This window comes from Gymnogyps californianus, chromosome 11 (genome assembly GCF_018139145.2).
Source record: "Gymnogyps californianus isolate 813 chromosome 11, ASM1813914v2, whole genome shotgun sequence".
Lineage (NCBI taxonomy): Eukaryota > Metazoa > Chordata > Aves > Accipitriformes > Cathartidae > Gymnogyps > Gymnogyps californianus.
In genome coordinates, this window is record NC_059481.1 from 2,531,022 (window position 1) to 2,667,855 (window position 136,834).

Genomic DNA, 136,834 nt, shown 5'->3' on the forward strand with positions numbered 1-136,834 from the left:
CAGTGCTTTCCCCTCTGCCGCTGAGGAAACCCCTGGGGTTCACCCCAGGCAGGACCTCCCAGACCAGAGCTTCGCAACGCTATTCCCTGATGGCAGTAGCTTGCAGAGGTCCTGCCTGAGGACTAGCCACAAATTCAGCTCATCTAGATGACCCCGGCCCACACCTCATTCCTTTTCGTTACAAACACCCATTTGGTTGGCAAACGCATTTCACCCGAATGCTTGTCACATTAATAAGCAGCACCGTCAATAGTGATTCAGTGAGAACTCACCGACAGAGCAGAAAAGGAGATAATGCAGACACACGTCGGTGACACAGACTGCCAAGTGTGTGCGCAACCCTCAGACAGGGGTGCCAAAGGCTTTAGGCAGAGTAAATAAAATCCAATGCAGAGTCCTACCCAATTAAAAGAAAGTTAAAACAAAAAAGAACAGAAATAAGTTGCTTTGTTGAGATTCATCTGCCGCATTCCCACCATGAGAGCTGCATATTGATATATTAACGCTGCACAGCGTGTCAGCTCTGCCTTCCTACGAGGGCCCAGCAGGCCAGACTGTGTTTTGCTTACCTGAAACTCTTGGTGTTTCTTTTCCTGACCGCTGTGCTCGTCTGCTTCCTGGCAGGGCCTGGATTTCAGGGCAGCACTGCCACGTGCTGCAGAGCAGGTACCACGCTCTCCTGCAGGAACGGCTATGTTTCAGCAGTGGGCAAAGCAGCCTCCTCAGCAATATCGATTCCCACATCTGCCAGCTGCTCTGAAGGGCCCTAAGAAGGGTCCAGCACCCACCATCCCATGAACAACCTTACAAGCCCCCTTTATCAGCTCCATTAAACCCACAAAGTCCTCCTGGTAACATACAAGTTCAGGTTCACTCTCTGCAATCTGCTCTCCTATCCCCTGCCATAATATGGATTGGAATTTAAGTCCACATTTTTCTCTGGGGAATCAAAGCAAGTGACCTGGTCCCCAGGAAGCCACTTCAAACTGCTGCTGGGAAAAATGCCAACAGAGTCTCTTACCAGCTGGCCAGGCACATAAAATTAAGTAGAGGCTGCTCAGGAAAGCAAACTATTTTAAAGATACTAAGTTGGCCTTGTAATGTTCAAGTACTTCCAGCAGTGCTATCTGTCTCGCCAGGAAGGGAGAGACATCTAAGAAGCGGTCTATCTCCTGCTCCTCCTTCCTATTTTGGCCCCCGCTAGCCAACCCGCGGCCAAATGACGCAGAAGGTAAGTGTCTGCAGTTCAGCACCATCCTTGGGTCTAAATTCAGAGCCTGCCTGGCGACATGAAACCACAAATGCATTGGTTTCTCTTTCCATCAGACATGGGAAGCCCTCCATCTCTTCCAACAGGAGAGTGGGAACAGCTCAGGATCGCACCACGTGCTGGACCCGTTCGACTTGTTTTTCCCTGTGACCTTTCAAAACTCTTGAAAGGGACACTGGCCTGGGCAGGGAGGAGCTCCTCTTTCTTCCTGCCTCCGATCTGCCCTTCCTTGTGTAGGCTTCATGCCTGTCACCTGCTTCCTGGTTATTATGTGTCCAGATCACTCCCACAGGGCTCATTCGGGAAAACGATTGCAGGAAGCCATACGAAACCAGGTCACAGACTTTTGGGAGGGGAGGAAAAGAAGAATAAAAAATGAGGTGGAGGAAGAATAAATGGACATGAACTCGCATGACCAGACACCAGCTGGCAGGATCCATGGGATGATTAAATCATGCGCAACCGAGGATCCTTTGGAATCAAAGCATTTAAAGCCAGGGCGCTACATCTCGGAAAGGAATCCTGCAGAGATAGGACAGTCGGCACTCCTTCCCTTCCCTGGAACAGGGCCATTACGCAAACAAGCCAATTAACAAAAGGTAAACATTTTGGAGTCTGCTCTGCAGGCTGTCAGGGCAGCACGCTGAGCATTGCTGGGGGATTACAGAGCTCTGCCGTCATTAACAACCCTTTCTGCTCTAGCGAGATTAAGTGACAATTTTCTTCCTGACTGCCCGAATCCCCTAGCTATCCTTGTCACCTGTTGCTGCTTCAGTGGCCACAGCAGTCCCAGGCACCCAAAAATTAAACCTCAGAGCTTTACCGAGACCACCGCCACCCCTTTAGAGTGTGACATCCCAGAAGTTACCTGTGCCACAGTCCCACGGCTGCACATCATCTCCTCCTTCCAGCTGCTGAACACTCTTGGGGGTCACGGACTTTGAACCTGTGGCTAAACCACAGGACTCCTTGCTGCGGGGTGGCACGGAGGCTACAAGTGCATCTGTGTTTAAAGAAAAAAGTTGTGTGGGGTCTGTTAACTATTAACATCCCATATCTAGCTCTAAAAGTCCCTAAACCTCAGACAACTGGATGCTGGAAAATCTATTAGAGACGGATCTTTCTCTACTCACCCTGTTCTTTTCTGCAGCATCTGTTATGGGCCATTGCAGGAAGACAGGGGACTCTGGCTCTGATCCTACATAACTCATTTGATGCTTTTATCACCCCTGGAGTGGAACTCCACAGCTCTCCAGCTTCTCCCTCAAACTCAACACCTAAACTAATGCACCCTGCTGAACAAGCTGACTGTGCTCTTAAATCAGCAAGGTATTTATTTCTGTGGTAGGGGGAAAAAAAAAGTCTCAAAGGGATTTTGGGACAACCATTCTGCGTGCTGGCAGCCTGCAACACCTCAAGTCAGCTAGAGAGATTGCGTGGTCAGAAACGCTTCCCAAAATCCCTGGTCTCACCTTAAGAGCGTTGGGGGTTTTTTTTGTTTTAAGTTTCCAGGCTCAGTTCAAGAGGACTAGAGTCAGGAAGCTTCATGTTCAAAGCCAGTGGCTCAGCCATTGTCTTCATTTCAAAGGATATATCAGGGGATGTTTATCTTCTTCCCTCTGAACTTTCCTTTTGCTTACCGTACTCTTAAACTCAAGCATCTTTGTAAGGCAGAACCAGAACTACACGCACTACTATAAATTTATAAATATTAGAATACTATAAATATAGAATAAAATATTAGGAAATAAAATATTAGGAAATAGAAATATTTTCATGGTGTGACATTTTCAGTACATTTCTGCTTTCACCAAGTTGAAATAGAGTCAGCTGCCTTAAAACCACACTGTTTTATTTTGCTGTTCTCCAGTTAGCATCACATGGACTCTTAGCTGTGCAAAGCACAGTTCATTAAAAGGATGTTTTGATGAATAAAGTCACAGAGTTCCCCTTTTGTAACTGCTAAAAAAAAAAATGTTGATTCATGCTAGGAAAGGGACTGAGTCCCACAGGACACAGGCTGCTGGGAAGCTGCACTGTATCACCTGCCCTGATCTTCGGGCTCTCACCTTATTCCTGATCAGTTGTCCCAGCATCAGTAAAACTCCTTCCTCCTTCCTCCAAAGTTTGCCTGAGAAAGAGTAAGACCAAGATTGCCAAGGAAATCCCACCAGGTCCTGCTGCCCCCTCTTCCCTTTGCCCTGGCACTAGCCTGGCCCCCTCAGTGAGACCGTTCAGCTCACTGAACCAGCACAAAGCTAACTTAAGAAGAGAAACTAAAAATGATTATATGTTTCGTGACACTTTGGCATTCCCCACAAGGACAAAGCTGAAAGCAGCCAGGAAACCACCGGGCTCTTTGCAAAGAAAGCAAGCCGATGGGCAAGGGCTCTGCCAGACAAGTTCCCTGCTGCTGTTCCCAACATGGATGTATCCTGCCAGGCTGCCCAAGCTTACTCCTGCCCTAGCAAATCCCGAGGGAGACACTGAGCCACGGCATCCTGGAGCACTGAAGAAAGTCACCTTCACCAATCTTCTGAATTAATGTGTCAGAGAGGAGCTGGGGGGCCAAGGTGTGTAGCCCCACACTGTGCTGGGGAGAAGAGAACGATGCTCCCCCAGCTCAGTACGGAGATCAGTGATGACCAGGGGCTTGGCGATGGTTAGTCCTCGGGCTCCTGCACATTCGTTTGTGGATGGAGCTGGGCAAAACAGCAACACTGGTTTAAGGTGCTCTGCTGCCTTGCCCAGACAGGGAATTGGTTGCTGTGCCAGGGCCCTGCAAGCAGGGGACACTCAGAGCCTCTGTTTGGCTGGGGGAGCAGGGAAGAAAGATTTATTCTGAAATACTGGGGACACACGGGAGGATGAGGGGAAATCTCTCCAACACTAATCATTTGAAGTCAGAAATCAAGGCTGAAGAGCTTGAAACTTTGGCAGTTTACGATCTGATCCAACAAGCCACCCAAGCACACCCACACCGCAGACACTGCATCTGCACATAAACAATTAATACCTCAAACATCAAAGTCTGCTCCTGGGATAGATCTTGCCGGTTGTGTTCACTTCACACATGGGAAGGCTCCAGCATCATTGTGAAAGCAGAGGAAGATGGAGGTGGGCAGTCACACAGGCTGAGGTACTGCAAAAGCCACCAGGGACGTGAAGCCTGGGAGATTCTGCTCTGTCTCCATTTCACCCTTTTGCTGGAAAATTACCCCCCAACAACACCGTTTTTGCTCCTCATGGAGATAGTCAGCTCAGGACTGTCTTAGGCAGAAAGAGACAAGGCAGAAACGGTGAAAAAAGCCATCAAGGTGGCCAAAGTAGAAAAGCAGAGCACATAGGGTGAAGAGCCTAGATCGCAGCCAAACTGGCAACCCCTGCAGGTGTCCACAATGTGCCAGCATTGACGGTCAAGCACTAGAACAAATATCAAGCTTACCAAAAACACACGAGTACAAACAGCTGCTACCATTACTACTGAAAACACCCGCTGTTACCGCTTCCCTTATCAGCTCCACTACAGGCTGGAAAGAAGGAACGGAACCAAAAATTTCTCTTTGATGTCAGAACCAGAAAGTCCCTACTGAAAGCGCTTACGTTGGGGAACCATGGTCTGACCTCCACCTCTTCCCAAAGGGTCAGCCAAGCACCTCCCAGTCTGCTCCCGCAGCAGCGCCAGTAAGGCGGTCAGGCCACAGATGCTTGGCTGGCGAACAGAGCGTGGTGGAGGTTGGGCAGGCATGGAGGATGCGGGTAAGGCGAGACCCAACAAGAACGGATGCACCTCTAACCCAAACATGGAAGGAGCAACCAAAGCTGGTGCAGGAGGAGGGGAAGGTGTCAGGGCAGTGGCACCAAGAATGGACCACAAGGAACAGGCAGGCGGGAGACAGCACATCGCAATTTGCTCCCAAAGAGCAGAATCTGTTATGTTCAGCCACTGACAAGTTAGTGCCTGGGCTTAGCTGCTTCTCAGCAAGCAACGGATACCAGCATCTCCCAGAGTCATTCCAGTTTTGCTCAATACCTCTCTTGGGATATAGGCTCCTCCAATGACTGCAGAAGTCAGGACAACTGGCTCAGACAAGAGACCTCACGCTACATCCCCATAAGCCACATTTAGGCTGCTAACCCCAAGCAAAGGGCCTCTCCAAACGAGCGTGTGCCTCCTGCAGCCTCCCCCGGCCGGTTTCTCCCCCTCGGAAGAGGCCACGCTGGCTGAGCTTTCTCTGCACACAGAGGTGGCTGCCAGCATCGCTTTCATCTCAGAGCTGGGGGGCAGGAGGCACTCGGCCATTACAGCAGGTGGGAAGGCAGTGTTCACCCGGCTGCTGCAGAGCCTGTTCTGAGGATCTCTGAGCTTCCATTCTCCCACAAGAGCTCCTGCATCAAAGCTTCCCTTCCTCCTCCTCCTCCTCCCCCCCCATCACCAGCCCTGCAGGTGCCAGGCAGAGCCTCTCTTCCCATCCCTGCATCTCTAAATGTGCCTGGTTGCTGAGCACGTCTATTCTAGGCAGCCAAAGGCAGGCGAGACGAGGGAAGCGAAGCGCACGCATCAGTCGCGTCGTGAACAACACCAGTGTCAAGTTCTTCTCTGCTATGTTCAGACAGAGAATGTGTCTGATGTGGTACTCCAAGCCAAGTAACACAATTTGTGAAAGAAATTGGAAAAAAGTTCTTTCCATACAAAACATTCCAGGCAATTCTCAATTATCTGGGGACACAGGGAGAAGCAGAAATAGCCATTATAACAGAAGAAACTATTTAATATAAAACGTGGATCAACAAAGTGATCAAATCATAAGAGCAAGGTCAGGACAGAAAAGAAATACCATTTTGGGACACCAATAACCCCAAGCTGGCCTAAGCTGGGAACTGACATGGTACAGCAAAGCAAACTAGTCACCCTGGTCCCAAAGCAAGTCCTGCTAGCCCTGAGCAGGTCTGGGAGAGCCTGCAAACGCTTTCCAGCTCTGGGCAGCAGCATCTGCGATACAGCTAATCCTCGGTTAGCCCCGGAGGATTGAGGGCTGACAGCAGGGCTTGTCTCCACAGCGGGGAAGGGAGGGAGGATGTTGTGCATATGCTATCCACTCCTCCAGCAAAGCAAGGAGTGAAGGCACCAGGGATGGGAACAAATTAATCAGTTTTCATACACATAAAATCATAGCCATCATCTGGACTCAGTTTCCAAATCAGGTAATGAGGGCAGTAACCTGGAAGGGTGTATCAAGTCAGGAAAGCCAGTTACATCCATCACATCTTATCTCCTACATATTGAAAAATAAAAACAGTCCTTCCCTCCTGAGAAACTTAATCCTCTAGACAGGATTAAAGTCTATCAGTCAACGGGCTACCCTGGAGAGAACAATCCAGCATTTGCTGGGTGATAGCTGAGATCATATCAGCAAGCAGTCATAGCGCTTGGAGAGGAATTAGAGGGGAGCACAGGCAGCCTGAAGGTAGGAAAGCATTTTCTGCTTTTAGCTTCCCTAGTAACGCACGGTGGCATTTCAGGCAAAGCAGCTCCCGTTTTCATGCCTTGTTAATCTCAATGGTACAATCGAAGTGAAGCCGAGGCCAGCTCTGGTTCTGGCTTCTCTCAGCTCCCATTGACTGTAATTACAGGCAAATGCCTTCGATTGTCTTTGCAGCTCAGGTCTCAGGCACCGCGAACGTGGCATCCAGGATCAGAAGCCACTTTGGAAAACACTGACCAACAGACTAATCTGTGTCAAAGGCAAGGCATTTCTCCTACCAAGTCATGTGGCAGCACCTCACACTCTTCGGCAATCGCCTCAAGCCTTGCGCTTGTCATTTTTTTTTTACTGTCACCCTGTGGTGGCCGTGAACTCCTGCACCTGTACCCTTGTTCTTGTCAGCTTGCAGGACTCTACCAGTCTCACCCAACACAATTGAGAACAAATAGGTTTCTGCTAAGGAGGAGACATGATGCTTCTCTGCAGCACCTTCTCGGGGAATACCCGTAGCACAAATAGTTCTTTTGTATCGGCCTAACTCATGGCAGGATGGCTATGCAGGTCAGCTACACCCCGAACACTGCTCTCGTAACAGATACAGCTTTGCTCTGTAAGAGGAGTGCCCTCTGCTGAAGTAACAACAGTCCTACAACAGGCAAAGCATTTTCTCCAGGTCCCTTCACGCAATGAGCACATTGCCTCGCAGATCTGAAACATAATCCAAGACAGATCACAACCCAAACAACAGGCAAGTGAATACAGTCCATTTAATACAGCTAAGCACAGAGGGACCACAACAGCAAAACAAGATAGACTGAGGCATGTCAGGTGGGCAGGAATGAAACAACAGGCAGGAAAATATGTTAACAGATCTAAAACTGCGGAACCGTAGGTGCCACATCTCTCCAACACACAGAGTCACCTCTTTCTCCGTGCCGGACAAAGTTTGAGGTCTCGTCTCTGGTGGCCAGGAGGAGGAGGCTGGAGAGCGGGAACTGGATCTGGAGGAGCTGCCCTCAGCGTGGTCAGTGCTCTCAAGCAGGAGCACACTGCCCACCTGCAAGGAAAGGAGCAGCCACCCCAACTGCTCCATGCTGGAGAGAGGAACCCCAGTCCAGAGAAGAGTTTCAGGGCCAAGTCCCAGACCAAGGAATGTCACAGCTGCTTCAGTGCAACTCACCAGTCCAGCCTCTCCTGCCCAAAAAGCTAGGGAGCCCCACCAGCAAAGATGAGCTCCAGGGCAGCCTGAATGTCCCCTCCAGTGGCCTGCAGGGCTCGGAGACTTAGCTCATCATCATGTATGCCCATGTCTCGCAGTTGCTGAAGCTGTGGTTGCCACTGGCTCTACAGACAGGAAAAAAAAAAAAGCAGCAGCTAAGGGTAGGTGCAAGAGCCCAAGCAGAAACAAAACAGCCTTTTCCACAGCCCACTCTTCCACACTGCATTCTCCCACCTCTCTCTAGCTCACAAGTGCAATGCTAAGTGTGCAAACAGATCTTGATAGCTCAAAGTCTTGCTGCAAACTCCCCAAATCCACCAGCCCACCGTCCCACTTCCACCCAGTACATTTGCATCCGTTTATCGTGCCTCCTGCAAGAAGCACTTCTCCGGTGATGCCCCTTTCAGCTTAATGTCCTGCCACAGGAGGCAGCTGGAAGAACCACCTCTACCCTGCAACACCCAATGCGATATGGGGCTTTCATGGGCTCCTGAAGGAAGAGGCTGTGACACTGACCTGCAGGCTGGGCTGCCCTGAGGCCTGCAGGGCATGCTGTAAGGCCTGGCTGAAGAGGTCATTGGTGATGGGTGTTCCTGACTGGACACTGGATGACATCGGGGAGGTCCCAGAGGAGTGACCCTAGGAGGAAACAAGTTGTACATGGATCAGGAGAACACTTGTCACGGGAACCAGAGCCGGCACAGAGCAACGCCTGCTGCACCCCACCATCATGCCTCCTCAAGCCCGTAGGGAAGAGAACTTAGCCATAAGAAAATAAAGCAGCGAGGGCTCCCAGACCTGAGCAGGGCTTGTGCTCGGTCAAGCGCTGGTTTTATGGCCCAGGAGGATCTCCCTAGCTGCTTCGCTGCCATTGTACCTGGGTGCCGGGGGTAGGCGTGTGGGAGCTGCTCTCTGGGGTGCTCGCCAGCGCCAGCGCGGTCGCCAGCTCGCTCTGGGTGATCGGCCGGGGTCCAGCAGCCCCGGCGTAGCCAAGGGAAGCTGGGCGGGAACCAGAAGTGCTGCTGGATGGTGTAGATCTTGTGCTCTGCATGGAGAAAAAAAAAAAAAACCACAAAACCCAGACACCTGTGATGTTGGTGTCCGTGTCCCAGTAAAATCTGGCTCACGTGCTTATTCCCAGGGATCCCTTTCCTACAATACCTGAAACTCACAAGTGCGGAACTTTTAAAAACCAAACATGACAGAATGGGATGTGCTTTTTTCCACAAACTCAGCTATTACAAAGCTGCAGCAACTGGCAGTAAACCTTCTAATATATCATTCATCAGCTTAAAGACAAAGTGTTATTAGCCTGTAACAAAACAATTAGCTGTTGACAGGCACTTTTTTGGCCTGAATATGCAATTTCTCTTATAAAATACTTCGCCCTTTGGAGAGAAAAACCTCCCTACATTGCAGAAGAAGGGCTGAGACCAACACTCCCATGCTTCTCAGCCGTGCTCATCTGTGCACAACTATCTCCGCATCAATTTGGCTACGAGGGTGTTTACTCTGAGGACAAGTGCTGTTCCAAGTTGTGCTTCTGCATTCTTCTGTTGTGACCCTACCACAGCACTCAAGAAAATCCTAACATGAACAGCATCCAAGCACACCACAATCAATATGTTTGTCTCCACAAAACCCCTAGGAACCACAGCAGCTCGTGCCGTTCATGAGACAGGAAGAGAGAAAACTTAAACCCATACTGCAAGTCCCAAACAGCCGTTCCACCTGACCTGGCCGCTTACCTGGTGGAAATCATCTTCATCATCAGAGAGACCTTCAAACAGAAAGCCACCTGCAACAGAAAGGAGAATCCACAGATGCAGAAAACTGGGTGCTGGCAGGAATTAGGCACCAGATGAGAATCCCGTGGAGCCCTTGGCCATGCAGCCAGGCTCAGCCCCAGCTGTCGCAACACACTGGTTAGGACAGAGGCCTCAGCACCAACAAGTTCACGTGCAGCAGGTCAGGGAAAGACAGGTCAGGCCCATCATTTGCACAAAACAGAGGCCACGGCACTCTGCTACCAACCAGTCATTATACACGCTTGGTTAGTAGAGGCCCTGAGGCCAAAGTGCCCCAGATGAGTCTCTCAGTGCAAAATCTATCAAGCCACAGTGCATGTTTCTAGCTCAGGAACCCAAACCTCTTTTCCTTCCAGCGTGGGGATGACTGTGTCAGTACAGCACAAATTTGTCTGCAAATCCTGCAGCACATCATTTCTGCAGGTTCCCCACTCATCTGTGTGGCCAGACGTACCTGGCATGTCCCGGTAGGAGCCAGAGGACATGCCTCGGGACGACGTCTCGGGGGCTGGGAGAGGGGTGCTGCCGGCCACTGAGTGCAGAACAAGGACAATGGCATTCACAAGTGCAGGGTGAGCTGGGATTAGGCTGGAGAGAAAGAGTGGAAGGATGAATCATGTACACAGGGAAACTAAGGAAATCAGCAGCTCAATACTGACAAAGAACTTACGGCATAGCCATCCCCACTGGCTGCACCAACACCACTGCCTTTGGCTGTCCAGCAACAAACGCTTCCCCACATTGTTCCAGGCAGCTGAAGAAGCTGGGGCTCCTTCTTGATCCCATGTTGACCCTCCCATGGTACACATCTCCCACATGCTCTCACAGGAGCAACTTCTCTGCTGTGAGCAACCAGATCCAGATTTGAACCCATGATCTGGAGGCGATGATGGCCCTGTCTCCCACTAAATATCCTTTGGTTTAATCCAACAGTGGAGATAGATGTGTATCAAAGTATCAGCTCCCTTCTTCCTGCTGCTGAGGAAGAAGTGTCCTATCCTGAATCTCTGGCCTGGTGTATCTGTACGGGCAGTCAAGAGCAGAACTCTCTCTCCCACCCAAAGAGAAGCAGTCTATACAACAGTGCAACAAAGGCATCGCTTAGTCACTGCACCAGCTTACGTGAACTTACGTGTCCAGCATGTTGGGGTCTGCAAACACTGAAAAGAGATCCTTGTCCTGTAGGACTCCTGGGAGGGACCAGGAAACATGACGAGTAAGAGACAGGATACAAGAAACAGGAGCCAGTCAAACAAAAGCCATGGGAAAACCCAAAACAATTAATTGTTTTTCAGGAACTGAGTCACTAGCAGACACCATAAATATTCTATTATTGTTCTCTCTGAAGCCTTTTACATCTTCCTGGAGAGACTCTTGATCACAGCCACACACGCAAGGGATGGGGCTTTCCCAGCAGATCCCACAGGCTGTGCTCCAGCACAGACAGCTCCACCTTAAGGGCAGGATCAAATCTGGCACCCAGCTCACTCCAGCCAGGTTGTGACTGCATCCCATATTCCAGCTGTCTCATAGTAACGTGCCAAAAAGGCTAGTAACATCCTGGGCCAGAACAAGCAAGCTAGATTTAATGAACATTTTTGTAACGCTTTGCAGCAGGGAGAAAGCATCCATCCCCACTGCTCTCCTCTGGGCTCCACGTTCCCTAATCCTTTTGAAGCCAGTGTCCATCCCCAAACATTACCAACGGAGCACAACTGACACCTGAGCAGGCACTGACTCTTGCGCTCCACAAAGGGACCGAAAAAAGCACTTTCTCCAGAGAAGGGGAACTCTCCTTTCCCCGTGTCAGGAATTAAACACAGACTATCTTTATTCGGCTTTCCTCAGATCCTCTGGATCACATCTGGACTCACCCAAAGCAACAGGGTCGCTGCTGAGGCCGGGAGTAGCTACAATGATCTGATCCAGCGACTCCTTGTTCCCCAGCATTTTGAAGACCTGCCAGAGAAATCAGAGCAGACCAGCGGCGTCACACAACGAGGCTCCACTGTGGGACTCTCTTCACAGGGAGGGGACAGACAAAAGACACCCAGACAGCACAGTACGAAGCCCCACTCACTGCATCTCTGTAGGCAGGACTGCTGTGCAGGGCAGTGTGAAGGACCCGGAACTCCCGTACCGCTGCCACCTTATCCACAGGCTCTGAGGGAGGAAAACCGACAGAACAAAACACAGTTCTCCCTCCGCCAGCTTTACTAGCCATTTTACATGCCATTGGGACTTCCACGCTGCAATTGCGCTGGTCATTCTTTAATGCCCCCGGATTCAGCTAACCCAGAGAGGAAGGGCACAGACTAACGATTGTGAATGTCTCAGTACAAGTTACCACAGCGTAACAAGTAACTGCACTCTGAGCTTCCAGACATACAAAAATATATAGATATATCCTCCTACACGTACAAAAGGAGCTGTATTAAAGTAACAACTCTAAACTAACCCATCTTATTCTACAGTCAGGCAGACTAGGAACACACACAAGCCTGCTCATCGCTTGAGCTGAGCAACCAGTCGCTTCGTTCCAGATTCTCTGGCAACACCCTAAAATTGGTCACAGCCAATTAAGGAAAGGATATTCGCCCTCCACATTACGTGGCTCATTCCTTAACTCTTCCGTCAGCAAGAAAACATAACACTCGTTTGCTGCTGTTAGAGGTGGAGAGTTCCCACACAAACATATCGATCGCTCCTCCTGCAAACCCCACATCAGCCTCCCAGAAACAGATCACAGGAGAAGCTGTTCCTCAGTCACAAGAGACCCACACCAAACACATCCCGAGGAGATCTAAGCGGTAACACACACTGTCTCCTTCTCACCTGGTTTCTGATCAGGCTCAGGCCAGGACTTGCGCAGGACATGAACAGTGGAGCCAGACTGGATGCCATAAAAATCAAGCGTCTGGTCATCCCTCAGCTTACGGCCACAGTAGATCAGATCTAGGAGAGAGAAACATCTAAAGAGAAACATCTATGGCACACTCAGAAAGGGCCTGGGGTCTTTAAGTGAGGACTGCCTGGGGGTTATTGCTCCAGATGTGTAGCTGCTTCGTTTGGTCAGCAGCACAGGGACTCCGTAACACAGGGAAGTTATGGAGCTGAGATTCAGGGAGGAAATCACGGAGCCAAGATTCACAGAACAAGACTTTGCCACCCCCTTTAGAAGAGCCGACCTCTCTCTCAGTTATCATAAGAGATCTCACAAAGACACATTGGTGTTAGCAAGTCAAAAGATTTCTTAACAATGGCATCGACACTGCAGGAGCACTGCGATCCCAAGAAAACGCGAAACAAACTATTCAAATCACAAGGTACTAAGACCACTGCAGTGCAGCAGAGTCTCCGGAGCACGCTTTGAGCCCCCACGCCATGCTATCCGGTTGTGCCAAGTCTTCCCACCAGCCCCACACCACTAACAGAAGGAGGAAGAGGGTGGCCCCAAGTGGTAGCACTTTGACACGACCCACGCAGGCACCCACCGATGAGCTCAGGGTCTGGGACGGACTCCTGCAGTTTGCCGGTGATGAGCTGCTTGAGGTAGGAGATGCTGCACCCACCGAGCGGGCATTCTCCCAGCTCTGTCTCTGGCAAACGTAAGATGGATTTGGGAGCCAGAGGCTGATCTGCCAGCTTCACCGCGATGTGCCACTCCGGCAGGGACATTTCAGCCTTCTCACTGTACAGAGCCAAGCCAACCTAAGACCCGCAAAGCTCTGGAAAGGCAGGAAAACAAACCAAAGTGAGACTCTCCGTTAACCAGACAAACACCTCATAAATTCACAGGCCTCACCCTTGCTGGGAAGCGCACAGGAAACTAACAGGAGGCCTGACCAACACACAGCCATGCTTTTTGGGTTCCTACCTCAGTCTTAAGCCATATCTGAAGCTACAGGGAAAGCAGAAACACCCCTGCCACTCAGTCGAGGAAGAAGAGAAGCCAAGAGCAAGGCCCGGCCCGGTTCTCCTGGCAGGCACACCCCCCAGGCCACTCTCCAGCCCCCGAAAGCCCGGCTTCCCGGCACAGACACGGTGGAGCAGAGGGGGGATGCGAGGCAAGGCGCCCGCGGCCGCTCAGCGAGGGGTGTCAGCAGTGCCAGCGCCCCTCCCGCCGCGCCAGCCCCCGGCCCGGTGACCCCCAGACGAGGCCCCGGCCCGGCGCCCCCCGCAAAGCCGCAACCGCCCCTCAGCTCCGCTCTACCCGCATCCCCCGGGCGCACCGGAAACGGAAGTGCTGCCCGGCTGCGCGGTGCACCCTGGGAAACGGAGTCCGCCGGAGAAGGCGGTGTGTAACGCCAGTCGGCTCCGAGGTGGGGAAGCTGCCGATTGGCTGGCCCTACCATGACGAGCCGGAAGGAGCCAATAGGCAGCCGGCTGAGGGTTTAAAAGCGGGAGCGCGGCGGTAGGCGAGGGACGGCACGGCCGGGGCTGGCGGCGGCTCTCCGGTACCGGCGGCTCCTCCGCCGGACCCCCACCCCGGCACAGGCCGGGCTCCCAACCCGCCGGGAGACCACTCCTGCGGGCTCAGCAGGAAGGAAGGGCTCCAGCCGTAAGGAAGCTACCTGGCAGGCAGCAAGGCACAGGGAGGGAGACCACCGCTGCCGGCCCTTCAGGCCTGGAAGCGACCGGTGACACAACCGACTCAGAAGCTGGAAAGATGAAGGAGGGAAGAATGAGGTTTGGTAGGAGGGCAGATGCGTGGGGACACAAACACACCCCTGCGCTTCTCACATCAAGAGCTGCCAGTGCCTCAGCTGCCTTTCAACTAATGATACTTAATTAAGTGGTTGCCAGCCTTCCCCAGGGAAGAGGAGCTCCTGGGGACAGCCCCCTGGAGCAGCAGGGACCAGCTGTCCCCAGCCAAGCAGGCTTCAGCGCTATCTGCTGCTTCATCTTGTCACCCTCTCCCAAAAAAGGAGAGGCCGCTGCTCCTCCGGTCACCAAAACTTGTGCCAAGGCACCAACTTTTTCTGACAAGAAGAGCTGTTTGTGTTCTAAAAAAAGCCAAGTTACCATGAAAGTACAGCAAGGCTGCAAGAGCCACATACCAGTCAAGCTTTCCTCCCTAACAGTTCTTAAAATGGTCTGCGCAGCACAAGGCAGCTTTAAAAGGTGCCATTACATGGCTTGTATAGCATTTACCCCAAATTTTGTTTCCTAAGTTTTAAGCAGGCAGCTACAGGGCAGGTTTGAGTCCAAAACCACGTATTACACAATTATTCTTTGAAGCAAGGAGATCGAGATCCCACCCTGAAAGAAAGCAAAATAACCTCTTCTAGTTTTTGAGCCTAAGAAGTTTATTTGTTTACCTACAAAGGAGTCAGTTGTGACAAACCTAAAGGTGACAAGTCTAACTTCAGTGCCATCCTATCCGTGTTACATAGTAAAAGTGAACAACCCTCCATCTGCTGCCAAGCCCCGGAGAGCCACGAGGAAGAGGAGCAGCTAGCCAGCCACAAGAGAACTACAGCCTAACGGGCCATTAAAATGCACATGTCACTACTCGGTACCTCAACAAATTAGTTAAAACATAAAATAAGTAACAGTCGAACGATTCCGGTCCAACGTGGAAGGAGGAGGTTGCCCCAGCACGCGTCCTGGCGAGGACAGCCCTGGGGTGACTGCCAGCAGTCCCTCTAGAAGCACTTGCGATGGACGATGGAGGGGCCGGACTCATCGTACTCCTGCTTGCTGATCCACATCTGCTGGAAGGTGGAGAGAGACGCCAGGATGGAGCCGCCGATCCAGACGGAGTATTTACGCTCCGGCGGGGCGATAATCTTGATCTTCATGGTGCTGGGTGCCAGGGCCGTGATTTCCTTCTGCATCCTGTCAGCGATGCCGGGGTACATGGTGGTACCCCCGGACAGCACGGTGTTGGCGTACAGGTCCTTCCGGATGTCCACGTCACACTTCATGATGGAGTTGAAGGTGGTCTCGTGGATGCCGCAGGACTCCATGCCCAGGAAGGAGGGCTGGAATATGGCCTCAGGGCATCGGAAACGCTCGTTCCCAATGGTGATCACCTGCCCGTCGGGCAGCTCATAGCTCTTCTCCAGGGAGGAGGACGAGGCAGCTGTGGCCATCTCCTGCTCAAAGTCCAGAGCGACATAACAGAGCTTCTCCTTGATGTCCCGCACAATCTCTCTCTCAGCCGTGGTGGTGAAGCTGTAGCCCCGCTCCGTGAGGATCTTCATGAGGTAGTCGGTCAGGTCTCGGCCAGCCAAGTCTAGACGCAGGATAGCGTGGGGCAGCGCATAGCCTTCATAGATGGGCACAGTGTGGGTGACACCATCCCCAGAGTCCATGACGATGCCGGTGGTGCGGCCAGAGGCGTAGAGGGACAGCACAGCCTGGATGGCTACATACATAGCTGGGGTGTTGAAGGTCTCAAACATGATCTGGGTCATCTTCTCCCGGTTGGCCTTGGGGTTCAGGGGGGCCTCAGTGAGCAGGACAGGGTGCTCCTCTGGGGCAACACGCAGCTCATTGTAGAAGGTGTGGTGCCAGATCTTCTCCATGTCATCCCAGTTGGTGACGATGCCATGCTCAATGGGGTACTTCAGGGTGAGGATGCCCCTCTTGCTCTGGGCCTCATCCCCCACATAGCTGTCCTTCTGCCCCATGCCCACCATGACACCCTGATGACGGGGACGCCCCACAATGGAGGGAAACACAGCACGAGGGGCATCATCCCCTGCAAAGCCTGCCTTGCACATGCCAGAGCCATTGTCCACCACAAGGGCAGCAATCTCCTCATCCGCCATGCTGACCGGGCCTGAGGTGAACAGGGACATGGAGATGTCACAGAGTCCCTCCTCAGAGGGAACAGAGCAGGAACATCAAGGAGCCCTGACACTTGCCCCCATGCACTATATGTCTGAATGGATTTAATACACTAGGGAGCCCCAACAACAGTACTGAGGGATCTAAGATGAGACAGGCTATTGAGGAGTCTTGAAAGTTTGCCCCACAGAGCTCTCAGGGCCTGAGTAGAGAGAAGACACCAGGGAGGCATAATATCTATTTACTCCCCCAAAACACACAAATGCAACCCCTGAGAAGACAAGGGGAAGACAAGCACAGACCCTTCCCGCTCCCTCCCCAGGGACCTGAGGAGACCAGCAGGTATGTGACCAGCAGGGACCCCCAACACAGACCCGAGGAAACAAAGAAGAGCCCCGACGTTAAGCACTTTCCCCCCATCCCCTCCTGGGGCCTTAACAGACAGCGGGGACCCCGACCCCACCCTGAGGACCCGGGGGGGATGAAGGAAACCCGCCGCCGCCTCAGCCCTCACCTGCGCGCGCTGCCTCAGCCCCGCGCCGGCGCCGCCTCAGTAACTGCCCGGCCCAGCCCCGCACGCGCCCTTTTATCCCCCTCGGAACCGGAAGCCGCCTCTCGCTTCGCTATTTAATTGGCTCCCGGCCCATTCGCAGCCCCGCCCCTTTTTCCCTCTCCTGTAGCCGTTTCCGGGTGCGGGGCGGTCGCGCTTCGCCTTCCGTTGCCGGGGCCGTACCCGGAAGTAGGGTGGGCCCTTCCGTTACTGGGCACCGCCTCTGCCGCCCCGTTTCCGGCCGGGCTGAGGAGGGGCGGCGCGGGGGTGGGGGGGGGGTGGGGGGGGAAAGGGAAGAGGTTGTGCTGCGGGCGGAGCTGAGGCGGCCGCGCACGGGCCGGCAGCGACCCGCTCCCGGGGCCCGCGGGAGGTAACGGCCCCGTTTGCCCCGGTGGGGAGGAGGGGATGGGGAGTTTGGGGTGGCTGTGGGGGGGGGGGGGGTGGGGGTGGTGCTGGGGGAACTGAGGAGGGAGGGGGCGCTACTGGGGGAATGGGGGGGTGGTACCGGTCCTGGGGCCAGGCCTGCACCGGGGGCCGGTACCGAAGCGGGAGGGGGGGGTGGGCTGGAGCTCACCGGCTGCTTGGGCGGGTGGGGCTGGTTTGGGGAGCGGGGCTGGCCGCCGGGTACAGCCGCCCTTCCCGGGGTAGGTCCCCTTGGGGCGGGGGGGGGGAGTGGGTGTCGGTGGTTTAGTGGTGGTTATGGGGCGTGGGAGGTCTCCGGTAGAACCGTGCGGGGGGGGGGGGCGTTGATGGAGTTGTTTACCGCCCTGGGAGACCTCTCCCCTCCTCGGGGCTGGGAGGCAGGCTGGCCTCGGCTGCTCATCTCACGCTTTAACTCTTTCAGGTGGTTTCCACTTGGAAAACCTCTTTCCAAGGGCTGTTGGTGCGGAGGCAGGCGTTTTCCCAATTACGCTGCAAATAGAGCTAGTTAAAAATGCAAATCGAGGGGCTTTTTAATTAAAGTGCTCTCCCAGGGGTTAAAAGCCGCACAAAGGCTGGTGCGTGAGGACCTGAAGGTTAAACTGAATCCTTTCACTGCCTTGGTTGGGAGAAACACAAAAAGTAAGCGAATATCCATGCTGAGGGGTAAAATGGATGTTAAAACCTGGAACGGTTTAATGTTATGAGTCTAGCTGCAGTTGTTATCTTAAACTCTGTCCTGATATTGTGACTTAATTATTTACTGTGAGCAATGCGTCTCCTCCTTGACTTAAAACTCGCTGTAAAGTTGGCTGCCTCTCCACAATAACATCGATACTTGCCGAGGGCGTGTTTGCCGTATCCAAAATTCATCTTTTCGGAGGCTCGCGAGGTTTGTGCTGGGCTCTGATGAAAACCCTCGGCGGCCGCGCATAAATCCTGCCGTAACCTGTCACGCGCTATTGTACCTGAACTCCGGGAGATACGCGGGCGCCGCATACCAGGGTGTTGCTGCACCTGAGGTGTGTTTGCGCGGCATGTTAACCGAGTATCGGGTCATTTATTATCATTAATGTACCCGAGGCGTGTATTAACTGCGTGCCCTGCTCAATATCCCCCGGGCAGGAGAGGTAACACCTCACCGTGCCTCAGGTGCAACAATATACAGCAAGGTGTGGGCTGCAGGTTCTCTAGCCTGGTTTATGGTTGCTCTTGCGACACCCGCACCAGTCCATTGTTGCTTTACTGGAGGAGTGTGTGTGTGTGGAGCTAGGCCAGATGGTGTATTGTGCCTTCCGAACGAGTCTAAGACTCTTTTCAGCTGCCAGGTAATGCATTATTGCTCCTGACATTCAAACCACTAATCCACTTTATATTGTTTCATTTGCAAGCTAAAGCTATGCGGCTTCCTCCTAGATAAAAATGCAAATGCACCGGCCAGGCTTTTCATTTTGGTGATGGGCTGTTATTTAGCACAGAGAAGAGTTTGCAGAGGAAAAATGAGTTGGGCATCGTAGCTAGCGGGCACTTTGTATGGGAGATGCAGTCTGACCACCTTAGAGGAAGACTTGGAGTTGCGCTAAGGATGCTGGAAGTTGTCTTTCACTTTTAAAACTGGTATCTGGTAGGTTATTTGTTTTAGAACAGAACTGTGTCTGTTTTGAAAATGCGTGTTAGCAAAATAGTCTCTTTTTTTTCAAGTGTGTGGCTTGAATAGCACAGTGCTGGTTGTAAACAGGGTGGTGGGAGGTGGCCAGGAGACTCTGTAGCTTGTTTGTAGTTGGCCTTTCCTTTGTTTCTTCAAGCTGACTGTATTTTGATATCAATGAACCTTGAAGGGCAGCGAGTGAGATCCGATTAAGCGTCTTTTTACATAAAAAAAAGCTGAGCAGGACCATCTTTGTCAGCAGGTCCAGTTTGTGACACAAAGTCCAAAATACACATGCTGATTTTAATGGTTGGGGATTAAAGGTGTAGTCGTCTTTCTAGGATTTGCTGTAGATCAGAGCTGTGTTTCCAACTGCGGTCTGTTCTCTTGGTCTTTGCTCAAGAGGAGGCTAGCGCTGGCTCAGCATGGGCTTGCTGCAGGTCAAAATGGAGAGCTAGGAAAGCTCTCGGGTCCTTCGGCTGGGAAGATCGGAGGGAGGCCACGGCTGGGGCTTGAGATGCGCTGGCAACTCTGGGAACCAGAGGCGGGAGTTGCTCGGTGCTCAGCAGTCTGTTTCAGGCTACAGTGGTCTTTGCTTTGCTCTCATCTCGCTCTCCTGGAGGCAAATAATGGCTAAATATAGGGTTTTTTTAAGAAAGACATATAGAGTGAAAAGAATTTAGTAATGTAATGAAAGCATAAAAGAATTTAGAGATAACTGGTGGGCAATAAATTCCTGCCCATTTTTTAATAGAAATATGGTCAAGCTTATCCCGGCTATCTCCTTTTAAGGTAGTATTTTCAGAAGCACCAAACCCTAGATGTTAAACCTAACATTTCAAAAGTAATTATTTAGGAAGCGTGGAAGGGTTCTGACAAAAAAAATGAACTGCTGGGACTGTGGACAAAGGCATTTCAGATGCTGTCTTTGGGGTATATGAAACTGAGGTTATAGCGAATGTGTTCAGCTTGAAAATACAATTAAACAGTCTGAAAATTGAATGCAAGTTTGAGCCTGAGGCTGTTAAACATGAAGCTGATTGTTTCACGGTCTCCTGCACAGGAAAGAGTATTGGCTTTGCACTCTATTTATCCTCTTCCTGGGGAAAAGATGAAAGCATTTTATATTCATACAGACAAATATTTGTCTATCTTTCAGATTCTGCCAATCTCCCAAGGTCGAGGCTTGAACCCTGCCAGATAAAGTCAAAAACGCCCCCCTCTTTTCCCAGCCATGCAAACTGCGGGATGAAGCTGGAAGCTGTGGTCGAGCAGCTGCAGAAGCAGCAGCAGAAGCAGCAAACGCCTCTGCAGATGGATTCCAGGGAGAGACAGCAGAGGCAGATGAGAGAAGCCCAGCTGCTCTACACTCAGCAGCTGGCTGTGCAGCAGGCCGTCCTAGCAGCCACATCTGGCAGGGCTTCGGGCAGCTCCGCTGTTGGTCCCTTGGCCAGAGGCCCACCTGCAGCCGGAGCTACGCGGGCTTTTGATCAGAGCAGCATGAATTCAGAGCCAGAAGAGGAGGAGGAAGAGGAGGAGGAAGAGGAGGAGGAGGAGGAAGAAGGGGGTTTGGAAGGTGGCGATCTTGAGGATGGCGCTGATGTGACTGGAAAAGAAACCTGCTCTGGTCTGAAATATTTTCATGCTCCCAAAGTTGCCCATCACAACCAAAGAGTGGCCGCTACCTCTAATCCTCTTCCAGCTTCGGGACACCAGCGGGGACAACAGGGCAAAGAAGAACAGGGTAAAGACACTACTAAGAAACCGTATTCTGGTTCCCCGTCTGGACGCCAGAACTGGCAGTTGGACGAGCAGCTCAAACAGGTCAGTGTTACCATTTCTTCCTTCTGAAAAAGAATGACCATATTCAGTCAGACCGAGGATTTCTTCAGTCCAGTGTCCTGTTACAAGCACTGGCTGTTTGCAAGTGCTTTAGAAAGAGTGCAAGAACCGGGCATGTACAGAGCGATGCTTCCCTGGTGCACTCTTGAAGGTTTATTCTTTTTATAAAGAGATTTCACAAGAGCTTGATGTGCTTTACAGATACAGATTTCCAGCTAATGATATAGAAACCCCAATCTGTCAGAATCTTTGTGGGGAGGTAGAGGTTTGATCTTTGGCTCGTTTATCTTCTGTCTCACTGCTGCTGTGCCATTCAGAATGGAACAAGCTGGTGTTATATTTATTTTTGGTGCAGACGCTTGCCTGCTAATGTCTCGCTGAAGTTATTTCACGTATGACATCTATAACCCCTTTGTGCAAGACCTCCAGGATGCAGTGACTTTGGCTGGATTTCTGGTTGGTGATGTGGGCAGGCAGGGCAGAGTGCTTGTCCTGCCACTGATCCTGTGAGTAAGCAGAACCACTTTATATTTCGTGTGTGGGAAGGAAGGAGCTAACTTGCTACTGCTTGGTTTTGGTAGGCGGTTAATTCTATGTTTGAATGAAGAATTACTACTCCTTGTAGATAAACGCCAGAGCATCAAGAATTCTTTTCTTTGTTGTAAGTGGGTATTTCAGTTAATGTAGCACTTGTGTGCTGTTTTGTTACAGAGCTAAGTTGAGCAGACTTTCAGAGACTTTTACAGCATATATGTGTGTTGAAATTGAGCCAAAGGACTGCACGGTTTCAATAAAGAAAAAAAGTTGGACTTAATTGTCCTTTTCTACAGATGTTAGCCTGAGCGTGAAGAGGGTTAGGTTTTGCTTCAGATAGAGTTCTTTGAGCTAAGAAACCTCGTATGGACAAAACCAGAGCTGTTGTTTCCTTCCCTCCTGCAAACCCTATGAGGTAAAAAAGCTAGAACTGCTTTGTGGTGGCTGGTGAGCCATAGGCGTTTGAAAGTTTGCTGTGGGCACTCAGGGCGGGCTCTCCCCTTAGCTGTTGGTTGCACGCACGAGATGCTTTGTTAAAACTGTTGTTTCCTCTAAGTTGCCAGGTGAATGGCATTTGTGCTGTTGGTGCTATAAAGCATGCTGGCAAAGCAGCCCTGGTGCATGGGTTGCAGCAGGCAACCAGTTGGTGCTGTGTTTTCTCTGCGCTTGCTCCTCGAGGGGTTGGGTTGAAAAAAAGAGTTACTCAAGCTGTTGTAGGGAAATGAGGTGGGTATGTCAGTCAGGGGACGGTCACTAGAGAAATTGCTTCAGAATTTACTGGATTGGAGTGACTGGCAGAAACTTCCTCTTTCAGGTCTCTGAGTGGAGAACAGTAGGCAGGACTCTGGTGTTAGGGGGATCACTTTCTAAAAAAAACACCAATAAACTTAGTCTTTGGCTGTTTTTATTTCTAGCTCGGCCGGTGCTAACAAGTATGTCATTGTGCTTCTTTCCAATACTTGCTTATCTTGTGAGAGTCCTGTGAATCTTGCTGAATTAATAGGCTTGATTCCTAGGTCATTTGCCCTGTTCTGGGAAGACAAATGACCTTAAGCATGCCAGATCTGGTCTTAGCTGATGTGGAATAGCAAAAAAAAAAAAAATACAATACTGTTTTACAATTGGCATACTGTGCACTAATACTGATCCAGTTACTTTGGCCCATTTCAGCAGTAATCAAGTATTTTGGTAGTTGGTTGCAGCTTAATCTGATTTCGGGCCAACTTATTCTGGAAGCCAAAGCGCACAAAGCTTCACCAGGAAGCAAAACTAGAAGAAAATCTCTCTTGCTGCTGTGTTAATCTGTTTTACTGCTGGGGAGGCAGACAGTACAGCAGTAAAGAAAGGAATTAGAGAAATTCATGGACCTCAAGTTAAGGAATGAATTATAAAGGAATATCAGTGATGTGCTGTGTTTCAACAGTTCTGGATGGTGGGAAAGTACGGCAGAAAGTGGGCAGGTTCACATGTTGTCCTGAAATACTGTCCCCTGGTACTGTCATTGAAGATGGAGTACTGGGCTAGATGGTCTGCCCCGGCGAGGCATGGCTTGTATTCGTAGTTGTGCTGGTGAACGATGTTATTAAGGTGCTATGGCGTGCTCAAAAGGCTGTATTGAAGTGCCCGATATTAGTGATGCTGGTGCAGTATATTCACCTTGAGTAGGGTAAATATTGCAGATCAACTTGTTTGCATTCACCAGTGGAGTCTGCATACCAGGGAGTAAAAATTTAACTGCAGTATACCAGTTCAGAGCTGGTGAGCGGAGGGCTGCGTGGAGGTAGGAATAAACCGGGCGGGCAGACAAGAATTGTTAGCTGGCATGATAGCAAAGGGGGATAAATGTGTGTGCAACTGTGGACTGTCCACGGAATTCTGTATGCTGAATGGTAGCACGCTACCCCAGTGTGAGCCTTGCTTGAAATTTTCATTTCAAAGGCATACTTTAAAGATACTGGGCTTTTTCTTTTGTCTTTGTCTAAAATGGTTGTGTTAGGCAGAAAAACCAGGACCAAATGCAGAAGTGCTGGCGTTCTCCAGTTTGTTTTCGAAATGATTCCTGAACTTGTCTTTTTTTAGCTTCTGTTGAGATGGAGGCTAATAACCAGTCAGCATACACTGCTTCCAGCTCGCTCTGCTCTGGGAGTATTTGTGGTATGCGTAATGGCTGTTGCTTGCTGAAGAGGGGGAAAAAGTCACTTCTGTTTCTTCTTTCAAGTGTGCATTGTTCTTCTGAAAGTGATGCCCTTGGAGAAAAATGTATCTTGAAAGTGTAAGGCTAAGATTGCCTGGAAGGTATGTGGCACGAAGATGGCAGAAAGATGGAAACTACCAGCAAGATGAAGCCCCGTTCTGTTCAGTCCCGGACAGCCAAGTAAATAATTGTAGAACAAGCCGGCAGACAAAAGAGCTGGCTCAGCTTATGACACAGGGGCGGTGGGAATCCTGTCAGCACAAAACAACAAGGGAGTGGAGTTGCTTGTCGGGGAGTTGCAGTCCTGAAAGAAGAGCCGGGGGGGTGTGTGCTCAGCTCGCTCGCGCCTCGGACTTGCTCGAATCCCCTGCAAATCCATCACGGCTCTGACAGCCGAAGGCTCCCGCAGCCGTCTTCGAAAAGGGCGTTGTGGGTTGCCTGTCTTTGAAGAAAAATGAGGTTTTAATTCCGCGGGTGAAAATGTTGCTTTTAGCAGATGGTTGGGTGTGGGTCCTCGTCCCGTGGGTTCTCGCATTGCTTGGCGATGTCTCTGGTTACCAGGGAGAGCCGCGTAGGAAACGCAGGACCACAGCCACCGTCTTGCTGGTGCTGCTTGCTCCTTTTCCACTCGAGACTGGTGGGCAGCACTAGCATGAGCAATTTTGTCAGGCTGTTTACTACAGCGTGCACATTAGTACGTGCATTCCTTCGTGGAATGTAAAAATAAAGCCAAGGTTTTCAGGCATCAGCTGATACTTAATGCCTTCTTAAATGCAGCAAGGTAAGTCTCCGTAAAGCAGCTGTCTGACTTTCAGAGAGTGGTTTGTGGTCTGGTTTTTGGGGATATCTCATGTTAGATTCTCAGAAATCACCAGTCACTCCTGAAAATCCTGACCTAAACTTTCACAAAGGTCATGGTGTTTATTAAGATAAGTCAGCTTAAAATAATTACTTTGCTTTTGCTCTAGGGTCTAGGAATGAGTGGGTGAGATTCCATAACCTTAAGTATGTGCCTCAAGTGGTGTGTGTATTGAGGTATTGCTCAGGAGATACTCATTAATCCAGAGGGGTGAAGGTCCCAGGAATAAAAAAGTTGCATTTCACACGGTGCATTTTTTGCCTCCTAGTTATTTCAGCTATCCAGGGCCCAATGCAAGGGTTGGATTTTTAATTCCTTATGTGGGTCACTGGGTATTTTTCTCTTTATTAGGTAGCAGGAGGAGAATTCTTCATTAATAGCTGATGTTAGATATTTGGTTTCTCTTTTACTGAAAGCTGTTTGCTGTAAGAACAGATTTTAATTCTTAAATTGCTAATTGCTGTTTCTCTTGAAATTCACGGTTTAAGTTTGTTTTGATGAAGTCTTCATCCCTCTGACAGTCTGCTTCTGCCCTAGCACCTAACTTGGTGTTCATACTGATATGTAACTTAAAGTGCAGCATCAGTGGTTGGAGCAACAAAGTCACCTTTTTGTTTAATATACCAAATAACGTATGGGAGAGGAGAACCAAGAAACCGCTTGTGATAATGACTGTAGGCAGCAGCCTACAAACAATTTGTGTTAGATATCAGAGAGTTCCCCCGGATCTTCCATCTCAAGAGGCAATTCCATAGGCTTCATCAAGGCTATGTTATATTGCAGTGACTGTGCTATATCTGGAGGCAGAGCAAAGGAGCAGAGCGAGGAGCTCATTTATATCCTGGGGAAGATGTGGCTCATTTCAGAATTTGTTCGGGTGCTAAATTTATCTTTAGGAATAGTTGCAGCTTGTCTCCTTCGGTGCCAATTTATAGAAATTCTAGCTAACACTGGAGACTGTAGGTGGAAAGAGCTCGAATGTGTTGTATTCTTACACTTCTGTTTTTCTCACTTCAGGGTAAATCTGAGACTCTCATGTGGCAGTGAGAATTTCTCTTCCCACAGCCATATAGCACTGAACAAATCTTCTTGTCACTTACGTTTTAGTTAATTCCTCTGAGTATTTGTGAATAGGAGTCATTCACAAAGAGTCCAACTTTTCCTTAAGGATAAGGAAGCAGATTCCTGTTTTGCAAAGAATTGTTTTGGTGCTGCAGTCACTAGGTCATGGGAGCGCATAAAAGAAACTTAATAAAAAAAGGTAATTAATCTGTTAATTTCAGTCCATTCTTTTTCTTTCCTTCCCCATCCTCCCTGCCATTCCTGAAATCACTAAAATATTTTCAAAACCAGTCTTTGAAGCTTGTAGATATTGAATTAAGCTCTGTTATTAGTAAGACGGGGAAGGGTTTATTCCAATTTCAGCAGAGCTTTACCAGGCAGCTTGTGCACGCAGTAATTATAACTTGGTTCTCCATGCTTGAGAACTTGCAGCTCAGGGCAGTAGTCCTGATCTTATCAGCGTTTTGTAGTACAACACTTTTCTTTATAATAGCATCTGTTTCACTTCCTAAGGCTTAACTCTACCCACAAAAGGAATTTCTGTGGATTCTCTGATAATCCTGAAATTGCTGCCCCTGTACCTTTTCATTGACTCAGTGCTTTCAGTTAACCCATGGGGTAGGGGAGGGGCTTTCTTTTTCACTGCAACATTTAGCCTTGTCCCTAAGTGGATATTTCAGCCGATTTCTGGCCTAAAACCTCTGTCAAAACTGCAGGTCTGCAGTAAGGAGGTACAGAATGATTTTGAGTTTCATGCCAGAAGGTTTTTTCTCTTTTACATATTAAAGCTTTAGTGGGTTCTCTCCAGTTCAGAGTTTGCCCTTTGAATATAACTTTGTAGTCTGGGAAAACCTCATCGGGCTTTAGGTGAGCCCCTCTCAAACAGCTGTATGAAACTGGGGTGGGGGAGAAGGGAATGACCTGGAAAAGGAGCATTTCCAATTTCTCATCAATGTCCCTGTTTGCACGCTAACTGGAATTTGTGCAGGCAAAACTGGAGAAGGAGACGATGAGCTGCTGTTCTGTTTGCCTTAATACTTCAGTTTTTTTATTGAGCGCAGAGTTGTGCTTAGTTCTCTAGTCTCTGGGTGGGACAGACATGTGAGACGGTAAAATTTGAGAGGTAGGTGTCCTGAAGGGAGGGGTTGAGGCTGCTTTTTTTGTAAGGTTTTTGTCCTCAAAAGAATGGGCTGGACGAAACAGGAAAGTGTTTGTCATCTCCTTTTCTGTCTGCTTGGCAACTCAGGGTTAACTCTGGCTTTTGAATGTGGGATTGGAAACCAAAATTGCTCTGGACATCTGAGCTTCCCTCTAAGAAGATATTCCAGGTGGTTAGGGAGTAATCCTAAAATAGCTCCAGATGTAATTGCTTCTGAAGCCAGGCCTGCAGCCTCTTGGGGAGGGGGCGGTCCGGGGGGGCTCTGGCCTCCGAGGTGTCTGCAGCGTGGGGAAGGCTCCCTGGCTCTGCCAGCAGCTTGTGAAGGTGGCCAGCCCTTCCCAACACCTCTGCCTTCCCACTCAGGCTTTGCATCAGGGGTTCAAGCACAGCCGGTGCCACTTCTACCGCCTTTTTCTGCAAGAAACCAGATAAATTCTTGCCCGTGGTAATGCAAGGGCTGTTTGTCAAACATCAGCAAATTCCCTTGATACAAACGGGTGGAGGGAGAGGCAGGACTCTCCCCAGAGAATGACCTGCCTCTCTGAACACTGTTTTTTCCTTCCTGCTACTATTGCCTGACTTATACAAAGGTCTTTTAATGACTTGTGAGGATATATTGATTTCTCAGGTTCCTGCCGTTCATACGGAGGAGGGCTTCTCAGCATAGGGTAACTTTGTTTTCCTAGGAGGAGTGGAAAGGAAGCTTGATACCAAAGCTCCTGCTGAGCGCTCTTGCTGTGCAAAATGTAGTTTATTCTGCATATGGAGCACCTCTTGCTTCAGTAGCTTCGTGGGGCTCTTTACTGATTTACTTGTTCCAGTTGTACTCGAGTCACTGTTCTGACGGCTGCCAATATTTGGTATCTTTGGTTGGAGCCTTGGCACAGACCCAAAGGTTTTGGTGAGTGGAATAGGCCCTCAAGATCAAAGCTGAGGCCTGGGAAAGTGCCTGTCGGTGCTTGTACTCTGTTCTCTGAATAAATAAGGCTTTATTCCCCAGCTGCTGAGCTGACATTTCATGCTAGCCTGAGACTTTGCTAACTCCACTACCCAAAACAAACCTGTGCTCTGTCCTCATGTCTCCGCAGCCCATGTGTTGTTTCAGCGCACCCTTGCTGATTTACACCGCGGCGGCTGCTGCTTGCACCGAGGTGGATGAGAAGCGCTCTCCTTATCTCTTCTGATAGCTTAACATGGGGAGTGGTAAGGAGTGGTAACTGGCTTTAAACCTTTCCAGCTATTGCAGGAGGAAATGCTAATACTGGCCACTGTCTCTCACCTCGGATCACTCCGTGTCATGCCAGGTGATATCCGTCTCTGCCAATTTTCCGGACATATGGCAAAACACGGATGGCTGCAGCTAGCCTTAAGCTCCTTTTCACTAGCGAGGTGTGGGGGAGCATTACTTCTGTGCTCTCGAGCATCTCAGGAGGTAGGTACAGGAAGTAGGGTGCATATATTCTGCTTATTCTCTGCATCAAACCTTAATCTTGTCATTCTTTCCTAATTACCCTTTCTTTTCAAATAGAACAAGTAAAATAACTTCTAAAGAGTCTTTAATCCGTGGAAAGTTTCGTTCCTGGAAATTTTACCAAGTTCAAACCCACTGGCAGTAGAGAATTGTCTTCTTTAAGCCCCATCTCTTTCCTGTCGCTATCCTCAAATGTAGCGGAATAAGCGCTCAGCATGACCAAAGTTCCCTATGAAAGCAAGTGTTTTCCTTCTTGGAGCACACAGTTTAACACCACGAGCAGTTTTGCCCTCTGGATTTATAACCAAATACAAACTTGGGAAGAGAGCAGCTCAGCCCTCTACAAATCATTTTGCCTTGGAGTGTGTAAAGTTGAGGATGGGGAAATATCTGCTGCCTTCTGAAGAGACTGTCTCTCATTCTGACTGTTCACATAGGTTTGTTGATCTGAGTTAACAGTCAGTGGGGTTTTAGGAGCAGCTGGATGTTACCGTAATTAGCAAAAAAACTGTGTTTTTAATCTCTACTAGCAAAGGACACCCAGATGAATCCTCCTGTGAACAAAACCGGTCTTCAGATCTCTTCCTAGAGAGGGCTGGGAATTGATCTGCTGTAATAAACAGCTGACATAACAGAAGTGGCAATAATCCCCCATTAAATATCTTTCAGTTGATGGGACTCACTGGATAATTGACTTTCCAGCAGGAATTACTGGCTCAAACTAAATCAGCAGGCATTAGGGCAGCTCACTGCAGTGTTTTTTAAAGGGGGAAATGTAGCTTTGCCTGGCCTTGACAAGAGCTATTCATCTCTCTAATTCAATGTATGTGTCACAACCAGATGACTCCAAGATTTCAGAGACTGGACCACCTCTCTAATTCGCATGGGGTTTTTTTGTGCTGAAACCTCTTGCTATCTGCAGTGCTTTTCTATCTGCGTTAGGATGCTGCGTGTGTTTATCAGGACAGGGTAGTCCAAGCTACTTTGCCGGGTGGATTTGACTGTTCTCTTTCCTTGAGTGGCTCTGGAGCACTCGCTATACTGGAGTTTTATGAATTTCATGGTTTAAAGATGCTTGAACAGTTTCTCAGAATCATTCTTCTCGTCTTGGTCCTACTGTACAGCCAGAGGCTGCCTCTGCTGGTTTCCAGCCCCGGTGATCATTTCAGGATGATGATTTACCAAGTAGAATAGGCCTAACTAGAGTAATCCTTTTAATGCCTAAGAAGAATGAACCTTAATCCAGCAAAGCTGAGCTTTCCATTTCTGTGGGGAAAATCCAGATCCAGGAGTAAGGGTCCTGGGTTGGCAAGAAGATTTCCAGTGGGATTATTTCCCTCTTTCTTCAGCATACTCCGGTTTTGGTTTTGTAGGCAAGCGGGGGGAGGACAGAAGGGCATTTCCAAGTGTGTTTGGTGTTGCCTGGCGAACAGAAAGGAAGGATGCCTGGGTAACACCTCCACCTTTCACTAGGGGCTCTAGGATGTGCACTTGGTGAAAAGATGGACGTGGAGAGCAAAAGCAGCACCTCTGTTTGGGTGTTGGACCTCATTACAGCAAAGCACCTGCTTACAGGGGGGTTAGCGTACTTCTGTTTAGCAGCTGAAGGCAGGCGGCTGTTGAAGGTGTTGAGGACTTTCCTCTAGAATGGTTTTCCCTGGCATCAAGACAACTTTTTTGAGATACGTTTCTGCGGGAAAAATCTTAGAGCTGAAGAACTTCCCCTACCTTCAGTAGTCGCCTGGAAGGTGAAATGCCACTTCCCATTTCGGGCTGAGTGTCAGAGATTCCAGGAAAGTGTGCTGTAACAAATGCACAAATGTCCCCGTCTTTCTAGTCGTCTTGGTCTAAGCCAGCAGCTGCTTTTGTGTGTGTTTGTGCCCAAAAATGCCCATTTGCAAGCTTTCTGGAATTGTTTGCAGAGCCTTTCCCTGGCAATCCTTTCACCCTTTCATCTCTCTCTCCCTAGAACGGCAACGTGACCTGGAGCGATGAAGGTGATGGATGCCGAGGAAGAGAAATTTCACGAGACTTTGCCAAGGTCAGTCTGATTGGGGGATTTTGGGCAAGGGATAACTTTGGGGAATTCTTCCCCTGATCTGTGACAGAGGGTGGTTACAGAGCCCTCACCATTCCTCTCTAGTGAATTTGTAAGGAAACTGCTTTGTCCTGCAGCCCTCTGCCTACAAACCTGCTATTTTGTTGGGCTATTTTGGGCTATTTTGTTGCCTTTGATCACTGGAATGGTTTGAACTAAGGCTTCATAACCAGACTTTTGGCATTTAAAATCTTAGTCAATACTTTCTCCAGCTGGGAGAAGAGTATTTCATTTCTTGAACTTGATTAGCATGGTGGTCGTGGATCTGAATGTGGCAGCTGTGTGTCACATCAGCCAGAGGAATTCATTTTAAACTAAGCTGGCCCTTTCTGAAAGGGTGCAGCTAATTGTTCTGCAAATACACTGCTGCGTTTTCTTCCCAGAGCTCAGTGTGTGAGAAAGCACAGAGCCTCACAGGAAATGAGCCCCAAAAGCCCCTCTTCTTTTGGACTAGATGAATACCAAGTAGCTAGCAGCACCTACGGAGAGGCTGAAATACACATTTTCCAATGAATCTTTGCTTTTCCGTTGAGCTGCTCCACAAGAGTAGCTACAACCAGCAAAAAATTCCCTGGTGTGATGCAGGATTCTTCCTCAATGCAAATGAGAGAAGGAGTTGAATTTTTGCATGTACAGCGTTGTCTTCTGTCTTGTTCTATATCCTCCTGTAGCTCAGTGGGACTGACTTCAGCCCTTTCAGCCTGTCACTTTGTGGCTTCACAGGCTTCTTGATAGGTGAAAATTAGATTTTTCTGTTCAAGAGGTAGTTGTAAGATGACACTCATGCCTGTCCCTTCTGAAAAATCAGTGGATAATGCTAGCATACAGTGCCTCTCCTTTGGAATAAGCTGCCTATGGAACTTTATTTTAAATGCGTGGGTTTTTAAGCCTTTTGGTAAAAAGATTTCTGCAGCAAATTGGTTCCAGGCTCGTTTCTGATATTTTTGAAGGCTTTTTGGCTTATTTTAGAGGAGCCTTTCCTGCCAGGCATTAGTAGTTACAGGAAAGCTCTATCCTTTCATCTCCTCCTTCAAGGGACTTGGAGTTTGTCACTTACTTGACAATCCCTGAAGGAGGGAATCATGAGGCTAGGAGAAGCTGCAGAGAAGTTTACCTCCCTGGTGCCTCAAAGGTACGGACCGCTGATCTGCCCTGAACCACTGTCACCTTCCTTTTGGTTGTCTCATCTTTCTTTCCAGCTTGTCTTAATAGTTTCTGTCCCCTTTGCTTTCAGGTAGTTTCAAACCCTGCTCTGCAGCAGTGCTCGTAAAGGAGTTGAATCCTGTTCCCTTCAGGGTGCTGGTCTCTACTGTGCCTGAATGAGTTACTGAGGGGCTGAGCAAGGCAAGCCGTAACGAGGGTCCTCAAACTCTCACTGCAGCCTTGTCCACCAGACTGCTCAGGAATCCTTCCTTGTTTTGCCTCTTTGCCTGTGGCTGCCTTTCACCCCTCCAGTACAAACACCAGATCACCCACTGGAAGCAGCTAATATTATTACTTTATTTTCTGCATTATTGTGGATTGTGCCTTCATTTTTATTTTTTCCCCCAGCTCTATGAACTGGATAGTGACCCTGAACGGAAAGAGTTCCTGGATGACCTCTTCATCTTTATGCAGAAGAGGGGTGAGTGAGCATTTGTTTGAACTCTGTAGGGTAAAACAGGGCAGAGGGGTGCTGCTTCTGTTTCAGTTCTTCCCACCTGAGTCTGAAAGAACAAATCCAGCCCTTGAACTTGCAGATCAGGTGGAAGAGCAGTGGTAAGACTTGAGATATTTGCCTTGGGAGATGAGTGCAGTAGGAAAGAACTCCTCTGCCCTGTAACTTAATTTCACAGACACTATTTCTTTACCCTCCTACCTAACACTGATGTTGCCCATACACTGAAGAGCCCAAGAAGCCTGGTTCCCCAAGGAGTTTTGAAACAAGGCTGAGTACCACTGGGGATTCTCTGGTCTCCCCTTCAGGAGAGATCATCACACATCTTCTCATGTTTGATTGCAATGGCATGTGGAAGCTGAGTGTGAATGCCTTCACAGTCTGCAGAGAGTAGTGGCACGCAATCTGGGGACTGGGAAAATAGACACCAGGCCACATTTTCCTGTAGATTCACAATGTGTCAGCTTTCTGTTTAGTAATTTTGTGTAACTGAGTGCAGAAGCGCACAGTTTCTCACATTCCTCCCTGTGGTGTCAGCAACTTGCATATCTCCTTGCTACAGGAGCGGTGATGCATGTGTGAAGTAGCTCAGCTGGGATGTCACAAAAGTCTTTTTTTGTCCCCTAGTTATCAAAGTTCAGTTCCCTCATTACAAACTACTCATAATAAAAATGTACATATATGTGGTATTGTATAAAACTACATCTCTGAACATTTGTGGTAAATCTCTCTTCCTGTACCCCTCCAAGCATGCCAGGCCAGGCAGACTCTTCCAACAAAGATGCTTCTGACAAAAAGTGTTAAATTGTGCTTATAGACCTTTTCATTGTTTCTAAAAAGTCTGCTGAAGGTAGGTGTGAAGAGCAGACATAAAAAAGACCCTTTGCTCCCTCATGGCATAACACTCTCTGAGGGGGCTGGACCAAACAAGCCAGGTTGTGCTTATTTGGAAGGGGGGCTGCCTTAGTGTCACCAGCAACATTGTGCCCGGAGAGTCTAATAAAGCATAAAGATGCAACATCTCGGTCTCATCTATTTGAAAATTATCTGTTTGGGTTGGAGCTAGAGTCTTATTTCCAGTTGTCTTTTAAACCCTGCATCTTCAGATGCATCCCCCTCTGTGGATGACGAGATCACAAGCAGAGGAAAGGCTAGCCAAAATGTGGCCGTTGCAATTGCTGTTCATATCCGTGTCTGTTTTTCCTGGCACGGCTAGAGCTGACAGCTGACCTGTGTGAATTTTCACTCTCCAGCAATTTGAGGTTATACTTCCAAGTCGGTTAAAAATTAGAGCTGGGTTTTGCTGGTATTTTTGGCTTTTGTGTGCAGAGGCATAACTGGGCTTAATTAGTTTACTTGCAAATGTTAACCTGAGCTCACATGTTAATGTAAGGGCTGGGATGACTGACACACAAGACAATAATCTGAAGGGTATGATTGGCAGCAATAGAAACCTCCAGATACCTAGAGAGAAATCTGCTTAATACTTCAGTGTCTCCTTCCTATTACCTTTTAATTATTTATAATTGACACATTCCCGGTGCAGGGGCTGAGCTGGTCACCAGCTGGTTGCTGTAGGAGTTTAGCTTTTAATCATCTGGGCATTTCCAAGTGTATTTGTTTTCTGGAGACTCCCTTGTTTTCTTGCTTGCTAGAAGGCTGAAAATGAAATATAAGAGCCCAGCACCCGTGGGGGAGAGATGCCGTGACCTGACAGCCCTCTGTCAGAGGGGCTGGAAATGTTTGGCCCTGCTCTGGGGAACTGGCTGGGTTGCAGGGTACGAGGTAGTTGTGGGCTTGCTTTATATTTTGGCACCCCCAAAAGAAATAGGCAGGAGGACTCTGGGGAGCTAAGTTTCTTCAGGTTGATAGGAGAACTGGGGAGCATACGTTGAGCTATAGGAGGCAGCTTCTCTTCTGTCGTTAATCTAAGCTGCTGTGTTTTACGGCAAAGGAAATCTTTTGACTTGGCGTGTTTTTTCAGAAGCTGTACTGTCCACTTTTCCCATGCCTGCTCTCCCCACCATTAACTACAGCAGGGCTTTGGTTTTCTAGTGAGCGGATGGACTTGCCCACTCTGTCCTGTTCTGGGATCTTCAAAAAACCTTCTACAGCAAAGGTATCGTAGGATACCATTCAGGCTTTCATTTCTCCTCCCCTTGCTTTATGTGCCAAACAAGCATCCTAAACCAAAGCAGGCTGAACAGCTGCTTTGTTCTGAAAGGGTCCCCCAAAGATGGATACAACCGAGGGCTCATTGCACCTGAGAGCAAAGTGCTGTGTTTCTTAGCTAGTATGTGTGAAGAGCTGGTTAATTTGCACCTCGTGTATGAAGGGAATGGAAAGCAGCTCTGCTAGTAAACATTGCTGGTGTCAAGATGGGGATTTTGCTGTTGTCCAGGAGGAGCCGGAGAAGTGCTGGCCCTTGTTTGGGGCCGATGGATTTGGGGCACAGATTGCTAACGGATGCTGAACCAAAAAAAGCCTGATGTGAAGGATAAATGGCAGATTTCACAGGAGCTACGGAGTAGTTGGAGGGATGAAAAGATTTGGTTGTTGGTGCTGCTGTTAGGAATGTACCTAGAAATGTGAAGCCATGAAACAGGCTTAATGCAGATCAAATGTGCAGGTCTCATCTGCCTCGGAGCACAGCAGGTTGTCGCTGAATGACCACAGCTGCAAGTGATAAAATGGCCCTTCAGTGGCAATAATGATGGAAGAGGGAGATGAGAGGAAAGCTGTAACTCTTCCTTTGTTGGATGTTTTATTCCTTGTATGTGTTTAGGTGAATGGGTCCCACCATGGCTGTGATTGAAGGGGCAGATGGGGAGAGGAGGGGAGACCAGCCGATGAAAGCAATTAGTGTGCAGGACTAGCTTCCAACCAGGCCTACAACAGGACCGACCTGATGCAGCTTGGCAGGGACGATGCTAGCTTGCTGTATTACCACTTCTACCTTCCCTTTTCTCAGCTCTTCTGCAGTCTCAAACCAAAGGTTGTCTTTCCTCGGACTGAGCAGGAATAAGCAGCTTCAGCAGTGGCTTCCCTCCGTCTCCATTGCTGATCTGGTGTGTTGTCACAAGTTGAACCTTGATGTCTCGAGGTCTGCTTTCTCAGAAGCTGTATTTTTAACCTCCTGCTGCATGAGGAGCTGCTCTATGGGCAAGTTTGTGGTTCAGGGCGTTTTGAAGGGCATGGGCTGAGGCTTCTCTGCTAGTGCACTGTGGAGTGGGTTGCATTGCAGGCAAGGAGGCTGGATTTGTTCTGCCTGCCACTGAGGACACTGCAGGCAGGAGCAGTTTTCTAAGTGCCCAGGCTAGAGCTGCATCCATTACAATAACTCAGGGTAATCTTGTGTTCCCCCATCTTTTGTATTACTGAAAAGAATTTTGTTACAGAAATGTATGTAGCCAGATGGGCAAGTTCATTTACTGGGATCAGACTCAGTGTTAGAGATGATGACATCTTCCACTTTTCAGGTCTTTCTCACCACGTGAACATACCCTGAAGCTAAATTTTGTCTCCATCTTTTTTGTGTGTGATAGAAGGCATAGGTATGATGAGTAGTAGAAAAATGTAGCTGTTAGCCCTGTAGCATGTACTAGATAGCATAGCTAGGCTGCTTTTTGTCCCCAAATAGTGAAGGACTGATAGTGGCATGACTCCTATAGCTGCTAAGGCAGCCACCAGTAATTGAGCTGATTGTCTTCCACTAGCGCTGGTCAGGAGAGAGTTGGAGTAGTGGGACTGTTTCATCCCCTGGAAGGATCAGCAGTGTTCGTGCAAGACATTCCTCTTGAGAAAAGGTTTGATGGGGAAGAGATCTAACTGCGTGCTATGGTGTATTAGGAAAGGCTCCCTTTCAAGGGAAGCTGTTTTGTTCATTTTAAGTACTGCCTTTGTGAAGACCTCATAAAATGTCTCCAATTGTACAGCTCTACTAATTTTGTTCAAGGTTTCTGCGTGACCTTGGTTTTCCCAGATGGCTTGACCATTCTGGTTTTTTATGTGTATATACATAGAAGGGGCTTTGTAAGTCTGACCGTGTGGTTTTAATGTTTTCCTGCTGTTGTATGCTCTGTCTGCACATTTTAGATGTGGAAATACAACAAATCCAGGGTATTGACAAAAGCGTTTACTGATGGATTCTTTTATCTATAGGCCAAGTGGTGTTTATGAAATGTTTGTTCAGGGAATACGCTTCATTCTTCTAGTGATTCAATTTTGCACGTTTCTTCTTTTGATCCTCTGGAGATATTTTTCAATCTGAATTAAGCAATGTAGTTCTCTAAATGAGACATCAATAAGACATAAATTCTCAGCATCCTTTGCTCATGCTACCTGCTTAATGCTGAACCACAGCAAACGCTTCCCTAAATAGCAGATGACGTTCTGCAGTGGAAAATTCTCACTCGAGGCACTGCAGAGGTCTTTCTGGATGGTCCAAATCAACCAGGCAAAGTCCTCTGCCCTGTTAGACCCTTGGATTTGTACACAGCTATGTCTTTGCCTCCTGTACCTCCTTTAAAGAACCTCTTCTTTGGTCAACTCCTCTGACTTAAACTCAGGAAAAATGGTGACTAGTGTCTTGCGCAAACAGTAAGCGGTGGGAAGCGGTGAAATATTTTAAGTTTTCACTATTATATTGTTAGAAAGAATGGAAAGAATGACTTTTCCTTAAGTTGTAGGGGGAACTGGCATTGTGGTTTACATTCCTCTGTATTCTTTAAGGGGTTTGAGCCTTTCAGAACAGGGAGCAGAGAATGCACTACTCCATGCACTTAAACGCTTTCAAGTGATGCGAGGATAAAACCAGGTGCAAAGCGAAGTGCTTGGGATCTCCAAACAACTTGAATCCAGCTCCTCTGGGGATGCATTGTCCTGTATCTGAGGTGGGGTTCTCTGCAGCCTCCAGAAAACTTGCAGGGAATGTCTTGCTCATCAACTTCAGCTGCCAGGTGACTAAAAGTCTCCACCAGATACATAAGTTGGTATTTTGGGGGAGTTTACCTGGGCCAGTTTGTAAAATTTGCAAATTGCAATAACTGAGAAGTAGTTAGCAGCAGGTCCTTCCCCTAAAATCCAAACTTTCTCCCCCTTCTGTTTTTCATACATCAAAACATTCATTGCAGACATAGAGTCATGAGAATTTTTTTCTCTAATTTGGAAAAAGCCTGGAAGTTTCCCTTTGGAAAGATCTAAAAAAATCTTTTGTGGGGAAAATATGCAGTACAGTTCAAATAATTAATATCCCTTGGTTTTAAGCAGCTGAAAAATGGCGTTTTAGAGTGAATATTGCTTTAGCTCCAAAGAAAAATCATATTGGAAGCTGTGATTGTAATTAATGGGAAAATAGTATTAGGAGTTTACTTGGTTCTGGCTTACAGGAGTGGTTTTTTTTTAAATTTAGCCAGCATGAAGAATGTTTGAGCAGCTGAAATGTTTTGTTACGAACTGAGTTGGCACTGGACAGGGTACAAAAGAAATTAATTTGAAATGCTTGGCTGTTGTTGCTTTGCATGAACCTTTCTGTAGCTTATTCATCTGATACCAGTCTGCTCTAGCGATTGCCAGCTGAGGATCTCTGCATCCCAGGCGCTCCCTCCTGGGTATACAGAATTGAGTGATGGAGTCAAAGGGGTTTTTTTCCCTTACTTCCCCTAAAGATTGGGATGTTAAATTGTCACATGTTTCTCCAGCATCTCAAAGACTGGATGTTTGTGTCAACTCCTGGTCTTCTCAAGCTCTTTCTTGTATTGGTGCTTCCTCGTTGCTATGGGTGTTCTTGGCCTTCCCCCTCTAAATTTTAACAGCGTGTTTTTCAAATGATAAATGAACTGCTGCACTCAAGCAGCAGAGGTGGCTCGATGCTGGAGAGATGACCCTGTAGATATCCAGGTGGATGGAAGAAGGTGGAACCATTTGGTGTGAAGATGCTCCGATTTTTGACTTTGCGTGGCCTGCCTGACCTACCTTTATTTTCCCCGGCTGCCCTCGTTTCTCTGCCTTGCATTCTGGTTTTGTACCTCTCTCTGCCTAGAGAAGAAGAGGTTGTCCATTTGGTTCAGAGGTCATATGTCTGAAAACCCACCGCCAGTGGCATGGCGGTTCAACATCTGGTGAAGAGATTTGTAATAGCAAATATATTGGACCCAGCTATGTCAGGAGGAGCCAGATGGTTGGACTGTAGTTGAGCTGGGTGCAAGAGAGCAAACCTCCGTGGGATCTCTGCTCGGGGATGGAGAAGCACCCTGTGCGGGAAGGTTAATGTGGCTGGAGCCTTGGCTAATACAAGTGGGGCACTGGATGCCAGTTAGGCTGCCTCCGGTTCAGCAGCCGAAATCTGATAAGGGGCCGCTGTCAGCCTCACTTATTGAGGAGGGAAGCAGAAACCGATGGCGTTTCAAGGGGTGCAGATAAGAAGTGGGCCTCCTGTCAAATAGAGTATGATTAATTACCCTCTATCCTGGCTCCTGCTTTGATAGGAGTGTCTAATGATCTGCAGGCTTGCGGATCAGGTGGTGACATTCCTGTTGGGAGGTGAGAATGCCTGCTGTGGAAATCCCATGCATAGGGAGAGATTAGATCATCTGTGGCATGGACAGGAAGAGGGGAGAGGTGGTTTCCCTTCTGTGTATACCTTTGCTTTTTATTTTAACATTGAGTGAGTGCTCGGGACAGACTCAAACCAAATCAACAAATAAAACTCATGCAGAGGAGCTGGGGTGGCTGAACAGGCAGCTCTGCAGGAAGCCAGCCAGGTTTTGTCCTTGGAGAGGAATTCAAGCAAACCGGGAACCGAGACGGTGCAGGGTTCAAGTTGATTTGCTGATATTCTACACTGCTGATTTGCTGTTGAACTGAATTTTACCTGTTTAGCCTGGGAGAGCGGGGAGATCATTCATACTAAGTAATTACTCTGTCTCCTTCAAAGAAACATGAAGATCGCTTCAAGATTTGCTTCAAAATTATTTTAAATCACTGTGGCCTTCCCCAGTCTCCTGGGGAAATCCTGTTCCTTTTGGCTGTCTGATATTGTTTCTCTTCTGAACATATTTAGAGTAGAAGGTGGAAAGAGCAGCTCTTTCCTTACCTGTACAGGTGGTGGCTTAAAAATGCCCCCTCTATGCCTATTTTTCACTCCAGAGCGTGTTTTATTGCGATTTGAATGTTGCTCTGCAGAATAAATGTTTGGGATTCTCACCTCCTTTGTTCCTTACTGAAAAATGGACACTTCTGAAAGTAAATTGGATAGGAAAAAAATGGGAGGTGATTGAAAAAGTAGTGCTCCAGGCTGGGTATAATTAACTGCTCTTTGTCTCCTGCATGCAGGACAAGTCATGGCTTAGACTGCTTGATGGTGGGGAACTCCCTGCAGTGGGCATGGCTCGGCACAAGGAGAGGAGAGAGTGGCCCTTGGCAGGGGATCTCCATCGTGGAGGACTCGCAAAGCCAAGCAAATCCCTGCAAAATGAGAGGGGACTTATCTTCTATAATTGGGTTAAGAACAGTCTTAGGGGCAGTTTTCCTTGTTTGACATCAGTCTGCGTCTTCAGATTTAGATCTGACTCTGAAGTCTGGCTAAGATAGGATGAAGAACAGGGGAAAAAACCCACCTTGGGCAGCGTGCTTGGATGGGTGAGGAAGATGTTGGTCCAAAGTTCAGTTCCCTTTCAAGAAATGGAAAGGCTGAGCCCCAGCACTGGGTGAGTGGCTGTTGTTGCAGGGGAGTGGAGCCTGCATGTGCTGATGGCTCAGCCAATGCCCCTTCCCCAGATCCTGGTTCATTGCCAATAGATGCAAAAACAGTCATTCAAAGATTATCTGGGGTTTACAGCTTCCTCAGTCCCTTCTTAAATAGCTCTTGAAGGATGAAAATCAAACAGTTGCTCCTTCTGCCTCTCCAGCGCAGGGGACATAGGGAACATTCAGGCCTATCCATATAAGCCCTTTAGGCTTCTGTTACGTCTGCCTGAAACAGAAGAGGCTTTTGAATGGGGTGAAACAGCTTGGCAGAGCGGGCTGCTTATTCCCCTTGAAGGACAGAGATGTTTATAGCTTTACAGTCAGGCTTCCTTCAGGGAAACTCTTTATTCCAGAAATCCGAACTGTAGTTACAACTCTTTCCCTTCAGAAAACCAGGAGCCCACGGGCTATGGGATGATTCCTCCTTCTCCTTCCAGAGTTTGCCTGCCCTAGAGTTTGTCTTCCTGAGGTCTCCTGTGCTCATCGACTATGCATCATCCCTCTTCTAGTGGAAACAGACTCCTTGTGTCCCCCACTTTGGCCGATTCCTTGCGGGAAGGGCCCGTACTTACGTAGCTGCGTTTATACTAAAAGGAAGAAAAATCGTTTACCAAGAAACCTAGGAGAGGAGCCAGTCACCTTCCTCATCCTCTTCTCAAGTTGGGCAAGGCTTCTGGCTCTCGGCAAGCACAGTACGTACAGCATTTCTGAGAGCCGGCAGAATAGGGAGGCTTGAAAGTACAGTAAAATGAGTTTGCCATCAAAAGGCAACAAGTCTTATGCTGTGCCCCCGGCTGCTGACCTTTCCCTCTGGAATTCTCCCCTCTGACCTCCGGATCATTAATCCTGATGCTGCCAGATGACAGTAATCCATCATGGCCCCTGACAAGCCTTGCAGCCGCCTGTGAAAGGATCCGCTCGGCTTCAGCATCCAATCGTCCCATGATACTCGTTTTTCAGCCTTTCCTGTTTGAGCGCTGGGGGTTTCCAATAAAGACTTTATCGCCTTGCCTTTCCTTGGAGAGGGGCTGGGGGAGGAGAGGGCTGTGAGAGCAGCCTTTCCGTGCTTCTCGGCTCTTTTGCAATCAGATCCTATGAAACATGCAGAGCTCTGGCTTGCTCTGAAAAGTACAGCTAATTTACCAGGTCCAAAACCCAAATCCCTCTTTGCTAGCTCCGGGGAATATTACTTGGCGTGGTACGATGAGAAAGCATGGGAGGAAAATGATTGCATCTCCATGCTCAAGTGGTAGAAGGATGGAAGTAGTTTTGTCCCTGCTGTAAAGTTTCTCAGCCTGCATAAAGAAATTTTATTGGGGGGGTGGGGGGAAGCTATAGGTTTTAGCTTAGTTTATAAAGCTACTAATTAAATTTCAGGGCACTTTGGTCTGTGGGTCTTTTTTAAAAGCAAACTTCAGGAAGGGAAGGTGTCAAAGGGGTAGTAACATGAGGCAGGGAGGTCAGATCTGATTGCTGTTTCTACTCCAGCTATGAGCAGGCTCTCTGGAAATATATTTAAGCCTTTATTTCCCACTGATGTAGATAATGTTTGTCCCTTTCAGAGGAGCATTTGGATAAATATACTTGTGTACCTTTTCAAATGCTGAGATGGGAGAATCTAGAGAAGAGTAAAACTGTGTTTAGGATAAACGCAGTATATTAAAAAGTAGATATTTTCTTATACTTCTGTATTAGCGGCTTGTTTGCCTGAGGAGCCTTATCTATGACCCTTCCCTTTCACTCTCCATCTGGTCACTGTCCAAGGAGAGCTGGATGAAAGTCCCTTCTGGACAAATTAATGCTATTCCCTAAATTGGATTGGGGAAAGGTGGGTGGCTTCGAGCGGCGCGGGGTTGCTGGAGGAGTGGGGGAGAGGGTCTCCATCCTGCCCCAGTGGAGCAGAGGCTTTGCTGGCAACGCGGTGCCGCTTAGGACACCCCGGCTTTCCTTGCTGCTGGGGCAGAAATGCTGAACTGTTAATGAAGGGACATTTCGGGGTGGAAAAAACCACCCCTGGCTCTTCCTAGAAACCTCTGAGAGAAATATTTCCCTGCTTTTCATTTGGAGCAAGCTGGGTGTGACTCTGGTTACTGTGGCTCAGCTGATGAATGATAACTTAAGGCTGGTAACATGATCACTCCCAGCCCTCTGTGTGTCTGAAATGACGCTGTTAGTGTGCTCTTAATCTTTGCAATAACACACCGAGACAAAATGGTGGCTGAGGAAAAACCGAAGCAAATTGAGGATTGCATTTACACAGGCTGGCCTTTTGGGAGGGACCAGCTCCTGGCTTGGGGCGGCCGGCTGGGATGGATGGAGCCGCAGTGCGTTTAAACAGTTTGGAAATGTCTCTGCCTCTGCTCCCTGAGCGAACTGTCGTCTCTGAAATGCAGGAAGAGGATCTGATGCAGTTTGTGAAATGACTGCTTTGTGGACTTTTCTGTTGTGGGCAGGGAAGGGGTTGTTTAGACAAGGCAAGGAAAAGAGGATGTGATAGATATAAAATGACGGAGCATGCAGATCAAGCCTGATCAGGTTGCTCTTTATGTTTTCTTACAGTTTAAGAGTTAGTAACTTGGGGAAATTGAAGGCAGCCCTTTTAAAGCTGCAAAAGTTTTCTTTTTCTATCTAACATCTCATTAACCTGTGGGAATTGGCACCATGAGCTAATGCATAACAGGCTTCAAAAAGAAAAGAGAGGAAAAAAAAAAATTACACTTACATGTATAATGAGGACATCTGCAGAGCTGAGCTGAACTCCTTTTCACTAAACAGAATAAAACCCATTTATAAGGGCCATAAACTGCTCTGCTTCGGGGCATTAACCGAATCGCTGGCTGATGAGCAGTGGCAGAAGTCTCCCCTGTGGGCTGGGTATTCCATAATTGTCCATTACAGCGCTTCGCAGGCTTTCCTGTAAAGGCTGGTGCTGACCATTGTGGTAGACAGGATACTGACCTCAGATGGATGGCTCTTTGATCCAGGACAGTATTTCCTATGCAAAATAAAAGGTTTGCTACATCAGCGTTTTTTTCCCCTCTTCCTCTCCTTGCCTAAATCTCATTAGTTTGACCTTTTCAAACCCTGCACACTTTATCACTTTAAGGTGCTGCTAAAAGGGCACTATCAGGTTAAAAATCAGATTCTCCTACCTCCGTTAACCCACAAGATGACAAAACTGAACAGGAAGGATAGAGCTGTTTCCCTGTCTGCCCTGTCTATCCTCGCAAGGACAGAGCAGGACCTTGTTTGGGGCTCCAAAAAGCGCTTGGATGCCTGGTGCTTTCTCACAGCAGCCGTGAGGATGCCTGGCTTTGCGGTGTCTGCAGTCAGGCACGCTGATGCTCCGTTACGCTGCTCGTTTGTTCACCTCCACCGTCAACACGATTCCTCTAGCTTTCTCGCAACAAGTTACTGCTCCAGCAGTTGGGTTGCAGTTGCTACCAAGGTACACGTGTGGCCTCATCGGTGTGTCATCTGGGAGCGTGTTCGGGGAAAAGGAGTGGGAGGGTGAAGGTGCTTTGTGAGAGCACAAGCTGTAGCAAAACGTTATGCACGTGCTTGTGAGGGAGGACAGAGGTAAATGTACGCAGGGGAGGGAGATGCTCTCAAGCGTCACGTACCCTTTTCTGTCGCTGTTCCCAAGCAATACAGGATAGCAAATCCTGGGGAGTGAGGGAGCCGAATCCCAACGTATGAGTAACTCAAGTTGCCTGGCTGCTCAGCCCCTTCCTGAGCACAAGCTATACAGATTTTTATCTGAGATTGCCCTGGGAGCTCATAAAAAATGATTCCTCTGTGCTGCTCCCTCACCCCTAGGATTCAATAGTCCCTACTTCCCCTCTTTCTATTTTAGAAGTTGCTCTTAGCTGCAGGTTATTATTTGTCTGATAATTGCTTTTGCCTACAGGAAAGGATTTTTCATGAAAAGGACGTGCCATGTAGCTACACTTCTCTGGCTCATTTACTCACCCATCGAGAGGCCTCGAGTCAGGCTACAAATGGAGTTGCCTGAATTTCCTATTAGAAAGAAGATCGATAGCCCCAACTTGCCGGTTTTCTCGGCCTCATTTTCTCTCTGACTCCATGTTTCCTTCCCTGCTGTTTCCCTGCAGGAACTCCCATCAATCGGATCCCCATCATGGCAAAGCAGATCCTGGATCTCTACATGCTGTACAAGCTTGTGACCGAGAAAGGAGGGCTGGTGGAAATCATCAACAAGAAGATCTGGCGAGAGATCACCAAAGGCCTTAATCTGCCCACCTCCATCACCAGTGCCGCCTTCACCCTTCGAACCCAGTAAGTCCTGAAGGTCTAACAGCACGGATGTGAACACCGAGTGGGGACTGGGGAGTGCAGAGCAGGGACTGGGGTGGAAAAACTGAAAGGCTAAATTCTACTGTGTGGCCAGGGAGGGGCTGATAAACTGCTTTATTTATCCCTCTCACCCAAGGCTTGTGGTTTTTCCTTTCTATTCCTTCTCCTCTCGTTTTTCTTAGCAGTGATTCTTCCTAAACTCGTTCCCCTTCCATCCCTACAGTCCCAGCACTAATACGCCATCGCCTTGTTTGCTGTGCTCTGCGCCTCCCTCCATCCTGTGCCTTTCTTGCCTCTTCAGAGCTGAAACTCCTCAGGGCAAGGAGGGTCTTGCTCTGTCTCTGAAGAGCGCTTGGCACAGCAAGGAGGAGGGAGGGAGGCCTCCCGGTTTGTAGGCATCAAGTATGAACTTGATCATTTAATGTCTGTTATCACTACTACGTTGTGGAAACTTGCATTTAGCACCTACTTACTGTGAGGATTGCTTTTCTGACCTGCAGTACCTCACATTGATGAGGCAAGCAAAAAAAAAAGGGGGGGGGGGGGAAGAAAAAGCAGAATAAGCAGAGGAAAAAAGAATGGTGAAAGTAAACCTACTGTAAAATTTAAGCAGCAGGGTGAAGCTGTGCGTTAGTGACTCGAGTATGGAAGGCTGGGCTCTGGGAATCCACACCCAGCTCTTATGCAGACTCAGATTTCTTGGAAATTATTAGAGCCCCTGCATCCTGAGAGGGAAGCTCCTTGCCATTTCTACAGCCTTTGGTACAAACAGGCTGTCTCCTGCAAACGTGCGTGCCAGAATTCAGCACAAGCAGTAAAGTTTGGTGCTGCCCAATACAAATGCTTTGGAAAAGGGTAATTCCTCAAACTTCCTTCCTTGCATTAAGTGTTTGGCGTGGTTTAACCCCAGCCGGCAACTAAGCACCACGCAGCCACTCACTCACTGCCCCCACCCACTGGGATGGGGGAGAGGATCAAAAAAACCAAAAACCTTGTGGGTTGAGGTAAAGACAGTTTAATAGGACAGAAAGGAAGGAAAAATAATGACAATAATAATAATAATACGACAATAATAATACTAAAAGAATTAGACTATACAAAACAAGTGGTGCACAATGCAGTTGCTCACCACTCGCCAACCGATGCCCAGTTAGTTCCCGAGCAGCGATCCGCCCCTCCCGGCCAACTCCCCCCAGTTTATACACTGGGCGTGACGTCATATGGTATGGAATGTCCCTTTGGCCAGTTGGGGTCAGCTGTCCTGGCTGTGTCCCCTCCCAGCTTCTTGTGCCCCTCCAGCCTTCTTGCTGGCTGGGCATGAGAAGCTGAAAAATCCTTGACTTAGTTGTTGCTAAGCAGTGTTTATACTGAAAACATCAGCGTGTTATCAACATTATTCTCCTACTAAATCCAAAACACAGCACTGTACCAGCTACTAGGAAGAAAATTAACTCTGTCCCAGCCGAAACCAGGGCAGTGTTACAGTCCAAGATCTTAATTCTTATCATTTTAGATGGTATCTCAGTTGTAAAGGAATTCTGGACAATTCTTTTCTGCCCTTGTGGGTATAGTAGTATGTAACTATGTGCTTCCCTATAAACACTGAGTAAACTCAAAGTTTCTTTGAGAGAGCTGTGCTTCACACCCAAACTGCTCCACGCTTATCAAACCAAGTGCAGCAGTGGTCATGATATGCAGAGACTCCAGATCTGCAGAGGACCTCAGTCTGCAAGTCGTGCCTGAATGCAATGCTTGTTGCTGTAGCCTAGAATTTCACGTTCTATTGAGAAACCTACTTGAGTTTCCCTGTGCTCGCCTCTCTCCCAGGTACATGAAGTACCTATATGCCTACGAATGCGAGAAGAAATCCCTCAGTTCTCCTGCTGAGCTTCAGGCTGCCATCGATGGCAACAGGCGGGAAGGCAGGCGGCCCAGCTACAGCTCCTCTTTGTTCAGCTACTCGCCCACCACCACAGGGCCTCCTTCCCTCCTGTCTCCCCCAAAGATCCGCTTCCCCATCATCGGCGTCGCGCCGGGCAGCGGGACCAGCAATCCTCGGGTGTCTCCAGCAGCAGCTGTCAGAAAAGGTCGGCTACTTTTACTCGCAGCAAAGAGGGTGGCTGGGTTAAGAGGTGCAGGCACTGAAACACAGATATTTTCCGTTTTGTCCGCCCAGACTGCTTTGGACTTGAGAGCAGTGGGACTTGGGCGGCTCAGGGTTTGCAGAATATTCTGCCTGCGGTTTAAACCTTTGCGTGCTCACTTTAGGGGAAGGGCTGTGGGAGGGCCTAAGTGACTCTTTTTCCTTTTCTAGGTGACGGTGTGCCCTTGACTGTGTCTATGCCAAATCGTATTGCCGTGCCAGTGACCTTGGCTAGTCAGCAGGCAACTGTGGCAGCAAGAACAGCCACCCTAGAGCAGCTGAGGGAGAGACTGGAGTCGGGAGAGCCTCCGGAGAAGAAGGTCTCGCGGATGACAGAGGAGGAGCAGCGGCTTGTCCAGCAGGCTCTTCAGCGCAACCTGTTCAGCGTGGCGCGGCAGATCCCCATGAAGATCAAAATCAATGGCAAGGGTAAGCAGCACCTCGAGATACACACAAGGTCTTTGCAGACTGCAGCAGGGAGGGAACTGCTCCCAATCTAGGATGTCAAACACCTCTTTACACACAGGCTTGATTACCTCTCTGGGTACCAGGCAGAGGTCGCTGTCAAGAAGGTGTTAAAAAGGAGCACAATAACTGTAAAGCTAAACTGTAACAATATTTTGTTAGGTTTTACTTACTGCTGCCATTTTTATTCTATTCTTGTTGATGCGTAATCCAGCAGCGTCTGAATCCAGCCTGGATTCAGAAGCACCCTAGCTGTGTTCAGAAAGCTCTGCATCTAAGCTGATAAAACCCACTTGGCCCGTACAAGAAGACCCTTATCTGAGCTTACGACCTCCTGCGTTGATCACAGTGAGATTGCTTCAGGACTCAAGCTGTCATGTCTCCGCAGAACTTGCGCTGTGGGCAATTACCACTTTCAGTTGCTGCTAGCTCAGTTGTCCTTGCAGCAGTGCTCTGTTGCGTGCTGTAAGCGTGCTCCTTCCTTCATGGGAAGCACATGGGTTGGCTGAAATTGCTTTGGGCCGCATATCTGACCCCCTCACGTTTAATTCCTGGTGAGAACTTCAGGTCCGAGAGCGTGGTTTAGCCTAGCCAAAGGCAGCCCTGTGATTCTGCAGTCGATAAGATGACTTTTGGAGGGGAAGCCCATCATGTGCCAGATGCTCAGCTTTCCCCTGCCCTGCTCTCAGCTGAGCCTCGTGCCAGCATTGTGCTGCAGGGAATGATTTTCTGTCCTTTCCCGGTCAGGAATCCTTTTAATTGATCGTGGAGGTAACAGCTTTTTCCGTACGGGTAGCAGACTGCAGGAGACGGAGGAGAGAGATGCCCAGCTTTTAGGAATCCTTTGTCAGGTGCGATGAGGAGACCACAAAGACCCGTGTATCTGCAGGGGACCCTACGCATCCCAGGGCTTTTAGCAAGTCAGGTGATTTCTACCAACATCTGCTGCGAGCCTACGCACAGCCTCCAGGCAAAGAACTCCTGGCAAGGCTGGGTTAGAAGGTCACATACAAGCAGCATTCATGGCCTGGGAAATGCACTCCTGAAATGCTTTGTAAAAGGGGAGTCACCCTGTAAAGGTCACATTGTCAGAATCAATACTGTTATATAGTGGCTTCAAAAGCTGATTAAGTGCCGTGGCTCCCTTACCTGTCCTGGGGGCTGCACTTCACTGGACAGCAAAGCCTCAGAAAATTTCAGTCCCACAGCTGCTTCCTCCAAACCTTTTGATCCATTAAAATTAAAGGTCTCAGACCCCCTATTAATTGTACATTTGGATGTAGGCACAAGGCCAGGCAAGTTTGGCACGGCTTAGAAGAAAGGGAAGAGTTGTTCTTGAGGCCTTTGCTAGCAATGCTGGTAAATGCTGTATTGAGACGCTTTGCCCGAAATATATATGGCAAAGGGTCAAAGCGGGTTCCTCTTTGAAGCAGTAGCAGCTTGCTGCGGAGTTAAATGGGATTGGGACTTCACATCACAGTTCCTGACAGCTATGCATCCACCTAAATTTCACCTTTACATAAAAACAAAACAAAAACAAAAATGGTGAGCAAAAGGGAATACAGATTTTATCAAGTAATGTTCATTCCCTCTCATCTCACTTTTTTTTTTTTTCTCTCCACCCTGAACTTCCTGAATCAAAATGCTAGGAACAATTTTAGTCTCTACAAATAGTCACAGGCTGAGGGCTGAGCCCTAAGGATTCAATGAAACTGTTCCCACCTTTGTTAGCTGACTGTGGGCGAGTCTGTCCTGTCTTTCGTGCCCTAATTTTCCCTATTGCAAAATAAAAATAATATTGTGCTTTGTAAAGTGTTTTGAGAGGTGCTTTTGAAAAGCACCGCATGAGCTTATCATAGCTTGATAGCAACATTTAGGTTAAATGTTAACAATGTCCTTAGCATTCTTTACAGGGACAGTGGACTCGCTGTCCTAGCAGACTCGAAAGGAGCGAAACCCATGCATTTTTACATGCAATGGCAGAGCCTGAGCAGGCTGTCTGCATAATCTCTCTCTGTTTTAATAGCCCAGTGCTCCAAAACCAACATCGGGTGGGCTGGTAACCATGATACGGCTGTGCAAACTGTAAGCCTGCATTCATGAGCGCGGAGAAGCGATCCTGCAACCCAGGCTCACAGTTACGCGTTGCTTAGGTTGGAGGTTCAGAAGTGGCCGGGAGAGTGTGATGTTCAGCTCCCCTTAAACATCAGTGCAAACCGAACCCCTGCTCTGCACTGACGCTTCCAGAGCTGCCCACCGTGGCTTAGAAACGACTCTTCAGGCTGAGGATGCAGAAAAAAAACAGATTTCACGCACGCCGTAGGGGCAGCCAAGCATAGTGCTGCTGGGTTCGAGTCCCGGGCGCTGTGGGTAGTCCCCTCCCTCCAGCGGCCGCTGGAGCTGCTGCAGTCGGAGCCCTGCGCGGGCAGTCGCGCCGGCTCCCCCAGAAACTGCCACCCCTCAGCAAAGGGGTGGAGGACTGTGCGTGGGCTCCCGAACGCAGCCCCGGGCCAGCCGATTTAACTAGGGTCTCGTCTCGTGCGCTGGCAGCTTTTTCTTTGGAGGGGATGTTAATTTGGCCCTCCAGCCTGCGAGGTTTGTAAATGCCAGCGGGCTCCCAGCCTATCCTCGGCTCGCGCTGAAGCACTTCAACACCTTTGTAGACTTATAACAGGACTGGAAGCGGACATCGCGTGGGGATTTCCTCACCGAAGAGGAGACAAAGGGAGGGCTGTGTACACCTTTGATCATCTCTGGATGGTGCAGGGAACAGGATAGTTACTCTCTAACTCTGCATCTCTTCTTTCTCGAAAGAAGATAAACCAGACTCGGCGGCGGCAGCAGCGCTGAATTTGTCACCTAACGGCATTGGGAGTATTAACATGTCGGTGGAGATTAACGGCACAATTTATGCTGGTGAGAAAGAACCGCTCCCGGGGGTGGGTAGAGAGCCAGGCTGGTGGTGCAGAGCGGGACGTGGAGAGGGTGGCGTGCTCCCAGGGGCTGGTCTTTGCCAAAGCACCACACACACGACCTGTCTGGCTTAGAAAGCTCAGGAGGAGGTGATTTCTGTTCTCTTTTTTTTTGGTCCTAGGCAGGCAAGATGCATGCCCTTTCCTTTTGGTGGTGGTGGTTAGTATTTTTAAAATCTAAGGGAAGGGACTTCTATAAAAGTGTTAATAGGAAGGAGTATTATCCCTCTTCTCCTGCTGAGGAGTGGCTTTACTCAGCTTTTCCTCACGCATCTCTGGGAAGCAGGAATTTTTGTCCCCTGTGCTCTGCTCAAGCCGTTTCGCTTCTGCAGGTCGCACACACGCATCCTTGGCCAAAGCCCAAGTGGGAGGCCTGGCACTGCAGGGCAATGAAAGTCGCTTCTCTCCTCCAAAGGTGTTGAAGCCACTTGGGATCTTTGTCTTCTGTAAGCACAACATCCCTGTGACAGAGGCGCCAGAACAAGTCCTGGGGGATCCCTTCTTATAGCCTGGTCACCATTGACCCTCTGATCTGTCTCCGAGGCTGCTTGTCTTGCGCTGAGCCTCTTTCTGTTGGGCTGAGATCTTTGGGGTTGGACGGACTGCCCTTTGCTCTGTACCCTAGCCTTCTCGGCCGTGCCACCCCATCGTCCCAGTAACCCTTCTCTTTACCTCTCTCCGCCTTGCAGGAGTGCTCTTTGCCCAGAAGCCAGTCGTCCATCTCATTGCAGGCTCCAGCACCCAAAGTTCCTGCAGCAGCAGCAGCAGCTCCCACTGCTCTCCCAGCCCTACCTCATCCCGGGGAACCCCCAGCGCAGAGCCCTCCACCAGCTGGTCTCTCTGATGGTCGGCCGAGCCTGCTGTCTCTCACACTGGCCTCCGGCAGCTCTTCCTCTCCGCTCTAGGCAGGGAGCGAGCCGGGAAGGAGTCGCACAGATTACCTCATCTCAAGGAACCTGCTTTTGTGGTTGGCCAACGGCAAGATGATGATGATGCTGAAACCTTTCCATGCCAGCGAGTTTTTCTTCATCGCCTGTTTGTCCAGCCTTTTTCTTTGTTTTTCCCCTTTCTTCCTCCCTTTCGCTTTTTGTTTTCTTCCTCCTCCTCCCAGGGTTTGCTGTGTTCCTGTTGGGGGGTGGGACATGGAGGGGATGGGGGGGGGGGGCATGCCTGGCGTTTTTCAATCAGGGATCGTCTCTAGGAGCTGCAGGTTGAGAGATGGCTGAGACGTCACCAAGGCAGGTGGAAAGAGCTGGAGTTGGGGCAGGGAAACTTGCTTCTCCTCAAACCAGTAGCCACAAGGACTCTTCCCACAAAACAACTCCGTGTATTGACAATCCTAAGAGCCAGCGGGGTGCCTTGCCCCTGGCCTCCCGTGGCTTGTGCTGCAGAAGGCCGTGCGGCTGCAGAGCAGGCAAGCTTCCTCGCTTTCCTTCTTCAGGCTCTGTCGTGGTCCGGTGTTCTTAGGTCCTCCCGTAGAACACATGCTCTTGGCTTGTGAGCCTCCTTCCCCCTCGCCGAGGTCTTGGCAAGAGGGGAAGGACCTTCTCACCGCTACGTTTGACCCATAGACCCATTAAAAACCTCTCGATCAGCTGCTTCGTTCTCCTGGCTGGTGCCGGCCTCCCCTACTGTTGCCTTCTCCAGGCTTTCAGCCAAGTTTTAAATGCCCTCGACCTTGTCTCTCTCCCCTTGAGGAACTCATCCCGCTGACATTTACCCTGACAGCCTGGACTTACTGTGGCTTGGTGTTTTGATCCTCTGCCCCCTTGACACAAAAGGGCTGTCATTTAGGTTGATCTAGGCTTCCTGGAGGGACTTCCTTCTCGTAAGGCGTCTTTCAGTAGCCCCTGGAAGCTCTCCGCAGCCGTGTGCTGAGAAAAGAGAAGGTGATATTTGAAATCTAATTCAGTGGGGCTGCGGTGTGTTTGTGTGCGTAGGTATTGGCGGTTAACGTTACGCGTGCGTCTCTTCGTTGGTCTCTGAACAAGCCGACAGAAGCCCAGACCCCTTCAAATTGTACGTGAGCAAAAAGAAAGCGGCTCTCAGTTGAGTAAGACCTTTTGCTCTCCTGGGTGGAAGCAGAGAAAAGGAAATCAAGCCCTTCCTCACCCTTTCCCCTCGAACCTCCAGTTGAAAGCAAGCAGGGGCTGGCCCTGGCTCTCCCGTGTTGGGAGCCAACCAAGCTGACTTAGTGACTCCCAGAACCCGGCTCCTGCCGAGGTGGCCTCATTCTGTCCCCTCTCTTCTTCTGGCCTTTCCCACGCAGGCTTTCCCCAGCCTGGAGATCAGGTCCAAGCACCATCCATCCTGCCCTGGTGACGTCCTTCCCATCCTCCAGGCCCAAGTCGGGTTTTTTTGAGCAGATGAAATACCTCAGATATGTACTTGTTGTTGGGGTTTTTTTGTTTGTTTTGGGTTGGTTTTTTTTAACCTCTTCAGGAAGTATTGGCATATCTTATCGCTTGTTTTTTATATGTGGTTTTGCTGACATTGTGTTCTTTTTTTTTTATTATTTTTAATTGTATCACCAAAGACAGAAAGTAAAAAAAAGAAAAGAAAAAGAAAAAAAAAAAGAAAAAAGGCTGAGCAAAGGAGCAGTGGCTTCCCCATCCTTTAGGCCAGCAGGAGACAAGCTGAACAGCATTGTCCCAGGACATGTGCATGACACAGGAGGACAGGTAGAGGTAGGAAAAGAGGGCAAGAGTGACTGCTTACTTAGATCTGTCCTTCGTGTTGGACACGAGGGCGTCTCCAAAGTCCCTGTTGTTTTTTTTTTTTTCCAAGCTCCAGGATCTGTGCTTACCTTTAGCAGAGCTGCTCAGTGCAGCAGGGAGATGACGGCACTGCTTACACTACGGATTGGCCAAGCCTCTCGCAGGAAGGGGGTTGCTGGCACCTGAAAGCACAGCTTGGTCTTGTGGTGCTGCACCCAACCATCTCCTCAGCTGCGCTGGGACTTTGTTATCCCAGACACAGCTAATTCCGTCTACACTACAAGACTAAGCCATGTTGGGTAGTCTTTGAGAGAGGCGCCAAAATAAGAAGTTATTCTAGTTTTTCGCCTGTACTTAGGTGCCGGTGTAACAACCACCCGAGCTAGCAGATACATTACGATCTAAGTGAAAACTGTGTTAAAACTCCAGAGGTTCAGCCTGCTAAAAATGAGTTTCCTGGAGCGGGGTGGGTGAGTCGCCGTGTTTTATACCAGCGTGAGAAGAGAAGGTCACCTTGCGTCTGCTCCCGCGGGCGAGCAGAGCTGGTGGGAGCGTTGAGCTCCGTGCGGGACGGGCGGCTTGAGGTGCTGTTGCCATTACAGGCTGTGCCTGCCTGCACCGCTGAGCCCGAGCTCAGCCTAGAAGCGTCTGTCCCTTCCCTGCCCGGTTATTTCTGCGATGCGCTGTGAGGACTTGAGCCTGTCCTAGTACTCTGTGAGACTTTTCAAGTCCAGGGGAGATGCCCTCCTGTAATACCTCTGGTTAGCCGTGGCACGGTCCCTGTGCTCCCAGGATGTCCTGCTCCCAGAAGCTGTTTATTTTATACTACTGAAAAGAGCGTGGCTTTAAAAAACACTGGCCCAGATACTGCCACAGGAAAAGCCCCGTCAGCAGCCTGAGGATTGGGCTTAAAAATGTACATAGAAAACGAAACGAATAATCCTTCCTTTAAACTCTCAAATGTCAGGTTCTCCTTTTTAATCCCCCGGCACTACGTGGCTGGGCTGCTGCTCTGTCCTTGAGAGCCGAGTGCTCGTGCTAAGGCTTGCGTAAAGCACGGGCGAGACCTCCCGGCTGCAGGAGGCTCTCTGCTCTCCCTGGGTTAGTTTCTACACTATGACTTGGAGTTATCCCGCTACCCGGCAGCGGGAGGACTTGCTTGGGAAGAAGAGGGGAAAGCGGGTGGGAATGCACGTGTCCTGAGAGAGATGCTGCTCCGAGATGTCCCGTCTCCGGCGGCTTTGAGCTAGAGTAACGACCACCCGCCGGGCACGGGGAGGCCGAGCTGCTCTCGGGCTGCGGGGCGTTTGCTTGGCAGATCCCCCAGGCCTCCACGGCATTTCATCCTCGCAGGCTCGGAGAGGATTATCCCAGACTCTGGGGCTCATTCAGATTGGGTTTTTTTTCCCTTTTTTTGTTTTCTTTTGGTTGTTTGTTTTTGGTTTTTTGTTTTGTGTTTTTTTTTTTTATTTGGGGGTGGGCTTGGGGGCTGTTTCCTACGAGTGGGACTGGGGCACTTTTTGCTTTTCCTTACGCTTTCTTCTCTGGTCCTGGGGAGCAGAGGTTAGTAATGGGTGGTTTTGCTTATGTATCACATGCTAACATTGTGTTTTCTTGCACAGAAAGGCACTCGAATCACTGAACTGCTAAACAGCTTTGACACTACTAGAGTATTAATGTTTATAAGCTTTACACAACTAGACTGGAAATAGACAGGGACTAACAGATTGTTTTGTATCCAATTCAGGGAAAGAATCAAGTCGGGATGCGTAACAGATACCTCAGTAAAAATAAGCTGCAACAATAAACTGGTCCTTTCTCAGTACAGGATGACAAGGACCAGCCATTCAGACTGTGAAGAGTAACCCTTTCCCTAAGCCTGGCTTTGATACTGGCAGTTGGCTTAATGCGCGTTTTGCTGAGCTCCAGATCTCCTGCTGAGCTGCCAGGCTTTGGGGACGGGGTTACGGAAACCAGCAGCAGAGACGGGGCGGAGGAGCCGGGAGCCGAGGAAGGCTGAGCGAGGGTGGTGGATTCCGCCCCGCTCTCCCCGGCTCCGCTTCATTTCACTCGACCGTGTTCGATTGTATAGTACTCAGGGGTTTTGATACTGCGGGTAGGACTGTTCCTCGCGTGAAGTGCTCCGCTTTGCAGTGTGGCTTAATTCTCTTTCAACTCCAGACCAGCAAAGGTTTCGCAGCGAGCAGCCAAAAAAAAAACAAAAAACAACCCAAGAAAAAAGCCCCCAGCTTGCTTGCTTCCCCCTCCTGTTTCAGGGGGAGATTTGCCAGCTGGGTTCGATGCCCAGCTGGGGGGGGGAGAAAAAAAAACCAAACACCGAAACAAAACCAAACCTCCTCCTCCTCTTCCAGCAGATCCCAGTTTGTGAGCTGGGAAAGGGGGAAGAGGTGAGGGGGAGGCCGCGCGCCTCCTCGGCTCCCAAAGTGAATGTGAACGTGTCACACCAAGTCCTTTTGGCCGCTGCGTGCGTGTGTGTGTGTGTGTGCTCCAGACGGATTCAGATCAGAAGATGTTTTCACCAAACAGCTGCAGCAGCCTTGCTACTAGTTTTCTTACCTATTTAAAAAAAAATAAAAATAAATAAATAAAAAAAAGAAATGTGATAGCCTAGGCGGTGGATAAATACCTCAACGTCTCCTTCCAACAAGTGTCTGTATATGTTGTTGTTGGGTTTTTTCTATCTTACACATTATCTGAATGTTTATATTCCAATAAACTTCTACCTCTTCACACAGTGACCCTGCAAGCCTGATTTGTGGCCACGCTCTTTCACTGAAGTGCGAGTTAAAGATTTCCCAACCCCTTCTTCGTCCTGGGAAAGCGTTCCCGGCGGCTGGGCCGGCCTAGATGAGGTCTGTGTCCTTGCAGGTCTTTGTGGTCCCAGTTTGTACCTTTGTGGGGAGAACTGGGCTGTAAACCTGGGCTGGCGTGATGCGGTTTTGGAGTGGTGGCTAGAAATGAGCTGGGTACCTGTGGGGTGAAATGATCGGGCTTCCAGGTAGGATGCTGGCTGGGAAACCCCTCCGCCCAGCTCTGTGGGAGAGCAGGCACCAAACGGAGGAGTTACGCTGGCTCTCCTTTCCCGGCTGCTGCTGAAGGGCTCGGAGCTGCAGCCGTACCTGCCCTGGGTCCCTTACCCGGCTCCGCCAGGGCCAGGCTGGGGCAGGAGCCGCTCTCCCAAATCCCCCCCGTGTCGCCGCCTCGCCCGCACAAAAAGGCCATGTAATGCTTCCCAACAGGTTTGCTATTTACACAGCACCAGTCATTGAACCAGTTCTGCGGTTGGAGAGGAACTGGTTTCCAGCCCTTTTCGTACCAGCGTTCCCGATGCCCTGGTGCCTGCGTTTGCTTTGGCCGCTGGGATGGGGCCTGGCGTGCCACCTTCCCCGTCCTCCCACCAAACTTGCCCCATCCCCAGCATCCCCACGCCATGGAGCTGGAAACCTCTCCCCTCCTGCCTGCACCCTGCCCACGCTGCCCACCGGCTCTTCCATCAGCATCTGCCTGCAGGGGAGACCCACGCACGGCTGTCAGACACCCATCCGACAGCGGTGGCTGTGCCGGGGCTGCGGCAGACACCGGCACGGCCTCCCGGTGCTCAGATCGGCCTTGGGCTTCCTCGCTGTGCCCGGTGGCTGGGGCGGGATGCTGTAAACCAGCAAGCTGCCTCTGCTTTGAGCATCCCCGCTGCCTCTCTGCAGAGGATGGACTAGCACGCTTGCTGATGGGTGCAGAAGAGCCGCCTGCTCGCACAGCACCCGAGCCGCACAATTCAGCTGCCTGTGGTGTCTCTCCTGATTTCAGTCCACGCTGTACGAGAAGAGCCAGGCCTATGTTTTACGCCCCCCCCCCCCCAGCACCCCGAGGATCCCAGTTATCGGAGGAGAGCCTGAGCTCCGGTCCCAGCCTAACCGGGCGGTGGGCAGGTGAAGGCAGAGCCTTTCCGCCCCGCGTTTCCTCCCCTCCTGCCCACCGGCGGGTTCGGCTTTTCCCAGCTCCAACTTTTCCCCGCGTGAGCTCAGCTGAGACGGCTCCAGGACTCGCCTGCCCTCGCCTCTGGCCTTAAAAGCCAGATGCCCGACGCAGGTAAGGTGGGTTCTGGCAATGCGCGGGGAGCAAACACCCCTGGTGCGCATTCCTGTCGGGTTTATCCACCGGCAGCCTTAAAATCGGAGGTGGGAAGGTGCCGGGTGGGCGGGGGGGTTCTCCCCCCGGCTCCAGGGGTGCTCAGAGACCTGGTCTCAGGTGAGAGGGGGGCTCCGTGGTGGCCACCCCAACCTCACCGCCAAGGTCTGGGATGTCCCTGCAGCCCTCCCAGCCTCCAGCCCCGTTACCTGCTTGATGCAGCAGGTCCCTGTGCAGCAGCCTCCAGCCCGGCTGCCCCAGCACCCAAAAGCAGGCACCCAAAGGGATCCGATACACCTTCCCCGCTTCACCCTATAGACCAATGTGGGTCTGTACGCCCAGGGTGGCCACGCTCCAGCCCTCCCAACATGCTTTCCCAGGGCTGGATGACCGCCGGCATTGGCAGCCGTTGTTTGGGCTGGAATATAATCCTCCAGGCAAGTTCACATCCCAACCCCCTTCCCTCCATCCCTCCCCTAAATGCCGCCATTCACCGCTCATCCCAGCCACAACCTCGCTTCCCTAACAAATAACAAAGGGCTAAAGAGAGCCCAGCGCGGATTAAAGCATCTGGGTAGGAAAGCCCAGCCCCACGGCGTGAGACACCGCTCGCTTTTCTCTTTCAAACATTAAGATCCCTTTATTGAACCCGGCGCAGGCTCCGGCAGAGCTTTGTCCGGACCCTGTTCTCCATAATCCCTCGCTGCAGGGCTGGAGGCGAAGCCAGCTCCAGGCACGGGGAGGCTTTGCACTGGCACAGCGACATTTGCATCGGCGCTTGTTGCCCGCCTCTGAAACCCAAGTTTCCTAAGAAACTTCAGCCCTGATGTCCAGGAGTTTGGTTCCCTGGTCCTTAAATGACCAACGTGCAGAGATGCCACCCTGCTCAGCTGCCGGGGAGCCCGAAACCCCGTGGGCATCCCCGCCGGGAGGGAAAAAGCCCAGCTCATCGCCCGCAGGACGCCGGTCCTCTGGGCACAGCTCGGGGAGGAGGTTCCCCCTCTTTTGGGGCCAGGCTTGGGTATATAACACCTCAGGGACTGCCGCCGCTTTGAATCCAGCTGGGACACCCCCAAATCCCCCCCTTGCGGGTGCCCCCGCTCCCTTCTAGCGGCACCGGTGCCTCCCTGCCCGTTTCTTGCCCCCGCCACGCAAGCGGCTAATCGTCGGTCGTGCCCAACCTGCGTCAAGCCCGGCAGCGGGGCTGATCAAAGCCACTTTTTCCACAGCCCTTATCGTCCCCGGGGCGAGGCCGGGTTTGTTTGAGCCTCGTCAGAGCCGGCCTGACGTCAGGCTGCCCGTGCCCGCAGATGCCGAGCACGGCCCTTGGCCCCGCCGGTTCCTCTCCCACCTTCTGGCTTTGGGATGCTCAATCCCAGCTTGCAAAGATGGGGGGCGGCTGACAGGCATGGCAGGGGAGCTGGGCACCCAGGTCTTGCTCTTCGCCGTTGCTCCATCCTCCATGGAGAGCCACGGTGGTGCCGCCCTGGCGAGATCCGCCACGGTAACGGTGCCCATCTCTCTCCAGTGCATTTGTAGGTCTTCCTCAGCACGGGGCTGGCCCCGCTCTGCCTCAGCACCCTCCCGGGCTGTGCCGTGTGCTGGCAGCACCGGCGGCACCCAGGCCCCCGCCTCGGCTGGGAGTGGGCGACGGTGGAGCTGGGACCTGCTCTGCCTGCCGGGATGGTGCCGGTGCCCGTCCAGCGGCACTACGAAGAGGTGGCAGGAGAGGTGCTGGGTGCCCAGGTGAAAGAGGGTCCCGCGGCATCGCCGGCACCCCGCGGGGGTTTGCTCCACGGCAGAGCCTCCTTGCCCAGCCTCCCCTTCTCCCCAAAGCCGGCGGGAGCGTGGCAGTGCCGTTGCATCATCTCCGGAGCCAACCTCCTCTGCCATGAGGAGAGCCCGCTGGTCCACCCCATCCCGGGACCCCCCACCCCGCTGCCCTCCGGCATCGGCCCCACGGAGCGTCCCCAGCTCCACTGCGGCTTGTTCTACTCGCCGGCCGAGGCCACGCTCACCATGACGGTCCTCGGCGTCTCTCATCCGCCCAAGAGGCTGCAGGGCAGCCAGGCCTCCTACGTCAAGGTGTTCCTGCTGCCGCAGCTCCCGGTGTCCCGGCACACGGCACTGCAGTACGGCAGCCTCCCCCCTGCCCACCGGGAGCCATGCCGGTTCGGCCGGTACAGCCTGGAGGAGCTGAGGAGCTTCACCCTGCGCTTCACCGTCTACACCAGGTTTCGCAGCCTCAAGGACTCCTTCGTGGGAGAAGTCCTCTTCCTCTGTGCTGGGGCCGCCTGGGACCCCCAGGCATCTTCTAGCTACAGCTGGGAGCTGTCGAGCACCAAAACCAAGCTCAGAAAGGTCAGGAAGGCAGCGGTCTCCAGCGGGAGGGGTTGTCCTCGTGTTTTGGCTGAGGTCTGCTCGGTCTCAGAGCCCTAAAATTCCACGGCGAGAGCCAGAGCCTCCTCCAAGCATCACCCCGGCAGGAGGCAGCGGGAGGGATTGAAGGGACTGAGCCAGCAGCCCCCCATCCCCGCAGTGTCCTCCCTTCTGGTGCAGGCTCATGAGCTGCCCACAATTAATATCCATCAACCGTAGCGACTGGCAGCATCTCAGCTCGGGGGCTTCGCTGTGGATGGGGGTGCCAGGGTGGAAGGGGTAAATGCAGAGCTGGCACCATCCTTGCGGTGATGGTAAGCATCAAATTCACCTTCTTGACTCATTTTTACCCATTCTTGACCCACCCGTAGCGTAGGTGGGAGACAAGCATCCCTGAGTTGGAGGGGCTGGATGAGGTTGGAGAAGGTTTCACGGCGTCTCCCGCTCTCTCATCTCATCGCAGTGCCTCAGCGCCCACGCCACGAGCCGCAGCGTCCTCTCCTTCCCGCCCAAATCCCTCGGCCAGCTCTTCCTTCTCCTCCAGTACCAAGCTCTGGCCAGCCGCATCAAGGTGCTGGTCCGCAAGGCAGAGTTCCTGGGCCGGCTCTTGTGCGTGCTGGGCACGCCAGGTAGGGCACCGGGCTTGGACGGGGGGCGAGGAGATGCCCAGGTGGGCACAGGGAATGGCTTCCCCTCTTTTTGCTTGGCAGATAGTCTTATTTCCTCTTGAACTTCTCTTTTCTAAGCAAAACGAGTGGAGGTAGCGCAGCTAGGATCTATATATGTCCTATATGGCCCCCAAATGCTTAAAATATACATATTTATGGTAAAAAAAATAGCATGTGGCTTTCTGTCCTGCTGGCTGTTGTCATCTCTGGCTCTCCCAGCTCATGTGAAGCCTGGGACATGGGCAGGGATGTGAGCTGAGGACTTTGGAGGTCCTTGCTCCCGACCAGGGAGGGGTAGGTGCAACCAAGATGGCCAGCACCTCTCTGTCCTCTCCCCACAGCTCCGCAGAGCCCCGTGGAGGTCTTGTAGCCCCCCCGGGCACCCCAAATTTGGCTGCCCATGCCGTGCAGGAATCTGGCTCACAAACCTCCAGCCTCCCTCCCCGGTTTGTGTCCAGAGCAGGTCCCTCTCACCAAGGCTCCGTCTCCATTTCCAGGCCACCACGTCATCATCCACCTTTACCACAACGGCCACGTCATCGACACCAAGGAGACCAAGTCCATCAGTGGCTACAACCCCGCCTGGAACGTGCCCTTCCTCTTCAGCCTCCCCGCTGGGGACATCCAGCAGCAAGAGCTGTCCTTGGAGTTCACCGTCATGCAGGTGAGCAGGACGGAGGTGACCACGGCCAAGAAGGTGGCTTGGATCACCCATGCTCAGGACCCTCTCCTGCAACCAGGGGTCTCAGCGTGGTCTGGCTTTAGGAGCAAGAACTGTCCTCCAGAGCGGTGGGAGAGGATGGTCACCGGCTCGTGGGGCAGGAGGGAGCAAAGCCCCACTCATGTAACCCCTGCGTGGTGCTAATTAGTAAATACACAGGGCTGAGGCCCTCTCTCCACGCAGATTAACTGGACACCGACCCTCTTCCACCAGCTCCTCACCCCTCTGGCCGTGACCCATCTCCAGCCCCAAGGGCAGGTCCCCGCGGGGACAACGGTGGCTCTCAGCCCCGTTTGGTGGAAGGAGAGGGTCTGCAGAGCCCGTGGGGAGGGAAGGAGCGTGGGCCCCAGTGACGCAGACCATGGCGAGGGTCATCGTGGCGAGGATCGTCACGGCGAAGGAGGCCGTGGTGAGGATCGTCATTGTGAGGATCGTCATGGCGAGGAAGACCATGGCGAGGGTCATCGTGGCGAGGATCGTCATGGCGAGGGAGGCCGTGGCGAGGATTATCATTGTGAGGATCGTCATGGTGAGGAAGGCCATGGCAAGGAAGGCTGGGGTGAGGATGGCCACGGTGAGGATAGCTGCAGTGAGGAAGGCCACGGTGAGGATGGCCATGGTGAGGATGGCCATGGTGAAGAAAGTCAGGGTGAGGATGGCCAGGGTGAGGAAGGTCATGGCGAGGCAGACCACAGGGATGAAGGCCATGTTGAGGCTGAGGATGGCCATGGTGAGGATGGCCAGGGTGAGGATGGCCAGGGTGAGGAAGGTCACGGCGAGGCAGACCACAGGGATGAAGGCCATGTTGAGGCTGAGGATGGCCATGGTGAGGAAGGCCATGGTGAGTCAGACCACGGGGAGGAAGGCCATGTTGAGGGTGAGGATGGCCACAGTGAGGTAAGCCATGGTGAGGAAGGCCATGGTGAGGCAGACCACGGGGAGGCAGGCCATGTTGAGGGTGAAGATGGCCACAGTGAGGTAGGCCATGGTGAGGAAGGCCTTGGTGAGGCAGACCACGGGGAGGAAGGCCATGTTGAGGGTGAGGATGGCCACAGTGAGGTAGGCCATGGTGAGGAAGGCCATGGTGAGGCAGACCACGGGGAGGCAGGCCATGTTGAGGGTGAGGAAGGCCACAGTGAGGTAGGCCATGGTGAGGAAGGCCATGGTGAGGCAGACCACGGGGAGGCAGGCCATGTTGAGGGTGAGGAAGGCCCCGGTGAGGAAGGCCCCGGCGAGGCAGGCCGCGGTGAAGTGCGGAGGGCCGTGCCGAGGCAGGCCGCGGCTCCCCGTCCCCGCCGTGCAGGCCCGTTCATAACGGCCGACCCGGCGCGGCCCGGCCCGGCGCGGCAGGGGTTAACCGCGACCTCCGGGGCACCGAGAGGCGGCCGGGAGCGCCCCGGGGCGGAGCCGCTCCGGCTGCGCGGGGAGGGGCGGGCGGCGCCGGAAGCGGAAGTGGGAGCGGGAGCGGCGGCGCTGGCGCTGGTGGGCCGGTGGGGCCGGGCCGGGCCGGGCCGCAGCCGCCGAGCGCGGCGCGGAGGGGCGCGGAGGGGCGGTGAGCCAGCGGGGCCGGCCCGGGGGCGCGGAGCGGGGCTGGGGCGGTCGGTGACGGCGGCCGGCGAGGCCTCCGCGGGGCGGGAGGGGACCGGGCCGGGCCTGGGCCTGGGCCCAGCCGCAGCGCCCCGGTGTCGTACGCGTAGCCCCGGAGGGGATGGCGTCCCGGCGGGGGCAGCGGTGCCTCGGCCCTGAGCTCTCCGGTTCCGGTCCCTCGGGCACCCCCCTGCCAAACGGTTATCGCAGGCGACGCGTCCGCGGGTCAGGGGCGGTGGAACCGGTTTGTACCCGGGTTGTTGCACGGGGGCAGCGGGGACATAACCGGGAACGTTGTCCGAAACCCGCCGCTTCCCGCGGGGAGGCCTCCAGCTCAAAACCTTTAACGCTGCTGGGGCTGGCTGCCCGCTGGGGCTGGGCAGCGGGGCTCTCGTCCTTCACCGCGGGTGGGGGTTTGCACGGCGGCCCTGGCCGCGCCGGCCTGCGCCCTTTGGGGTGCTCTCTGTCCGCACCCGTCGGGTTCGGGGCCTGGGGGGTGGGAAGGCCCTCGCCTCCTTCAGGGAGCGGGCGAAGCGCCGAGGGGTTCGGGCTTTAAGAGTCGGAAACCTCTTGTCTCCTCAGATGCATCACTGTAAGAGGTACCGGTCCCCGGAGCAGGAGAGCTACCTGGGTCACAGGTGGAAGAGGAAGAGGTCTCGTAGCAGAGACTACGAGGGGAGGCTGCGATACCCACCCCGGAGGGATCTCCCCAGGAGATCGCGATCGAGAAGGTAAGAGCGGGTTTGGTCAGAGGGAGGCCTGCCGGCCTGCCTGCCTGCCTGCCAGCAGCCGCTCTGGCAGGGGGGGAGCGAGCAGGGACGGTTATCTAATAAACCCTCGTCCTCGATTCCGATCGAGTTTTGGAGCTAGCGCTGAGCGGCGGCAGCTTTCATTTCCTGACTGCGGATCAGCTTTAAACCTGTAAATCCCGGGGATGGAAGTAAAGGGTGTAATTGTGTGTGCCTTCCCTTACGCGTTTCTGCCTCTGCATCTAGCCAAAAGTTCTTCCCAAAGCGACGTCTTTAATATTAATGAGGGAGAACAGCCTGCCCTGGAATCACGTTTCCCAGTTCTCATGCTGTGGAGGCATTAAAGTCTTTCTCTCCCGATAACCCGCTTCCTTCTGAAAGCATTACAAATCAGATTTAAAGTAACAATACTTTTCCCTCACCTACGCCCTCAGAAAGGATCTGAACATCGCTAACTGATCTTTCCTGCTTCGGCTCTGGATTTTACCTTTGATCCTCTCTTTGTTCAGCGTTTCCACAGGGACAATTAGGTACTGGAAGCGGGGTGGATAAGGCCTCTGATAACAGGAGCTGCGGCGAGGGTTCTGGAATAGAGGCGGGAGCGCTGATGGGGAGCAGCCTGCTGACACCTCGGGCTGTGCCACCGAAACAGGCTGGCGGTCCTCGCTGCTCGGGGGTACCGGAGCTGGTGCGGTTCCACTGGGTGACCAGGGCAGGTGCAGCCAGAAGGGAGCTGAGTTCATCTTTAAATTCCTGCAATGTTCTACAGATTAATTTCTTTTCTGAGCCTGGCTTTAATTTACTTGAAGGAAGCGGATTGTGAAATGCAGCTGACGCACACAATGGGGTCATTTTTTCATCTGATTGGGTTATGTAGGACAGATTTGGATGAAAACAGGCTTTTGCTAGATGAAAACCTTCTTGCCCCTTTAGTCTCAGGCTCTGAGACTCTCACAGGTTCACTGATCTCCTCTGTATTTGAGTCCTACAGGTTGTTATTTCTGATTCCTCTGTATCTTAAAGTACACACTGAAGTTTCACAAAGGTGTGTTTGGAGTTGAGTATCGATGTTGGAACAGAGCCGTGGCGGGGGGGTGTCTTTGTGTTTTGCATAGTTCAGCGGTGACCTAGAGCCGCTGCTGTCTTGGCAGGCAGTTTGAAATGTTATTCTTGATCCAAGATGAGATGAACCACCGCACGCGTTCCTGCGTCCCGTTAAGCTGTCAGCGAGAGAGCTAATTGTTGCCAAAGCAGAGAGGCGCAAACAACACAAGTTCCTGTTTCCGGACTGAAGCAGCTGCAGCGAGGTCTTGGTTGGCGAAGCCGTTGCCCTTGCTGTCAGCTAGGTGACAGCATTGACCTGGCCCGGCGCGTGCCCAGAATGCTGCTGTTCATCGTTGGAAAGCCAACACGCTGCTCTTATTTCTGAGTTCTAACATCTTCTACCTAAAACGCGGCTTCTCACTGAATGACGTGTGAAGCAAGACTTGTAGTGGAAGCTGTTTTATTACACCAAGTGGAACAGTTGGGGTGGAGAAGACAGTCGTGCTTTTGGGGGCAGAAGCAGGCCGCTGCTAAGCGATGCCGTTTTTGCTGTCCAGTTTAAGAGAGATACCATAACAGTGCTGCCAAGGAAGCGCGTGGACCTGCAGAGCAAAAGGCAGGAGCTGCAGGATCGCAGCCCTAGCTTGAGGCACTTGCAGCTCGCAGATGCTCGCTAATCGAGCGTGGGGCAGGGAGAGCCGCTGTCGTGGATAATGCGCACACACGGTACCTAGAACTGCGTGTGCGACGCCAGCTTGTAAATACTCACACAGGGGAGCTTTGTCTGAGGTCTTCTGGCCCTTCCCTGGGCACAGATGAGCTTGGCCAAAAGTTTCCCTCGGATACTTGCAGCCCTCGGTTGTCGCCAGAGGCACGGGAGCTTGCCTGTGCTGTGGAGACCAAATTTTCCTTCTGGCTCTTTGCTAATCATCTGTTGAGCTGGTGTGCATGTGTACACCGAAGGCTTGGTGTTTAGGGGACTCCAGTCGCCCCTGGGGTGATGACTGGAGCACCGCTGCTGGCCTCAGTTCTCGTTTATTTAAGAACTAATGAGAGACCTTCCTGCGGGAGGAGAAGGGATGTTAGAAAAACACTTGCGTATGGTGGCGGAGGTGGCTCGGATGAGGTAGGCAGCTCAGATCGAGCTCTAAGTGGGTGGTTTCCCCCCCGCCACACCGCTTTCTCTTGCAAACTTTCTCCTTTTTCTTATCTGAGAAGTGGTCAGTGTCTGAGCCCCGCTGGAGGGGTGGTTTGAAGCTAGGACGCTTGCTGTTGTTTCCCTGCCACCAGGCAGTGGGAGCAAGAGCACTTAGTTTCAGCAGGACTCTGCCTTTCGTGCTTTTCCAGGCTTATAAACGTGTTCCTGTTTGTGCTACAGCCATGACAGGATGCCTTATCACAGGAGATACAGGCGGGACAGCGACGCCTACAGATTTGAAGACCGAAGCCCGTCTTTTGGAGAGGACTATTACTCGACCCGCTCGCGAAACTGGCGGCGATCCAGAGGCCGAGAGCAGCACCGTCCAAAGAAGCATCAGCATCACTGCCGGAAACGCAGGACCAGGTCTTGTAGCAGTGCCTCCTCGGTGAGTAGCAGCCAGAACGAGTTCAGGATTGTTCAGGGTTTTAACTGTTCTTACCTCCTTTCAGCTCTGAACACTCTGGGTGAGTACCTCTAATCCCATTTTTTTGTGTTTGTTTTCATTATGTGGAACGTATAGTCCAAAATCTGTGTCTTGTTAAGCGGGAAGCGTTTGTAGCTATTGGTTTTTACTAGTCCAGCCCCTGTAGCCTTATTACGTGAGGAAACTCAGCGGTATTCTTTACGGCCGGGGAGGGGATGAGGGAAAGCTTCAAATGGCGCACACGTGATAGGGTAACGAGGGCGAGCCTCGGCCGCAGGCCAGCCTGGCTGCTGGGAATCGGTCGTTGTTCAGGTTTATACGTGGCCAGGGCTTCACTTCTGCAGACCGCTGCCGCGTCTCGGGGGGGGGGGTTTGGTATGCAGCGGTGGTACGGAGCGCTCCTGTGAAGGCATGGCGATTTGACGTTGTGCCAGGATCCCGTACCAGATGGGATCCATCAGCCTGGTTCTCCCGAGTCGTTAGCCCTGTGGTTATTAACCTCTGTCCCACTGTACTTAGAGAAAGGCTTCCTCCTTCTGAGGGTATGCACGTGTCCTCTTTGCCTATTTCTACACGAGTGTCCTTGGATTTCAGCTTCTCTGAAAACTTCCCTGTTTTCCACCCTGAAACATAGTATTCCTTTCAAGGATTAACAGGGAATATTTGGCACTGGGTGGGGAGGCTGGTCCCGGGACCGGGAATACCCTGGAAGTGTTGTGAGGTATCAGACCAAATGTCTCTGCTTCACTGCTTCTCTCCTGTAAGGAACATTTCCATCTTTCACACGTTTGTTGCTTTTAAATGTTATTACAACTCAATGACCGAGTCCTGATCCCTGCAGTTGTAGTGGATATCTGCATGGCTGGGAGCTTCTGACAGTCTCTTGCTTTCCTCCTTTTCTTTCTTTCCAGTTGACTTTTTAATTTGAGTTTTAGAAAGAGCCAGGGTTATGATGAAAACGCTCCAGTGCGGTTTGCGTGTGTGCGTGCGATGATAACGGTGTGCGGGTTTGGGCTGGTGTGATCTAAATCCTTTGCAGTCTCACAGCTGTCTCAAATGTCCTCTCTGCCTTCTCCTCCGTTTCAGCTGACCTTTTGGGGTTTGATTGTAGCTCGTTATTTTGGACTAGCTGGGGGGCGAGGGGCACAGAAGAGAAGCCTGGCAGAAGCTCGGGCATGGAAATGCAGAGCTTTGTATTAATTTCTTTGGCTGTAGAGACTGTCACTATTTTTAAGGGTGAACAGAAAAAGATGAGGAATTAGGGCAGCTTGCTTTGCGGACCCTGGGTCCTTTCAGGAAGGTTCGGCTGGTTTTCCAGTAGAAGCTAGCAGTAGCAGGGGTGAATGTGACCTCATACCTTTAGTGGATGCCTGAAGCGGAGTGAAATGCTCCCTGGGGATTAATTTAACTGTCCTGTTCCTAAAGTTCTCCCAGGCTTAAAATTGCATCCCGAGGCCGATGTGCAACACCAGGTCTGTTGGCAGCCAGTCGGGCGTACGGATTTAGGATCAGCGTGGTAGTTGGTTCTGTCACGAAGGGAAGGGCTGGTTCGTAGCCGGGGCAGGACATGGCTCTGGGTAGCTGGCGATCTGTTAACTGAGGTACAAAAGAGCAGGCTGCACAGAGGGAGAACTGCTACTCTGGCTTCTACTGGACAGCTTGTCCAAACTGACAGCTTGTATACCCTGCGTCACGTTTGCCAGCGGAGAAAATGACGTTCTTCTGGCAAAGCCCTCCTTCTTCTTGTGCCTCTGGCAGCATCCTCCGGTGCTGCGGAGGAAGCTGCTCCTCTGTGGGGAACGGTGGTGCCAAGCCAAGCCACCTTAACACTGGAGCTTCCCAGCTGCTGCTTCCCTTCAGAGAAGAGGGGGGCATTTTCCTGCCTAAGAGGCGGCGGCACCAGAGGCCGTAGCTAATGAGAGAGTTTTCTTTACATACCTGTAGCTGTTGATTACTTTTCTGTTTTGAAGTTAGTTTGTGTCTTGACGTGTCCCTTGCAATATCCCTATCGTTATATATGCTGTGTGCCTTATGAAATGCTGGGATCTGGAAAATCCAACCACCGACGCACCGTCATCTCCACCTTTGAATGACAACACAATCCTGCCACTCGGAACTGCCCGCTGTGCGCGCTTGGTCGTATGCCGTTTCGGGGGGCGGTGTGTACAGAGAAGCCAACAGAGCAGTAAGCGCAGCAGGAGCGTGGAAGATGACAAGGAAGGCCACCTGGTGTGCAGGATCGGCGATTGGCTTCAAGAGCGATGTACAGCCACCTTTCGTAAAACTTTACCTCTCTACTTTCTATCCCCATGTTAGACGAGATCTCTCGTATTGTACTGGAGGGGTCTCTAGTGTTTTATTGCTTATAAATGGACTGACCAGTAAATTGCCTGAGGCAGACAATAGACACTTGAGTTTTAAAGAGCGTAGCAGCGAGAGACATTTTTTGCTTTGACATTTTATTGCTGTGAAATTGCAGGACCTCAGCTCTCGCCAAGCCTCTGAAGTTCACGTCCACTCCTGTTTTCTCTCCTAGATGAAATCGTCGGCAGCCTTGGCGAAGGCACTTTTGGCAAAGTGGTGGAGTGTGTGGACCATGCCAGGTGGGCGTCCTTCCCTTCCAGATAACTCGTCTGTCCCTTCTGCATCAAGCCCAGATGCTCACAAGCGCGGCAGGATTAACGCTGCCGGTTTTGCCTGGGACTCCACCGGACCAAACTGGTGTCACCTTCCACTTGTCGCTATGGTAGAAGTTATTTCTTACAGCAAGTGGAAAGGGGCCTGGTTCATACCTCAGCTCCCCCCCCGAGTTTGCAGGCTGATGCATTAAAAGGGAAGCAGGGGAGTTTGTTCAGTGGCTGAGGGCTTCGGCACAGGCTGTTCTACTGCGGTGAACTCCGGCTGAGGGATGGGCCAGGCAGCTGGGGAAAGTGACCTCTTAATCTGCCGGGGTACTTCTCTTTTTTTTTTTTTTTTTCTTTTTTTTTTTAACCTCTCCTGTGATTACGCTTGACCCCTGTCTCTTCCTGACCTTTTGTCTGGCTCCCAGCCACTGGGATCTCCTGCCTCCTCAGAAATCTCTCTGGCACAGTTGGAGAGGGGAGGTGGCTGCCGGAGTCGCAGTGACCTTACGGACTGCTGTGTCAGGAAACGGTGTGCTCGCAGAGCTGTCTGCAGCTCTCTTTGGAGCGTTACCCAGCCTTTCGCTGCAAATTAACTACTGGTCAAGCAGCATAAATGTTTGGCAGACCTTGGGAGCTTCGCTGGGACCCAGAAATGACTAAGCCTTTTAACACATGAAAACGTGACCGGAGTAACTGGGATGTGCCCTCTCTCTGTGGACGGAGGACATGTGTACGTAGGCTTTTTCTCTGACTCCATCCTTCTGTCTCTCTTCCCTTACAGAGGCAAATCTCAGGTGGCACTGAAAATCATAAAAAACGTTGGAAAGTACCGAGAAGCAGCCAGGCTGGAAATCAATGTCCTGAAAAAAATCAAAGAGAAGGACAAGGAGAACAAATTGTAAGTTCCTACAAGACTCCTGGGTAGTCAGTACCATGTCCTTACGGACAAGCGGTCTGCTTGGGCGATACCCAAAGAAACACGGGGCTGAGGACTGAAATACCTGCTACTTGCCTCCTGCGTGGGGAAAACCTGTCTCATTCCTCTGTGTTTTGGGAGAAGAGAGTCTGTCTCTAGTTCTACTGAACACTTGTTTACGTAAAACTCTTTAACAACTAACGTGCCAGGTCATAGCGAGGAAAAATTAACCAAAACTTTTCTAACCACCACCTGCTGCCTTGTCCCACTTGAATTGGAGATCTCTATCTAAAGGTGGTTGAGCAAAGTGGGGAGGGGGCAGCGCTCTGGTGCGCACAGAGGGATTACTGTGCTTCTGAGTCAGCTGGCTCAGAGCTTTTGCTCACCAACCACTTCTGCAGTAGCCAGAAACAGGGAGAATGACTGTTCTGTCGAGTCCCTGAATGATGGTTCATCCTCTCTGCACAGCTTGTGTGTCCTGATGTCAGACTGGTTCAACTTCCATGGCCACATGTGCATTGCCTTTGAGCTTCTGGGCAAGAACACTTTCGAGTTCCTGAAGGAGAATAACTTCCAGCCATACCCTCTCCCTCAGATCCGGCACATGGCCTACCAGCTCTGCCATGCCTTGAGATGTAAGTCACCCAGGGCCAGCCTCGCTGGGCGACGACGTCTCACCAGAATGGGCGGGGAGGGAGCTGAGAAGGAGCTGGCTTGGCGCTTGGATGGGCAGAGCTGTATGGGTGCTTCAGTGTGTGGTTCTGACAGATATTTTTGTCTCTCTCCTCTTTGCCACCTGTGCAGTTCTACACGACAACCAGCTGACTCACACTGACCTCAAGCCAGAAAACATCTTGTTTGTCAACTCAGATTTTGACACTCTGTACAACGAGAAAAAGGTGGGTTCTGTCCAGAAGAGAAGTGAATAGGTCAGGAATAGCCTGCCTTTCCCTCCCTGCAGAAATCGGATCTTCCCTGTTCCGTACATGCCCCACAGGGCCTGAAGAGTCTGTTTAGTGGGAACAAACTGGAAGTCGGGCCTCTTCTTTCTCCCATGTCTTCTAAAAGCCTTAAGACTGCTTCAGTGGCTCCAGTCCACGAAGTGGAGCGTTCAGTGGCTTTCCTTAACACTGATCTGAGATGTAAAGAGCTCAGAGCTTCACAGTTATAATCCTTCTGCTTAGTAGTGCAGACATGGCAGTTCTGGGGTCAGAGGGCTCCTCTCAAAGCCGAGCTGAATCCTGAACAGGCTGTTAGAAGCACTGAGGACCTCTTGTTTGCTTGCAGAGCTGTGAGGAGAAATCCATTCGGAACACGAGCATTCGCGTGGCAGACTTTGGAAGCGCCACCTTCGATCACGAGCACCACACCACTATCGTGGCTACCCGGCACTACCGTCCACCAGAAGTGATTCTGGGTGAGTACCGCTGGGGTTTCGGGCGTCTCAGACGGGTGGAGGAGAACAGTTGTCCCAGGGATGCAGTAGGATGATGCTGTCTAGAGGAAAACCAGCTTGAGAGCACTCCAGTTCTTGGGGACGACCTGTTCCATGCATTGCTGCAACACCACCTCAGTGGTGCCGAGGTCCTGATTGTATGGAAGGTATTTGTGGATAGTGCAGGCCCTTGACATGGAGTGCAGAGAGCTGAGGAAACCCTGAGAGCCTTGGGAAGTGCTCAAATTAGCTCCAGGGGAACTCAGAGTCAGCATAAGCTGAAACAGAAGCATCTAGGGGAGACTTGACGGTCCTCTTGCCAGCGTGCAGCACCGGAAAGTGCACAGATGATAACTTCTAGGTCTGTCTTTGTGTAATCCCTGCAGTTTCAACAAAGGAACTAGCAGCAATCTGGTGGCACTTGTTGAGAGCGCAGAGTTAACTTGATTCTCTTTGCAGAGCTGGGCTGGGCACAGCCATGCGATGTCTGGAGTACCGGCTGCATTCTGTTTGAGTATTACCGCGGCTTCACGCTCTTCCAGGTATGATTCTTGCAAGAGGCACTGTACTCTAAGAATCCTTAACGTCTAAAAGGGCTCAAACTTAGGTGAAGGGAAATGCAGATCAGGCACTAAAAATCAGAAGCTGAGTTTGAAAATAAGCCCAGGAAAATTCACAGTTTGAGGACTCGTGCCTTGCTGGAAGGACAAGGTTCAGATCACTTCTGGTTTCTTCACTGTGCCTGTGAAGAAGAGAAAAATCAAGAGAGGAAGCAGAGGTGGCCAGGACCTGCATCATTCCTGACGGAGGCTTGTCTCTTCTTCCCCTGTACTTGTATAGGTGACAGACCTTTTGGCATCAGATCTCCAAGTTCTGAATTAACACACCATTGCTCTTTTCCTTTGCAGACCCATGAGAATCGTGAGCATCTCGTCATGATGGAAAAAATCCTTGGGCCAATTCCATCTCACATGATCCACAAAACTCGGTAAGAACCTCTTTCCTGAACTCGGGCAGTCCAGTCAGCTGTTTGTGGCTCATGACTCAGGATACCAATTCTCTGTCCTCCCCGCGGGTCTCACCTGTATGGGTATAACCACGGGAGATGTGCTGGAAGCGTGGCTCACAAGTAGCCTTACTGAACGCCGCCTTTCCTTTGCAGGAAGCAAAAATATTTCCACAATGGGAACCTAGTATGGGATGAGAACACGTCCGATGGGAGATACGTCCAAGAGAACTGCAAGCCCCTGCGGGTAGGTGCTGCTCTGCGGCTGGTGGAGGGCTGGCTGTGTTGCGAGGCTGAACCGCTGTGCCGTTCCCTTCCCCAGATCAGCGGTGCGGGGCTTAGGGATGGGAATTTCCCTTAATAACTTGGCTTTTACAGAGCCCCAAACTCTCACCTGCAGTAACAGAAGTTTACTAGTCTGGCCGAAGCGGGACTAGGGAATTGGAGGGACGCTGTACGTTAGGATGGGAGACAGCCATTGCCTCGCTGTGTGTCACAAAACTAGGGCCTAGGGTTCGGTCCCTGTCCTACCGCCCTCTCTCTGTGCTCCCCCCCGCCCTTCTCTTTCAGACGTACATGTTGCACGACTCGCTGGAGCACGCGCAGCTCTTTGACTTGATGAGGAGGATGTTAGAATTCGACCCTTCCCGGAGGATCACGTTCTCGGAAGCCCTCCTGCATCCCTTCTTTGCTGGCCTCTCTGCAGAGGAAAGGATGCTGTGCGGTCGAGGCGCCAGCCGGGACCTGAGCAGATGACAGCCGGGGAGGGTGCGGTGCCTGCTGGATTTGTACATACGGGCTCGGTCTAGCCTCTGCAGTTCAGCCCCGCTCGCTCTCTTCTCTCAGCGTTCAGAGGGGCTGGGGCACTGCGACAAGGACCCTGGGGAGGGGAGGGGAAGAAAAGCTACATTGGAAAGCACAGATTTGTCTATTTATATGTTGTAAAGTTAAAATAAAGTGTTTCTTATTGTTTGATACTTCCCTTGTAGGCAGGCGTAGGGTTCTCTTGCTCCCAGCTTTGCCTTTTCTGCAAAGGAAGATGGAGATGTTGAAAAATTAACTGGAAACTAAGCGGCAGGCCAGTGGAGGGCAAAAAGTGAGGGTGAGTGGACTGAACTCTCCCTGGTCTCTGCCCTTGCTCCTCTGAACAGCGCAGAGCGGCAGGCTGGCTTGCTCCAGCTGTGGCATCAGGCTCTAGAACAACAGCGGACAAATAAATGGCTGCACGCAAATAGCACACATGAATAGTTGCACTTTATTTCAGGGCATCCCCCAGTAGCGGCAGGAATTAGTCGTTACAAACAGTAGGTCACAAATGGAATATCAAGCAGTGACATAGTGCAGTGATCTTCACATGTTAGTGACCAGAGCAGCACTTGCGGGCAGTTCCTATGATGGTGGTTAAGGTTGTGAGTAGAAACTATCCATCTATCTCAAACACAGCTAAAAAAAGTGTTCCATTCTTTGAATTAACTCCGGCAACGTGGGGGAAGGGGGAGAGGAAGGGACCCAGACCCCTCTCTGGGTCTCTGAGTGCTCCAGAAGAGCTCACACCTGCACGTAAGATGCCTTTCGTGTGGGTGAGGCCAGTACTTCCTCAAGTAAGCCTTTGTATCTGAGGGAAAGTACAGCCAAATACCCAAATCTCCAGTGTGCTCACTTTCTGGAGATGAGAATAAAGTTTAACTGTGCCAAACACAGCCCAAAGCTGCCTGCTGTGCCCTAAACACCGCACAGGTAGGGACTGGGAATCCCTTTCCTTACGTGAGCGTTCGTACCCTCCTGTTGTGCGACGCTGCTCACTTTATTTATCTTTTTTTTGCTTAAACGTGGGGAACCCTATCGCTGCACGGGGCCTCAGTGCTTCCTGGAGCCATGCGGCAGCGAGTACAGAGCTGATCCCAGCTGCCATGCCTGCAAAACGACCTTTACCTGGTTCAGTGCCCTTCTGGGCACGTAACTTCAGCCAGTGGCACAGCAGCGCAGAGGCAGAAGAGGACCCTGCGATGAAGCCTGGAATATTTCTACACTGTTACTGCTCGGTGCGTACAACCTACAGTTTAATAGCCAAACCCAGAAGGGGCAAGAAAAGCCTGCAGCCTTGTTCAAGGACAACAGAAATTGAAACAGCAAGTTCTCTTATCGAGTCTCTTGACCAAGGAAAGTGAAAATAAGGGGACTAAAGCTAACGCTGTACTACAGCAACGACAAAGGGACAGTCATCCACCTTCAGCCGCTGCTCCTCTGCCTGGCTCAAGATTAGATGAAGCTGAAACAGCCAAAGAAACAAGAAAGGCAGAGGGAAGCCTCGCATTTGTATTTTAAATAACCAACCACGTTGCCATCCCTTCCCAGTGCGGCCAAGTCAGAACCACAGCTTGTTAAATGCCACTACAGTTCTAGCTGAAACATAGTTCACCTGAGGAATAGGTGCTTCGGCTTTGCCCTTTCCACGGGAGAGGAACCGCGCGAGGGCAGAGCTACACCCGGTCACAGCACTGACAAGTCATCGAGCCCCTCCGTGCGAGTGCTAAGGCCACTTGGCGTAAGCCAGCGGACGCGGGGTCAGTCGTCCAACCCTCAGCGGGGGGAAAGCAGGTCAGGGGAACCAGGGGTCCAGATACCGAGAGGGGCAGAGCCCTTCGTCCTGCTGAGGTAGATACGGCAAGGTGCAGGTGGTCTGGCAGGCGAAGAGACCTCGGGCGGCTGTGGGGGCGAGCCCGGCGCTCACCAGCCTCCTGTCCTACAGGCTGGGTCTTCCCCCGTCACTCCACGCTTCCAGGCAGTATTAATTGCTCCACTGCTTCTTTTCACCCAGGGAAGTCTCTTCCCTCCTCCTTTGATACACTTGGCCTTTGTTCTAAGCAGATGAAAGGGAAAGACAAGCGCCTGATCTGTAAATCCTCGCCACTCGGAGCACAAGTGGGTCAATAGGTTTGCTAAGTGGGACTCTACCTGCTTAGCAGAGCACAGCGACAGAGCAGCTACAACAGTACGTGACCGTTTCCACACATCCCTGCGCTTCAGCCTCAGAAGGGATCCAGCTCCCCTGGAGAAAAGGCACCGTCTGAAGCTCTCCCAGATGCCAGAACAGGGTCTGTGCAAGGTTTAGGTACCTGCAAGAGCTCTGGGGACAGGTAAGGTACCAGAAGAGCAGCAGAGCTTCAAGCACTGCCCACACTCACAGCATCGGGAGCAAGCAGGGAGCTGAGCGCCTCTTTGCGAGAACAGGGCCCCTGCCTTCCATCTGCCCGGTTTCTCTGAAGGAACAGCTCGCCCTTACAGCACCTCCTGCATCACTCCAGGTTCAGCGCTTCCCTGGGTCAGCTACCGGGCGCAAAGCCTTCAGAGAGCATGCACAGAGCCAGCACGATGGACTCCCGAAGCCAGCTAGGTGACCGTTTCTCAGCTTGTCCCTGCTCTCGGCACTGCACCAAGGCTCTATCAGGCCAACAAAATGAACGCAGGAAGAGATAACCCAACGCTTCCTGGCAGCGCACGGGAAACGAGTGCAGCACAAGAGCAGTTAGCAGAGCAACCCAGGGCAGGTCCCCTAGGGTAATTCAGACCAGAACCTCCTGCCGTACCCCTCCAGGAGGGCAGCAGCTCTCACCACACCATCTCCTGCAGGCAAACAGGACTGTGTGAGCTGAGGACCCAAGTCCTTCCTCAGGCTGGTTCCCAGCACTTAGACACACACACACACAAGCCCACCCTATACGCAGGCTTCGAGCCCAAAGAGAATGAACGGATCCATGACCTACTTCCCAAACCACACTGAGTGTAGGAGGGATACTGGAAGCACCGGGGAACTTACCCAAACATCACCTGCACCATACACCACGCGACAAAGTCAGAGTGACACGACCCTGCTTCACTATGCTTTCCCTGATTCAGCCACTCACTGTGCCAGAAAGAAGAAAGAAAAGAAAAGAAACAAAACCACAACTATCCTGGAAAAGTTCTTTTCCAAAACACGCCTCACTCCCATAGACCTGGGCTTCACCCACTAAGCGAACAAACAAAAAGCCAACAGAGTATATAAGCAAGTAAGGCCTAGCTGAGGACATCGGTGTTCCCAGAGCATGTGCGACCTGAGAGCTTCTGGCTCTTGACACAAGCTTTCCGAAGAGGGAACGCTCTCCTTGAGGGGCCGGAGGGTCCAGGAGGGAGAGCGAGCTACAACTGCCTTCTGGAACATAAAACAGGGGAGGGGGAAGTCAAAAAGAACAATGGAACGAAACCAAATCCTCCCTCCCGATACGACTGCAACAGAAGGTATTTCTACACAATCAAGGGGTGCTGTTCCCACCAGGACGCCCTTGCTGGGTCTATCTGCCCAGAAGGACAGAAACATCTCAAATCTGCAAACCACCCGTCGCTTGTACCACCTCCACGTACATCCCCTCATTAAACAGCCTCCCGGCCGGGCCTGGGCAGCAGCGGCCGCCTTCGCCGGGGACAGACACCATCTTCCTGCATGTTCCTTCACACAATGGCACAAGAGAATGAAAACAGCTTTGCAGGAACATTCGCTTCCTTCTTTTTTTGTTTCATTTTATGATTATTCTTTTTTTTTTTTTTTTAAATACACAATGTTTCTTCTGGAAGGAAAACTCTCCAGAACTTCACATCCTTAAGGTGTCACGAGCTTACTAGTCAGGATCCACTGGACAGCTTATTTGACAGACCTCCTCCTTCTCTCTTCTCTCCCTTCAGAGCCATGTGGCTGGATGGGCTCTAAGTGGAGTGCAGGGGGATGACGAATTTGCAGCCGAAGGGCGAGTGGTAGTTTATTCCCACTTCTTGAAAGACCTTCTGGGGAATGCCAATGTCACAGAGGTACACGCGCCCTGCCCTCTCGCCCAGGGGCAGGGGCAGGCCCAAGGCCAGCGACCACTTGGCGTCGATGCCCTGCTCCATTTCGTTTATCGGAGGGTCTATGCTGAGGACGGGCGCCCGGTTCTGGTTGGCCCAGTCCACAACTGCTTTGTACCAAGGCTGATCTCTCAAAAAGGCATTTTCATGACAATCCAGGCAGTTGATCACTAGGTCAACAGGGGTATCTGGGAGATCTGAAAGAAACACAAACACTGTTGAGTGCTGAGGACCAACCTGCAACCACGAACTAAGGCTCAGTGCCTTCCCTCCCTGCACTGCCAGCAGATTTTTCATTTTTGCCTCCAGCACCCACAGTCTCACTGCATACAGTCTGGCCTTACCTGTTGTTATTGCCGTCCTTCTGCAAAAGGCACCGACGCCAATACTTAAAAGCTCTTTAGCACTCTGGAGAACATTCACAGACTCTCAGGTACAAAATCTCATCAAGTGGTCAGCACTTGAGCAGCCCCAGATGCCGCCGCCGAGCTGGCTCACCAGTCCAGGCAGCCCAGGGAAGCAGTGGTGCTCTCTCTCCGTTATAAAAGGACCATTTTTTATTCCGCAAGCTGGAAAAAGGCTATTTTTCTGGGCACACACCAACTACCTGTGCTATGGAAAGGCAGCTTGTGTGCTGTACTGCTGCCTGCCCCACTGAGCTCCCTCGGTCTCACTGCACTCACCTGCTCTGTACCACATCTGCTGCATTCCTCTTACCTGACGGACCACGAAGTCCTTGGTGCAAAATCTTTTGTAATCTTTTATAACAGGCAAGTAGCTCAGCCAGCGCAGCACAGCCCCCCACCCTGCCAAAGCACAAAACGTTGTGCAGTGCCCTAATTCTCACGTTTGTTTCTCCCAAGAACTTTAAATGAACCAGATTTGAAAATACCGCTGGTGAAATGACAAACAGAAGCCAGCTCTCTCACAGAAGACGGAGCATCAGTTTATTCTAGGGCATACTAAGAGATCTGAATTTTGACAGCTGCTGGGACCAGTTCAGCAAAGCTGTCTGCTTGGTTTGAAGCAGCAGTTGGATGCTCATTTACTTGCAGTTTCGATATGCTGAACAAGGAAGGCCTTTATCCTAAGAGAACGGCTGGTCTGACTCAGATCCATACAGCAGCTCTTCCCTATTTGTTCGTACAGGAAACATCTGTACCAGCACAACTGCTCCACTGTTGAACCTCTCGAGCCTCTGCTGTCCCGCCAGCCTCCGACCAGCCACCTGCCTATGGCGGTGCCACTAGATGGTGCCACCGGACTGGGCAGGCACTGGGGAGCTGAGCGGCACGGGTCTCTGCGAGGCTCGAGGGCGGCGGAGAGCAGATCTGCTCCTCGGTCACTTACCTTTCACGCTGGACACCTGCTGGCCTTGCGTCTTGCTGAAAAGGTTCAGCTCGTTGGTGATGGATTCCAGCATCTTGACAAAGTTGGGCAGGAAAAGGATGACGTGGACGTCATGGTTGGAGAGGTGCCGTCCGCAGCTGATCCCCTGGGCCCCCTTCACGTGGGGGCCGCACAGCAGGGCTACCGTGGGCCGCTGATGCACGTTCTTCGGATTCAGCCTAAAACGCAGACAAAAGGGGACTGTTAATAAAGCCAAGAATCTCTTGCCTTCTTCCTGCAAGAGAAAAATCAGTAAAATGCAAATTGACAGATGTTTTGCAAATCTTCCGTTGCCTCCGAAGAAGGAACCCACATCCTTTTGTAGCGCTGACACTAGAGCTGCTCCGCTTGCAGGTTCCCTTCAAGACTTCCTTGTACCCACAGCAGAGAGCACAAGGTCCCAGTCTATCCTGGTTCATCGTGAAGCCAACTTGTACTTTCAAGGCAAGGGGCATTTTCACTGCTCATGTAGCAAGCCCGAGTCCGATGCAATTTCACTTTTAGGAGGCTTTTTTTCTCTGCCCCTCTGATTTTAGGAGAAAGCTAACTATACAACCTTAAAAATATGGCGTGAGTTACCCTGTCAGCAGAGCCACAGTTAAAAAAAAAGAAGAAAAATAATTTCTACTCCCCAAGCCTCATCAACTGCAAAATAAAGTTGATTTATTTAAATGGCCTGCAAGCCATCAAGAGTGGCTTACAGTAGGATTTTCAGCTGATAGGGTCAGTGCTCCTGGTATGTCATCACTTACTGCTCTCAATCAAATGATCAGGTCCTGGTAAAGTACTACCAAATAAACAGATGGAGACTTAAGGCTTACCTTCCATTTCAAGACCAAATAATTTGGAGCAGCTATCAACAACGTAAAAATACATGTGCAATTGTCTGCCCACATCAACAACTCTGGTAAGTGCAGGCACAGAGCAGACCTCTTCAAAAGAGTCAGCACATATATTCATGCGGAGAGCAGTAAGTGCACTCCAAACCTGCTAGCAAATTGGGCCCTCCAAAAGGGCAGGACATTCTCAGTTTAGGTGTAGATGCCTGAAAGCTAATTTAGCATTGCGAAAAGCTAAGCAGCACTTTGTTTTCATGAGCTGACTTTTGGTTTTATTGATATCATTAAATTGTAACACGTAAAAACAACAAAGGAAAGGTTTACTTATTTGCAAAAAGGACTAGCTCACTAGATATTCTGCAATGGTTTCATCTGCCTTGGGCTACAGCTGTGCAAAGCTCAGTTCCCTGAAAAAGTTCCCAGGAAGTGCAGAGAAAAACCTCAGCTCTGTCTGTTTTGTCCTTGACTCAAGAGAAACTTCTGCTTCTGGGACACAGGAGCCAAAAAGAAGCCCTTAGTAAGTCATTCATCCAAGATGGTTTGTTCAGCCAGCCCTTTCCTAGAGAGACTAGAGAGGGGAAAAAAGCAGCGTGAACATGGAAACCTACTGTAAGTCTTCCTCCCACTTCAGGAGCCTGAGCCTCACACTTGTGTTCACGATAATTTGGAAACAGGCTGATACACGAGCTACAACACAGGTCTGCCCGGCACTGGGATGAGTTTTTTCTTTCAGAGGCAAGGAAGGCAGAGAGGTGACAGCTGCCCCCAGCTGCAGGACCACTGAGGGACTAGCGCAAGCGGCAGCAGGGCATCCACGTTACATTGGCCTCACAGGTAACCTCTCAGCCTCTTTGACCTCACCCTCACGTAGCGGAACAAGATAAGCTGAGCTCTGCTTAGAGGGGGCAAACCCACAGCAGAACGAAAGGGAACAGCTTTACCTGTTGGGTCCCCCAAGGAGGCTCAGGGCCATCTGACTGGCGCACACTCCCGTCATCTCCAGCCTCCGCTCCAGAGTCAGCCCGTGCTTCTCGGCAACCGAGAGCAGCTTTTTGTGAAGCTCGTAAGACACGCTTGGAACGACCAGCCCGGAGTCTAGGTTTCAAAGAGAGGGGAGGGAGGAAGGCAGAAACGGGTATAATCAGAGACTTTTCCAGAATGGTGCAGACTGGTAAGGTTTTATATAACAGCACTTAGAAATAATGACAGTGAAAAGGCTTATTAGCTGTTACCAAGGGTCTGCTTAACCCCATAATCCAGGTTCCTTCCGAGACCATCAAATGAATCCAAACTAGTGCATCAGAGTCGGCTTACTCTGAGTGAAGCAGAGACAGCTAAACACAACTGCTGGGCTTGAAATAATACGTTTCCACAAAAATTCAGCAGGCAGCTGGCAATTTTAGCAACACATGGACTGAGAAGGCCTTTTTGACTTACAGATTGAATATTAAGTTCGTTCTTAATGGTCTCCAGGCCACCAGTGCTTTAACCCACACCCATGCCCAAACACATAGAAGTGTTCCTAATCGCTGTGAAAATCAGAAGAGAAGCTGTGAACCAGATTTCCCACCAAAAAAGCTTAGATGCATTATGCTTCCTGAAATCGGTAGTGACCAGCCCCAAACTTCCAGCCCCTAACCCACACATCACAGCAAAACAAGACGTCCCACATTTACTAGGTGGGTGTCCCCACCACCTGAGCTGTGCCATGGCAGAAGGGCTGGCTTCAGACACACCAGCTGAATCATGGTACGCTGAAGCAGCAGGGGAACGATGCGGCTGAAAGAGTAAAGTCTGTAGAAAAATACTTGTCAGACGTTTTTGACAGCCTGGTCTGCGAGCCAGGAAATACTCCAGCATGTGGATCAAGGGAAAACAAACAGGAGAGGTTTTGTTAAGTGCTGAGAACAGCGCCTGCAGTAGGCAGCAATATAATCCTTCCCGCTCGCTTCTACACCAAGCTTGCCCGGAATCAGCAGGTAAGAGAAACACAAACCTGAGTAACTGTTCTGGCCGATTCTTTATGCTTTCCTTCCCCAAGCAGGCCAAGCTGGCACTGACTTCACAGAAATAAGCCCTGCAGTAACATCTGTAAACTCTCCTGGAAATAAATACAGAGGATTCCTTGCCACCAAAACGCAGCTCGCTCTGAGGGGAGCCACAGCAATTTTTTGGTGGTGTGTTGAACAGTGGAGGACAAGGAAACTGAAAATAATTACTTATGGTATATGGACAGAGAAGTGCAAAATGTAAGCGACAGGTGAGGAAACCGCTGCAGCAGCCAGCCAGATATCCCTGAATATCTTCAGCCACAGAAATCAGCCTCTTTATTCTAACTTTTCTCCAAAATAATTCTGATACCCAAGCCCCTTCGCCCTGTGTTTGAGGATTCGCACCTACGTAGAATCAGAAACACAGGCTGTTCTTCCCTTGAAACATCCTCCTGCAAGGCCTGGATGTCCTTAACTGTCTCCCAGCTAAGGTGCAGCGCAGCTTAATTCCCTCCTCATATGGCTCTGTGAATTTACTGTTAGTTCCTACCCTGGGACAGGCAGATGAGGTGCACGGGAGTCAGGCACAATGGGTCAAAAAGGCCCAGGGCTCAGACCGACGCCTGCTACAGCTCAGGCGTGACGCCAAATGTCAGGCCGAAGCGTGAGCTCGATCCTTCCATCCGCACGCTCTGCTTCTGCGGTGTTCAACAGCCAGCAGCCCTGACTCACCCTCGCACTCCCATCAGCCGCTCCGCCTCTGAACTCGGGGCGACGGCAGCCACCCGGGTGCTCATCGCAGCCCAGCGCCGAGCAGCACGGCAGGGCTTCGACCGCCTGCGCTAATGGGAAAGAGTCATGGGAACATGACACGGCCCAGTGAAAATGCTCTGCAGTGATATGAGCTCAAAGGGGAACAGCCACAGCATCCACATCCGCTCAGAGAGGAAACCTAACAGTTACTCGTGGGCTCGGGCTCTTTTGCAGACAAAAAAAACATAACAAGAACCAGTTGTAACAAGTAAATGCCATATTCAAATGAGAAAAGCAGCATTGGTTTTAATTGCGAGGAATTATTTGTACCGCCATATTTCCCCAGGGCGCCCCAGTCACAAACCACTAAGTCAAGCTACGGCGGAAACGGCAGGTTTCGTACATCTTGAGGTTTTCAGAGTCAAATTGGAGGTATTCCTGCAAGGTAACAGCAAAATGTTGTGGAGTAGATCCTGCTGAATCCTTCTGGCCCTCATTTCTGAACTCGCCGGCTAGTGCTTTGCAGATACAGAGGGCCCAAACACGTTCAAACACTTGACCTTGCATGCTAGCCGCCTATTAAGCTACCTCTGCTAATAGTCTTTCATTACATGCAGCACACATGCAAGCATGCACATTATCAAAGTCATTTCAGACTCCTGATAGCAGCCGCTGAACAGTTGGAGTCATAAGCCACTAATAATCCTAAGCCCGTCACACTAGTCACGCACCTGCCCTGTGTTCACACACCCTCTTAGCCTCCAGAGTCACGCAAGGCTCGGCTCTGCCTCCTTCCCATTCATATTTTTGCTACTTCATCAGGTCTTGTTTTTCAAGCTTGAGGGAGGACTTGGAATGAGTGACCTGAGGTCAGGATCTCTCCAAACACTTTGACGGGAACGCATCCTCTGCTAACCTGAAACAGGAGGCTAACAAAGTGTACTTCTGCTCCTTCTGAACTGCGGGACCACAAATCCCCTGCTTAAATTTTGCCCAAACTCCCCACACTCGAAGGGTGAAACAGTTGATCCATACTCTGTATCTACCCAATTTAGTATGGCTGTTGCCAACGTCTTCTCTGTAACCATTTACATCTTTCCCTCAACCACTTCCCCCAGATCACGAGCTTTAGTAAACCCGCATTTACCATCAGCTAGATGCAACTCAGTGCCCAGTGGGTTAACGCAAAGGGGGTTACTGGGAGGCAGCAGAGGCATGAGATGAACTTGCATTTAGCACGCCAGTGCTACACTTTGTCCTAATTGCTCCCTCTCAGGAGCAGGCTTAAATGCCAAGAGAACTTCCCTTCTTCGCACTCACGCAAGGTCCAACCAGTCAGACTAGCTTATCAAAACCAGGCCGAGGGAGTTAAATAAACTCTGGCAGAAAGCAATCAAGGAGGCGACGTGTGAACCCACAAACAATAACACTACTGCAACAAAACTGAACTCCTGCCAACTTTAATTATGTTTGGGTTGGACAGTGCATCTTTATTGTTTGGTAATGAAGGTAATAAAATAAATTAGCTCAGGCCTTTTAATATTAAATAAATGTATTTTACAGCTGCCTGGGAAAAAAAAAAAGGCAGATCTAGACTAAACAGTTTTGTGACATGCAGAGTATTGCTGAAGCCTGATTAAACATGAAGTATTCTCCGTTTATGAGGCACACTCTGTCCTGGGCACTATAACTGCGAACAAGTTCTCTCCTCAAGCTTCACTGTGCAATGTTACACACACACTGCTTGGATTAAAACACCCTATGCCAGCAGAAGGACTGAGCTAACTCTCCAGAAGTTAACAAAATAAGAGTTTTTCCCCCAAACAAGCCCAGAGCAACATTGCTGTCAGAAGCCCAAACGCCGCTGATGCTTGCAGTTGCAGGAAAAAAAAAAAAGAGAGGGTTGCTGCTAGAGTAGCTCAGTGTGTAAGCCCCATCTTTTCTCTTGACTACTTCAGCAGCGCTCTAGCTGCTAAAATAAATACAGGCAAGCTGCAGGACTGCATGAGATGGAACTAGACTTAGGATCTCCTGAAAACTGTATGTAACGCCATTAACTCTTTCCTTCAGCAATAAATAACTCCGGGCTCCAGAGCCACACAGCTCATGGTCTAAGATGCAGTTACATGAAGTGTGTATAACTCTTGTCCAGTTTAGGCAGATGGGACGTTACTTGCTGTCTTTTGCTGGTTGTAAAGCTGGAGCCACCTGCCTGCAGACTCAGCAAAACACAGTTACTCGCCCCACAAACGTGAATGATTTTCTCCACAACCTTAAGGGCTAGATTTTTTTTTTTTAAATCATCATTATTTTTAATTAAGACAAATTCTGCGGGAGTTCTGGCTGACCTTCCAGTGTCAGCCTCTCTCAGCATTAGTGCACAATTCACTCCAGCTGAGCAAAAAACTGCCTGAGGGACAAAGAGACTTTGCCCCATGAACACTTTGTTTTCTCCTGCGGTTGGATAAAGTGAACTTAATTTGCACTCTACTCAAAGATCCCAGAAACACTTCACACATTCAATATACACAATCACTGTAAGGCAGTCATCCATAGACTGAAGAGCTAAAAGCTACAGATAGTAGAAAAGTCAGTCAAGGACATGGCACACAAAAAAAAGCCATACTGTTGGCATCATCCTCACAGAACAGACGCAGCCTTAGTTTTGTAGTCTGACCCTGGCACATCAGCTCTGCCTGCTGCACTGATTTACTTCGAAGCGCACATTTTCCTTCACTATCTCCTTACCGTGGGGGAAAAAGGCTTCTTGAAGGACAGGCTTGAAGTCTGGTTAGGGGGAGCACAGAGAAATATTGACACTTAGGCCGATTTTTTGAGCACAGTCCTGCTTTCAGTTGACAATTTCCACAGCAGCCAAGTTTGAAAAATCCCACTTATTTTCCAGAAGAGACACTGAGATGGAAACAGCATATTTTCGACTCTTAACAGCATTAACTAGAAGAGAACCTGCTTTGGACAAAGCCTTACTAGTACATGAGGGAAAGAAATACATACCTTACCCATGTGGCATACAGCTCTCCTCTTTACTCATCTCAGTGTGCTCATAAAGACACTGTCTTGGCAGACACCACTGCTCAAAAAGCCAGGCTTCGGGTACAAGCCCACTGCATGCATCTGCACCCCCTACACTGTGTGGGAAAACGGCAAGTTGAGGTGTTGTGGCATATGAGAATTTCAGTCCCATTTGATGCCCACAGTCCAGGCAAGGGAGATTTTAATCCAGTATAATCATCATGAACTGGAACCCACGGTATGCAAGTGGTATGTGCTAGCAGTGATTAAACAAAGTTAAGAGGAAAGGGGAGATGAACTGCAAAAAGGAACCATTTGGACAGCCTGGTATGCCTGAGATTGTATTACAGAGAGTCACTGATGATAAACTGAGATACTCCATCCTACTGCAGACTCCTCTGAGCTCCAACATACCTGCTGAACGTTGGCTTTGCAGTTACTGCTAAAAGACCTGATCCCAAAACACAGTGCTGTTCAAACACAGATCGTTTCAATGCTGATAGCCAACAGAAGGAACAGAGACAGATCTATGCCAGCTACACATTTAAATTCTCTAGCTGGACAGCTCTGGAAGTACAAAAAGACAGCTCACACCTCAATCAAGGATCAGCCTTTCCAGGGAGGCGGATTTTTGTGGAACAGTTGCACTTCCCCTTTCAAGTGTCACGTAACAGTAAATACAGAGACAGATCAATAGCAGCCAGCCCAAAAGAGTAAGGACTAATTATATATTTGGGAGTGATGCATTTGTGGAGCCCCAGGGATGGACTCAGCTCAGTCGTGATCAAAGACGACCTGGTAAGCTCTATTAGCTTCAGGTTTTCATTTTTGTTTGGAACAGATCCCCATCTTCATTCCCTGCTTACTTCTAAAACACATGCTAGTATACCTACTTGACAGCCTGGCTCCATAAAATTAGCTCTCAGAAAAGCATCCTGGTGGACTGAAGTGTTTATCAAGCTTTGCTTACATCCTACACGAATCAACCTATTTTAGTCTGTAATAAAAACACAGACTGGAAGCCCTGCAGATTAGTCTTTTGGAGAATTGACATCGGCAGTTTGCTGGTTTTACCACTGCACAATCCTGGTTATTTCCTAGCTCCATGGAAACATGGCATAAAAGAGCATGCAAGAATTCACAGACTTCTTCCTCTCCCACAGTGACAAGAGCCAAATATCAGCTCACTGTCAATCACCAGCATCACTTTGTTTGTGCTATTATAGCAGACAAAATAATCACTGTATCAGCCAGAGCTGTTTTAAGACAATCATCTTCAAGACTGGCCCAGGGTAAAAATTACAAAGTACTTATTTCTCCTATAACTAGGAGGTGCTTTTTGCAAGTAGAGCTCCCCTTAGGAGGCCAGAGAAAACTCTGCAGGGAGAATTCAGAAGCAGACAGAGAATTCCTGCCACAGATACATCCAAAATCATGGCTTTCGGGGCTATTGGCACTCTCATTTAATTTCAGCAGCTGCTGCTCTTTGAGCCACTGAGAGGCAGGCTGCCTACAGCTTAGCATCCTCCTTACAGTTGCTAAACAAAGAAATCGGGATTTTTTTTTTTTTTTCCAAGTGACAGTCCATCATTACTCCAAGCACACTGAATATCTTTCTGTCCCTCGGAGGGCTGACTCGCTACAAAAAGCACTAGACTGAATGCCAGAAACAGCAGGCAAGTTACAACTGTTTACAAGAGCTTTTGCTAGATAACCATTAGCATTTCCTAAGCAAAAGTAAACTTCCTCAGCGGACACAAAGGAAGTCACCCTCTGTGAGAAAAACAGCTAGAGAGACGCAGCACTGGGACACTTTTATCGTCATTCACAGGACTGTGAATGTGCCCTGCTCAGCACAGGCAACAGGGAACTGTAGTTGTCAATACCCTGCCCGTTGTGTGACATGACAGCTTTTCTTCCAAACAAATCCAGAATTCCATAGGGGAGACTAATCACCCAACAGTAGCTAATGAGGCTAGCGAAATCCCGCAACTACAGAGGGGAGTCGTTTACCACCCTCCCTGTGCACGCTTGCCAAGAGCAAAACAAGAAAACAGCAGGCCTTTCACTGTGCTGCTCCCTTCAGCACACTGCAAACGGGGAGCCAAGGGTTTCCATAGTAAAGGACGATGGAGTTTAGCAAACAGGATTTCATTTTCATCCCCTGAATTTACTTACTGATGCTTGCTGCTTATTGCATGTCAGAGTTTTCCTCCAGGAACTGTACTGCTAGAATACCACATTAGCCATACATCTCAAATTGGCAGCTAACAGTAGGTTGGCTTTTGTTTCAGACTAGACATACAGAGAAGCCCTGTCTCCTCTCAGACAAGCTAGCTGGAAGATGAATTGACAAATAGTAAATTTTTATATATATAAAAAAAAGTAAATCACATACAAAAATGAAGAAGTGCTTATTCACACAGCACACAGGCAATCGGTGGAGCTTCTTGCCACAGGACGCTGTAGAGATATTGAAAGCTTGCACAGATTTAAAAAGCAACAGGTTAAATTAAGCAGAAGAAAAAAAGCCTCATCAAAAGCTATTAATACTGAACTATCACTTCTGCTTCAGGAAGTCTTAAAATTGTGAAAGACAAAGCACTCAGCGGCAAGTCTCACTGCATGTTTACTCTGTTCTTTCACTTTTCCTTAAGTATCCTTAGAAACACAAATACTGAGCTGGATAAGTTCTGAAATGACCCAGTATGTTTTTATCTCATTCGAGAGCAGAACAGATCAATAGGAAGACAGATGACACAAATGGAAAACTATGATATTGTATAGCAGAACCATTAAAAAAAAAAAGACTTTTTTTTTTTTTTAATTGAAAAGCAGCAGATCATTACAAATGAATCAGCTTCCTTCTCTGAAGTGTTTCATACCCCAGATGGAATTTCTGGGTAGAGAGAATGACAGATCAAGGACCTGATCACACTTCTGCTCAGTGGCCAGACCACCAGGATATTAGCTATTTAGTGTCTCTCTCTACAAAAAGATCTGAAATTTGATTGTATTCTGATGTGGAAAAGAAATGTTCCTGGAATGCCAAAGTTCCTTCACTCCTACGTTTTGCAAGTGCTAAAAAGCACGCAAACGGAAGGCAGGACTCCACAACTAGACTAAAGTTACAGGGCACTTGCACCTAAATGTAGCATAAAGCACATATGCTATACTTGATAGCATGTGTATGTATAGAAATAAAAATTCCTTATAGTAAAATCCATTCACGTACATAAGCAGCTCCTGGTGAAAGCACCATTATCTGGCGCTTGGCCAAAAAAAATACTACTGAACATGAAATGAGAACAATTCTACCCTTCCCCAGAGTCACGGATTAGGAGCTGAATAATCGTTCTCTGCATTTCGATTTTAGGAGCGCTGCCTCCGTGCAGCCAGGCAGCTCACTGATCCACCCCGCTACCTTCACCTCCATCCAAGAGCCTACTTAGGGGCAGCAAGGACCAGAAATCAGCCTTGCAGGAGAACATCTGCGCAGCAGCTGGCACCAGCGAGCTAAACTAGTTTCCCCCAATGATACACTTGATGAATACTTCAACTCAAGCATCTGCCTAGAAGTTTTTCTTTCCTTTTACAATTAAGATTAAGGTAAAGCAAAGGAGAGAAAGACACAGCTTGCTCTCAGAACACATACTTTACATGCACGTTAATGCTGCGTTCATCCAGCTTTCTGGGGCTTGATCTTTCACACAGCAGCAGTGGACAGTAAGCGGCAGGGAGACCCCACATAAAAAGCTTTTTGTACAATGAATGTTTGGAATTACGGATGGGAAGAGCCAGAACTGTTTCTTTTTACACCAACGACATATAAAATTCCACAAAACCACGCAGAAATACATAACTACCACCCAAGGAGTATCAGAAGCACGTGAAATCTCCCACCTTTTACCAAGAAAGCACAAATTATGACATGCTACCATGCACTGGAATCCTGAGACCATCCCTCCCTCTCAAGAGCCAGCAATCAAGTCCACACAGGTTCATCATGCTACTGAAATCAAAGCAAGGGTTCAAATGGCTCCTATTCAGTTTCCATTCTTGTTATCCAACCGTCAGTTTTGTTCCCTACTGCAAAAACACTTACCTCGTTGCCCTATCTGAATATTTTTTATCTCGGAAATATTGCAAATAAAGGTTGTATGTAGATACAAGGCACAGATCCAATCTTACGTAAACGAATGCCCTTGCTTGTACCGCATTAAGCTGACAGACACCCCTTGGGGAAAACAATCCACCACATGTGCCCCAGAGAAGCGGCAGAGTTTGCATCCTTATCAGTAAGGGACGTGGCATACCCGTGCAGAATTCTTTGTTAGCGTTCTGGGGTACGACAATCCTTCTGTAGACTATGGGCTCCGATTCCAAGATGTTCTCATCGTGCCGATAGCGAGCTGGTTTCTCATTTGGGGTCCCCCGGGAACGCGTGCCGCTCCTCCTCTCATAAGTTTCAATCTCTTCAAACACAGCTGCCTTGTCAAAAAGGGCCAGGTTCCCTTCAAAATCAAAATCTGTGTCTGGGATTTCGTCAATGTCATCCCCAAAGCACTCATCATCTTTGCTCTTCATTTGCCCATTTTTCAGGCCACTCTTCTTTGGAGTCACTTGGTTCGGATGACGGCTACTGGATGACCCTAAACAAAAATAAAAGTAAGTTGAAAGTGTGTCATAAATGGAAAAAGCCACGTTTGCTCATACACTTTCTCAGCAATTTTGTAGGAGAGGGGAGCTCATGCTTGCAGTCCACTGACTCAAGGGATACTCGCTTCCCAAAGAAGCTGTAGATCTCATCTTTGGCATTACTCATGCTAAGATAAGCTAACAGAAAATAGAACAAGAGCATCAGGAGAGAGACTTTCAGGGACTTTCCATGGGCAAGGTTAGAAAAACAAGTTTGACCACGGTCGCAAAAATAAGTGTTTCTCCACATTGTATTTAATTCAAGATGGTGTCACATTAGTGACAAGATAAGCTAGCCGTGATCTAGGACAGTTTTCCTCCTATACTGAGCTCATGTTCATGCAGGCATGTGGCCGAAGACCTTCTTTGGAATTTCCCTAGATTTCAGAAACTAATGTAGGTGTTTTCTTTCATAACAGGCTGGCCACCTATTAATGATCTTTAAGGGAGAACTTAAAACCCTGAATATAAAGCATTTATTTTTCCTCGCACTTGCTATCAATAGGTACACCCTTCTGTACCGATATGAAGTCCATTCCCTTATTCCTATTTCATTATTCTACTTATTCATCACCTTGCATGTTTAAGTACACTTCTTTCCGATCACAAGTAATTGCGAAAGCCTGATTTCTCTGGAGTGAGACTGATGAAAGTCCCCTCATTGCCAGCTTACGGCTGGAGATCAAGAACTGATACAAAACCATGTGCAATTATGAGGTCAACATATCCCTTTACTTGCTTATTTCTTACATTATTATTCAGGTCACCCATACAAACTCAGGTCCAGACAATATTTAATCTGTTACACCCATTGTTAAATTTGCAATGACTAGAAAATATTTCAGGCCAATTCCAGCAATTACAGGTATCACCTACAGTGTCCAACAGATGGAGCAAGAGTTATCATGCCAAAACTGTCTGCTCTACTAAAATATTTCTCACAGTTTAAGATAATCACCTTTGCGAGTAATTTATACAAATGAGTTTACTGACAGAATCCATTTGATAACACAAATTGCCACCAAGTTACCACAATGACGTGCACTCTTTATATACCTCCTCCATAAATGAAAAAGCAGCATTTTTTTTTGTCTTTACACATTATTGCCAATCAGTGAGAGAAGACAGGAAGAATTTCAAGTCATCTAAGGATACTTAGAAAACGTTCCAAAAAGATTTGCAATAGGCACAACCGTCACGGCCTCCCGCAAAGTTACTCGTCACCTTTGTAAGTGCAGACAACTCTAGCTTGGTCTTGACAAATCCCTCCTTCTCCCTGCCTGGAAAGGCTTATTTGTAACCTCAGGTCAGACTGGTGGAGCATCCGCAAGCTGCCCAACAAACCTGAGCTCTAACTCCCCACATTTCCAAAGCGTGAAATCCTCCACTCCATCGACAGGAGCAGCACTTCCCCTAAAAAGCAAAGGACGTTCCTCCTGTCAATTGTTTCTACAGGAGCATTCAGTCATTTCAGGATCAGGACAGGAACCAGCACATCCAAGACCAATGTGCCGATTTTAGCCAAGTTAACAAACAGAACTCATCTCTCTACAGCAAAGTTATTCAGCAGCTCAATTATATAACTTAAATTGCTGCCATTAACTCCAGAACACCCTTATGATTACCTGAAGCCTTTATAGAAAACACTATAAAAACAGACTGGAGCAGAGCACGCTTTCCTGAAAGACACAGGCAGGCTTGCTTGGAGTTCTCAGACACTTATCAAGGACTTTGTAAGCTCTGGCAAATTTGTTTTACAGTGTGATATTGAGTTCGCCTAACACCACATCTAACTTACGCCATGCTGAAAGATGACTTGCTAAGGACATGTACTTGGTTTTATTCTCAATTAGGAATGCATTGTCTCAGCAAGGATTTTCCCCCGTTTATTCTTCCCCGTATTTTAGACGGCATGTCACTTGTTTTTTCTAGAGGACTGTTGAAGTGACTAACCTGAAAGCTTTCCCAGCGCCCACAGCAAGGAAGCTCTTTGAAATGCTCAGCAGCTCCTTCTCTCTCAAGTACCTGAGCTAAACAAAATAGACCTGAACATCCTAAAACACTCCCTCTCAAAAAGCTGCTGCATCTTCAGTCTCCAATTATGCCATAGTCCAGCAACAACAAAAAAGCGCAGAAGTCTGAGTCCAGTATTTCAGACCTTGAAAAGCGGGAGATGAGACCCTAAACCTTCAAGGCTTTGCAGAGTTATCGTTCCCCATTAAAAAAAAAACCCAAAACCCAAAAAAACCTCCACGATGATAATTTTCCTAGTGCGAGTGGTTAGTTGTTTTGGGTTTTTTATTTGTTTGTTTTAAATATGGCAACAGTTTGAGTGTTCAACTTGTACCAGTTTAAAAAGAGTTTTGTTCAAGCATCCCTAGCAAGCACTGACGAGAATGGAAGAATCAACTTTCCCCAGCTTCATCACCTGGCCTAATGAAAGATGTTAGCTTTTCCCCTTCTTCTCCACCACCATTATAGCTACAGCACCGCTGTGTTAAATAAAATATCTTAAAGGGCATCTACAAAGTTACGACAGCTAATAGCATAAGTCTCTCGCAGCAACGCAGCTACCCTGCCTACTGGATTTACTCTAACCTCATTGCATCATGAAAATCACTGACCGCAGCACAAAGCCACTTACCTCTTCAAACCAGCAGTATCACTACAACAGCCAGCATGAAATATTTATTCTGCATGTACCGGAGCAACTGAAACTAGCAATACAGCGTTTGTGTGGTCAGCGTTACCACACTTGGACAATACTCTCTATTTATAGAGTCTCTATTTATAACAATTTGAAATTACTAGTAACTAAGGTAGTTCATTTTCAGACACAGTGATTTTCAAGCTGCTGGAGACGTCAAGGCATTTTTATAAACAACGGGGTGAGAACAGACTACTGTAATACACCTTTTGCCAAGAAGCCACTGAAGGACAGATAGCAAAATTCAAGAATTGCTGGTGACAAAACACAATTTAGGAAAGAGAAAAGTGTAAGGCTTTCCGGCAAGGAGAATTCCAGCACGCAAGCTGTGACCAGTGATTTACCTACATAGTTTTGAGAGAAAGGGAAAGCTTTTTACTAACGCACAACTTTCACTCTCTGCCCTATATAAAGGATTCCCAAATCAAAGTTGACACATAAACCACTCCAAAGTTGTACACAACTTGGTATGGAGCTAGCATCTTCCACTACCAACAAGGGAATCGCATCCAATGCTGCTGCACAAGAAATGAAAACCCAGACCAACACAACAGGCCGAGTTCTCCAAGCGTTCACAAACTCCAGGTCAAAGCAATAGTCAAGGGACTCAAAGTTCAGATGAATAAGCTAAAGCCTACACTGAACATGATGGTAAAACAAGCCTGCTTCTTGTGTCAACGTCAAGTGTTAGGGCAACTCAGTTCGTTCCTGTTACCCAACAAGAGTTTTTACACTCATTGCCAGATTCTTCTGCAAACAACTCCACGCTACCCTCAGCTGACCTGAAAAGCAAAATGTGGGCATAGATGCACCGCCATGCAATGGACCCAGGGGACAGAAGCAGCTGATGTGAGCAGTGTGTAAATGCTGACGGAATAAAAAGCTGCACTAGAAAAGCTGCGAGAACAATGGCTGGAAAGCTCCCCGGGCTCCCCTGCAGACACAATGAATGGGAGCCAAGACCGTACCTCATCAAAACGAGACATGCCGGCATTGTGGTGGGCAGCTCTCTAATCCATACCGATGGATGCCAACTCTGAAATACTGCTGACCCACACAACCGGCTGTCTTGTCAAAGACTGCGTTACAACCTCACACCAGAAGTTGCACAGAACATGGCAGAGCCCTCCAACGAACTCCGAGCAAAGTTATGCGGTGTTCCTCTTAAAGCATCGCCATCTAGACAGGCAAGACAACTGGCAGCTGATTCCATTCAGGGAAAAGAGGAGAAGAGCCTAAAAAGAGGGCAAGGGGAGGGAAGGGAAAACTCAGGCAGAAGAATCTGAGATAATGCTAACAGGAGAAGTGTCCACTGCCTTCCAGGGCACTAGTGTGACACACCAGACCAAGCCATCGCCTGAAAGCCGCTATTCACAGCTGGGCTCGCTTCCATGGCCAGATCCAAGGGGCTACAGAAAGTCAGACCTTCTAGTCCAGCTCCTTTCGGATCGCAACTTCCAGCGCCTCTGCCCTGTGTGTGTATGCATGAAGCTTATTAAGGAGAACAGCACATGGCTCCACGTCAAGTTGGCAGCTTGACGCCGCACAGAAAAGCGCCTCCCTCAAAAGATAAACAATACTTCCCAGGCTTTTTTTGTTTCTTAGGAAAAAAACCCTTTCACATATAGCACACAAGCAATCATAAAGTCTCTAGCGAGCTGGCTGCCTTCCTGCGAGATCCCCGTGGGAGCTTTTGCCACCAGCCCTGGCATGAACAAGCCCGGTGCCAGCACGGCACAGAAGCCATTGTTGTGAAACCTGCGTTAGTATTTGTTGTTTATTGATTCCTGTCACACACGTACTCCGAAGGGGGAACTTTGTCCCTGACTTAGCACGCTAAAGGGCACCAAGAGGTCAACTTCCAGCTGTACTAAACCCCGTGTGACTTAAGTCCTAGATGACATCTCAGCCCATTCTTCCCCGGACGCCTGTACCCACCATCTCCATAGAGCCAGGACCTCTTCCGCCCCCCTCCCGAGATTCACGCATCATCTGCCCTTCTCTCCACATACACACATTTTAGAGGGTAAGAGTTCACTTCTCCACCTCATTTATTCTAAAATGAATCCAAGCTAACAGTAATCTACATCTAGCACCTTGCTCAACTTGTTTCGATGTCTGTAAAAGAAAATATGACCTGCTGTCGTGCTTGCATAAAACCGACGCAAGCTATTTGTGGGTTGAAGTGGTTTGAAGTACTCACTGCTCACCCCAGACTTACCAGACACTGGCAAAACAGCGTTAAGTGAGGTAATCCTCCTACACGCTCCATCCAGCCAGAATAAAGCAAAGCAGAAGTTATTTCAGACATTTAGGTAGCTGATGCTGAAGTCTGAAAAAGTTTTTCTGAAAACAACCAAAGTAACATACTCAACTAACTGGAATTTAGGAAGAGTTAGGGAATTAAAAAAAAAAAAAAAATTAACCTTAAAGGAACCACAGCTCTCTTCCTACAGCAAGCACTACGCAGTGTTTAGGCCTGAGTAGAAGTAAAACACTCAAAACTAGACAGGCTTGAAGATGGTTAGGTCATGAAGGAGTGCACGCCTCCCCTTCCGCATCGTTCTGGCCTTCCTCCTCCCATCAACCCCGTTTGGCAATCATTTGAATGAAGAAGTGAATATGAAAAGAGTTACAACCCTTTCAGAAAATAATACAGCTGTTGGTGGGGGAGGAAGACGTCCAGAGGTCCAGAATTTCTCCACAAAAATACAGTCTTTGATCTCCCTGTTTAACTGGCCTTGCCCACCTTGGTTTTGTTGCTTTTCTAAACACAAAAGCAAGGGGAAAAAATGAAGTCATGGAAATACGCTGGATACATACTGATGCTTCAACAATTAAGTCATGGAAATATGCTGGATATGTACTGACATTTCAATAATTGCATGATGAAGATCTAGAAAGGAGCGTAGCCTGGGGGGCTTTGAGAAAAAAAGAAAACACCCAATTTTGGCACAGCATGAGAGCTGGCTGAAGATTTTACGAACAGAAATAAAAATAACGGATGCTTGACTTTGAGATGCGCTGACTGTGTCTTTACATCATCCTCATTAGAGCCCGTTAATTTGTATTTTTAACAACACAGCAAATAACATTTGTAATTACTTGTAGGGTGATGTTGTAATAGGTTATGGTTACACAGGCTTTAAATAGAAAAGCTTTATAATATTGCAATTTGTTTCCAGTTCCTTTTAGAGGAAAAATGGAGGCTGGCAATTGGGCAATTTTCAAATAGGAGAGAGAGCAGGAATGAGGAAATCATTGTAACCGGCATTATTCAGCTCTACATTGTCTAACATTTGATGCCCGTGAAGCAGAATAGTACACAGGGTAGGACAAGGGAATATCTCCACTAATTGAACTTGAATACTCACTTTAACAAAAAAATTGTTAAAGAACTATTTGCTTTTTACGTAAACAGGCATCAAGCACACTTCTCTCAGAAATGCTGCAGTAAAGAAAACACCTGTATGTTGCTCTTTGCATACTCAAGATTATGGATGAGACTGCATCATCATCTAATCATAACAGTTTTAAAGATAAGTGCCAGACATTTGGAAGATCGATACTTATAATACTTTGAGGCACAGCTTGTGAAGTCTTTCTCCTCACTATTTAACTTCCTCTTCTCCAGACCTTCAGGTGACAATACTAGTATAAAAGCAAACAAACAACAGTTTCCAGCACTGTTTGAAATGTCCTTGCCGAAGAAGGGAAGATGTTGCACTGGTAACTCAGGCAGGCAAAAAGGAAAGTTGCAGGATAACACATATACTCACAGGAATTGTGTCTACGACGGAAGCCTTTGGATTGAGTCAATGTTTCCACATGTCGATCCATGTAGCTCTTGGAGCACTGCTGCTGTGGAGAGATGATAATATCCTGATTCTTCATGTCCGTTCTCCTCGGGATATTCTGCGGGGCACTGCTGGAGATGGGCTTCTTTAACACTTTTCCGGTGCCATTCTGACTGGGACCCACTTGGCATCCAACACCAGGGATGCCCATTTCTGTCTGCTGCAGATCCCCACATTGTCTGTCCCCTGGCCCTGGGATCTCCAGAATTTTCAGCTCGGTAATGTCACCTGCCCTAAAAACAGGAAAAGAAAACCAGACATTCAGGAATTTAGCATTCGAGGTACCTTTGCAAAAAACAACCCCGAAAGAAAAATGTGCAACATCGTACAGTGGGTTTTTTCTGATGCTATTATCAATGGAAACAAGACAAAAAAAAAAAAAAGGATTTTAATACTCAAACACAGAGGATATTTCCACAGACATCAAAATATTAAACTGAAATGGCATGAATCTTCAAAATAACAACTCGAGTATTTCTATACTGCACCTGGATTTTGTTTGAAAGGTTCTGTTCCTAGCTGAAACAGGAATCAGTCAAGTAGAAAATGGAAGTAACAGGCACAGACCTTTGCAGAAATCTGCATTAATTTAACAGTTTCTAGATAATATAATTAATCTCAGCCTCAAGGCTAGTATTACTTTTAATCCATTTCTACAGAAAGCTAGCCTTAGGTTAGTGCAATTCACGCTCAGACAAGGATGGTGCTTCCTGTTTCCTCAGAAAAAGGATAAAGAAAACTAATGTAGCACTGGGCACGAGCCAAAATGAAACAAAGAAGTGGTTACAAAGACCTCCATTTGCACTGATTGCAAGAAATGAATCAGAAATGAGGGTCTTCTACTTTAAACTTAGTAAGTATTTGTCCAACTGGGATATAAAAGTAGCAAGAGCTTGCTACAGACTTCCACACATCTCCTGGAAGAATACGGTCGTCGTCTTTCCCCACTTTCTCTCTTCAAAATCCAAAGCAAAAATAATTAAGAGTATTGACTTCAGGGAATCCATCTTATTTAAAAATCAGTGACTCAGTGTCTTAACTATCGTAATATGCCAGGTAACAGGAAAATGTCCAGTGACGAGTGACTCTTATTTAATTTTTTTTAAGCACAGTGTTACCAGGAGCTGATGGGAAAGAGCTCCCGAGAGCTACAATACTGCTGCATCGATTCAGCTTTTTGGTTCAAAACACTCTCCTGACTACACAGAGGAAAGAACATGGCAAGAGACAGAGGGGACGAGTTGGATTTAACAACTGCACTTAATTTAATTGTATCGGGGCAATAATTTTAATTGATCTACTGCTCTGCTTTCTCCTCTGTCACACTTTAATTACATATAGTACACATGCTGAGGGCAAAGCTTTAAGAGAGTACGCCAGCCCCCTCAGCTACCCAAAAACCTAACAACAGAATGTATACACACAATACGTACACATATATACACACACACACAGTCTCACCCACAAATAACCTCCAAGCGTGAGCTACACCACTTCTAACACTAGGATCACAGAGCCAGAAAATAATCTCCTGCACACAAACTAACAGAAACACGTGAGGCACTTCTCATCCAAAGACGCTCCGCAGCAGCAGGGAGATTTAAGGCACAGAGCTCATTTCTGGGGAAAAACAAAACAAAACATCCAAACCACCACAGACCTTGCCTGGAAAAAGGCAGGAGGAAAAAAGAAAGACACTAACCTGAAGGTGACTTCTGGCACGAGGCACTTGACCCCATTATGGAAGGGTCGTGTCAGGGAAATGGTCTGGCTGACCTGATCCACAGCAGACACTCGTCCTTGGTAGACTCCCAAGCTTTCTCCACAATTAATTGACACGATGCTCCCGAGCCAGTCCGTAGCCATATTTCTGGCACACAATTGCTGTAAAGAGACACAGGCCTGGCGGTAACAAGATGCAGAAAGTGACAACCTGAATCAGCATCAACTGCATCCCCCGGCCCAGAACCCTGGCTCCCACCCAGGCTCCGGCTTTGTCAGCTTCTCTCTTCTTTGTGGGGTGGAAATAACATCCATACAGACACTGACGATCACAGCGAGCGTGTAAATCCCTGGATGGGGCTTTGCCTATACGATTGTTTGTTACGCAGATCACTGTTTGCATCATTAAAGACATAATTTTCTGATTGAATTCAAGACTAACAGCTTCCAACAGCAATATTTAGTATTTAGTCCTGTCTGTGGACATTCTCTCTGTAATTTCAAACAGGGAATTTATCTTCACTTCCCTTTTTAAAATTTTGGCATACAAACACTTGGGCAGAACAGCTTTTGTGAATACTCAGCAGTGAGAAGATAGATCTCTGCACATACAAATGAAAACCACCACCTTTAAGGGAACATACAGATACGGGGAGGGGGGGGGAAACCAACGCTGGAGTCCAAGACAAAAGTCTTCGTGCTCTCCAGAGCCAGGAGTTATTAGTGTTACTGCCACAATTAGATAAATGAAAAAAGAAAGCTGCACTCCTTTCCAGCATCGAGTTCTACCAGAATACAGGGGGGAAAATGCGCTTTGTTTAGCGAGATGTTCAGTCCCACGTAATTCCCTCAGTTTTGATGCTTGACTGAACTTGTATCAACACACTTTGAAGCAGCTAAGCACATCTTTTGATCTGAGATTTCTTCCTCCAGACAAAGAACACAGGAAGATGACAGGCTCACTAGCATCATGGTAGCACGAAAGAGCTGACAAGCTCATAAATGAAAACGACTACCGTATATGTTTGCCTTTCATGCTGTAATCAACAGTAAGAGGGAGAACGCTTGATATTTACTGTAAGGAACACAAAGACAGAAAGCACAGGAGATAAACCAGGAAGATTAACATCGATATACAAACCACACTTCTGTGAGAGCCATTTTAAATGTCTTCCAGCCCTTCCTGTCCTGAGCTTCTTGGAAAAAGATGCAAGGAAAAAAAAACCCTGGAAATAACTAGGATGCATGCATGCTACCAGAAAAAACTCACTTCCCCCAACTTTCAGGGGACTGAAAACGGGATGCTTCAAAGGGAAGCAAACGTTGAATTTGGTCACTAAGCTGTAAATTCGTCAGGACCAGCCTCCTCTCTTTCCTGTTTCTGTGTATTTATATTAACCCATAATAACAATGTCTAGATTCCAAGACGACGGCTGATAAAAAGCAATTTCAACACACGGATAACACATCCCCGAGTATCTGCAGTAAAACTAAAATTTCATTCCTTTTCCTGCTTTTTGTTTCTTTTTGAGAAGAAGGGAAAGAGTTCAGTACACATCACCATCTTACAGGGATCCTTTTCAAAAATAAGAGCCTCCTTTTACCAAGAAGAAAAAAAAAAAAAAAAAATCTATGTTTGCATGCAAACATAAACTAAAACAAGGGAAACTCCTCATCTCAAAGGATCTCACTCTACTACTTTGTGTGCAAATCATTCAGAAGAGGGAATGAACTACATATGCAGTGAATGATTTACTTCGTCCCACGTGAGAAACATGAGCACATTTGTTTGTTTACATACACCTGGAAAGTCAAACCTCCTGTCTAATATTCTGTCTTATATTCCAGGTTTTTGCCATACAACTCACAGATATCTTATATTCCCCCACATCTCTTATTTCAAGTATGTATTACTGACATGCCTGACATTCTTGCAAGTTTTAAAAGAAAGTCAAGTCACAGAGCTTACTCAAACATGCATGCAGCACTTTAATAAACAGAGTCTGTAAGCAGTAACTTAGCCTGGGATGAGCCAATAGCTTTGCACACCGGGCACTGCTGCTTGAGAAGAAAGATGCCACTATGCATGTGCTCCCTAGCTGAAAGATGAGTTAGCACTGCGGTGGCTTCGCTCATTTACGAGGAAAGCAGCCACCGAGCCTACCCGCTCTGTACCTGAGAGACAAGGTGCCATGGCATACATGTTCCCAGCAGGGCTCGCCTCCCCGGGCGTGATCAGGGTGGGCTGCCTGACCCCCATAGGAAAACATAGGCCCCCCATAGATAAACACAGGACCCCCACCTCCCGCGTCTGCGTGGACCCCAGCAAGAGGCGGCCTGCTGAGGCTTGGAGCGCAGGGAGGGGAGGGAGGGGAGGGAGGGGAGGCGCTCAGCCCCCCCTCCCCGCAGGCCTTCCCCTCCCCAGCCGCTCCCCCGGCCCCAGCCTCCCCACGACGGCCCCGGGCAGGCCGGGGAGGGCCTGGCACCACGGCCGCGCCTCACGGGAGGGCTAGGCGAGGCCCAGCCCCCTACCGAGGGCCCCGGCTCTTCCCGGCCCGCTCCCGCCGGACCCCTCGGGGTGAGGGGACGGGGGGGGGGAGGTGGGGAGGGCGCCTCCGCCTCACCTGCACCCGCCGCTGGCTCCCCGCCTCACCCGCGGCCTCTCCGCCTCAGCGACGCTCAGCGCTTCCGTCACTTCCTGCCCCGCGCCCCGCCTGGGAGCGGCGCTCAAGCCACCGGCGGGAGACCATAGAGAGGCGCGGAGGAGTTGACGGGAGGCGCCGGCTGCGCGCTACGCATGCGCGGCGGAAACGGGGCCACCGCGTGTGCAGCGCCGAGCACCGCCGCGCGCGTGCGCAGTAGGGGCCCGCCGTGATGGCAGCCCACTGCGGGTCCGTCACCGCAGCCCGTCCTGCGCCTATGGCCCTGTCTGGAGTCCTCCGCGGGGCCTGGTGCACCTCCGTCACCTCTGCCACACCTCTGTCACCGCCGTCACACGTCCACCATCAAACCCGCCATCTCCGTCTACCTCCATGACTCCTGTTACATGTCCGCCACAACGCCATCGTCTCCATCTCCCCTCTGTCACCGCTGTCACACATCCTCCCTCACCTCCATGGCCTCCGTCATGTCTCCACCACCTCCATCACACCTCCATCGCCTCTGTGACCTCTGTCACCCCTCCATCACCGCTGTCAGGTGTCCTCCATCACGAATCCGTCACCTCCGTCCCACCCTCATCACCTCCATCACACGTGTATCGCTGCTGCCACACGTCCTCTGCCAGGTCTCCATCACCCCCACCACTGCTGCCAAATGTTCTCCATCACCTCTGCCAAACCTGCATCCCCTTTGCGACCTCCGTTACCTCCGTCATATCTCCGTCACCTCCGTCACACCTCCATCACCTCCATCATGTCTCCATCACCTCTGTCACACCTCCATCGCCTCCACCACACCTCCATCACCTCCATCACCCTTCCATCGCCTCCACCACACCTCCATCGCCTCCACCACACCTCCATCACCTCCATCACCCTTCCATCGCCTCCGCCACACCTCCATCGGCTCCATCACCCTTCCATCACCTCTGTCACACCTCCATCACCCTTCCATCACCTCCGCCACACCTCCATCACCTCCATCACCCTTCCATCACTTCCATCACCTCCATCACACCTCCATCGCCTCCACCACACCTCCATCACCTCCATCACCCTTCCATCACCTCCGTCACACCTCCATCGCCTCGCTCGGACTCACCGGCAGAGGCATGGATGCATTCATCCCCCGCTTTCTCCTCGGCGCCATTAAAATCAGCTTTTCCCCCCTCCAAAGCCAGAGGCTGTTTTGCTCATTACTTGGAGGAAGGAGCAGGTGGGGTGCTGGATCCGTGCGCCGGCCGACCTTCCCGAGCTAAAAGGCAGGCTGTGCTGGGGACGCTAATTAAAAACAAAATCATTACGAGAGCAGTCAGTAACAATAACACGAAGGTGAGCGAGGTCACAGCGGGAGGAAGGCTCCTCTTCCCGAGAGCAGCCTTTCCACGGCACAACCACAAAATTAAAAATAATTCCGTGGTACAACAAGTGGCACCATTAAAAAAGCCACTGAATTATTCAGCTGTCCTTTATGTCCCGGTGATAGATGGAGTCAAATATCAACCTTTCTGCACTTATTTTGATTTTATCCCTGTGTGAGGCAAGAGTAGCTCATGCCACAGAGCATCCCTGGGCAGGGATTTGGGGAGAAGCATGCTTTTCAGCAGAAGACTGAATTTTGCCAAGATTCCTGATAGTATACCCCCGTTTGAGGGCTTGGCTAAACATTTATGCCTCATGAAAATGTGCCTGTGGGGCAAGAGCAGTTTCCTACCCCGCCGAGCTGGAAACGCTGGAGGGCTGGTTCCTGCCGGGATGCCACTTCAGGTATGCACAGACCCCAGTTTTCCATACACTCCCTTATTATCTGCATGGCAATTTAATGCTTATTGCCTCTTTTTTTAAGGGAAGTTATGCGAAGCCTTGGAAATAATCATGCTCTGAGATGGGGAAGCGCAGAGCAGGCGATGGCCCAAAGCATCCCTCCGTGGATCATCTCCCTGAGGGTTTTGAAAGGCTGTTTTCAAGCTATTAATTCTTTTTTTTTTTTTCCAGGGATAGAAGGGCTAGTGAAATTTTTAGTGAAATCCTGAACTGAGCCAGAGCTCGGCATCACCTCTCTGCAAATCCCAGCTGAGGCTTTAGCTTCTCTCTATACACAGGGAGAGGACCAGAGCCAGCACCCACGAGGGCTAAAAACTCCCCCTAATGCCACTGGTGTCACAGCCCCGACAGTAAAGGAACAGCCAGCTCATGTCCCCATAGGAAAAACCCTGATCCAACATATCCAAGTCAGATTTTTAAGGATGAGAGAGAGGTATGGGGTTCCCCCCCACCCCCAAATCTTTTCCCAGTGGAATAAGACCAGCAAGAACCAAGCAAGAAACTTGAACTTTGATGTATTTATTGGGTTAGAAATACTGTGCAGTTTATATCCCAGCATATGGATGCATTCCACACAGCTACAAACAAGCAGGAAGCACTGCTCCATTTGCCATGAGAATTCACCTTCACGCTGGCTAAAGCGGACTGCAACATAAGGAGGTGGATCTCCTGCAGTCCTCAAACCCTTGCTCCTTTTACTAGTCTGAATATAAAAATCTATTGCTTGCTAAAAAAAAAAAACACTAGTTAAAAGCAGCAAATACATAGTAGAAAGCCAGAAGTGTTCTACTGTGCCTCTTACTCCTTGTCCCTTGTTCTCAGTCCTTTGATATTTTCCAGGAGGCTTCTTGTTAGGAGTTTAGCTAATTTCTCAATTTGTGAACAGCACTATTTATGGATATATATTTTTTTTCTAGCAGGCTGTCACCAAGGATTGGTAGAAACACTTGGGGATTCATTTCACGAATTTACATTCAGGGAATTTAGCTGTGCGAGGGTGCACCCAGAACAGGGTGCACTGGAGATGGGTGCTGGCACAGGGGTAGGTCTGGCCTCTGCATCACCTCGAGAGCCCTTCAGAAGGCAGCTGGAGCAGTGGGGAGAGCCCGTTCCCGTCGGCACAAGGAGCCGAAGGCTTTGCAAACAGCTCTGCCAAACGAGCTGGAAAGACTCTCACCCTGTGGGAAAAGGCTGGCCGGGTTTTTGGGGAGGAACCCGCAGGTTTATTCCCATTTGGTGGATGGAGGGAGTTGCCCACGGCAGCTCCAGCTCTGCCCGCGGCGCCGGGCAGGGCGAGGACACCCCTACCGACATCCCACACTGCTTCTCCCAGCCCAAAGCATCATCCTCCTCCCCACCGCAGGGCTGCGATCCCCCTGGACCTCCTCAAGAGGGATGAGCAGGCTGGACCTCTGGTGAGCTTTTCTGCAGGCAAGGGCTACGGAGCTGGCTAGGGGGGCTGCGAGGAGCCCGACAAAGCCGGCTTTATCCCTCCCCGCTCGCGTTTACATGAGATGAACAAGCCTCCGGTGAAGCAACACAGCGAGGGGCTGTGCTGGCTTCTAGAGAGCATTAGCAAAAGCAGGCTGAGTGTCCAACTCCACGGGCTGGCTTTCTTCTGCAAAGCGATGCTTCCTCCTGCAGCTTAAGGAGAGCTCTTCATGGGGAAACGCTTCTTAATCTGGAAGCACTCGCATTTCTTGTATTTCATTGTCAGTCCGTACTGAGGAGTGATGTCCACCTCCTCCCCGGGGCGGAGGCTGAACTCCAGCTGCTGCAGCATGGTGGCCAAGAAGAGGAAGACCTCCCACCGGCCGATGGACTCCCCGATGCATCGCCTCTTCCCCAAGCCGAAAGCCATCACTTTGTCGCTCTCCGTCCTGCTTATTTCGGTCCCCGCAGCATTGAGGAACCGCTCGGGGTTGAAGGCTGAGGGGTCCTTCCAAAGCTTCCTGGAGCAGAAAGGAGACACACCTGAGGAAGCCGTTTGCACCCATCGTGATGGGGACAGCAAGCAAAAAAAAAAACTCCTTGCAGAGAGAAAGCATTGCAATGCTTTCTCATTTCACCACCCAAAAACTTTGGCAACCTCTATCCCTGATCTCAAATGCCAACTACGTGTCAGACTTCATCAGCTCAGTCTATTGAAACCTCTATTTCAAACTCAGATTGTGTTTGCCTGTGCAGATACCGGACATGGATTTAATTCGGCATGCAATAGCTAGAGATCCTGCAGTTTCAGCCAAAAGGAGAGCACAGAAATCGGTCAGCAGCTCTTAAAAAAGGAAGGATGGAGACCTGAAGGTTTTCCCACCTTGAATCCTCCCAGCAAAACTTCCTGACCTGTCCCAGCTTGGCTGCTGGGAGGTGGCAGGTGGGATTTTCCAGTGTCTTAGCTGAGAATTTCTGCTTGGATATGGGGAATCCTCTCTGGCCTTAAAGACAGTGTTCCCATTGCAATGCTCACCGGTGTGTGCAGGAGCAGAAGGAATAGTGTAATGTTTCTGTGCTGCTGGGCTATTTGGATACAAACGTCTTGAGCTTCTGATCCAAAATACCTGATCTGGGAACTACCTTCTGTATCAAGCCTTAGGCAACTTACTCCCCCCCCGGGAGGGTCTCTACTGGAGAGCAGTGGAGGGGTAAGATGGGGCTTTGGTTTCCAGATCCCCTTTCATTCACCAAAGCCGATTATCAACAATAACGACACGAGCCTATTGAGTTTAACGAGAGTCACGTCAGGACATTTTTCTCCCTGAAAGAGGGAACCAGGCGGTTCCCACTGAGCACATCCAGAGCTGTCAACCCAGATCACAAGGGCTGCTTGGCAGGAGGATCTACCGATTCCTGATTATGCGGCAGCCCAAGCTGCCAGCCCTCGCACGCACGTGGAAAGTCCGGTGCATTGAGGACATCACCACGTTACTGCACATAAATTGAGTAAGCCCTGGTGTTGGGGGAGTTGCTGAACCGGTGACCAAGTCAACCCAGAGCACCTCCATGCCCAGGGGAGCCAAGCATCAAACCCACACGATTTTTGGTTCGACCTGCCTTTTCCTGCCTTCACAACCCATTCGGCTTTTGGCACATTGCTCTAAAGGATCAGAGTGATCTTAATGCCAAGCAAACCCATCGCAGCCTGGATAAGCACGGGGGATTTGGTATACTCACTCATCGTGATTCACTTGCCACTGGTTGATAAACACGCAGGTATCCTTGGGGATGTAATAGCCATTTAACACCGTCGCTTTTGTCGTACTGAAAGAAATACGGGTGGAGGGGAAGAGAAGTTAAGAGGAGACCTGCAGCTTCATGGCAAAACAAAGCTTGGCAGGTCCTAGGGGTGTTTAATTTTCAATGCCCTATTTGTACTCTTCGGATTGGCTAGGAAATAGCCCAATTTGTATTTGGGAGACTAAATAGTCTTGGTTAACACTTTTCCTCAAGCAGAAAGATTCCAGTTTGAGGAAGCTAGATGAGTTGTGATGTGGTTTCTCCCAAAGCAGGGGGAAATCTAAACGCAGGGGTGTTTGCCATCCCTCCGCTAGCAAAGGCTTTGGAGTAAAACTACCCTCAAAGCAAAGGCTTCAGCCCCAGGAGGACAGCGAGCCGGGCAGCTGCCGGCCCCGAGGGCAGCAGATGCAGCCACAGGCACCAGCGCTGTCGGCAAGCGTGAAAGCCACGGGGAGCTTCAACACGAGTAATTCAGGCTGTGCACCGGCATATTTCCCCATAGCAGGGATCGATTCCCAGGCAGTTATCTGCCTAAACGGCACCTCCCAGAAAAACACTCCAAAAACCCCCCCAAATAACGTGCCAGCCGCTCCAGCCCATACCTGTGCGGGATGGTGAAGGGCAGGAAGGAGGAGTGCCTGAACATCTCCAGGATAAAGGCTTCTGTGTAGGGCAGCGTGCCCCGGTCCGACAGCCTCGGTCTCCTCTCCTGGCCGATGGTCTGGTCTGCGGGAGGTCGAGAGGAGGGAACGGGTTGGGGTCAGCCCTGACCAGAGAGGTTTTGGCCCCGGAGGAAGCAGGTTCATGGACTCACCTAGCTCTTCCTGGATCCTCTTCTGGATGTCGGGGTACAAGGCGACATACATGAGGCTCCAGGATAAGGCAGTTGTCACAGTGTCAAAGCCTGGATGGACATGAAAAAGGCATTTAGTTACCAAAAGAGGACAGGTGAGCGGGTATTTACCTATCCCATCACTCTAGATGTTTGCCTTGGAGCGGTTCCCCCATCAGGTATCGCTGAAAAGCCATCTGCTCTGGTCACTGCTCAGGAGGGCGCCTGAGAGCCCAGCAGCAGCTCCAAACACCCAAGCGTGGCCAGGGTCTCACCCCAACAGCTCCAGGGCCCCCACCCAGCCTCCCAGCAGCAAGGGTTTACCCTCAGAAATGTTCTCACCTGCCCCAAAGAGGTCATTGACGATGCTGATGATCTTCTCATTGGAGAGCGGGACACGGGCATCCTCCCCTGCACTCTTCTCCTGGCAGTGCTCAATCAGCGAGTCCGTGATATCCCGGATGTGTTCCTGGGGAAGAGCTGGTGGGTTAAGGACATCATGGACACCCAGGGCTGGAGAAACCTTCCCCCAGCCAGTGCTGGCTCCTGGGGGGATTAACTGCAGATTGCAGAGCTCCAAGGAGCTTTCCTGGGCAGAGGTGGGGGGACAAGGGAGTACCCTCTTGCCCCTGTTGCCAGGCAGGCAGAATCTCTGACAGTTGTAGGCATCTCTACCCACATCCAAGCTCTTACCTTATCAAAGCTGGTGTAGTGCTCCTGGACAATTTTTTGCACAAAAAAGCTGAAACGCCTGTTGATGTCCTTGAAGAGCTGCATGGTGCGGCTGGGAAGATACTGGAGCACAGGGATGAAGTCAGCAGGGTTGCCAGCAGCAGCCACGTCCCCAAATTCATTGCTGAGGTTCACCAAGCTGAGCAGCTCTTGGTCATTGTGGTCGTAACGCTTGCCAAAGCAGATGGCACAGATGATGTTGGCCACAGAGACCACCAGGTACCGGTTAAGGTCAAAGCTCTTTTCCTCATCCATCAGCTGCAGCAACTTGGTGACCAGGTAGTCAACCTCCTTGGAGACGTGCTCCTCCAGGAGGCAGGTGGAAGAGGAGGTGGGGCTGGGGGCGATGGAGAAGGTCTTCAGGGCGTTCTGGGCCAGCTTTCTGCGGGCTTTCCACACCTCCCCTGAGTCGGGGCTGAAGGCCAGGCTCTGGCCGTTCGAAATGTATTGGAAGCTGTGGAGGTCAGGGCGCCCCATGAAGTCTTCTCCTTGCTTCACCAGGGCTTGCTTGATGGTGTCCAGCCCGCTCAGCACCAGGACGGGCCGGGTGCCGATCCTGACCTCCATCACGTCCCCGTACTTCTGGCTGAGCCTGGTCAGGGCCAGGTGCGTGTCCTTCCTCAGCTCCAGCACGTTGCCGAGGATGGGGTAGCCTCTGGGTCCTGGGGGGCTCTTCAGCCCCTGGGGCACGTGCTGCCGGAGGGACTGGATGAGCAGGAAGACCAGGCAGAAGACAGCAGCCGCAAGGAGGACCTCGGTGGCTGAGAAAACGCCTTGGCTTCCCACCAGCGACACAGCAGCTGTCATTGCTGCCGGCATGCAGAAACCTTAGTAACAAACCAAAGAGGCATTATGAAGGGGGAAGGTCCATGGAGCGCCTCTCGTTTGAGATGCTCTTAGTAGCGACTGCACAGGACTGCTGGGCTTAACCTCTGATCCAGAGATGCATCTGTTTTCTGCACTTTAGGAAACTGCTTGCACTTAAAAGCAGTTTTTTTGCTAGCCAGGAGTGAAAGGAATAGGTCCCACAGCTTTTTCTCTCTGTGCCAGGGAAGGAAATGTGCGCTCTTAACTACAGGACCTCTCTTTTCTACTGCAAAGTCTTTTCCAGAGCGCTTGACTCTAGGAGAGCTGAATCCTCCTGATTTGAATCATCTGGTTGCTCACACTGAGCCTCCACTCACCAGCAAACTAAACACAGCATTGCCACAAATCTTCCTAAAGATTGATGGCCATGAAAGCTAACCATGGCTGTAGCATGGGGCCGGCAGGCTGTGGGCACCCGGCTCCCAGCTCTGTCGGAAATCCCTCAGAAAACCCCAAGCTAGGGGTAGGAAGAGCCTGGGTCTGAAATCCCACCTCCCCTCGGGTTTGGCAGGGTGCTACAGCCCCCCATGGGACACCCGGGTCCCATGGGGTGAGGAGCCTGGGGGCTGCTGGAGACCCCTGCACTCCAGCGGGTGCAGCCCACCTAGGACGCCCTCCCAGCCCATGGCTGTAGATGGTGGTCACCCCAGGGTGAGCGGGGCCACGGGGCAAGGGTTACCTCCAAGACACCCCAGAAATCACTTTCTGACAGCTCCGGGAAGGATGCTGCGGGAGATGTGGGAAGCCAGAGAGGAGGAACACCATGCAGCAGGGCACCCCTCGGCTTTCCATCCCTCGGGGGTGCCCTGGGGGAGCTGGAGGTGCCCCCCCCGCACCTCTCCATCCTCCGGGCAGAGAGCCGTGCCCCGCAGCGGGCAGCCCCGAGGGTACTCACCTCCGGAGCAGAGCGGCTGGGGCCCGATCCTCCCGGCAGGTACCCCGCTCGCCCTTCGCTCCTGCTTTATATGCATCGCCGCTAGCCCTGATTGGCCCGGCAACCTCCCGTCACGTGACCGAAGCCTAATCAAAGCTGACGTCCGTCCAAACTCCTAAATAACTAACCCGGACCCCCCCCACAGCCCCCTCCCCGCGGTGACAGGAGAGGGGCCGCGCGGCACCCCCATCTCCCCCCCCCCGCCACGCGTGGGGTGTGGGAGCCCCGCTCCCCTGCGTGTCCCCCGGTGGGGAGGCTGCAAGGCGGCGGGTGAAGGAGGGGGGGGAGTCCCGACGGGGCAGGCGGGGGGTGCCGGTGCCGCCCGTGGGTTCCAGACCGGGGGGGGGGGGCATCGCGTGCGAAGCGGGCGGGATGTTTGGGCAACCCGCGCCGCCCCGGTCACTCCAGTCACGCTACCGGCAGGATCTTAAAGGCGCCGGTCCCGCGCCCCGGTTCCCCCCCGCCACGATCCCCCCAGGGCAGTGCCCCGGCTCCGCCGCTTCCCACCCCCACCCCGCAGCTCTCGCTGCGGGCACCCGGCTCCATCCAGCTCCCCCCCCCCCCCGCCGCCGGCCGCCGGTGCCCGCAGCCCCGGGATGTCCCCGGTGTCCGGAGCCGCGGTGCGAGCGGGAGCGTGGGAAAATAGCCCCGGTGTACGCAGTGCCGGGCAGGAGGGGGGATTCACCCCCCACGGGCCTCCTCGAACACGCAGGGATGAGCGTGGACCACCCTCCCCATCTCAGTGCTTTAGCGATCCGACCCCTCCGCGGGGGCTTGCCGGTCCCTCCACCGGTGCTCCCCGGTAAAGCAGAGGGAGGAGAGCCGGGGGGGTTCACCGGATCCGTGTCATCCCCCTCCACGCTGCGGAGCCACTCTGCTGGCCCACAGCCCGGATCGGGTCCCCGTGGGGAAGGGGGTGGCGGGACAGCCCCGGGGGTCACGGCCCTCGCTGCCCCGGCCCGGTTAAAGATTGTCCAGGTTTGCGTGAGAAGCAGCCGTGCCCTCTGTCACCTCGTGTCCCCTGGGGACAGAGCCACCCAGGGGTCGAGGTGGTGCGGGGATGGGGCAAGGGGTGCAGCCGGAGATGGGGGGCACATCGGGGGGGATGCTCGGGGGACCAAAGGGGGTCTCAGGCCGAGTTTGCAGCTCCAGCCCCCCCCCCCCATCTCCAGTCCCCGTGGGGTGACAGGCCAGGACCTGCCCTTCAGGGAGGACAAGGGGGACCAGCCCGCACCCCAAATCTCACCCCCTCCACCCGCATCCCTGGCCCTGGCCCGGCCACAGCGGGATGGGAGAGGGGCCGGGGGGGTCCCGCCCCACCGGGGGGTCCCAGAGGTGGCATTGGGGACATCGCGTGCGAAAGGGCTCCGGACAGACCCGGGAGGGCCGTCCCGGTCACTCGCAGTCACGCTATGGGTGGGGGGGGGGGAAATGGCTTTTAAAGGACCAGGGCGGTGGCCTCACGTCCAGGAGCCTGGCCCGGGGTCAAGGCGGCGCCGGAGCAGCTCAGGATCAGCCCCCCCCAGGCTGGCTGGGGGTGGGGGGGCTCCCCAGCACCGGGTACACCACCGGGGGTAACAGGGCTGCATCCCCTCTGCCACGGGATGCTGCCATCACCTGCAAGGGGACAGCAGCCCCCCCTGCCACTTGTCCCCCTCGATGGGACACAGATGTCCCAGCCCTCTCCTGCCACGAGGAGTGGGGGAGAGGGCGGTTTCCCACTCTGCAAAGGCAGGGGGTCTCAGTTGTGCCACTGCAAATGTCCCCTTTGGGGTCCAGGGGACACTGAACAGTGCCGCAGGCTGCTCCGACCGTCCCAGGCAGGGCTGTCCGTCCCCAGGGGACACGCTGTGCAAATGCCCCCCGCGCTGTCTTTCCCCACGGCTCGGGAGAGGGGCTGCTCGGGACACATGGACCACGCAGGACACGTCGATGTGTCCGTAAATCCCAGGCGGAGATGTCTCCACGCACGCTCGCACGCACCGCGGCACCTTGTAAAACACGCACAGGCACCCACGCCCACAGCTCCCGGCGAACCCACATCCCTCCTGTCACCCTGCGCTCACACACGTGAAGCTGGTGTGCGTGCATTCACCCCATCTATATGTACACCTATACAGGCGTGTTGCTGCACATACAGACTACACATACACATTGCACATATAGAGCTGACGCGCATCCGTGCTCTCCTGCAGTGCGCGCGTGCACGTTTTAACACACTCTCACATACACAAACATGCTATATGTTTCTTATATATGCATCAATTGCTCTCTTGCCTACAAATGCACAGCACGTTTACGCTCTTTTATGTATGTATTTGCACGTGCTCACGTACGCACACGCTCTGCCACACGTGCACACGCCTGCAGGCACCGTCGTCTTCTTGCTCACCTATATCCTTGCACACACATGCTGGCACGACCATGTAACACTAACAAACCCCCGGGCACGCAGCCGGGATCCTCCCCGGAGCCCTGACCCACGGAGGGAAGCAAGGTGCATCCGTGTGCGCTCGCAGGAGTGTGCGAGCCCTGCCAAGGGCAGGGGACCGGCGGCAGCTCTCCGGCTGTCCCCCACCCCGGCCCGCTCCGGGGAGCCGAGGGCTCAGCGAGGGGCGGTGGCCGGGGTGGGAGCCCGGCGCTGGGTGAGGATGTGTTTGGGGCGTGAGGCTGCCTGGCACGCAAGGCAGCGGCTCTTAACGCTGTTCTCATCAGGAGGCACCCTGCCCTCGCAGGGCTTGGCAGCCAGCACGGAGGAGGGTGAGGGAGGCAGGGAAGGGGATGGGGAGGGGTGGAAGAGGGGCTGGTGGGTCCTGGGGAACCCCTCTGGGGTTCCTGATGCAGCCCCAGGACACACACCCCCCCCCCCCCAGCTTCTCCAGCACTTTGGGATATGATGGATCAGGAGAGGCTGGTGCGGGTTCCCCATCAGTGCAAGGCCACCAAGGTCTGAAATGCTGCCTGGGGGGGGTCAGTCTGCCCCCCGCCCCAACCCCATGCAATGGAGCCGGGAAGAACCATGGCGATGGGACACGCCAGCCGGATCCAGCCTGCCAGACAAGCCCTGCATTGCCCTGCTCCTGTGAAACCCCAGCCTGCCTCCCCAAAAGCTCTCCCAAGCGTCTTCCTCGCTGGGAGGCATTGGCTGGTGAAGCCGGGGCTGGTAGGTCTGCGAGGTGCCTGACAATTATCAGAATGAGTATTAGCAGCCAGGGTTTTGTAACTGTTCTTGCCAAACGTTAATGAACGGCGTCATTGCTATTAATGAGCCCGACTAGACCAGATGTTGAAAGCCTTTATTAAATATTAGCTCAGCTTTTACCTGGGCCAAAATCCCACTGTAGTTTTCAAAGATTGAATGAAACTTAGGGCCAAACCCCATTGCTCATTCCTGCTCCTCCAGCTCATCCCAGCTGCGCTTCCCAAAGCCCTGAATTTTGCCCCAGCTCGAGCAGCAGCCTCCCTCGCTCCCGCATCTCCTGCCGGGTGTCACGCTGTGTTTTCGGAGGGATGAACTGCCCCAGCCTTGCCCTGCACTGCCCCTTTCACCTCTCCTATCTCTCCGGCTCACCTCCCCCCCTCTGCCCCGCCACTCCTCTCCCTTGCTGCCTGTTTGCCACGGAGGAGCCGGGGGAAGCGAGCCAGCCGCCTTCTCACGCGAACCTGGGCAATCGTTAACCTGAGCCTGTCTCTGCTGCTGGGCCAGAAGGTCCTGCCACCACCGGTCCTGGGGCACAGGGACCTGCCGGATGATTCCCCGGGGATGGAGAGGGCTGTGGCCACAGATGCCTTGCTGCAAACACATCCCCTCGCTGCTGGAAGCAGCTGGAGCCTGCAGCTCCCAGCACCCCCAAAATGGCCATGGAGGTGACAGCCTTCTCTGTGTGCTGGGAACAGTCTGGTCAGCCCAGGAAAGGTCTTTGGGGGAAATGCTGGCACTCACATCCCATGGGGCAGTGATGCCGAGAGCGTGTCCTTCATCCTCCCCAGGGCAGGGCTTAGGGACCCCCCTCTGCCTCCCTGTCCTAGGGACCCCCTTCTGCCTCCCCATCTCGGGCTCTAGGGCAGGCACATGCCCTGGGCAGGAGGAGAAGTCACCATTCATCCTCCAGAGCCTCTTGGAGCTGAAGAAATACCTTCCCTGGCTTCTTGGGCTGGCTCCAGCCAGGCTCGGCCCCATTTGTTAATGGGTAGCTATTCCCCGGGGCTTTCGTGCCATGACCCCCAGAGATAAGCACCCGGCTGTGCAACCAGGGGAGCGCATATAAAGCCGTGGCCTTCCAGGTGGCAGGAGAAGGGGGTCCAGGCGGCGGGAGAAGAAGGTCCAGGCGGCAGAAGAGGATCCCCTCTGCTCCCCAGGGCAGGCAGCTGCCAGACATCCCCTGCCTATCTTTGCTGGGAGCCGCGGGCAGTAAAACCAGCCCTGTGTATCGCAAGGACCTGCAGGTAGCACATAACATGTCTGTGTGTCTGTGTGTCTGTGTGTCTGTGTCTGTCTTTTTGAACATGGATGTAGAACCGGGAAGGTCATATTTGGGTCTGAAGGAGAAATTCATGCACCAGGCTCTCCCCTCCGTGTGTTCCTGCAGGGCAGCCCCGTGGCATCCCTGCTCCCTGTGCCCCCACACACTGGTGGCCACCCAGCAGATCCAGCCTCCTGGCCATAAATCCTCACAGATTTGGTGGACATGGGGCCAGCTTCATTGAGGAGCTGCTGTTCCTCTCCTGCCTCCCTACGCTTTTTTGAGCTACAGTTTTCTATGCCTTGTTGCAAACAGACCGTCTTCCCTGGGCAGGAGCCATGGCTGTGCCAGCGGGTGCTGGGGTCTTCTGCAGGGGAAGGGGTGCCATTACAGGCGCTGGGGGGCTGAGGTCCCCCTTAAGCGATGGGTGTGTTTGGAGTCTTTATAGGTCTCCAGCTTTTGCCCCTTGAAAACCCCAAAGTGCTGCACAGGCAGCTCCATCACCCTAAACTGTTTAAGGGCACTTGGTGCCCTTTCTCAGCATCAGGAACATCTGCAGGACTCAACCTCTCGCTAATCCTGGCTCTTCGCCACACTTCTGGTTAACTCCTTTAGGGTTCCTACATGCCGGCAGCAATGACGGCTGCTGTGTCGCTGGTGGGAAGCCAAGGCGTTTTCTCAGCCACCGAGGTCTTCCTTGCGGCTGCCGTCTTCTGCCTGGTCTTCCTGCTCATCCAGTCCCTCCGGCAGCACGTGCCCCAGGGGCTGAAGAGCCCCCCAGGACCCAGAGGCTACCCCATCCTCGGCAACGTGCTGGAGCTGAGGAAGGACACGCACCTGGCCCTGACCAGGCTCAGCCAGAAGTATGGGGACGTGATGGAGGTCAGGATCGGCACCCGGCCCGTCCTGGTGCTGAGCGGGCTGGACACCATCAAGCAAGCCCTGGTGAAGCAAGGAGAAGACTTCATGGGGCGCCCTGACCTCCACAGCTTCCGCCATGTTGCGGATGGCCAGAGCCTGACCTTCAGCCCCGACTCAGGGGAGGTGTGGAAAGCCCGCAGAAAGCTGGCCCAGAACGCCCTGAAGACCTTCTCCATCGCCTCCAGCCCCACCTCCTCTTCCACCTGCCTCCTGGAGGAGCACGTCTCCAAGGAGGCCGACTACCTGGTCACCAAGTTGCTGCAGCTGATGGATGAGCAGAAGAGCTTTGACCCTTACCGGTACCTGGTGGTCTCTGTGGCCAACGTCATCTGCGCCATCTGCTTTGGCAAGCGTTACGACCACAATGACCAAGAGCTGCTCAATATAGTGAATGTAAGTGAACAGTTTGGCAATGTGGCTGCTGCTGGCAACCCTGCTGACTTCGTCCCTGTGCTCCAGTATCTTCCCAGCCGCACCATGAATTTATTTAAAGATTTCAACAAGCGATTCCTCCATTTCCTGCAGAAGATTGTCAGGGAGCACTACGAGACCTATGACAAGGTAAGAGTGCAGGACCTTCATCTGCACTGGAGATGCGTCCCCGCTCTCTGCCCCTCTCTATTAGCGAGTTGTTTTTCTTCTTGCAGCCAAGCATCGATGGACGTCTATGTTCTTGCAGGTATTGCTGCGTTTAGCAAGTCCAGCTGTAGTCTCACTCGCCTGTAGTCTCTCCATGTGCAGTCCAGTATTGCAGTCCTCCTTCTGCTCGACGGCCCTGTGTGATAGGGCCAGTTTGTTGGTTGAACATCTGATCTGTGCCACAGGTTCCCTGGAGAACCATCTCCTTGTTTTCATAGGCTGCAAAAGCAGTAGGGACCATGGGGGCTGAAAGAGGATGTTCTCCAGAGCTCCTATGACCCTGGGCTCCCCCAGCTCCCCCAGGTTGTTGCTCAGTAAAACCCATTCCTCTGCTGGTTCTGCTGCCATGACTTGTCTTCTCTTCCTCTCAGAACAACATCCGAGACATCACTGACTCCTTCATTGAGCAGTGCCTGGAGAAAAAAGTGGAAGCAAATGGTGCCACGCAGATCCCTAAGGAGAAGATCATCAATCTTGTGAATGACCTCTTCGGAGCAGGTATCTTTTCCCACCGGATTTTCTCAGGCTCCTCGTGTTATAGCTCTGTCTGACCCATCTTTGTCCAACACCAGGCAGCCAGTTTGGGTCTAAGTACTCGTTCTCCTGCTCACTGGTCTTCCTGGACCTTCCAGGGACACCCCTAGAGATATTAGCATGGGACATTAGCTCTGGAGAGAGGCTTCAGGGAAAAGCGAAAGGCACGACTTATAGCTCAGTCCAGTTTCACAAGCCAGGGTGGCTGTTCCGGCTTGAGGGAGATATCTATTGACTGATTCATCTTTGAGTTACTCTGTGGAAACTCCCCCGATTCCAGAGAAGTTGTACAAACCTGACATAACCCAAGGGTGAATCAGGATGAATAGGAACAGAATATTTTAGCAAACTTTTCTCTGACAGGATAGAAACCCAAGTCTTACTGTGTCCCAGGATGTCCTCTGCCTTCTTAACCATCCAAGACTGCTCCATGTGATGGTTAGGCAGCAAGCCAAGGCACGTGCCCTGTGTGTTGTACAGACCTCATCTACATGCTTTCCTCTTTGACCAGGCTTTGACACTGTGACAACTGGCCTGTCCTGGAGCCTCATGTATCTCGTGACGTACCCCGACATCCAGAAGAGGATCCAGAAAGAGCTAGGTGAGTCCATGAACCTGCTTCCTCCGGGGCCAAAACCTCTCTGGTCAGGGCTGACCCCAACCTGTTCCCTCCTCTCGACCTCCCGCAGACCAGGTCATCGGCCAGGGGAGGAGACCGAGGCTGTCGGACCGGGGCACGCTGCCCTACACAGAAGCCTTTATCCTGGAGATGTTCAGGCACTCCTCCTTCATGCCCTTCACCATCCTGCACAGGTAAGTGCTGAGGTTGCAAAGGAGGTGGAGGGACAAGGTGGACTTGAGGCATGCTGGCAGCGGCGTGGTGAGAGGCAGGGAGATTATTATCAACTTGTAGAATGATGGCTTCATCATGGACACGGGGAGCTCACAGCTCTTGTGCAGGGCAATGTGGGAGCTCCCAAAGAGCAATTCTTGCCTTCTGCTGACTTCACTGAAGATACTCCACCCAGCTCAGGCAGGGGTTGCCCAATCCAGCTCATGGACAATGCAACTGCCCCTCATAAAGCCATCCCTTGGGACCGCATCCTTGCTTCAGCAGCACCAGGAGCAAACTAATAGTCCCCTGGGGACGCAGAAGAACCTTTTTGCTTCCCACGCTCTCAGAGTCTTTTCTCTCTCCAGCACGACCAGGGACACGGTGCTGAACGGCTACTACATCCCAAAGGACCGCTGCGTGTTTGTCAATCAGTGGCAAGTGAATCATGATGAGTAAGTACCTTCTGAGGCAGAAAGCCTCCTGCAGTGACATACAGGACCCTTCCTGCACCGTTATTTTCCTGGGCAGAAGTGGGGTCAACCTGCTTTAAGAGAAAAGGGAGCAGGTGAGGTATCTACTAAATTCAGGGATATTCTTACTGACAGCTCCCACCTTCCAGTGTCCCCCCTACGCCCGTGGCCAGGAGACACCATCTCAGCATCCGATATTTTCCCTTCCAGGAAACTTTGGAAGGATCCGCTGACCTTCAACCCGGAGCGTTTCCTCAGTGCTGAAGGGACCGAAGTGAACAAAGTGGATGGGGAGAAGGTGCTGATTTTCGGCCTGGGGAAAAGGAAGTGCATTGGGGAACCCATTGCCAGGTGGCAGGTCTTCCTTTTCCTGTCCACCTTGCTCCAGCAGCTGGAGTTCAGTGTCTGCGATGGCAAGAAGGTGGACATGACGCCACTCTATGGACTGACCCTGAAGCACAAAAGATGTGAGCACTTCCAGGTCAAGCAGCGCTTCCCCATGAAGATCATGAACTGAGCAGTGGGCTTATCCATTGCCCAGACATCACCGGGGGGCAAAGACCTGGGTGTCCTTGTAGCAAAGCTGGGTCTGCTACAACTTTACGGGATGATATAATAAACTGAAGCCATTGAAACTCCTGTCTTATCTTGTTCACTTTGTAGCATTTCTTGCCTTTTTCATTTTCCAGCATTTCTAGTGTCGGATATTCCATCAAATGTTGGATAATCCATCCCATCTAGTCTTAGTACCACAAAACACATTTATGGGGTGTGTGAACTGTCTTTTGCTAGAGGGAAAGGGAATGTGCTCAAAACCAGACTGTCTGAATACCATTGGGCTATATACTTTTAGAATTGGTCTTTGATAGCTGAAGGACAGCCAACCCATGCCATAATCCCATGGCCTCCATCGATGTTTAAGATCTTGGCTGAACTGGTGCCCAAAGCTTGGGTGGAGAGGAGGAGGATGTTATTGAGGTCTAGCCAGTATCACTATTTCTGGACTAATCGGAACAAATTTTCACTGGTTGAAGTTTACCTTCTTTGTAGATCTGTCTGCAGGGAAAAAAAACCCTGGAAATCTTGGAAAAATGCTAATACTTCTCCAAGTCCTCTAAGGACAGCCTGTTCCCTTGTTTCTACACTATGTCCTTAATTGCCTAGCTGACTTGTCACTCTAAGATCCCGTTCAGGAGAGGTTTATCTTTGTCCATAGAGGAGCTCAAAGCACTTTAGTGCCTCTTTGAGAAGCTATCAAACAACCTTGCACCAGGGGTTCTCCTGCTGCTCAGATTACTTTCTTCAGAAAAATGAGAGGGATCCTTCAAATGAACTAGGCTGGAGCAAAGCCTCTCTGGAGGGACGAGTGTGTTGGAGGACTTCAGCCACCTTAAGCCTCATTCACCGTAGTCACTGCTGGCCCTGAAGGACACAAGGAAGGACACCTTTACCCTTGCTATTGAGAAAGTCAAGCTGCTGGTATTCTGGACTGGAGCAAGGGTGTTTTCACAACAGGGCAGAGAAGGAGAACAGGACTTCCTCCAACTCAGACCCAAGAGTTCACGTTGGCTGCCAGTCAGCCCATGCCAGTAGAGCCAAATGCCTCCTTTTCTTCAACTTGCACGCAAAGCCACCTTAGACAACCCAGTACCTGGCAAGCAACGATGCAGGAACAAGTATAACCATCCGGTGCAACACGCACTGCTCTTGAATCCGTTCCCGTGGGTGGCATCTGCTTGGCCGTAGCCCCAGACCCTGACCAATGAGAGCTCCCTTCAGGTCCGAATACCAATCACTCATCGCGCATTGCACAAAAACTTCCAAGAAGAGACAGAAACGAAAGAGCGTGTTGGGGAAGAAAACGGGGAAGCTGATTGCCCAAGACTTCAGGGAGATCCCCTAGAGCAGGGAGGTGTTCAGACCCGCTAAACAAGCCTGAGTGAAAAGGAGTAACTCTTTGTCTCTGTGTGTCCAGGTCCTGCCTGGTCACCAGTTTGTGATGAAACACTGAGACGATACAGCCTCAGACCCATCTGAATTCATTGAACCAGCCCGAGCGGCTTCCCTCCGTGTCACACCGGCTTTGCCTTCACTACTTAATGTCATAATCCCAATATTGCAGGAAAAGCAAGGGCGAGGACTGGGAGGTCCAAACCACGGTTTGAGCTGCAGGCTATCAGAGGCCTCGGAGGAAAAGTGGAAGGATAGTTTAGGACAACCCGTGAGGTCCATCAGCCAAATAACATCTCCGCTCCCTATGACAAGGGCCATAGGTCAAGGCAATAAAGTCATGAACCACCTTTCCACAAGGGACATCCCAAAGCTGGCATTCATCTACTGCAGGGGAAGTTGGGATCATCCTGGACGTGGATCCGGGTCTCTCAGTGCCTAACTTGGTGATTCAGAAGAGCACCGGGACCGCCAGGGACTCAGCAGCAGCGTGTCACGCCATCCCCGTGGGGTGGAGAGGCTCTCATGGACTTGGCCCGGTGACTCCAGCTGCAGTGGGAACACGCGATGCTGATGCTGGTGTAGGACCAGAGGCCCCGTTTGCTGGAGCCATTGCGTGACTCTCTTGCCCTGAAGGCTGGCTGTGTTTGCTGATAAGGCCTGCAATAAGCAAGTGCAGATATAAAGAAAGAACAGTGGGAATTTTTTTTTTCCCTTTGGAGATGAGTGTTTTATAGCCCCGGGACAGATAAGCAGATTAATATTAACATTACTGAGGTGAAACAGCCCCTTGCTGGTGGAAGGTCTCCCCGAGATACATTTATCAAGGGCTGATTGCCTCCCCTGGGGACACTGCTGCCAGTCTGCATCGGGTACAGCCTGGGGACCAGAGACCCAGGAGAAAAAGTCACCCCAGTGTCAGGATGGAGAAGGGGAAAGGAAGAGGCTCGAGGGGAGGTGGTTATCCTTCCCCACGCAGCCCTTCTCTTCATGGTGTTGGAGGCAAAACGTCCCACTTCATTAAGCCCCATCTTCATTCGGCATCTCTCCCTCCCCTTGATGCCAATGGAGACATCCCATGCAGCTGCGGGAGACCTTTCCAGGCAGCTTGCACAGGCAGGAGGACCCCCTGAGACCTTGGTCTGATGTCCCTGCACGCACACATCTGCTTGGACATCCTGGCCCATCCAACAGCCTAGTGACCCCAGGTGAGGTCCCAGTTTTCTTGATGGGGATGCTGCAGTCAAACTGTCCCTTCAATCCCAGCCACCCCGATCCCAAGCCCAGGCATTCTGCGTGCTCCTGGACAACATGGTTGGAAGATCAAAGCTGAGCAGGCTCCTTCGCCAGGTGTTTTCCCTGCCCAGTGCCTTGGCAGCCTCCAGTGCGCCGGGAGGAGAGCAGCGAGCATGGGCTGAGCATCAAACAAGGCACCCCAGCTCTGCACTGCTCTGGAGCGGAGCTGCACCCCCTGACCCCCCTGCCCAGGGACCCTCTGCGAGGAAGGGATGGGGGCACACAGCTCCCTTCGGGGGTGCAGGATCTCAGCTCTTCACCGCCTCCTCTTCCCCATTTCCTCCTGATAAACAAATCCATCAATCATTGTCATGAAAGCCCCAATTGCTCACAGTAGGTGACTCCAGCTCCCCTATCTTTGCTTTCCCCTAATGATCTTTCTCAATCAAGCCCTCCAATTACTCCCCAGGTAGCCTGAAAGTGCCATGATTTCGTTACTGGAACGGGGCGGTGGTAAGCCAGGGGAGCTTTTATCACTCCACAGCCAATTGCTTTTATTGTTGGTTTTAAAATGAGTCAGCAGACCAGCCATGGCAGCTGGGCTCCAGCTCCTCTTCCAAAGCGGGGGACGCTCCCAGCTCCCTCATTCCCACAGGGAAAGGTCCTGGCAGCCACACACCTTCTCCCTCGAGCCGAGACACCTGCCTGGTGCTGGCATTGGAGGCGGTGGCACGTCCTTGCCAGGAAAGCCTGTACCCAGCCCCGAAACGGGCTAGAGAAACCAGTTGTGGCTCTTCCTCCCCGATGGAAGGAAGAGGGGAGTTGCTCCAACACTTAATGACCCTCCTCATTAAAAGTGCATCCTGTATTTCTAACTTCTTTCCTTTGGCTGTTTGTTTATTCTCCTGTGAGATCTGTTATCAGGAATCATCTCCCCACAGGGATTAACTCTTGGATGCCTCCCTTTTGCTGCTTGTCCCCAACACTGGTGACAGTCCCTTGACATCAAAAATGTTATCCCTTGATGCCCTAGAGCTTAAAATAAAGCTCTGAATTGCACCTTAAACTTTATTTCTGAGCCATGCGTGCTTTCTTTCTGCCAGTGGTTTTGGGGACACCTCCCTCTGAGCCGGTGGCAGCCGATCCTCTAAGCGTGGTGTGCTTTGCCCCGGTGTCCTGCTTGCCCCACTGCACCGGCAGGCCTTGGGAGCTCCTTTCCATTGAGAAGGAAACCCCCAAACACCATCTTTCTCTTTGCAGCTCCACTTCTGGGACAGAGTCAGGCTCTCCCATGCCTTGAACCCCAGGAGTAGCTGCATTGCAGCAGGGATAATGGCTGGTTTCTGCCTTTTGGAGAAAATCTCTGCTCAGCCTCCAAGACTGAGCAGCTTCTGGGGCGCTGGAGCTGGTGGGACCTTCCCCTGGTGAAGTTTCCTTCTGCAGTGGGTTGGAGAAGATGCTGGTCCTCTGCTCAACCCAGGCTGGACCTGTGGATGGAGGAGAGCTTGAGCCAACAGACCTGGACACATTAAACCCGGTATGTGGCTCTGCCCCTATGCTGTGAGGGCTCCCAAATCAGTATGAACCCTTCTTCCTCCTCCCACCCCTCACCTCCCTCTTCCCTCTGGAAAGGAGACAGTGTTTGGGCTGATCGATTGCCCTGTGTCATTAGAGGTACAAGGTACCTGTTAATCAGAGAACATGAAAGCAGGTAAGGATGGAGTTTGTCCCCGGGTTAAGAAGGGAACAACAGAGATGCAGAGATAACCCCTCCCTGCACGCAAAGCTGCCGGAGAAAAGCTCCAGGCTCCCAGGAATGGCCTCAAACCCGGCTGTCCCCCCACCCCGGCATGGGCATGGACATGATTTTCCATGGGGGGAAGGAAAAGAGGAGAGAGATGGGGAGCAGCCCCGGGGACACATCCCCATGGAGCCGGGGGGCACCAGGTCCCGCAAGCCCTGGCAGCATGAGCCAAAAGCCTCTGGGATTTCGGATGCTCCGCAAACGCAGCCTCGGCAGCAGGATGCGGGCTGGGCAGCCGGGATGCATTCAGGGCTGGCGGTCACCTGTACGTCCTCAAAGCTGGCGCTGGGTCTGCCGGTGGCAGGGTAGCAGCGGCTACTGCAGAGCACGTGTAGATCTGGGGGGGTCACACAGGGGGACGGGCTCTTATCACCCCCCATAGACCCCCCACTAATTGGCCCCATAATGAGGGGTCCCAGTTGATCGCTCTGCTCTCATGCCCCTCAAATCAGCTCCCTGAACCCCAACAGGGTGGGTAAAGCAGGGCTGGTGCTGACCCCCCCGGTGCCAGGGGGGGGACGCAGGCAGAGCCTGATCCCACGCTGGAGGTGAAAAGCCACCCGCCGAGAGGCAGCGTCCCCAACCTGCTCCCCTTCTGCTTTAATTAAAACCATCCTGGAAACGAGGGCTCCCCAGGAGAGCCTTTGAAATGAGGCTGCTCTCCGCATCCAAGAGGATTTTTGGGGCTGGCACAGGAGGGATAAGCCCCCCGAGAGCCAGAGCCGACTGCCAGCGCTGGCGGGAGGGGGGAGCAGGTTCCTAATTCACTTTGGCGCTTCCGAAGCATTTTTGTCCCCTCTCGCTGGGGTTTGGGACATGAACGCCCTCCCGTGGCATCTGTCACACCAGCTCCACGAGTGCTTTTCGCTGCTGAGCACGGACGAGCGAGGGGTTTCACCCCTGCTCGGAGTTTTTTGAGGGAGGTACATTTAGGGAGAGGGATCTATAGGGTACTGACCCCCCCGCAGAGCATCCCACGTGCCCCATCACCCCTGTAGCTCTGGGAGCCGCAGAACCAGCCCAACCTGGTTCCCTTCAGGGTTTTTTCAGCTCGAAGGCGAATTCTCCAGGGTCGAATGAGCTGGGAGCTTTCACGCAGGCTTTCCTCTGATGTTCCCAGCCACTGCCTGCAGATTCTCCGCTGTCTAGTACATCCAAGGCAGCAACCCTCCCCTTTCCCTGCCCACCGCTTCTCATCCAGCCTGCGCTGCCTGAATCCCTCGGAGGCACCAAACCTGCTGCCCAACAGGGACTAAACCAGCCAGGGGACGCAGAGAAGAGGCAGATCGACAGGGCGGGCGATTGCCCACGCTTTGCTCCCTTAAGCAAAGGAATATCACCGGGTCGGGATTTTATTCTCAGCTCCTTCTCTGTTGTGTTTTTTCTCCTTTTATTTTCCCTTTTCCTGCTGATTCCCACCAGCTGAAGAGCCCCTTCTCCTGGTGCAAGGCAAGGAGATGGCTGTCCACGTCTCATCCCGGCCGGCCAAATCCATCCTTCCCAGCCCTCCAGCCAGGGCATCGCCCACCCACAAGCCAAGACCCTTCCCAGGAGAAATCCCAGCCGGCACATTGCAGCGAGCTGCACTTGGAGGAATTCCCTCCGGGTCTCCTGCATGGCCCAGCCTCGGCCACATCACCTGCGTCACCCTTCCAGCTGTCCCTGGGGATGCTGGTGGTCCCCAGGACAGGCTGCTTCAGGGATGGACCTTTGGAGGGGAGGAAAAAAACCCTGGCGGCAGCAGCTCTGAGCATTCGTGGCTGTGCAGTCATTGGGATATTTCCCTCTTCCTAGGTCTGATGGACTGGGAAAACCTGGGCCCGGGCACGATTCCCCACCAGGCTGGGATCACGCCTGGTCTTTTCATCCAAGAGCTGAGACCCACCAGCCGTGTGCTGCTCCCCAGCCCCAGGGAGGGGGGGACTCCCGGATCCAGGGGCGCTGTGGGGAAGGATATTTCTGGACTTCTAGTTACTGTCACACAAAAAATCCGCTTGAAATTCCCACCTGCTGATGAAAACACCCGGAGGGAAAAACCTGAGTCTCAACCGCCTTCTCCTCGGTCTCTGGTCCCCACGGCTGTGTCACCCCCAGGGCCAGCCCACTCGGGTGGGGGTCTGCGCAGCAGTGGGGAGACAGCCAGTGGGGCTGTGTCGTGGTCCCGGCAGGTGAGATCTGGCAGGGAGAGGGCAGGCAGGAGCAGGCAGCGCTCTGGCCCTGAGCTGCAGGCAGCCTGGTGGGCTGCGTCTTTACCCTGAGAAGAGAACAGTGATGCTGGGTTTGTGCATGCTAGGTGGGCAACCGGGCGTTGGCATGTGCGTGCACACACCGTGCACGCGTGCTTGCACGCCCGTCTGCGCTTGTGAGCGTGCACGGGTGTGTTGATGCGTGTGCAAGCCCAGATGGGTGCACCGATGCGTGCGTGGGTGGGTTTGGGCTTGCATCTGTGGGTGCATTTCTGGTGCAAACAGATGCATGAGCTGGTTTCATTTCCTCCCAGGACCGCTCCGCTCGGGGGCCGTGCGAGGATGAGCCCGTTCCCCACCTCCCCGATGTTGAACGAAGCCGCCAGGCCCCAGGGGAAGCCTGCGGCTGTGAAGGCCCCGGGGTGCCCGACTCCAGCAGCGGGTCCCAGGCTCTTTCCCACGCGCTGTAGGAGCAAGGACGTGCTCCCTAAAAACGAGCTGGGCTTTGCAACCCGCTCCCTTGGCCACTGGGATCTCCCTGGCTCTGTCCCCTGCCTTTCCCTTTGTCCCCTGCGGTCCCCTTGTCCCCTTCACAGACATCTCCTTCACCTCTTCCCGCTCCCCTCATCCCAGGGAGAGCATCCTCCCCTCCCAGCCACGCAGGGCCAGGACTCAGGGCTTGTTTTTTGAGCCCCCATCCCTTACCTAGCATGAAAGAGGGGCAGAGGTGGGTGGGCAGGCAGGGTTCCTGCCCCCTTCCCCCCCAACATCTTTTGGGGTATCACGCTCCATGCGGGGCCGCAATCTTTTCCCACGCAATGACATTCTTCAGGGCGTCCCTGGGCTAGCGGAGCCGCTGGCATCGTCCCCCTCCCGGCTGGGCTGGCTTTTGGTCACCCATGCCTCGTCGAGGGGTATGCCAAAGCACGGGGAGAAGCGAGGGGTACCCAAAAAGCGGAGGGAAGCCGGTGCCCGGGCTTCCTGCTTTGCTGTACATGGCTGCGGCCGCGTCAGGGCAGGAAGTGACAACCACCTCGGTGTCGGCGAGGCACCATCGTGCTTCAGCGTTCCAGCGGCCTGCAGCCAGCGTGGCCGCTCGGCAGAAAGCCGGGGGGTCTCTGGTCCCTGCCGGACCCGCTGCCTGCGACCCACCAGCCTGCACCCTTCCCCGGGGGATGGATGCGCTGGGGATCGAGCCGATACCTGACCATCCCAAGGGACCAGCATGGTGGCGGATAAAGAAACATGCCAGGATGCCCAAACGCCGTTTCCTCTCTCCCATCTCTCTTTCCATCCTGTAGACTGGCTGGAACAGACCCCAACACCAAAGGCACATTTGCAGGCAGGCCAGGGCCCACGCGGCTGCCTGCAGCGGGGTGCTGCCGTCCCGCCGGCACCCCGCGGCCTCCCGAAGATGCTGGGATGCTGCAGCCAGCCAGGGAAGGGGACGGCGGGGAGGTGCCTGACCCAGGGCTACCCCGGCCCTCTGTCCACCTTGCTGCAGCCCGACCCCACCACCCTCACCCCCTATCGCCGTCATCATCATCATCATTATTTTTATCATTATTATTGTTGTTGATATTATATTATAGGATCATAGAATGGTTTGGGTTGGAAGGGACCTTAAAGATCACCTACATATATTATATTATATTATGTTATGCTATGTTATGTTATGTTACAGTATATATCATTATTTTGTTATTATTTTGTTATTTGAGCATTTTGTTATTATTTGCTGTTGTTTTATTATTATTGACGTTTTATTAGTATTTTAGTATTACTTTAGTATTGTTTTAGCATTGCTTTAGCAGCGTTCTGCGCCCATGCGAGCACCCACCGAGCGGGCACCGCCGGCCCGTGCAGGAACCCAGGGGACGGCGCGGGGCCGGGGCTGCGGGCGGGCAGCAGGGCTGGGTGCCGGCGCGGGTGCGGGTCCCGGTGCCGGTGCCGGTACGGGTCCCGGTGCCGGTGCGGGTGCCGGTGCCGGTACGGCGCGGCGGTCCCCGGCAGGTGGCGGCCCCGCGCCGCGCCGCGCCGTGCCCCGCCGTGCCGTGCCGAGCCGAGCCGAGCCGAGCCGAGCCGAGCCGTGCCGGCGCAGGCGCGCTGCTCGGGGCGCTCCGATTCCGGGCGCCGCTTCCTTCCAGCAGGCCCCGCCGCCCCGGGCGGACCCCGCGCCCCTCGCCCGGCCCGAGGTGGGCGGCGGACGCGCCGCTCCCCCCCCCTTGCACCCTCCCTATCCCACCCACCCCCCACCCACCCCCCAACCCCGCCGCACCGGCTCCCCGCCGCACCGGGCTCGGCCCCGCCGGGCGGCGGCGGCGGCGGCGGCGGCGGCTGCTCCGGAGGCTCCGGCTTCCTCCGCCCCTTCCGCCCCCCCCGCGCCCCCCCGCCGGCCCAGCCGAGCCCGGAGGCCCCGGCAGCGCCGCATGGAGCAGCCGGCGGCGGGCTGAGCCCCCTGCCCGGAGGGAGGTGAGTACCGCTCCCCGGCCCCGCGCCGTACCGGAGACCCCCGCTGCCCGGGGAGCGGGGCGGGGGGGAACGGGACACGGACATCGGGGGGTGCTCGCCTGCCCCCCCGTGTTTGTCGTCCGTGTCGTCGTCCCCCCCCCCCCCCCGCCCCGTGTTTGGGGGTAGCGCCCCCTCCGCGCCCCCCGCCGCGGGGGGAGCGGGGCCGGCGGCCGGGAGCGCGGCGGCCGCGGAGCCCAGACAATGGGGCCTGCGGGGCGGGCCGGGGGATGCGGGGGGGGATGCGGGGAGGGGTACAGCCGCCTCCATGCCGCTTGACCTGGTGGGTGACCCCATCACAGGCCGCTTCTTGCTCCCGCTCAGCCACTGTCCCCAGGGACCCCATCATCCCCCAGCCGGGGGGGGCCGCATCCTTCCAGCTCCGGCGATGGAGAGAGTGAGGGACCCCAGCAGCATCCCCTTCTCCTGGGTGTGTGTGGGGGGGCTGTCGCCTCACCCCCAACCCCGCTACCCGGCAAGGGGGCTGCCGCCTCTTCCTCCCGCTCCATCCCCATCCGATACAAAGGCTGGGGCCGTTTTGGTACCGTGAGGCCGAGCCCTGAGCTGCTGGCGGGGTTTTTGAGAGCGGTTGGGGCGGAAGGAGAGAGCTCGGTCTGGGCGTCAAAAGGGGCTGGCAGCAAATTATTTTTTTTTTTTTTTTTTTTTTTGGTCAATAAGGCGGTGACGGGTTATTTATAGCCGCGGCTGTTGCTTGTAGGTTTATCGAGAGCGAAAGGGGCTGTGCCATCGTGCGGAAAAAAAAGTATAAAAATTAAAATCAAAGGTGCGAGGGCCAGGGAGCGGGAGGAGGAGGATGGCTGCCTTTCTCCCAGGACAGAGGGGATGTTGTCCCCCCACACTCCCGCGGGGTTTGTTCACACCGGACCCACGCAGGAGCCTATCCCGATCCTGGCAAGGCGGAGAGTGGCCGGAGAGATCCGTGGAAGCGTGGAGGAGGGATGCAGCAGGTTTCAGGAGCATCCCTGGGAGAAGGGGCTCCCCATCCTCCCATCCCTCATCGAGCATCAGCGGGATGGTAGTGATGAAGCCAAAGCCTCATGACGGGGAGCAGAGCTGGGATAAACCCCCTGGGACGCTGTCCCTGTGAACCCAGGGAGTTTTGGGGTGCGCTTCACCCTGCGACCACTGCCTCCCACCCGTCTTTTTGGTTTTGGGTGAGTGTTTGCAAAAAAACTTTTCAACTGCATCCTGGCAAGCCCCAAGCCCGCGCTGGGGCGGCTTCGCCGGCAGCCACTCCTCTCCGCGCCATGTGCCTGTCCCCGGGGATGCCCTGACACCCTCCGGGACCTCGGAACGGGATGCCGGGGCAATTTGTGGGGTAACGAGGGGGGAAAATTGCCCTGATGAGGTTTTTTGTAGGAAAGAGGAGGACCAGGAAAACATCTCTGTGATGGGGAGGCCGGGAGCAGCATCTCTCCGGGCCTCCACCTGCCTCTGACTATCCCCCAGGCACCTTCTGCAGTCTGAACAGCAACATCTTCTCTTTTTCTTTTTAAAAGAACTAAAAAAGAAAAAAGAAAAAAAAAAGACCCCCCTTTTCCCCAGCAGGGCACCCAGTCGAGGCTGGGTTGGGGGAACAGCAGCAAAACCCTCCCTGCGAGCGCAGCCAGCTCGCTGATGAGATAAAGGAAGAACGTTTTTCTTTCGATTATAGTAATCATAGGTGTTACTTGTAATAACAGGCGATAAGATCTTTTGGAGAGAGTGAGGATGTTGTCTGGTTTGGGGTTGGGTTTTTTTTTTAAGTTTAAAGAAACTCGGGTTGTTGAGCATTGGGAGATGTTTCGGTGAGGGGGAGATGGATGAGCGGAGCGGGGTGGATGCGGATGGCGCCCACGCGCCTATTTCCCATGGGAATGAAGCTTTCCTACCATCTACAACTAAACTCTATTTTAAATAGAGTCATCCTTAGCTGGTGCTGGGCAGGGTCTGCTCCCCCTTTTCCTCTGGCTAATTGGGTTTGAAATGGAAATGCGGCATCTTTCCCCCAACCCATCCCGTGGTGCTGATGCTTTTCGGGCGGTATTCGGTCTGGGGGTCCCACATTCCCCCCGGGCGCCGGTCCCAGCCTGCCTGCAGGTTTGGCACAGCACGATTTTGGCTGGTGATTAATGAGAGGAAGGGTTTCCCCGGCTCGTTTCCCTGGTGCCCTTTGGATTATCAGGGTGGCAAAGGTATCCACCGTACCTGCCCTGCCCGCCTTCCCCGGCTCTTGGCTGCCGAGCTGGGCTTCCCGCGGGGAAATCCAGCAGCAGGGCTGGGAGGGAGGCAGTGGGGATGAGCACGAACCTCGGCCCTTCTTTGGGTGCAGTGTCGGGGTGAGGTTCCTCACCGGGGTGCCTGGGCAGAGCGGCTTGAAGGATGCTCAGGCGGAGGGTGGGGAAAAAAGGGAGGTGGTTTTCGGCAGAGAAAACACTGATGGGTTCCCCCGCACGCCCCGGCTGCTTCCCCGAGCCCCTTTTTGGGGATGGGGAGTTTCCAGGGGGAGCGAAACCCTCGCCTGGCAGGGCTGAAAATAGCCAAACCTGGCACTCGGCTCTGCTGAATTGGTTGGGCTGCTCCCTGGCTATTTTTTTTAATTATTATTTATTTTTTTCAAGCTGACTTCTGCTGCTACACATCCTCCTCGGGGAAGCGCCTCTGCTTTAGGAGAGAAGGGGCAATGCCGGTGTTTTCCCGGAGCTCGCCGGCGGGGAAGGCAGGGGATGCTGCCTTTAGGCTCAGGATCCGCGCCGGCATCACCGCATCCTTTTCCCAACCCAGCATCCCATAGGGATAAGCCGGGATGGCGGAAGCAAACGCGGGTATCAGGTTGGGGCCGGCCTGGGTGACGGCGGGTGACGCGCTCGGCAGGAACCGGTGGCTGTCACATGAGGCCACCGCAGGCAGCGGTGCCTTCGGGGGGCCGGTTGGCAGCGGCCCCGGAGCTCGGCGCTCTTGGGGGCGTGTGGTTTCCTCCTCTTCGGAAAGCCTCGGCTTTGAGGCAGAAATTAGGTAGCGATTAAAGAAAAAAAAAAAAAAAATCAGGCTGCTGCTTAAAAGTCACCCTCGGGAGGAAGGAGGTCTGCGCCAAAATATAGAAGGGGCTCTGCAAAGGGCAGTGCCCGGTGCCGTTAACCGCCTCCCCACATAAAACTGATAAGCAAATTTCTTGTGCTATATTTATAACAATGCCACCGTCTGATGCCGTGAATGTCCACAGTCCGGGAAGGTAAAAATGCGGGGACCGGCTGGAATGTGTTCCTCTTGGCGGGGTTTGCTGGGACAGTTACCTCTTTTAAAGAGAAAAAAAAAATACTCTTTGTAAAAGGCTCGAAAGCCCAAAGGCAGGCTATAAATTTTGTATCCTCTCTGCATTTATAAAATATAAATGCTGGTGACATTCGTGAGCTGAAAGCCCAAACAACCTGCCTTCGGGATTGGAAAGATCCGGCTCTCACGCGGGGTGGAAAGTGGCTTTTCCAACCTCCGGATGGGCTGCGGTGCTGGGATGGACCCTTGGGCATCCCTGCTGGGTGATGCTCCCCTGCCATCCCGGCCCAGCTCCGGTGGGCAAAGCTTGGCCAGGATTTTCCAGCTGGAGTCACATCTCGGATGAAACCTCCATCCTGCTGCTTTTTCTCCTTTGGTTATTTTAAAATAGCGACGTCGGAGTGCCCGGCCGGTGGGAAGCGCTGACTCAGCGCTTTGGGGATGAGCTGCTCCTTGAGCAACACCCGGGGCCGGCTCCTGCTCGGCGTCCCCACGGTGTGCCGGATGCGGAACAGGGCCGAAAACCCTGGCGATGGGAAATTCCCTCCGCAGGGATGCAGGGGCACCTCTTCTTAAACCAGCTCCTTCCAGACTTTAGCCGAATCCCTCTATGGACTGATTCCATCAGTCAGGGGTGTAGTTTATTCCCTGTTTTTCTTGGTCTGCGTTTCAGACTGGCGGTATCCAGACCCTTTGCTGAAATTTTTGCTCCACGCCAGGTGTAAATTCAGAATTTAACCAAAAATCAGCTTGAAAACGAAGAGAATTTGAGCTGGGGCCATTTCGGGCTGCATTCCCAGCTGATGCTCTCTGGTCCAGCATCATCCAGCACTGCCCTCCCTTGGGTCCTGGCCACCTGCGTGGCAGTGTCCCCAGGCTCATGGATGCTATCAAGTTGGGTTTGGGTGCCATCTCGAGAGGCTTTTCTTCATCAGCAGCCCCAGGGCTGGCTGGGAGGAAAACCAACCCGATGCATGGGGCCCAGCCGCTGCGGTGATGGGCTTCACTGGAAACCCCAGCGCTCAGCTTCAGGTCCCCAAACTCTGCCCTTAGCGTGAGCGTCTGAGCCTCGATTTCTCCTCTCTGATGCCAAAAATAAAGCGACTTGTGGCGTGTCCCCGCTCTGGGGGAAGGTGAGGGAGGTGGTGGCAGCGTGACGCCTTTTCCGGAGGGGTCTGGGCATGGCTGCGGTGGAAACGGGGCCGCGTTCGCACCCGCTCTCTTCCTCCCCGTGGTTCTGCCCCTTATCTTCTTCCTCCTCCCGTCTCTGCTGGCCTTGCCCCTTGTTTCAGTTCCTCCTTCCCAAAATATTTTGAGCTGCTGACAGCAGGGCTGGGAGCGGTGGCCGCTGATAGCCCCGAATCGATACGAGGAATTAATAAATACCTGGGTGGTTTTTGGGGCGCGCAGGCAGGGATATCCTGCCTGCACCCCGCTCCGTGCCCTGAGCCCGGCACGACCCCAGCGCCCCGGCCCAAGAAAGCCTGATTTGATGCCGGGGCCGGTGACTTCATCTCTTCCCGGGGGTCGAAGCGGCGAGAATAAAGCCGGGTTTGTTCCCCACCCACGCGCCGGGGCAGGATGCGACCCAGCCCAGGGCCTCGGGGTGCTGCCGGCGGGGAGCACAGCACCCCCGGTCAGTGCATCCCCCTGGGATTTAGCAGCCGGCGGGAGCTCCTGTATCCCGGAGTGCCGATGGGTTTTTATCCTGCAGGGAATAGATTTATTTTATTTCTTTTGGATCCTGGGCCTGGGAAGCTCCCAGGGCTGGATGTTTCCACACGTGGGTCACCAGGCACCGTGGGAGAGCGGGGCTCCGGCTGCGTAGCCCCCGGTGCTGCCGGGGAGGGGAGCGGGATGCTTGCCGAGGCGTGAGCCTGGGGCTCGGGGGAGCTGCTCCTCCCTGGCTGAATCCCCTCGCTGCCCCGTGCCTCAGTTTCCCCCTTGGTGCTGCAGGGACCGTGAAGCGCCTTGCTGGCAGCCCTCGGAGGTGGGTGGAGGAAGCTTTGCAGGATGAGGCCGGGGGGATTTTGCAAGGCAGAGGCGGTCGAACACGTGCCGGGCAGAGGGTTTGAAGCTTCTCACTGCCGGTTCCCACGGTGCAGTAACCACCCTGGGCTGGGGAACGGGCTTCAGCCACTCCTGGAGCTCATCTCTGCTCCCTTCCCGTCCCCGGGCATCTCCGTCCCTCTGTACCGTACTGGTTTTTTCCTTGGATCGTTGATGCAGATGCTGCAGCGGCCACGCAGCACGTCAAACCTCGGCTCTTAAGATGCTGTATCCGTGCAAATACCTTATAATCCGGGTGAGCAGCTCCGTGCCGGTCCTGTCCCTGGCTGCAGGGGGGGCTGAGCGGACCCGGAGTTCCCACTTTCACATCCGTTTGGGGACATTTTGGAAGCAGCGCCTCGGACAGGACCCGTTCCCTTCTTGGCAGTAGAAGAGATGCTGGCATGGCCCGGGGACCGTCCTTTGCGGAGGGGCTGCTCCCTGTGCATCGTCCTTACACAGCTCTCCCCGCCGTGCCCGGTTCTCAGTCGTCCTTTCCCCCTCCAGGTCTCATGGTACCGAGTGACGTGTCCTCCCTGTGAGATTCGCGCGCCCCAACCTCCTGAGAAGATGTCAGGGATGCAGGTAAGCGCCGGGCGGGGGGGAGAGGCAGGGATGGAGCAGGCTCTCCAGCCATTCAGAGATGGCCCCAGGGCTCAGGAGGGACATGGGGACGCTTGTCCCCGTCCCCCCGTGCCCCTGCAGAAGCCCAGCACCGCGGGGACCTGCGTGCGTGTGTGTGTGTGTGTGTGTGTGTGTCCCTCTCCGTCCCCATCCCAGCCGAAAAACACCATTTGAGCTCCCAGGGCTGCCCAAAATCCCCCAAACTGCTTCTGGTTTAAGTGAATCCCGTTTGGGTTTGCATCAGAGGGATGGGAGCCCCGCGTGCTCGTGGCGGGGGGTCCTCCTGGGTCGAGGGGGGCTGGGGGTCGGAGATGTGCCCAGCTGGGCTCTGACGCCGTCCCCCTCTCCCCGGCCAGGCCGTTTGGCCATCCGGTACAGAATGTATCGCCAAGTACAACTTCCACGGTACCGCCGAGCAGGACCTGCCCTTCAGCAAAGGAGACGTCCTTACCATTGTCGCTGTCACCAAGGTAAGGCCGTCACCTCCCTGCAGCCCCCCTGGCTGCTGCTGCCGCCCCTCATGCCGGGATTTCCACGGGATGCCGGGAGCATCCCTGCGTCCTGCGACACGGCGTTTGCCGTGCCGGTGGGATCCACTGGTCCCGCTGGAAGTCCCGCAGAGCCAGCAGGGCAGGAATCGGGCCACACGTTCGGTTAATTAATTCACGGCCTCGTTAGTTAAGGTTTCCCCGAAATGTAAGCCTCTCGAGTGCCTCCCGGGAGGTGGAGGAGGGAGGGAAGAGGCTCGCAATCGGGGAGCAACGCTGTGCTCGGTGCCGGGGGAGAAAAAGAGAGAGGCTGTGGGTCAGGGGGCTCCAGGGTGTCCAGCAGCCTGGGAAGGGGATCACAGTGACCCCCGTGGGGCCACCAGCATCGGGTTTTGCTGGCCCCAGCACCAACCCCAACCTTTGTGGCTGTCCCCTGCCTACCCCATCCTGCCTGCAGCCAGGCAGGGGGTGCCGGGGTGCTTGGGGACAGGCAGGCAGCTGCCTGGGAAAGGAGGGGCAGCGCTGACACCCCCGTGGGCTCCTTTGGTGGGATACTGCCATATCCAGGGGCCACTGGCTCGTCGTGATGTCTCTGCTGTCCCCACAGGATCCCAATTGGTACAAGGCGAAGAACAAGGTGGGCCGGGAGGGCATCATCCCCGCTAACTACGTGCAGAAGCGGGAAGGAGTGAAAGCTGGGATCAAGCTCAGCCTCATGCCGTGAGTATCTGCCGGGGACTCTGCCGAGGTGAATTTGTGGGGAGCTGGCTTGGTCTGGAGCATCCCCACTGTGTCAGACCAAAGACCCAGTTGACCCTGTGTCCCGACAGAAGCGACATCCCTCGCAGGGCTTGGCGAGGTTGAAAGGCAGAAGGAGCAGGGGCTTGGGCTTTCCCAGCAGCGTTGATTTGGGACCCGCTGCTGCTGGGGAAAGCTCTGAGTGCTTTTGGAGCTGCCTGCAGAGCCGGGAAGACGACGGATGGTTAGATTGCATTTCAAAATGGGTCTTTTACTCAAAGTTGTGGTTGTAAAGGTTGCTGGGAGAAAGAAGGGGGGTTGGAACGGGCTCCATACGGGAGGGATAGGAGATAGGCAGGCAGGTAGATAGCTGGATGGATGGATAGATGGTTTTGATGTCCCTGCTGCATCCCAGAGCCACCAGTGACCCCCAGTCTGGAGGAGCTGGGGCTGCCATGGGGAGGAAGCCCCCAAGGGTGTGTGGAGGGCCTGAGTCCCGGGTTGGGGACCAGGAGGAGGGGAGCAGGATGCCATGGAAGGAGCTGTGTCGTGGGGTGGACGGAGGAGCATGGGCAAGCTGGCCTCATGCAGGCGGGGATGAAGGCTGCTCTACATCCCCATCCCTGCCAAACACGGCCCCACGGGGGGTCCGGCCAGCGCATCCCCCGTCCTTGACCTGCCCTACGTGCCCCGTTGCAGGTGGTTTCACGGGAAGATCACGCGGGAGCAGGCGGAGCGGCTGCTGTACCCACCCGAGACGGGGCTTTTCCTGGTGCGGGAGAGCACCAACTACCCCGGGGACTACACCCTGTGCGTCAGCTGCGAGGGGAAGGTGGAGCACTACCGCATCATTTACTCCTCCAGCAAGCTGAGCATTGACGAGGAGGTCTACTTCGAAAACCTCATGCAGCTGGTGGAGGTGAGGTCTCACCTGCCGACGGGAGCTGCCACCGCTCCTGTCCCCCTCGGCCAGCCTGGGGACCATAGGTTTGAGGTTGGGGGGGGGACATAGGGGTCAGAGCTTGTGGGGCTGCAGGTGTGGAACCCAGGAGATGGTGGGACCTTCTCTGCCGACCCCGTGGGTTGGGTTGGGGTTGCTGGGGCAAGGTGGGGGCACAGGGGCAGGACGAAGCGGGTGGCTGGATGGACAGGGCAGGATACGCAGGGGACAGAGGGACCGGGAGGAGGGGCAGGGACCCCCGAGCCCCCCCACCAGGCCCATCCATGGCCTCGTGCTGCCACCTGGTGGGATCCCAGAGCCCGGCATTGCCTTGGCGGGGACCCCCACACCCCAGGGTGTCACCCACCCCACCGCCCGTCCGTCCCCTGCGGCTGTGACGCCCCCCCGGCAGGTCTGCCTCTCACCCCCATCTCCCCCCCCCCCCCCCGCCCCAGCATTACACCACGGACGCAGACGGGCTCTGCACCCGCCTCATCAAACCGAAGGTGATGGAGGGGACGGTGGCAGCGCAGGACGAGTTCTCCCGCAGTGAGTGGCCGTGCCCCTTCCCTGGCTCCTGGGGACCCCCCCAGCACCCCCTCACTCTCCCTTCTCCCCGGCGCAGGCGGCTGGGCCCTCAACATGAAGGACCTCAAGTTGCTGCAGATCATTGGCAAAGGGGAATTCGGAGGTGAGCCCCATGTCCCCGATGCCGCGGTGGCCCTAAGGCGGGGGGCCTCCTCTGCAGCCCCCCCAGAGTGATGGTGGGGCCCCGGGAGGTCGGGATACTTCCCAGTGCCTCCCGTGCCCGTCTCTCCTGGCCCGCAGATGTGATGCTGGGGGATTACCGGGGGAACAAAGTCGCCGTGAAGTGCATTAAAAACGATGCCACAGCGCAAGCCTTTCTGGCGGAGGCGTCCGTGATGACGTGAGTGTTACCGGGGAGGGGGATGACAATGCAAGGGAGGGGGCACCTCTGTCCGTACGAGCAGAGGCGGGTGGTCCCCAATGCCCTGTGGGGACCATGGGAGCCCCCCCGTCTCCCCAAAACCCTGCCCTGAGCCCTCCTGCGCCATGCAGGCAGCTCCGACACAGCAACCTGGTGCAGCTCCTGGGGGTGATCGTGGAGGAGAAGAGCGGCCTTTACATCGTCACCGAGTACATGGCCAAGGTGAGACCCCCACCCCGGGTGCCTGCCCTCCCAGTCTGTCCCCTTTGCCCCCCGCCCCAGCATTCCCTCAGCATCCCAGGGCTTCACCCTGGCAGACCCAGCTGGGTCATCCCAGCTTGGGTGGCATCTCCCTGGGGCCACCATGGTGTTTGGAGGTGGCAGTGCCGTTGCATGGCCCATTGCTGGCTCCGAGGGAGGGACGTCGTCCCTGGGTCCTGCCCCACGAGGGAGGGACATCATCCCCGGCTCCTGCCCCACGTGGGAGGGGGCAGCGGGTGGGATGCTGACCCTGATGGCACCATCTCTCTCTGTCCCTCCAGGGCAGCCTAGTAGACTACTTGCGGTCGCGCGGGCGGTCGGTCCTCGGTGCAGACTGCCTGCTGAAGTTCTCCTTGTAAGTATGGGGCAAGGCACCAAGGGTTGGCCGTGCCCACTACCCTGACCTGCACCCACCAGCGTTTTGGGGCAACCTCGCTAACCCCCTTCTCCCTCCCACCCCAACCAGAGACGTCTGTGAAGCCATGGAGTACCTGGAAGCCAACAACTTTGTCCACCGGGACCTGGCAGCGAGGAACGTCCTGGTCTCAGAGGACAACATCGCGAAGGTCAGCGATTTTGGGCTGACCAAGGAAGCCTCCTCCACGCAGGACACGGGGAAGCTGCCGGTGAAGTGGACGGCACCAGAAGCACTTAGAGAAAAGGTGGGTGAGCGGAGGGGGGGTCCTGGGCTACAGGGATGTGGTGGAGGCTGGAGGAAGGGGGCACATCCCGGGCTGCCCTGAATTTTCCATGCGGAGATGGTGCTTGAGCCCGAGTTCCCGCTGTCTGACCCCCAAAACCAGCTGCCCTGAGGGTGGGGAAGATCTGTTGCCCCCCATCCCTGCCTGAGCCCGCTAATGAGGCTTCTCTCCCCTCCCTCTAGAAATTCTCCACCAAGTCGGACGTGTGGAGCTTCGGGATCCTCCTCTGGGAAATCTACTCCTTCGGGCGAGTGCCTTACCCGAGAATCGTAAGTGAGCACCACCCCTCTCCCCTCAGGGCTGGTTTTTGGGGGGGGGCTGAGCCCCTACTTGGCGGGGAGGGTGGGAAACCCACACCCCACATCCTGAAACCCATCCCCTGTACCCCCAGCCCCTGAAGGACGTGGTACCCCGCGTGGAGAAGGGCTATAAGATGGATGCTCCCGACGGTTGTCCCGCCGTCGTCTACGAGGTGATGAAGAAGTGCTGGACCCTGGACCCCGGCCACCGGCCATCTTTCCACCAGCTCCGCGAACAGCTAGTGCATATCAAAGAGAAGGAGCTCTACCTGTGAGGGGGGGGGGCTCACCCACCCCGGCAGCCAGAGGGGATCCACGCTGGGGCGGGGGGGACCGGGGGGTAGGCAGCCCCCCTGCCCGGCCCTGGCACCAGGAGCGGCTGGGAGGGAGCCCCGGGGGTGTTTTCCCCCCCCCGCCCCCAATTCTTCTGGTCACTTCCAAACTTCCAAATCAGTCTTTTTTTTTTTTTTTTTTTTTTTCTTTTCAGGTTTTGGGGTTTTTTTTTGGTCTCCCAGGCTCTTTTTTTGGATTTTGGGGTGGTTTTTTTTGTTTTCTCAGTTTTGGGGGGTTTTTTTGTTGTTTTTTTTGTTGTTTTTTATTATTTCAAGCAGGGCCCAGCTGAGTACTGGGCGTTTTACTAAAGTACGAATCTTATTTTTTAATGTAATTAAAAGAAAAAAA

At 52.1% G+C, this 136,834-nt stretch overlaps 8 protein-coding genes across 15 annotated transcripts; 4 read left to right on the top strand and 4 right to left on the bottom strand.

Annotated features, from left to right (window-relative positions):
• Positions 1 to 7,508: 7,508 nt before the first annotated feature.
• Positions 7,509 to 13,856, bottom strand: UBL7 (ubiquitin like 7). Its single transcript, XM_050903277.1, has 11 exons — positions 13,661 to 13,856; positions 13,278 to 13,511; positions 12,619 to 12,738; positions 11,864 to 11,946; positions 11,658 to 11,742; positions 10,916 to 10,973; positions 10,238 to 10,371; positions 9,724 to 9,773; positions 8,853 to 9,020; positions 8,492 to 8,614; positions 7,509 to 8,100 (listed from the first exon to the last, which is right to left on the bottom strand). The coding sequence occupies exons 2-11, from the start codon at positions 13,459 to 13,461 to the stop codon at positions 7,963 to 7,965; spliced, it is 1,143 nt and encodes a 380-aa protein (XP_050759234.1). The 5' UTR covers positions 13,462 to 13,511; positions 13,661 to 13,856; the 3' UTR covers positions 7,509 to 7,962.
• An 890-nt stretch (positions 13,857 to 14,746) lies between these two features.
• On the bottom strand, positions 14,747 to 16,765 carry LOC127020794 (actin, cytoplasmic type 5). Of its 4 annotated transcripts, none has more exons than XM_050903590.1 (2): positions 15,936 to 16,765; positions 14,747 to 15,770 (listed from the first exon to the last, which is right to left on the bottom strand). In XM_050903590.1, the coding sequence occupies exons 1-2, from the start codon at positions 16,590 to 16,592 to the stop codon at positions 15,432 to 15,434; spliced, it is 996 nt and encodes a 331-aa protein (XP_050759547.1). In that variant the 5' UTR covers positions 16,593 to 16,765; the 3' UTR covers positions 14,747 to 15,431. The 4 variants fall into 4 exon arrangements, with proteins under 4 accessions (XP_050759547.1, XP_050759545.1, XP_050759546.1 ...); XM_050903588.1 differs by having other exon boundaries at positions 14,751 to 16,198; positions 16,310 to 16,762; XM_050903589.1 differs by having other exon boundaries at positions 14,751 to 16,307; positions 16,434 to 16,647.
• A 706-nt stretch (positions 16,766 to 17,471) lies between these two features.
• On the top strand, positions 17,472 to 50,841 carry ARID3B (AT-rich interaction domain 3B). Of its 3 annotated transcripts, none has more exons than XM_050903303.1 (9): positions 17,472 to 17,501; positions 20,359 to 21,023; positions 30,290 to 30,361; positions 31,970 to 32,042; positions 43,937 to 44,120; positions 45,966 to 46,225; positions 46,453 to 46,710; positions 49,561 to 49,662; positions 50,408 to 50,841. In XM_050903303.1, the coding sequence occupies exons 2-9, from the start codon at positions 20,448 to 20,450 to the stop codon at positions 50,560 to 50,562; spliced, it is 1,680 nt and encodes a 559-aa protein (XP_050759260.1). In that variant the 5' UTR covers positions 17,472 to 17,501; positions 20,359 to 20,447; the 3' UTR covers positions 50,563 to 50,841. The 3 variants fall into 3 exon arrangements, with proteins under 3 accessions (XP_050759260.1, XP_050759263.1, XP_050759261.1); XM_050903306.1 differs by having other exon boundaries at positions 49,564 to 49,662; XM_050903304.1 differs by lacking the exon at positions 17,472 to 17,501 and adding an exon at positions 18,008 to 18,193.
• An 11,038-nt stretch (positions 50,842 to 61,879) lies between these two features.
• Positions 61,880 to 72,312, top strand: CLK3 (CDC like kinase 3). Its single transcript, XM_050903690.1, has 13 exons — positions 61,880 to 61,901; positions 62,519 to 62,667; positions 65,108 to 65,315; positions 67,524 to 67,617; positions 67,891 to 67,957; positions 68,760 to 68,876; positions 69,363 to 69,529; positions 69,699 to 69,793; positions 70,182 to 70,311; positions 70,789 to 70,871; positions 71,238 to 71,317; positions 71,492 to 71,582; positions 71,906 to 72,312. Exons 2-13 carry the CDS (start codon positions 62,519 to 62,521, stop codon positions 72,089 to 72,091), a joined length of 1,467 nt encoding a protein of 488 aa, XP_050759647.1. The 5' UTR covers positions 61,880 to 61,901; the 3' UTR covers positions 72,092 to 72,312.
• Positions 72,313 to 72,567: 255 nt separating this feature from the next.
• On the bottom strand, positions 72,568 to 99,892 carry EDC3 (enhancer of mRNA decapping 3). Of its 2 annotated transcripts, none has more exons than XM_050903688.1 (7): positions 99,827 to 99,892; positions 97,183 to 97,364; positions 95,403 to 95,713; positions 88,535 to 88,870; positions 79,383 to 79,536; positions 77,564 to 77,781; positions 72,568 to 76,410 (listed from the first exon to the last, which is right to left on the bottom strand). In XM_050903688.1, the coding sequence occupies exons 2-7, from the start codon at positions 97,344 to 97,346 to the stop codon at positions 76,076 to 76,078; spliced, it is 1,518 nt and encodes a 505-aa protein (XP_050759645.1). In that variant the 5' UTR covers positions 97,347 to 97,364; positions 99,827 to 99,892; the 3' UTR covers positions 72,568 to 76,075. The 2 variants fall into 2 exon arrangements, with proteins under 2 accessions (XP_050759645.1, XP_050759646.1); XM_050903689.1 differs by lacking the exon at positions 99,827 to 99,892 and adding an exon at positions 99,505 to 99,517.
• A 2,302-nt stretch (positions 99,893 to 102,194) lies between these two features.
• Positions 102,195 to 107,303, bottom strand: LOC127020550 (cytochrome P450 1A4-like). The gene is made up of 6 exons (XM_050903225.1): positions 106,446 to 107,303; positions 106,095 to 106,221; positions 105,735 to 105,824; positions 105,523 to 105,646; positions 104,858 to 104,944; positions 102,195 to 103,638 (listed from the first exon to the last, which is right to left on the bottom strand). The coding sequence occupies exons 1-6, from the start codon at positions 107,301 to 107,303 to the stop codon at positions 103,332 to 103,334; spliced, it is 1,593 nt and encodes a 530-aa protein (XP_050759182.1). The 3' UTR covers positions 102,195 to 103,331.
• Positions 107,304 to 113,372: 6,069 nt separating this feature from the next.
• On the top strand, positions 113,373 to 116,664 carry LOC127020659 (cytochrome P450 1A5-like). The gene is made up of 6 exons (XM_050903422.1): positions 113,373 to 114,230; positions 114,680 to 114,806; positions 115,354 to 115,443; positions 115,532 to 115,655; positions 116,043 to 116,129; positions 116,358 to 116,664. Exons 1-6 carry the CDS (start codon positions 113,373 to 113,375, stop codon positions 116,662 to 116,664), a joined length of 1,593 nt encoding a protein of 530 aa, XP_050759379.1.
• Positions 116,665 to 125,696: 9,032 nt separating this feature from the next.
• CSK (C-terminal Src kinase) lies at positions 125,697 to 136,479 on the top strand. Of its 2 annotated transcripts, XM_050903245.1 has the most exons (14): positions 125,697 to 125,795; positions 131,661 to 131,738; positions 132,134 to 132,247; positions 132,873 to 132,985; positions 133,703 to 133,922; positions 134,399 to 134,492; positions 134,569 to 134,634; positions 134,772 to 134,871; positions 135,024 to 135,114; positions 135,435 to 135,508; positions 135,620 to 135,719; positions 135,762 to 135,815; positions 136,037 to 136,123; positions 136,246 to 136,479. In XM_050903245.1, exons 2-14 carry the CDS (start codon positions 131,724 to 131,726, stop codon positions 136,426 to 136,428), a joined length of 1,311 nt encoding a protein of 436 aa, XP_050759202.1. In that variant the 5' UTR covers positions 125,697 to 125,795; positions 131,661 to 131,723; the 3' UTR covers positions 136,429 to 136,479. The 2 variants fall into 2 exon arrangements, with proteins under 2 accessions (XP_050759202.1, XP_050759200.1); XM_050903243.1 differs by having other exon boundaries at positions 135,620 to 135,815.
• The last annotated feature ends 355 nt before the right edge of the window (positions 136,480 to 136,834 follow it).

Excerpts from the sequence above, each read along its gene's own strand:
- UBL7 (XM_050903277.1), bottom strand. The coding sequence starts at position 13,461 with ATGTCCCTGCCGGAGTGGCACATCGCGGTGAAGCTGGCAGATCAGCCT. Across the intron at positions 12,739-13,277 it reads CCCAGACCCTGAGCTCATCG|ATCTGATCTACTGTGGCCGT; the intron begins GTGGGTGCCTGC and ends TCTCTCTCCTAG. Across the intron at positions 10,974-11,657 it reads CAGCGACCCTGTTGCTTTGG|GAGTCCTACAGGACAAGGAT; the intron begins GTGAGTCCAGAT and ends GGTCCCTCCCAG.
- LOC127020794 (XM_050903587.1), bottom strand. The coding sequence starts at position 16,592 with ATGTCCCTGTTCACCTCAGGCCCGGTCAGCATGGCGGATGAGGAGATT.
- ARID3B (XM_050903303.1), top strand. The coding sequence starts at position 20,448 with ATGAAGCTGGAAGCTGTGGTCGAGCAGCTGCAGAAGCAGCAGCAGAAG. Across the intron at positions 21,024-30,289 it reads TGGACGAGCAGCTCAAACAG|AACGGCAACGTGACCTGGAG; the intron begins GTCAGTGTTACC and ends CTCTCTCCCTAG. Across the intron at positions 32,043-43,936 it reads CATCTTTATGCAGAAGAGGG|GAACTCCCATCAATCGGATC; the intron begins GTGAGTGAGCAT and ends GTTTCCCTGCAG.
- CLK3 (XM_050903690.1), top strand. The coding sequence starts at position 62,519 with ATGCATCACTGTAAGAGGTACCGGTCCCCGGAGCAGGAGAGCTACCTG. Across the intron at positions 69,530-69,698 it reads GCTCTGCCATGCCTTGAGAT|TTCTACACGACAACCAGCTG; the intron begins GTAAGTCACCCA and ends CCACCTGTGCAG. Across the intron at positions 69,794-70,181 it reads CTCTGTACAACGAGAAAAAG|AGCTGTGAGGAGAAATCCAT; the intron begins GTGGGTTCTGTC and ends GTTTGCTTGCAG.
- EDC3 (XM_050903688.1), bottom strand. The coding sequence starts at position 97,346 with ATGGCTACGGACTGGCTCGGGAGCATCGTGTCAATTAATTGTGGAGAA. Across the intron at positions 88,871-95,402 it reads CCGTCGTAGACACAATTCCT|GGTCATCCAGTAGCCGTCAT; the intron begins GTGAGTATATGT and ends ATTTTTGTTTAG. Across the intron at positions 77,782-79,382 it reads CTCCTTGGGGGACCCAACAG|GCTGAATCCGAAGAACGTGC; the intron begins GTAAAGCTGTTC and ends TCTGCGTTTTAG.
- LOC127020550 (XM_050903225.1), bottom strand. The coding sequence starts at position 107,303 with ATGCCGGCAGCAATGACAGCTGCTGTGTCGCTGGTGGGAAGCCAAGGC. Across the intron at positions 106,222-106,445 it reads ACTACACCAGCTTTGATAAG|GAACACATCCGGGATATCAC; the intron begins GTAAGAGCTTGG and ends GCTCTTCCCCAG. Across the intron at positions 104,945-105,522 it reads CCCTTCACCATCCCGCACAG|TACGACAAAAGCGACGGTGT; the intron begins GTATGGGCTGGA and ends TATTTCTTTCAG.
- LOC127020659 (XM_050903422.1), top strand. The coding sequence starts at position 113,373 with ATGCCGGCAGCAATGACGGCTGCTGTGTCGCTGGTGGGAAGCCAAGGC. Across the intron at positions 115,444-115,531 it reads GAGGATCCAGAAAGAGCTAG|ACCAGGTCATCGGCCAGGGG; the intron begins GTGAGTCCATGA and ends GACCTCCCGCAG. Across the intron at positions 116,130-116,357 it reads TGGCAAGTGAATCATGATGA|GAAACTTTGGAAGGATCCGC; the intron begins GTAAGTACCTTC and ends TTTCCCTTCCAG.
- CSK (XM_050903243.1), top strand. Across the intron at positions 133,923-134,398 it reads ACCTCATGCAGCTGGTGGAG|CATTACACCACGGACGCAGA; the intron begins GTGAGGTCTCAC and ends CCCCCGCCCCAG. Across the intron at positions 135,509-135,619 it reads TGCCTGCTGAAGTTCTCCTT|AGACGTCTGTGAAGCCATGG; the intron begins GTAAGTATGGGG and ends CACCCCAACCAG.